Here is a 141,733-nt window from a genome sequence, read left to right as displayed (position 1 = left end):
GAAGTTGGGTTTTGATGAAGACTTGACTTGTACACTTCATGGTTATGAAGTTGGGTTTTGATGAAGACTTGACTTGAGATAAGTTGATGCTGAAGGATACCCGAATTAAGGGAGAGCGGACCTAACACCGAACTCACACGTGAGGGAGAGATTGTTAGGATGCACGTGTAAGTGAGTTGTGTTAAAGGAATCCATGTTGACTCATAACTCATTGGCTTAAGCTTTTGAGTTAAGGTGGGTTTAACTGGATATGTTGACGACTTCGAACTTGGGCTCCCCCTTAGTGATCTCTCCGAGCAAAAATATCAAAATTTTGCTGCGCACTTCCATCAAATAATATCAAAGCCAATAGTTGGTGTCCCATGCGATTACTGAGCAAGCCCAAAGGTAGACTTCATGGTAATGAAGTTGGGATCTAATGAAGATTCAACTTGAGATAAGTTGATGCAAAAGGATACTTGAACTAAAGGAGAGCAAACCTAACACCGAGCTCACACGTGATGGGGAGACTATTAGGATATATGTGTGAGTGAGTTGTGTTAAAAAAATATCGGATAATCGAAGTGGTATAGAGCAAGTTAATATATCTATATTAGCCCATAACTCATTAGCTTAAGATTTTGAGTTAAGATGGGTTTAATCGGATATATTAACGAGCTCGGACTTAGGCTTCCTCTTAGTGATCTCTCGGAACAAAAGTATCGGACTTCTGCTACGCACTTCCATCAAATGGTATCAGAGCTTATGGTTGGTGTCCCATGCGGTTACTGAGCGGGCCCAAAGATAGACTTCATGGTTATGAAGTCAAGTTTTGATGAAGATTCAACTTGAGATAAGTTGATGCGGAAGGATACCCGAACTAAGGGGGATCGGACCTAACACCGAGCTCACAGGTGAGGGGGAGATTGTTAGGATGCACGTGTGATTGAATTATGTTAAGAAAATCCCACATCGAAGAATCGAAGTAGCGTAGAGCAAGTTAATATATCCATGTTTGACCCAAAATTTATTGGCTTAAGCTTTTGAGTTAAAGTGGGTTTGACTGAATATGTTGACGAGCTCGGAATTGGGCTTCCTCTCGGTGATCTCTCCGGGTGAAAATATTGGACTTCAGCTGCTTGCTCCCATCAAGAATGACTTTTGTCTCCTCTTGGGTGTACGTGTGGGAGGTGAAAAGGTCTTTTAGTAGGGAGAGACAAAAGGCTAGGGTTCTCTTTGTGTTTTTCATTCTTAGCTACTGTGGCCGCTTGTGGGAGAGAGAGAGAGGAATGATGGGTTCTCTCTTGACAAGGCCACACTCATGGAGAAGCAATAATGGAGTGGGTCTCTTCAGCAAAAATTGAAAGCCACACACTGCACAGTGAAGGGCTCTCGTGTAGCCGCACAATAAAGTCCTCAAACACTCGAGTTTCCTTTGAGGTGGTCGCGAACAGAAGGGGGAACACATGGACCGTGGGGTGAGATTTTATATCCATTTGAGGTATTTATTTGTAAATATTTGGGGTTTGGATTTAACTAGGTGTGGAAAACACTCGAGCATGTGAGTGATTTATAAACTTGAATACTCCAATTATCATAGATTATTTGCAACTGGCTCTCACCGTGGATGTAGGTTCCGACATTCGGATCGAACTAAGTACATCATCGTTGTCCTTTATTATTCCTTATTTATTTGTCTCTGATTCTCTCTCGTGTTGATATATTTGCAAGATCCTTATTAGCTTCCGCAAATTAAATTACAAAAATTTGCATGAGAAATCCTGAGCATACCCGAGAGAAATGGCCAAGACGAAGGTTACGGCTGGGACGAGATTGGCCATGGCCGAGGCGTAGGTTGCCGATGTCATCGATAAGCTTGCTAGGTACAAATTTTGCCCCATTGATCCCCTGCAATTCATCCAATCACAGTCAACAAAAAACAAAAAAAAAACCAAAAACTTCTCCATGCATAAGCACCTGAGTCTTCCAGATTTATCTACTAAAAGTCTCTTTTATGAGAAATATCAAGTGAAGGTTGTATCTTATCGGCTGCAGTACATGGAAACATGGCTCTTTGGCTGTTTTTGTTAGTGCTAAATTATAGCACCACAAGTCACAAAGCATTCCCCAAATGTTATGGACTAAACAAGAGAACATGGACATCAATGTAAACACAAACTCGCACTTACGCAAGTAGCCCACAGAAGAAGGCTCGCCCAAGCACTGTCCACGTTATCTTTGGCCTGCTCTTCCTGTTATATGTGAAAGAAGGAAATCAGAATAAATATACACATTCGGATCCACTGATATCACGAGGGAAAAGTAAACTTAGTTTGATAAGAGAAGTGTGTGTGACCTTTCTAAGAAGAAAGCCAGAGGGGCTAGGAAAGCCGTCGCGAATATAAACCGGTAGGCGACGACAATCGTCAGGTTCATCCCGTCACTCGCGGCGAGCTTGTACAGTATGTTGACGCCGGCGAACGCGACCTGGACGGCCCCCATCATCATTGGGGCCTTCACTTCGTGCACGGCCTCGAAGAAACTATGCATCGACATCGCTCGAAGCTCTCTCTCTCTTCTCTCGAGATTTCAGTTCCTTGAACCAGTCGTGAAATTATCTTAGTTAAACGTGAAAATTGAAGAAGATGGGGGATTTCCTAAACCTTCTTATTGAAAATGAGTGATGAATGTTTCAGAAGAGAGGAGTGGAAGTGGGGGTATATATAACGCAAAAGAGAACAAGGTCCCCAGGTGTTTTTGCTTGGCCATGTACTCACGTCACCCTGCATTAAAATCACCCTCGCACGTGCGATCCCTGACCCGGCACGTGCCAGGAAAGGAGAGAGAGACTCCATTTGGGTGTTGGCTTCTTCAATGCACGGCCGCCAAACAAATGCATGGAAGTGGAGCCGCTGTTTTCGGGCAAAAGCATTTTGCATGGCCTCCCTACCAAGAGACAAAAATCTTCTTCCTAAAAAGTTTCGATTCGGAACTATTATATGTAAAAGGTCCAATATTAAAATAATTTCAGAGATTTTCCCTACATTTATATGTGTCAATAAACAATTTGAAATGCCTCGACTTTTTTAGAACAGATCCGAGTCAAATAACAATGATTCGAAGCACTTCTTTTTTACTTTTACACTATTGCGGAAATCCAATGACTCAATCGTATAGATATGCAAAATATAGGATTTCCAATCTTAGCGGGAAAGGGAGGGAAACGGATGCTTGGATCCGGATGGAACCGGATCCCCTAACATTGCTTGGCAATGTTAGAGGTGATATGATCGTTCCGAGCCGTTCAAATAAAAAATGGATGACCCGAATTGATCCACATCATTTTTTTTTAAATTTTAAAATTTTTCATCAAAAAATTTCTTCCTTTTAAAAAGTGATGTGGATGAATATGCGCAGTCCATAGGTGATGTGGATGAATCTGGGCTGACCATCCGGGCCGTCCATTATGGACAGCCCAGATTCATTCACATCACCTTTTAAAAAGGGAGAAATGGCCACTCATTATACCTAAGTTGATGCGATCATTATTTTACTTATATTATGTGTGCTTAGCTACCCCTTCAGGGAAAATCAAATTAATTTGGAGTCCCGAGTTTATGTCCGCTCTATATGATATTTACCTGCTTGTGTAGAGTAATCGGGCCAAAAGATTCAATCACTCTATACAATGCGTATTTAAGTATTAAGAGACATGACGAAACTCTTCTGCTGTAGCAATTGTGGAGCACTCGAGTGCATATGAGGAATTGATGGGGCCATTCAACTTCTACTTTGGTGCCCAAATTAACTATCAAATTCTTTGAAAAAATAGCTTGTCCGAACTAGATTTAGATACGGTCGTGATGCCATATGGCATGCAGTGCCGGGTAATTTTTTGTGGGGTTGGGTAATTTGTCCCTATCGGGCCCCATCTAATTGATTGCCTGATTCAAGAACTCATGTGTAAATGGAATTCAAATTTTCAAGTTTTACCTCCTTCATTTGTCGACCGGATAGTCTTCACGAAAAGTGCTGATGATTCGCGAGGACCATAGGGCCAAGTTCGAGGTTGAACTGAGACATGATTTCAACATTATTGAGCTAGTCAGGACGATAAACAAACAGAGAAATTTCAAGATATGGATATGACAATTTTGAAGATGGAACAAAAAAAGCGAACTTTTTTTTTTCAGAAAATTGCATGGTAAATGATTATGTGACCGTCTTTAATTCATTTTGAGATTAACAACATATTCTGGACCACAAAAAATAAATAATTAGAAATTACTGTGGAGTTGACTCTTTTAAGAAATTATAACCCACAAAATATTGCCAGTCTCATAATCACTTAGAAACATTGTGCTATTAAAATCCCTTTAATAGATGTGGCATATGACATTTTACTATCGGTGTGCCTGTCGGTGCTGCCATCTCTCTCTCTCCCATTAACACCTCGATGAGGTAAAAAAGGAATAGAGAGAAAAAGATGGTAGAGCCGGCAAGTACATTGATCGTAAAAATGCCATGTGCAATATTATCAAAGAAAAAGGAAAAATTTTCAAATAAAAACTTGAAGTGCTCTCGTTTTCTAAAATAAGGGCATGAAGTGTACTTTTTTTTTCAAATAAGAGCCTGACCAATGATATTTTAGTTATTTCCTTTTATGGATATTTTTTCCTTTGTTTTTCTTTTCTTCCCTTTCTTGTGGAAACAGCCACCGGCAAGGGCTGGGCAGCCTCGCAGCGAGGCCAAAGTGGCGGCTCAAGAAAGGAAGAAGAAGCCAAAGCTGCGGTGCCAACTGGGAACGAAGCTGCCCCCAACGTTCGGCGGAACACTTGCTTGACCAAATTTCCATGCTTTGTTGATTTTGGCTGCACTTGTAGAAATCTATTTCGGATAGCGTAGCGTAGGCAATAAAGAAGAAGAAGAAAGAAGAGCGAAAGAGCGAGAAACGGTGATTCTTTTGGTGGCAACAACCACCGCCCCTCTGTCCATCGATCCCACCGATGCCGTCGTGGCCATGCCCGGTCGGACCCCTGGTCCCTCCCTTCAGATCATCCGCGCCTCAATTGAGTCATCAAAATCAGTTTTTTTTTTTTTTTAGCATCTCTTCTTCAACTTGCATTGTCTTGAACAGTGTTTGATTTGAGTGGTTTTTTTTTTTGTGGGGGCGATGTTCTGATTTTCTGTGATTTGTGGTTTCAAGGGCATAAGAATTTTCGCCAATCGACAAGTGAGGCTGCTGCAACAGGACAAGGGCATCGTGGAATAAGAAGATCATATCGACCTGCGTTTGGAAGAAGCCACCAGCGAGGCGGTGGACGAACTCATCTTCTTCAGCAAGCACACTGCCGTCTCCAATCGTCCGGCTCTCGCTGTCCACCCGATTGGAAATTTTGTTCTGCTTTTCGTTTTTGAGTATCATAGTTGGCCGCCTGGGCGAAGCGAGCCTCGCGCTGCCCAGCCCTCGCCGGTGGCCAGGCACCGGCGAAAAAACGAAGGAAAAAAAAAGAATTAAGAAAGAAAAAAGGGAAAAAGGAAAAAAAAAGAAAAGGAAAAAAATCAAAAAATGTAAATGGCTAAAATATCCTTGGTCAGACCCTTCTTTGAAATAAAGAGGATATTTCAGGTTAATATTTAAAACAAGATTCACTTCATGTATTTATTTGAGAAAATTAGAATATTTCAAGTCTTTATTTGAAATTTTTTCAAGAAAAAGTGTTAACGATGGAGGTATGCTGGGCTTCGCTTCAACGTTGCTTCTTTTCCGGCACGTGCAACAGCGAGGGTGCGTGGTGGATGGATAGACCTTTCTTGACCAGCTTGAATGCTTTTGATTTTCCACTGCCCCTTTTGACTATTTTTCTCCACTATTGGAACCTGCAGCCAATTTGGCTATCGAAATCGACTAATCTGGCTTTGTTTCCAACTCAATTCAGAAGGTGATCCCACAAACCGGCTCGTACTGTCTTCGAAATAGGGGTGATCAAATTAGACGGGACTGATTCGAATCGGCTCGGGACCAGACCAAACCAGGCGGGTTGGTCCGGTTCTTGAGGAGGGCGGTCCGGTCCCGGGTCCCAATAAATGGGACCAGTGACGGGCTGGTCCGGTCCTCGATTCTAGGTGGATGGGACCAATCCGAACTGTCCGGACGAACCACCCCATAATATATAATTATTTATATATATAGATATATACAATTAAAAAAATGAAGCTTTCATTTGTTTTTAATATTCATTTCTCGAGTCATTTCCATTGTTAGGTTGTACATTCTTGAAACTTGGACATCTCATCAATGTTATGAATGCGATATATCCTATTTATTATTGTCTTTTCCAATGCATTGTGTGGTGAGTGTACGCTAGTATGTTCTTTCTAGAAAGAAATGATTCAATCGGTTCATTTAATATAGTGGTAGCAATTTCTTATTTTTCATGTGTTTCGGTTGTTCATGTCAATGAGTAATCCTGTATTTTGTTTCTATACACTACTTGGATGTGGAATCCATTTAGTAAACAACATCACTATTAGTATGCCTTTGCCAGCTAAGTTTTTTCAATTCTATCTTTTATATATCTCTATTGTGTCGGCGGTTAGACCAATGTCATTGTTAAACCTACCATTATGTGAAAACACGCCTTCATTATGAAGGTGAGCAAACTAGACCAACGTGTTTTTTTATTCAACCGAGGGTATAAATTGTAAATTAACATACAATCAAAGTATATTGTATTTCAAAGGTTAGATTTTAGTGGTCCCACTAGGCCGAGATCGAACCGGATTGCCACCGGTCCCAGTCTAGTCCGATCCTGGTCCTATCCTTGGTCTCGAAAATTTGGGGACGGGATAGGGACCGGACTGACCGGCCCGAACCATGCACACCCTACTTCGAAAGACTAGATTGAAATGGACACGTGGCGATGCCGCATGCACATATTTATACTCATGAATGCATGCGAGGCAACCACACTATGTACCTCGAATGTATCACCGAAATGGATGGAAAATTCTTTAAAAAACTATTAAACCTTTTGCACTTTTGCCGATTCAGTCCTATTGGTCGGAAATCGCTGATGTGGATGCCGATTATCCTGCGTGGTACACCGGCGCTAACGTGAGTATTTTTTAATAATATATTTAATTATTTTTCTATTTTTCTATTTTTCTCCTTTTTCAGTTTTCCTCAGCAACCTCCACCTCCGCCGGCCCCCGACGACGATGTAGAAAAAGGATAAAAAAGGAAAAATAGAAAAAAAAAATTAAAACAAATAAAAAATTTAAAATATTCAAAAAATATATATTAAAATATTATTATCCACTTCAGTAAAGGCAATTCCACATAGGACGATCAATGTCCACGTCGGTGATTTTCAACCGTAGAGAACTGAATTGGTAAGAGATGAAAAGGTTTATGATGAAATTAGCAAAAGTACACAAGGTTTAGGATTTTTTTTAACAATTTTCAGCCGAATTGGAATTCAATCAGGAATAGTTCAGGATCTATAATACAAAGCATCAAGTGAAAATACATCCATAAGTTGAATACTTCCGGCCTTAGTAAAAGTAAAGGGTTTTCTTCTTAAATAAGCATAAAATTAAAACAATCTTAAGAATTTTCCGGCATCCTCAATATGTCACCAGACATGAGAACCCCGCCTATTCACTATCCTTCATACAAAATTTAACACTAAATTCGAAAAAAAAATTATGCTATGCATGAACAAACTCAAAAGCTCAATTGGTGATCCTCTACCTCGACAAGTGATCAAACATACAATTTTTATGTATACATACAGGACAAATCTATGAGTATTGTTGGATATTTTAATAGTTTTGAAATATTCTTTTACAATGGTTTTGACAAAATTATGATGGCAATCATTATTTTTAACGGTCATATAATGGTTTTTCTAACGATTAGTTTATTAACGGTCTTGTAACAGTTAATTTTGTAATCATTTACTAATGGTCTTGTAATGGTTTTCCCAACAATTCTTTCTTAACGGCTATTTCTTAACAGCTCTTGTGTTTCAATATAAGAGTTGCAAACCATAATTCAAAAGCGATCTCTCCACATTACAAGCCCTCTTTCTTTCCTTTTCTTTGCTAACGTTTTTTTTTTCTGTTCCTTCTAACATTTAGTGCGAAATATAGAAGAATGTCTATTGTATCTTGGGAGGATAGCCGCTAGAAGCCTTACGCATCGAGTTTCGTACTCCGAGGAGCGGAATTATCCTTGAGGACAGTGCCCGCACGCTCCAGACAATTGATCTTATTTTTCTCGTCTTTTCCAACACGTTTCCTATGATTGTTATTTTTATATTATCTAACATTTTTCCACCGATCTTAAGGATAATTGCCTTATGGATTCTCAACTTGAAATTGCATTGCTACCATCACTTTTGGAATTGAATGAGGAATCGAAAATGGTGAAGGACAAGTATAGCATATTCATGGGCGATCAAGCATCAATTCTTGACCATGAAAGAGCATTTGGTCGTTTTGGTAAGGTTATTGAGGGTCAAGTAAAATCGTTCCTTAAGGCTTCGATACCTATGTATGTTTTTCCGAGGTCTACTTCGATTTCAATAATGGTGTTTTTGATTACGTGTGGAGTTTGAGGTTATAAAGGATATGCTTTATGGTCACCCTCTCGCATTGTGTTGTCGGTGCTTTGAATTGCCATTGTTCAACTCGTGCCATTGGGTTGTCTTGCTATCAAGCATTGTTACGAGAGAGTGTGCAACATTTATGTCTATTGTGAAAAATCACATGACCCTGGTTTGAATGAAAAAGGGATGTTGCTTCTGCTTTCATAAGACTGTTGAAGGAGCTCTAATGTGTAGTTGATCCATTTGTGGATTGCCAACATAAAAGATAATGCCATAAGAGTTATTATCTGTTTCTTGGCTGTATAGTACATGATTTCAACGATGCAGATTGATTTCCTGCTTTTCATGAGACACGCGGAAATTAGAAAGGTCACTCTCATCAACTATGGTAAGCTCATCTATACATGTTTCCTCTCTTTTATAGCGAGCTTGAAGTAAACCATTTTGTAATCACCGTGAAGTGTTGTCTGTTTTGAAGAGAAAGATAGCAAGAAAATTAGTATATTAGGATATTCATTATATATATAATTTGTTGATATAGAATTGCTTGTTTGGGGAAGTTCAAGTATTGTTCTTGAGAAAATTGTGTGGACATGGTGTTACATTGGTGGATTGTTTATTAAAAAAAAATGCTTGTTTGGGTTGTCCTAGGTTTTGCATTGTAAAGTCATTTTAAAACTCTTTTACATTACCGATAGATTGATACACATCATGTGGTTGATTAATGACTACCATATTTTTCCATTAAAGTACATGAGAAACATTTGATCAGGAAAGATGAAGCGATAAGCACGTGAAATTTCAATTAGGATTCTACTTTCTTGACGTGGTAGAATTTTTATTGATCTTTCCTTCATTATAAAATGAGTTATTTTAATTTCCCATTTTATTTGTAAATGACTATTTGGTGATTTCGTATTAAGTAGAAGGATACCATCTCACTACCTAGATCTCAGCTTTAGACAAGACAAAATCCACTGTTGGATATGAGTTCACATTTGTGGAGGTGTTGCAACTTGGAAATTAGAAAAAAATATTGTGGGGGAAATGACGATCTTGCTAAACCAAAAGTTATTTTGGTCAAAGCAGTTGATTTTGATGACACAATTATTGCGGTCATTTCCCATGCTAATATTGTGGCAATGTGAATGGGTGATAGACTCAGGTGCTATCAAGCATATATGTAAATACACAATGCTTTATCCTCTTACGCTTCAGTAGAGGAAGGAAAATAACATATTTATCTTGGTGATTCGAGAACTACTCAAGCTCTTGGGAAAGGGAAAATGTTCCTCAAACTCATATTTGTAAATGATGCCGAGTAATTAAGAAATTTATTGGCATATGTTCATTTGTGAATGAAACTAACACCTTACGTGTCTGTATTGTGATTGCCAAGGCAATAACTATTGCAAAGCGGCAATAACTACTGCAAACCAGCAATAAGAGTGAAACTTTCAACGATAAAAAGAGACGTCCGGTTAAGACGTGATGCGGTAAAGTAGCTACTTAAAGATGGAATTATGTCCATCGATTATGTAAAGTCAAATGGGACTAGCCAATTGAAGAAAATCAATGGTGATAGTAACCCAACCTATATGATTGGTGATTCCATGAATTAAGTTCATATGGATAATAACATGTCACTTGTTGATTTAGTGGTGCATTATTAAAAATTGTCCATCTTAAGGTGAGAATAGTGTAAGGCTGCAAGGAAAAAGAGATTGAGATAAGCTCTTAATATATTCCATAGTTATTATTAGTGGTATATTAAGCTACAGAATACACTTGATGGAATCACCTATATAAGTATGGAGTGAGGCTGCTCCTATGAGAATTTTTGTCATAAATCTCTAGAGCGCTTATGAATAAACCAAGCACACGCATTGCCTATTACCACAAAATCACGTTAAACAAAAAACCTTGTGGGAGTATAATGTGATTAGTAAAAATAATAATTCACAAAAAGGAATTGTTGGTTCATAGAAGTTTCCAACTTCATCAATGATTTCGTGAATTAAATTTCATTCCTTCTAGGACTGGTTCATAGCCTAATCAGCATCAATTCTGATGCATTGCGCTGTAATAACCCAACATTATTCTAGTTTTGATTTTTCAAAACTTTTTGAAATATGTGGGGGATTTTTGGATATTTCAATCGTTTTGAAATATTCTTTTACAATGGTTTTGATAAAATTGTGATGGCAATCATTATTTCCAACGGTCATATAACGGTTTTTCTTACGGTTAATTTACTAACGGTTTCTAACGGTTAGTTTTCTAATCATTTACTAACGGTCCAAGAACGATTTTCTTAACGGCTCTTTTGTTTGAATATAAGAGTTGAAAACCATAATTCAGAAGCGATCTCTCCGCATTACAAGCCTTCTTTCTTTCCTTTTCTTTACTGGGTTATACACATAACGTTGCTCCTATTTCTTCTAATATTCAATGTGGAATATAGAAGAAGGTCTATTATATCTTGGGAAGATAACCGTTAGAAGCCTTACGCACCGAGTTTTGTACTCCAAGGGGAGGAATTATCCTTAAGGATAATGCTCGCACGCCTCAGACAATTGATCTTACTTTTCTCGTCTTTTCCAACACATTCCTACGATTGTTATTTTTATATTATCTAACATTTTTCCAACAAGTATCTTAGCGCAACATATATAATCAAGATATTGTCAAAAATTGAGAAATCATAATAAGAGTATGATCGCTCATAATTTGATAACCACACAACAGAAAATAACATAAACCCAAACTATATCCAAACAAAAAAACCCAAACTTTTTGTTTTGTCTACGGAAAAATTCAAACTTATACATGTGTGACATATATAGCCTCTATTTCAGTTATATCCAAGGGTATATTTGTCAAACCGGTACTAGATTGGGATTTTTTATGACACAAAAAAAGATTGGTAGTACTTGTGTCACAATGGGTAAGTCGAGGGTTTTTTGTAAAACAAAAAAATAATTTAAATTTTTTGTGTCACAAGAGGCATAATTTGAGAATATTCCACAGTCTTTGAAAGGAGTAGTGTTAGTGGCAACTTACTACCATAATCCATTGGTGATTCTACAGGTTTAGCACCCAATTTCTCGATTTCCTTCAACAAGTCTAATGCGCACTTTCTCCGGGAGAGAAATAATCCTTTGTTTGATCTAACAATTTCAATTATAAGGAAGTAACGTAACCTCCCCAAGTTTTTGATATCAAAATTTTCGTTCAAGCATTTTTTTTTTTAGAATTTCAATCTCTTGTGGATTATCACCAATGATAATGATATCATCAACATAAACCAAAAAAACCATAGTTCCTTTAGAGTTCTTCTTAACAAAGGGAAGATAATCTAACTCACTGGTTTTGAAGCCAATATTCACAAGAGCTGTACCGAGCTTACCATACCAAGCTCACGGAGATTGCTTGAGACTATAAATTTATTTAATTTGCACACAAATCCCCGTCCTTCCAAGGAATGTCTTGGGGGAAGGTCCATGTGCACTTTTTCTTCAAAGTCGTCTTGTAAAAAGGCGTTCTTAACATCTATTTGAAAAAGTGACCATCCATAAGTAATCGCAACCGACATGATAACTCTGATCGTGTTCATCTTCACGACAAGAACAAATGTTTCTCTGTAATCCACTCCATACGTTTGAGTATAACCTTTTGCTACAAGTCTTGCTTTATGCCTCTCGATAGATCCATCACTTTTGTACTTGATCTTGTAGGTCCACCGACAACCAACGAGTCATTTGTCGGATTGCTAGAACAATATCCCAAGTGAGATATTTGTCTAGAGCATGTAGTTCCTCATCCATAGCTTTCTTCCATACAATTGACCTTTGTGCCTCAAGAAAGCTTGTTGGTTCTTTGTCCTTATCAATAGCAGTAAAAAAAGCACTTAATTCCGGTGAAATATTTTTATAACAGATTGATGCCTGTATGGGATAAAGAGTGGATGAATGATATGTTGAAAAGTCGCGAAGCTGAGTTGATGGCTGGGAAATTCTAGTTGGTCGACGAACTGGAACTACTTCGGGGACAATGGATGTAGATTCCATAGAGATTGGAGGAATAGTGGGTGGAGGATCATGCTTGCTCTCTTCATCCCCTTTATTTATCCGATCCTCATTAATCACAAGATCATCCGTTATAGGAATCACTTGAACTGGAGCAAGATCATATGTTGTTGGAACCACTTGCACTGGAGCAAATTCAACGTCCAAGCCACTATAATCATAGCCGGCAATATCAATCTCCCCCTAAATTTGATCCCTAGGAAAAAACATGCAAGTCTCATCAAAAGTAACATCCTTAGATATAAAAAATTTTCTAATGGTGGGATCAAAACATTTGTATCCTTTCTTCACGGAGGAATATCCCAAGAAAACACATTTTCTAGCACGAGGATCGAATTTATTTCCAAATGGTGAATGAACGAAACATGTGCTTCCAAACACACGGAGATGAGAAAGGTTAACAAATCTGCCAAGAATGATTTCCATTGGGGATTTGTATTTTAACGCATTACTCGATAGACGATTGATGAGATAAAAGCTAGTTAGGACATCATCCCACCAATAATGCGTAGGCAAATTCCCATGAAACAGAAGAGAACAAGTTACCTCAAGAAGGTGACGATTTTTTCATTCTGCAATGCCATTCCGTTGAAGAGTTTTAACACATGAAAATTGATGAATAATCCCCAAATTCTTAATTCAAAAAGGTGATTTGTATACTCAGTCCCATTATCGATCCGCAGTATTTTGATATTAGCACCATACAGCGGACTAATCAATTTCTTGAATTCTTGGAAAACACGAAGCACATCACTCTTAGAAGCGAGTAACTATAACAAAGTACAACAAGATTTATCATCGATAAACGTAAAATACTTAAATCCATCCCAAGAGTCAACAGGAGTGGCCCCCCAAACATCCGAATTAATTAATTCAAACAATTCTACGGATCGACTGGTTCTAAAGGAGAAAGATAATCTGTGTTGTTTAGCATAATGACAAATCTCACAGGAACTAGCATCAATAGTAAAGGTATAATCAATAATGCTTAGCGCACTATCTAATGGATGTCTCATACGCCAATGCCAAAGATGAGCCTCTGTGTCCTTATTTTTCCTAGCAATAAAACCTGCATTTGGTAAATCAAGTATGTATAACCCTTGCCGGAATCGACCTTCACCAATATTCTTCCCTATCAAACTGTCTTGAAAGATTACCTCATCATAATACTTCAGATCTTTGGTAATTTTACTGACATGCAGCAAATTAGATGATAAAGCTAGAATGAATAACGCATTAGAGTTGGTGGAAAGAAATTCCAATGTTCCAGTTCCTTAAACGAAAACCCGCTCTCCATTAGCAATAGTAATAGACGGGTAATTAGATGTGCCACGTAGATTTTTAATCCAATGAGACGTGCAGCACATATGATCCGTCGCTCCAGAGTCAACAATAAAATAATTTTTTGAAGATGTAGCTAGGGCAAAAGCATTACCAGAGTCATGAACAATGTTCCCGAGTTTCCCGACTCAGAACTCAATGGAGCGACATTGTTGCTCATCGCGAGTTGTTGGCGTTGTAAGGCAATTTGGCCAAGAGAAGCTTGAATATCATGGCCGGAATTAGGAGTGCCACTTTTAGTTGCAAGCACCTTGTCTTTATTTTGCTTCGGATGAGGATGTAACTCCCAAAAATGATCCCGAGTGTGATCATCCTTGTTGCAATGAAACTTGCAATTTCGACTCATACCCTTTCCTTTCATGCTATTAAATTTATTGCTGCCGATACTTGGAGTACTTTGGTGATTGGGATTGAAATTAACAATATTATCCAAACTCTCCATTGTCTCTCCCCCTAACTTCAAGCTTGGATTCATCACACGACTTCGAGTTTCTTCATGTTGGATGATGGCACAAACATTAGTGAAAGATGGAAGAGTGGGGCTCACAAGGATTTGTTTTTTGGCACCCTCATATTCAGGTTGAATACTGGCGAATAATTGAAAATCTCGGTCTTGCTCCTCCCTTTCTGAGTATATGTTCACAAAATTAGCAGCGGGGCGATACCGACAAAGTTCATCACATTTCTTTTTTAAAGTCCCCATATGCCCGATAAATGGTTAATTAGAAGCTTGCTCAGTATGAGCAATTTCCTGTTGCAACTCAAAAATTCAAGAAGCATTATCTTCATGACCATACATGTCTTTAAGAGACTTCCACAGAGATTCTACCATTTCGGAGTAAGCAAAAATTTCGTAAGTCCGAGGATCCCCGGAGTTGAAGATCCACGACATCACTAAGTTATCGAGAGATTGCCATTCAGCATATTTAGGATCAGTGGTTGATGGGACTATGATTGAACCATTGACATGGCCTAACTTGGATCGTCCTCCAAGGGCAATCGTAATCGCTCGAGACCAAGAAAGATAGTTTCTTCCATTAAAAAGAAAGGATGTCAATCTATTGCTCATCTCATTTGAGCTAGATCGACCAACATCGGAGGGGTTTGAAGAACTAGCCATTATAACAAGAATAAACGAGATGATCGAGAGCTTATCCGAATTAGAAGTAGAATGAAGTGGAAAATAGTGAATTTGATATCACAGGCACCACGCTTGAATCTGGCTTTGATACCATGTTTTCTTTGTAATCACACAAGAACAAGAAGAATAAGATTTAATGCGGCTCGATTGATCAAGGAGAAAACCTTTGGAAGCTTACGTCCATGATGAGAAACCTCCAAATCGACGTATCACCTTGGGGGGGGGTGATTTTACTATCTTTAAATAAGACAGAATACATCTCCGGAGATAAACATGAATATCTATTTGAAAGGAAAATATGGTTGTTATTTTCTTCTTTACAAATTTGAGCCAAATCTCCTACTAAATTTAAATGATGCTGACTAGTTGTCATTATCTTTTCAACACTGTTATAGTATTGGGACGAGTTCTATAGAAATCAATTAATAACAATCACGATACATTACAATAATAGAAAGAATCAGAAGGAAATAATAGTTTCAGTCAAGGTGAGATGAGAAAAATCAATAGCATGCATGTCTCAGATTAATCCTTTCAAACAAAACTTCATTTAAATAATAAATTTATAACCCGTGCGTTGCAAATGCTACGGGTAAATTAATCGCTAACTGAAAAATGTAACAAGAAAACATATTAAGATGTCTAGATACGATTTGATCAAACTCAAGTAATATTATAGTACTGGACTATTAAAATTCATGTGAGGCGAGAGTTTATAGTGGAGCCCGGTCTTGAAAATTCAATGAGTGAATTGATTGTTATACAAAGGGGAATAGATACCTCTTACATTTTAAGGGGAAAAGTGTCAAGAAAGTCCTAAACATATTACATTCATGTCAATTCAGTCCTAAACCCTTTTTTGTGTCAATTTAGTCTTCATCATTTTATATTGGTGCCTATTAAGTCCTAAGCATTTTGCACTTGTGCCAATTCAGTTCTCAACTTTTTGCATTTGTGTCAATTGAGTCAATCCGGGCAATTTTGGCACAAGTGCAAAAGATTTAGGACTAAATTGGCACCAATAAAAAGTTTAGGACTAAATTGGACTAATGCAAAAGATTTAGGACTAAATTTGTATCAATGCAATAAGTTTATAACTTTTTTGCCACTTTCCCACATTTTATGTCAGTCTCCCTTTTTGTCCTTTCTATCTTTTTGCCCTTTTCTCAGTTTTCTTTTGCTTTTTCTCCTTTTTAGAGTTAAAACATGATTCAAGACATCTCATTAAATATTTACATATTTGTAAACTATATTTATATCTAGTGAGTCAATTTGATGTTTATGATTTATTAGTATCAACATTTCCAGTTGACCTCATTAAATAAAATACGTCGACAATTGTTTCGCCATTCTAAAACTTTTAGCAATGATAACATGCACAAAAGATTTCTACAACAGACATGAACTTGCTATCCATGTTACAAGGTGGCATAAATTTTTAATTATCTAACTTATAAAACCAGCAAAACATCCAGATATAGCAAAAGACATTTTCTACTCTTTTTTTTTATATTCTAAGCCCCTCGAGGGTTGCTCGCTGACCATCCTAGTCCAAGCAAGGGCCGGCCAATCCTCGCTAATCACAAGCGAGGGTTGGGACTCTTGCCCGTGACCTCGTCTTGTGGTTGGCAAGGGTCCACCGGACCTCGTAGAAACAAAAAAGATAAGAAACAAAGAAACAAAGAGAAGCAAAAAAAAAAAAAAAAACACACACACACACACAACAACAACAAAAAAAAGATAAAAAAAAATTCAGAAAACTCCAAGAAAACTTAAAGTAAATAGATAAGAAATTATTCACGTCGGCACCAACCGTACTATGTTGCATTGCCGACATCCACATCAATGAGATCCGATCAAAATTGGGCTGAAGGACTTAATTGGCAAATTCTAACAAGGTTTATGACTAAATTGGTCAAATTAAAAGGTTGAGAACTGAATTAACACAAATGCAATAGGTTTGAGACTTTTTTGGTAATTTCCTCACTCTAAATATGATGCTCGTTCCATATAAACAAGAAGTAACTAGCATTACTTTTTATTTTAACTGGATAGTTAGACAATGCATATAAATTTCTAAGTAGGAAAAGCCTCTATTGTTAGACGGTCCTAGCCAATACCATGTTCATCATCTGATTTGTACGTTATATCTCATTGACATAGAATCGATCATGCCCATTGTCTCATAACATATGTTGTTATGAGGTTGTTGACGCCTAAATTTTGATTAATCTATTTTTTGCATAAAAATTATAAAAAATCATCTCACATATTTATTTTTAGCGTACATTGCATTGGCATATAATCGGGCAAGCAGAACACTTAATTTAGCATGCGTCTAGACTAGGCACGGGATGGAAAAATACACCGAGAAGATTTGAAACTTCAAGGACTGTATTGCAAATACTTAAAATTTCGGGGACCGTATTGCAAATACTTGGAACTTCAGGGACCGTATTGCAAATACCAAAAGAAGATGAAGAAGGGAAGATGATGAAGGGAAGATAATGAAAAGAAGTTTGAGAAGGGGGGAAGTAGAAGAGAATTGAGAGAGTTTTTTAGGAAGAGTGGAAGAGAATTGAGAGAGTTTTGAGAGAGTTTTTGAGAGGAATTTTTAGAGAGGAAAAAGAGAGTTCTTGAGAAAAATTAGAAGAGAAAATTCGAGAGTGAAGAAAAGAGTTTTAGTCGAGCATCATCTTCGACGAGTCCCGACACATATTTCGCCTCTCGCCACCCAACAACGCCATTGCTTGCCATTTTCGACGACAGCCGCGTTCTTCCAAATTCCGAGATCTTGAAGGGAACTATAACGTGTATGTGAGTAAGATTTTGTGTAATAGAAGGTAATCCTTTCCATCTCGATCTACAAAAATGTAATCGTTTGGTTTGAACATTTGTTTGTTTATTTTAGACATGCCACGTGTTCCAAATTTTAGCATTATTACATGTTAATTTATTTTTATAAATACTCGTGATCGGCTGCGTTTTCTTTCTTTCTAAATCACCCATGGTGTATATCGTACAAAGTTCAATGTTTTACATCCCCATAAAAAAGAAGAAAAAACCAAAAAAATTGCATCTTTGAATTTCAAGTAAAATCCATCAAAATTGCCAAATCAAATATTTTTCATGAAAATGGTACCGAAAGGGCGTTAGAGAAATCTGACGTAACCAAATCCCCGAATTCAAAATCTCCGGTTCGCGGAAATAAGATAGTTTTCTCCCGCTATTTTATTTAGGTTTATAATCAACCTACCGAAAATGATTAGTGGCGACTCCAAATTCAAATCACATTGCATGTTAATTATTTGAACCTTAAGTTGCGATTTGGTATGGACTTGGGAGAGTCCGAGTTAGGTTAGTTAATTAATTAACCTGATAATCCATTAGCTCGAAACTTAACTTGTTTATTTTCCTAGGTCGCGACAGCTTGGCGACTCCACTAGGGACCCAAAGAGGACTTAGGCCAGATAATTTCATGAAAAAGAAATCACTTGATTTGGCAAACTTTGGTTGAATTCTCATTCTTAGGTGTTAAATGTTTTTGCAGATTGGGAGTTATAAGGGGAGGAGTGATTGGCTAACCCTTTGTTTTGCAGGCTTGGTGAATTGGAATTGTGATTTAACTTTTGAATCATTGAAGCGGTGTTTGCTTTTAATTGTTGTGCATGATTTATCGTCTTTGCACTACACTGCACACAACCCGTGACCGAACCCGGGTCACACTAATAGTTTTAAGATGGTATTTAGATGGTCCTTTAACCTTGGCGGTAAGGCTTCGCTAAAGGTTATCCCATCCGGATCCCGAAATTTTTTTCAAAAAAATGGCTCAAGGGTCATTCTTATGCACGTGAGGCTACGATGCATGAGAATTGCCCTTGTCGACCGAACCAAGCCGAAGTGATTAGACCCGACTAGTCATGACTATTGTACGCGAGGTTGCGACTAGTCATGATGATTGCGCGCGAGGCTGCGACATGTCATTTCGTTCATCATTTCACTTTGCAAAAGCCTTTTGGATAGATAGAATAAGATTTAAACTCACAATTCATGCGCATGTCTTTGTGATTGGCATTTTCTTCGTATGAGAGGTAATTTCTTGTCTCTTGTACCCTGTTATCTCATTTTTATTTTGGGCCGGTCCATGGTTTAGGTTGATTGTTTAGAAGTATCGTTGTTTTATTTCCAATTTCGCACTTTGCTTCCGTAGCTTTTACAATTTCATCGCTTGTCCTCAATTCTGATTTGGCTTATTCCTGTTGTGCGATTTTTACTAAATTCTACGATCGAGCTTTGAGTAAGTGCCAAACACGAAAGTCGTAGACCTATGTTTCAACTAATATCTTACAAAATTTCAGAATTAAATTCATAATTTAAGATGGTCCTTCGTTCTTTCAACAACATGCGGTTATAACAGTTTTCTGAACGTGATTTTTTTGGAAAGACACATTAAACTGATTTGATCCGCGCATTTCTAGTCCGATTGGCCAACATAAAAGTTGTTCATCATCTTCTCAACTACAAGCTCGTAAAATTTGGACATGTTTTGATCAACGTACGAATTAATACGAATTTTTTCGTAAAAGCGGACAAACTGAAAATTACATGTTTCAATCATTTGGTCATAATCACTTTGTTCATTTGAGTCTAGAGGGATGCCATGGGCCGGCTCGCTATTCTTGCTCCCTGTACTAATTTTGGGTTTGTTACTGTATACAGGTAATTTATCACGGATCCTCCACATATTACCCGATCGGTAGCAAAGAGAATGGCCGACATCAACGCCACCGTCGGTGCTGCCCTGGACGAGAAACTTGGCTCCTTGACCGAGCGCTTTGAAGGGATGATGTCCCGGAAGATGGAGGAAATGATGGCTGCCTTCGCCGCCAAACTTCAATCGTCCACCTCCAGCCCGCCGTTAACCATTCCTGTTCTAATTCCTCCTACGGACAACTTCGGTAAAGCCCCGGAAGCTACCCCCTATCCGACAATGTCGCTAGAAGATGTGATCATCACCGGCGTGAACTCGAGCACGCCGCCCGTAGTCCCGATCCCTCAAGCTAGCCCTATGGCTCCCGGATTGAATGGTGATACGGTCAAGCTATTGGCCCAAATGGAACAAAGGATCCGAGAGGTTGAGGGGACTCACAACATACCCCAGATTGACCCGTCTGTCTTTTCAAAGGTCACTATGCCAGAAAAGTTCAAGATGCCCGACTTTGAGAAGTATGATGGAACTTCCAACCCAATTCAGCACGACCAACGGCTGTACTCAAAATAATGAATATAAACGGACTCACCATGCAAAGTGTCACGAATCACCTTCAAAGGTTTAGAGATAAGTTGAGGAAGCACGATGCGGCTTGGAATCAAGGCGACCGGACCAAAGTTGGTCGGAAGATCAATACCGGAAAAACCTACCGAGCAAAAGGTACCTGGCCACTTCCCAATCAAGAATACAGACCATACCAACCTTCCGCTGGTGGTTCTAGCGATAGACCAGTTGATCATCCCTACAAGTTCCCGAGCAACGGCGGAAGCTCAAGCTCAAGGGGTCGGACTGCTTTCACCAAAGTGGGAAATCCGTCGCTAGTGTTAGCAAGTAACACTACCCAATTCGAGTATCAATCAGAAGATTACTTTGATGATGAGCTCACCACCTTGATCAGCCCGGTTCGGAGTCAAGGACCTCCCGAGTTGTGATCCGAAGCAAGTGATTATGGATCCTTGAACAACGATCGTTGGTGTATGATCCAAGACAAAATCAGTTGATCGTTGAAGTGGCCAAGAAGAGAGGTGGAACCAATCTCGCATGAATACTCCTTTAATTCCATGTATAGTTCCCCTACGTGGGATATTTTTTACTTTCTAACTGTCTAGAACATGTCTAGAGTTAAAGGGCGAATTTTCTCCTATCTTATCAAATGCGTAAGTTCCTTGTTAAGCTAGGCCTGTAGCAAATCAATTTGTGGACGACGCCCCTGAACGCCCGTAAAGAGAGATTCCGAATAGCCTTACTTGGGAGAATACGAGTAAAAGACCAAGCGGACTCAAAGATGGGTAACTCCGTATCGTCCCAATTGGCCCTCGATCATTTCAAACTCTAAATTATGCTTATTTTATTCTCGACGGGGGATTGCCAACTGTTTTGAGAACAATATAGCAAAAAGCGAACCAACCGTGGACGCCAACATCACCACAGCCTAGTGGTTGGGGGAATGACAAGAGTCCGAGGCATCCCAGGTTCGATCCCGGGATTTGGCATCAATGTACAAAGATTAATAAAAACCTTTTTGCTTCAAGTTCAATGCCGATTGAAGCTCGGCCTAGATGGTTACAAAACCGGAGAGATAACATCCCGGACATACAATCCGATCCGGATGAATCGATCTTTTCAAATTCAAAGTTTGCAAGGAATACGTACAAGGGTAAAGCGTGATCGTTTCAACTCGTTTAGAACATGAGAACGTACATTGACGCTTTCCCTTTTGATTTTTACAGGGGTCATCGCCTTTTCGGATAGGAAAGTATCCATTCTCCCGAAAAATTAATGAAATGAGAAATTCCTGGAGCTTTTGACAATCTCATGTCTTGAACCGGATAATGAAGTTTTGCAACTCATTTGCATGAGCAGGGGCAACTCCCGATCCACGCCCCTAAGAAGTTTCTTATGTGCTTGCGAATTCTGTCCACCAAGATAAAAAGTTGCTGCATTTTATATGCTCAAAAACACTCATACATTGCATAGTTTGCGCATGACTGTTCCTCATGTTTAATTTACCAACTCTGAATAAGGAACATGAACTACATAAGATACATCAAATGTATGGAATGGGGCAGGGTAGGATGATGAAAGGCAATCCTTTCCCAAACACGTCCCATTTTTTCGGGAGAGTTGAACGGTGGCTAAGTTCCGCATTTCACAAGGTAAAAGGTTTTCTCGCAAAAGGTACGATAGCCGAAATGACAGAGGCATTCAGTTCTCTATCCCAAACACTATAGGTGATCCATTGATTACCCCTTTTGAGCGGTGGTTTCATTTCTTTACCCCTGTCAAGAACCACCCTACATCGGGGTCCAGACGAGTTAATTCTAACAAAGAACACGAGGTAAATGGTTAGAAATTTTCTTGCTCGGACTAACATTAATCTCTGGGGTGTTTCTTTGCATTTATACTCGAATTTTAATTCAAGTGCCTTAAGATGATGAAGATCATTCACTTCTCTATCCTATACACTTCATTCTTTGCATAGCCCACTTGAGCCTCGCAAATTCATTTCTTAAACCCCCGTTGGTGATCATTTGCTCATTCCAAAGGCGAAGATAGCATTTTCCCAAGGATTAGAATTGGAGATGGTCGAGTCAACGGAGAATTCCCGAATGATCATTATGCTTGTTGTAATTCCCGGTTCAAAGTCATGGGATTGTAAAAAAAAGGAGAGGCAAACTCGGCTTAAAGGAGAAGGGCCCGCTCTAAAAAAAATAAAAATAAAAAAATAAAAAAAAAGCAAAATAAAGAGATGTCGAAGGGCTCTCAAAGAAAAAGGAAAAGAAATCTTTTCTCGAAAAAAAGAAGAAAAAAGAAAAATGAGAGTCGGGAGTAAGAAAAGCAAAGGCCGATCTCATATGAAAATTTCAAGCATAGGAAAAGCAAAGTGCCTACCAAAAGTAAGGCCAATGCACATTCATTTGTAAAGTACTTCTGAATTTTGAATGTACATTTTTGCATGTTAAGTTGTAAATTCCATGTACATGTTTGCATTGTGTCTCTTGCAAATCCTTGACGACACTTGTTGTGAAGAAGATTCCCCAAGAAATCGGTTTGTAAAGTGCAATTTTCAAGAGAAAACTACCATCCCTCATTCAATGATGGTATTCTTTCCAAGACATTTCCAGAAGACCAAGATCGGTGACTAGTCGGCGATGATCACCAACGTCAAGCCCCTTCTCATTTAATTTCTGAGCCAAAACGAGCCTTCTCGTTCCTCGCTCCCCAATCCTAGCCTACGTTATAACCCTCCAAAGTCTCTTCCGATTAGGGCACTTGAGTTAACGTAGAGTTAAATGATTTTAAGCATCACTCGAAGAAGTTCGAGCAAGATTATTTCTCTCTCATTTTTGCAGGATTCTTGACTTGTAAATCCGGAGCAAATGATGAAGAAATTCATTTCAAAGACCTTGACTCAACTGGAGTCCCCTTTGTAAACCTTTGACCTAGCTCTAATTACGGTCCTAATCAAGACCTCCGGGATCGACTCGGTCGTATCAATTGCGAGATTACTTGGATCCTTATCGAATGCGATGATGGAAAGATTGAGTGATTTCTCTTGAATCCTGCAGACAGGATAAATAGCTTTTCTCGAGAGTGAGAGAAAGCCCTTTCGGATCAAGTCCCCCATTCAGCTCACATTCGAGGTATTCGTAATGTGAGAACCTCCTGGACAAAATTTGTAATGCAAACTTGACAGAATGGTTATGCATGAACCATAGTATGAGTGATTGCATTATACTCATTGTTGAATATGTTTGTGTGTGTTACCTCCGACATTCTATTATAGGTAATACATTCCCGATGTTCGAGTTCCCTCCCAAGGTCTCGAAATTCATCCAAGGATTATTGAATGAGCAAGTTTTTTGGCAAATGCCTACCGTGCACGATACAAAGCAATCGCCCGTTCCTTGATTAATCGTTTGGAGAACCCGGGTAAGTTTTCCGAACCCCTTTTCAAATTAACAACTCTTCGATGATAGTTGTTATGATTCAATTCGAGCAATATGCCCCTTTTGTACTTATCGATTCCATTCAATGGTGCTCCTATCAAATATTGTTCAATTCGTGCAATATGCCTCTTCCATCAAGTCGTGTAGACATATGCACCGGCGATCTTGACATCTTATCAAATCATAACGACGTAGCTCTTATGGTTTCAATCTCAGGACGTGAAGACATATGCACTGGCGATCTTGACATCTTATCAAATCATAACGACGTAGCTCTTATGGTTTCAATCTCGGGACGTGAAGACATATGCACTGGCGATCTTGACATCTCTTCAAATCATAACGACGTAGCTCTTATGATTTCAATATCAGATCACGAAGACGTATGCACCGGTGATCTTGACCTTTAGTCGGCTCATAATGACATAGCTCTTATGATTTTCGGCTCCTTTATCAAATCATGAAGACATAAGCACCCATATTTTTGATCCAAACCAAATCATAACGACGTAGCTCTTATGATTTTGGTTCCCCTTTATCGAATCGTGAAGACATATGCACTTGGCGATTTCGACATTTAATCAACTCACAACGACGTAGCTCTTGTGAACTTGATCCCACTTCTTTCGACTCACAACGACGTAGCTCTTGTGATCTCAAACGACACACATATCTTGCGCTGTCTTGCATTAGGGAGAAGTCTCCGATAACAGATAGGCCAAATACCTTAAAATCCTTGCATCTGCAAAAAGAAGCTTGGAAATTAAGAGAACCATTAGCTTACGAGAAATTTGGTAAAACAGGTATTCTTGTATGCGATCCATGTGCAGGTTTCTCTAACATGAAAAAGGGAAATTATGACACGTGTTATTTACGGTCTTGCATATCATGCATCACTTCATTACATAAAAAATGGGATTAAAACTCCCGCCAAAAAGTTCATCCATAATTTGCCTTGTCAAAATTTAGGATTCAATTTTGTCTTTGAGCGGAACCTCTACGAGCCTCCACTCAAAGAGGGGCAGCTGTTGACGCCTAAATTTTGATTAATCTATTTTTTGCATAAAAATTATAAAAAATCATCTCACATATTTATTTTTAGCGTACATTGCATTGGCATATAATCGGGCAAGCAGAACACTTAATTTAGCATGCGTCTAGACTAGGCACGGGATGGAAAAATACACCGAGAAGATTTGAAACTTCAAGGACTCGTATTGCAAATACTTAAAATTTCGAGGACCGTATTGCAAATACTTGGAACTTCAGGGACCGTATTGCAAATACCAAAAGAAGATGAAGAAGGGAAGATGATGAAGGGAAGATAATGAAAAGAAGTTTGAGAAGGGGGGAAGTAGAAGAGAATTGAGAGAGTTTTTTAGGAAGAGTGGAAGAGAATTGAGAGAGTTTTGAGAGAGTTTTTGAGAGGAATTTTTAGAGAGGAAAAAGAGAGTTCTTGAGAAAAATTAGAAGAGAAAATTCGAGAGTGAAGAAAAGAGTTTTAGTCGAGCATCATCTTCGACGAGTCCCGACACATATTTCGCCTCTCGCCACCCAACAACGCCATTGCTTGCCATTTTCGACGACAGCCCGCGTTCTTCCCGACTCCGAGATCTTGAAGGGAACTATAACGTGTATGTGAGTAAGATTTTGTGTAATAGAAGGTAATCCTTTCCATCTCGATCTACAAAAATGTAATCGTTTGGTTTGAACATTTGTTTGTTTATTTTAGACATGCCACGTGTTCCAAATTTTAGCATTATTACATGTTAATTTATTTTTATAAATACTGCGTGATCGGCTGCGTTTTCTTTCTTTCTAAATCACCCATGGTGTATATCGTACAAAGTTCAATGTTTTACATCCCCATAAAAAAGAAGAAAAAACCAAAAAAATTGCATCTTTGAATTTCAAGTAAAATCCATCAAAATTGCCAAATCAAATATTTTTCATGAAAATGGTACCGAAAGGGCGTTAGAGAAATCGACGTAACCAAATCCCAAATTCAAAATCTACTGTTCGCGGAAATAAGATAGTTTTCTCCCGCTATTTTATTTAGGTTTATAATCAACCTACCGAAAATGATTAGTGGCGACTCCAAATTCAAATCACATTGCATGTTAATTATTTGAACCTTAAGTTGCGATTTGGTATGGACTTGGGAGAGTCCGAGTTAGGTTAGTTAATTAATTAACCCGATAATCCATTAGCTCGAAACTTAACTTGTTTATTTTCCTAGGTCGCGACAGAGGTATATCCATAAATTAAGCTAATGAGTTTATGCTAAATAGAAAGAATTATTACCTAAATTAATGTCCATCAAATACCCCACAAATTTAATGACTTAGTAAGAAAACTAGATATTGGATTGGTAGCCGAAGCCAGACCCCTAACTTTTTCCCTAGCGGGGTTGACATGATCCATGGTTGTAAAGAAACAAGTACTTTAATCTGAGATATAAAAGTAGTTACACATAGAATTCGAGTGTACAATTCTCTTTAATTGAGAATCATAATAGCAATATATCATTGGTAGATATCTATCTTAGTTAACTGTTTTAATGGGACAACATTCTAATTAGATCGAAAGACAAGATCGTTTGAAGGGGAAAAAAAGGGATACCATTGGGAGAGGCCCAATCTCCGAGTTGGGTATATCATTCAATGAATGATTTTTTTGGGGATCAAATTCAAATGAATAAATTGACTACTTATACAAAAGGGAATAACTAAAGACTAGGGTATTATTTAAGTTCTTGACTAAGGTATTATATCATTGATTGATATCTATTTTAGTTAATTGTATTAATGCGGGGACAACATTTTAATTAGATGGAAAGACAAGATTGTTTAAAGGAAAAACAAAAGGATATCATTGGGAGAGGCACAATCTCTGAGTTGGGTACATCATTCAATGAAATGAACTGATTGATTATACAAAAGGGAATAGCTAATTACTTGAGTATTATTTAAGTTCTTGACTATGGTACAGAAATTGCCGTGCAATATTCGCTATTTACCAAAATGCCCCCAATCTTGGACAAGTCGAAGTTGCCACTTTTGCGTTTCTATGCCTGCCTGTATTAGGGACAATGTACATCGTACGCTAATCCAAGGTCAGTTGCTCGTTATGCTTTGTTCTTCTCCTCCTCCTGTTTTCTCTTCAAGACTTACTTTGATCACTTGGCTCTCCTTTTGCGCCGCCTCTGAGGCATCGTCGCCCTCCTTAACGCAGTTCTTGTTCGGAGAGGCAACGACGATCTCGATGGATTCAGATTCACCTGAGCCGATCGATGGCACTAACTGATTCATTCTCTTATTCTCCTTTCTTTTGCCCCACAGCACCACATAGAGACCGAGTACTATGAGCCCCGACCCTAGAATGCTGCCATAGAAAGAAAGTGAAATCTCAGATATCTCGTGTTAAGCGATTCGAAAGGTTCGAATACTTTAAAAACACTTGTGCATCTATTAATATACGTACCTTCCTAGGTGCAATTTTTCGTCCAAAACCATAGACCCCGCCAAGGCCACGGTCACCAGCATCAAAGGATTAAAAACCGACACGAACACCGGTCCTCTCATCCGCACACACCAAGCGATTAGAGTATAGCACAACCCGGAAGCGAAGATCCCCTACAGCACCACAAGCAAAAAACCGCACCGCGCGAGGTGGTGGCAAATTAGCTAACAACATATACCGCGGTAGCTCGACAATTAATATTAAGCCGTAATAAGTGCACGCAACATTAGAGTTTAGTGTTTTTCCGTGGTGTACCGAGTATGATACGGTGAGGAGCCTAATGTTCCATCCAAGTTGCCATTGGCTCCAATCCCTCTCTCGACACAATGCGTAAACCAATGCTTGGATTGATCCCATGAAGGTCATCAACGCCGTGCTCGTGTATTGGCATGGGAATCCCTCGCTCATCTTGGCCTATCAAACAAATCATTGTATATTATGATTTCTAATTACCGAGAAACAACACTTATCGACATGCACGTAACGATATTTCTTTCATTTTAAACACATCGTTTTATTTATTTCAAGCAAAAAAGCTGAACATTTTGATAAGTTATCTTATATAGTTTACTATGCATGAGGTCACATCGGCCTCTTGCATCTTTCTCTACTACTAGGGGGTATTCGGAGATTCTCGATTCCACCGATATATAGACATAGAGGGACTTTTCGCTCGTAAGGTGGGAATTGTGAATTTCATGGTAATATTGGGTGATATATGTCGGGATTCAAATATAAAAAGTTAAAAACCACATATCAATTAGATGATATTGGGGAAAGGCGATCGACTCTAGGAAGATCTCGCACCGTGAAGTGATGCAAATCAAAGGGGACAATGTGAAGACGGTATTGAAAAGAAAAGGGAAAGACCCACCTGAATGATCAACCACAAAGCGTAGCAGAAGCAGCTGGCCACGACCAAAAGCGAGCCCAGGAGGAGATTGCTCGAACCCTCCCGGCCCTGCTGGGTCGCCGCCACGTGGTGCAAAAGGTTCACGTGCGTTGACCAGAGGTTGACTTCCACGCCCTTGTAGAACGTGAGCAGCATCGCCCCACCGATCCCCATTAATGTTCCCGCCACCTTTGCCTTCCCTGCAACCGTCCTCAGCCTCACCTTCTCCAACCTAATTTCGATCGACCACCAAACGTGAACATGAAAGAAAACCATACGCAACCTCAGAAGAACATCTTGCCAAGACTGATTCTACTAAAATTTTAACCCAACTACATGTCGAGGAATTCGCGTGAGAAATCCCTGTACATACCCGAGAGAAACGGCCAAGATGAAGGTTACGGCGGGGACAAGGTTGGCCATGGCCGAGGCGTAGGTTGCCGATGTCATCGATAAGCTTGCTAGGTACAAATTTTGCCCCAGTGATCCCCTGCAATGCGTTCAAGCACAGTCAGCAAAAAAAGACCAGAAACTTCCCCATGCAGAAACACCTGAGTCTTCCACATTTATCTAGTAAAAGTCTGTTTCATGAGAACAATCTAGTAAAGGTTGTATCTTGTCAGCTGCACTACATGAAAACATGAAAAATTTTCAAATAAGGGCTTGCATGCGCTCGTTGTTTTAAAGAATGGCCCGATCAAGGGCATTTTCGTCATCTTATTTTTTTGAGTTTTTTTTTCCTTTTTTCCTTTCCTTAATTTTCATTCTTCCCATTTCCTTTTCTTTTTTTTTTTTGCAATTTGTTGCATCCGGTGAGGGCTCGCCGGCCACTGGCGGGATCACCTCGCCCAGATCTGGTGACCAAGAACCTGAACATCGATGCATCCACGAACTCACGCTTACCCAAATAGCCCACAGAAGAAGGCTTGCCCAAGCACCGTCCACGTTATCTTTGGCCTGCTCTTCCTGTTATATGTGAAAGAAGGAAATCAGAATAAACATTCATATTCAGAGCCACCGATATCACAAGGGAAAAAGTAAACTTCGTTTGATGGGAGAAGTGTGTGTGACCTTTCTAAGAAGAAAGCCAGAGGGGCTAGGAAAGCCGTTGCGAATATGAACCGGTAGGCGATGACGATCGTCAGGTTCATCCCATCACTCGCGGCGAGCTTGTACAGTATGTTGACACCGCCGAACGTGACCTGGACGACCACCATCATCAACGGGGCCTTCACTTCGTGCACAGCCCCGAACAAACGATGCATCGCCATCGCTCGAAGCTCTCTTCTCTAGAAATTTCGGCTTCTTGAACGAGTGTGAATATCTTGAAAAGATGGGATTTGCTAATCCTTTTCACTGAAAATGAGCGGTGATGAATGCTGCAGAAGAGAGGAGTATATATAACGCAGCAGAGAACGAGGCCGCCTGATGTTTTGCTTGGCTATGTACTCACGTCACCCTGCACTAAAATCATCCTGCGCGAGGGCGTCCTGGAGCCGGCACGTGCCGGGAAGGAGAGAGAGTGTCCATGTGAGTGTTGGCTTCTTCAATGCACGGCCGCCAAACAAATGCATGGAAGTGGAGCTGCTTTTCGTAGGCAAAAGCATTTTGCATGGCTTCCCCAATGATCACAATGTCCACTTCTTATACCTAAGTTGACGCCAAGGATTATTTTACTTAGGTTGGGTGTGCTTAGCTACCAATTTATGCAAAAATCAATTTAATTTGAAGTCCGAATTTATGTCTGCTCCATACGATATGTACATGTTCGTGGAGATTAATCGGACCAAAAGATTCGGATATTCTATACTATCAAAGCATAATGATGCGTACTAAGTTTTTGGGATATGATGGAAATCATCTGCTGTAGTGGTTGTGGAGCACTCGAGGGCTTATGAGAAATTGATGGGGCCATTCAACTTCTATTTTCGTGCCCAAATTAACTAGGAAATTCTTTGAAAAAGAATGCACGTCCGAACTAGATTTAGATATGGCCGTGATGCCATATGGCATGCTTGCCGAGTAAATTTTTTTTTTTTTTTTTTTTGGGGTTGGGCAATTTGTCCTAATTGGACCCAACCTGATTGGTTGCCTTATCAAAGAAACTAAGTTTTTAGAAGAGTTGCAGTACTTTCACAAATTTTCACATATTTCGATTAGACCAGCGATTGTGCAAATGTAATTCATTTTTTATACGATCCACTCTATCAACATTAATTGGATATAATATATATAGTATGTGTGTGTATGTCTGTATATATCGATGGAGGCGGGTTGTGTGACAAAATGGATTACACAGACCATGCAGCATATGAATATCCTTCTTCATTTGTCAAACGGATAGCATTCGCGAGGGAAAATTATCAAAAAATCTTAAATTTATTGTAATTATGCCAATTTAATCCTAAATTTTTTTATTTCTAATTAAGTCCTAGATATTTTGTAATTGTTTCAATTCAGTCCACTTTGCCGACTGACGCTACCGTGGACAATTTTTATTAATATTTTAATATTTTTTATTTTTCAGTATTTTTTATTTTCTTTTTTTGCCTCTTGCTATTGTGGCCAGCGAGGGTCACTAGAGCTCGTCGGCAAGTGCCATGCGCCCCCTGCCCGCCCTGAGGGAGGCCATCACGGCCCCCTCATGAGGGTTAGGGTCCACAAGGCACAGCCGTGGGCTTATTGTAGCCATGGCCTTGTCCGGTCCTCGCCGGCCATAGTAACCGTAGGTAGAAAAAAATAAAAATAAATTTTTTAAAAAAATATTACGAAAATATTATTAAAAAATGTCAACGCCAGCATCGGCCGACAAAGTGGGCTGAATTGGCACAATTGCAAAAATTTTAAAACTCGACTGATAAAAAAATTATTTAGGACTAAATTGGCGAAATTACAATATGTTTAGGATTTTTTTGGTAATTTTCCCTATTCACTATGACCATCCGTGGGTTTTACTTTCTTAAATGCTGGTCCTCGGGCGAAGTTCGAGCTTGGACTGTGATCTAATTCACGACGATAGACAAGCAAAGGAATTTCGAAGAACGGATGTGATCATTTCCAAAATGGTTTAAAAAAAAAAAAGATCATCTCTTTCAAATTTGAATGGCAGCGTCAGCAGGCACACCGGCCGTAAAATGTCATGTGCGACATTATCAAAAATAAAGTGTTAAAACGTCGGAGGTGTGTCGGGGGTTCGCTTCGTTTCCGGCACGTGCAACGGCGACAGTGCGTGGTGGGGTGGATAGACCTTTCTTCACCAGCTTGAATGCCTTTATATATATATATATATATATTTTTCCACTGCCCTTTTTGACTCTATATTTTTCCAACCCCCACTAGTGGAAGCTGCAGCCAAATTGGCTTTCTTAATCTGCGGATAATCTGGCTTGGTTTCCAACTCAATTCAGAACGTGATTTCACGGAATCGTCTCGTACAGTCGATCGGACTGAAACGGACACGTGGCGACACCGCATGCGCATGTTTATACTTCCGTGATACATAGAATCAAGTAGAAATAGGCATAAAAGTAAAAGTAACGGCGTTTTCTTCTTAAAGAAGCAAAGAATTAAGGAAAATGATTCGATTCCCGGGGGACGGTACAATCTTTGGGGATGCACACATCACCATTGCGTGTTTGGCATAAAGTACTCATTGATTGGCAATCTCAGCCGTTGATGCACACATCACCATCGCATGTTTTGCATAAAGTACTCATTGATTGGGAGATCGTGTGGTTAGAAATAGGTGATAGTGTTGTTAGACTGTCAAGCTAGTAGCTTTCTAAAATTAAAAGGATTCTTTAGAATTTTCCAGCATCCTCAAGATGACCGAACATGAGAATCCCTCCTACTCGTTGTCTCAATACAAAATTTTCACTAAATTATAAACCCAATATAATCATTTTTTATAACTCAGTAGTCATTCAAAAGCATATGTGTTTGATCCAACTTTATTGGATAAAAATTATGGTAGTTTTAGATTATTATGGAGTAATAGCTGGTAAATATGCTATCTTAGAAATCCCTAGCAGAGGCAGAACACCACTTATCTCATATTCAGCGGATAATACATTAAAAGATCAATCTCATTTGAGGCTCATGTTTGACAAATAGATAAGGTTAAAATGATATTTGAAAAATTATAATATTAAGCGATCAATGTCATATTAGACTTATATTTGATAATTGACAATCTTTAACGCATCAATAAAAATGCATCATCGCAAAAAATTACACACGATCAACACACTAAAGTTGCCTGTAAAAAGACTGTATGTTTAGAGAATTCTATTACATCTCTAAGCATATTTCTGCAATGTATAGATATGGATTTTCATGTGTACTTGTAACATTTCATGAAAATGTATATTCATAATCATAACATAGTAGAGGGTAATCAAAAAAGTTATGTAACAAGATATCTTCTGTTTGTTTTCACAAATAAATGATGTTAAAAGATCATTATAAATTAATATACAAGAAAATAGCCCATATTTGATCAATAAATGATATTAAAGAATTATTAGAAAAATTATGTGTCATTTTTACAAGCATACTGATGACCATGAAGCGATCAAGACATTGCCGATCGAGGTTTGAAGAGACACAACCTTTCAAAGGTTATGAAGTTATTTCCAAATCGACACAAATTTTTGAAGGTTAAGAAATTATGTTCGAATAGACACAACCTTTCGAAGGTTAAAAGTTATGTCTAAACAAACATAATTCGGACGCACCTCTTCAAAGGTTGTAAGAGCCATTTGTGAATAGTCTCACTATTTCAATAGAACACAATGATTATTATTGTTAGTGCCAAATCTAGTCCACGTGCGCACTCATATTTTTTCGATGTGGGACAAGAAATCTCTTAATTTATTTTACAAACAAAATACCAACACGCCCCACGCTCTTTCTTATCCATTTTAACTCCCAAAGTTAATTTGCAGTGGAACGTTTGTACCCGTTGCAAGTATGCCTTCTATTCATTCATTTATATCCATGCAAACTTCTAGGGTCATCAAGATGTAAGATGGTTCTTAGGATATATATGACAATGATTTTGATTCTCTAATTCTATTTTTCGAAATAAAAAGGATAAAGAATCTGTTCAAGTAACGTAAATGATTTTGATGCTAAAGTTTTCTGATTCTGTTCCTAGGAATAAATTTAGAGCAAAAATAAGAATAAAAAAAAAGGCGATTCTTCGTTCCAGAATCACTTTTGAAAAACAAGACCAATAAAGTGAGAAGATTCTTACTTTGTTTTCTGATTCTGTTCCCAAGCCCAACACTCATGCACTTCTTACGATGTGAAGACTTTCAACACGAATCGCGTCGATGGGGGATTTATCCTATTGGTTGTTTTCCTTTTTTCTCTTTTACCATTTGAAGTTTAACATTTTAATGTTTAGATATTCAAGCGACATCCTGATATTTCTTTTTTATCAACTGAAAAGCCCAATGGAATAACCATTAATTTTCTTTAAGCTACTCCTAAGAGCACTAGGCTTGTTTGATGAAACAAACGGACACAAGAACATAACAACCTTTTAACTCAGAGAACATAACACTATTGACATTTGACTTATTACTTTGCAAAACAGACGTATAATAGAAGAAATGGAAAAGAAGAGTTTGAATACTATTAGCTTCTTCGCATGAGGAATTTTTTTTTTTTTTTTTTTGTTCGGGGTCACATTTTTAAAATGACATTTTCATTCAATTTTTAGGACTTTTTCTATACTTTTCCCTACAAGTATGATATCGTATCTCCTAATCCACTATTTATATTTTACTGATAAGTTATTTGATTTTTATGAGATAATCCAAATCGAGTGGATTTTAGATAAATCAAATCTAGTGACTTATCCGAAAATTAGAAATTTCATCCTCGCCAGATTTTAAGTTTGATTTGCCCTGTAGCTAAGCACGCATTTTTTAAAATTTCAGGATCCATTAAGACTTTCATGCTCGTTCAAGGAGAAGAGGGAGAAGAGTTTCATACCCTTTGGCTCGAAACATGAGGCTAAATTTCATATACTGCATCTTTAAAATCGTAACATTCCCGCGGCAGACAAGCTATTAATACATATTCAGCCAAAGCGAGATCCCCTAAAGTTTGTGCTTTTCTAATGCATTCACCCCGCTCAACCTTGGGAAGAACCGGAAAAGGTCCTCAATCCTAGAGCTGTTCGATCTTCATGTTCAATCTTCTTTCATACTTGTCAACGAAATGAAGGCTACGGCGATGATGGTGTTTGTCCAGATTGCATGTGCTGCAGTAAACATCGTAAGCAAGCTCGCAGCTAGCGACGAAAAGAACATGTCGCTCATCATTTCACACCGTTTAATTTTTGTGGCGGTCATCTTATGTGGCATGTTCAGCGCTGACGTGGACAGGCCATGGCCGATGATGGCTGGCGTCGGCTGAGCAAGGGTTGGCCTTTCTGGACCTCGCTTGAGCTATAAAACTTTTAAGTACCGCCTATTTTCACAATCTCACCCCGGTATGAATACCCTAGAAATGGTTAGGTAAAAGTCACCAAAACGTCCACCTGTTTCTGTTCAACTAACCTTTGTAGGTGAAGGGAAGGCAAGACACGGAGGGACCATGATGGCCGTCGCGAAAATTAAACAGTATGCAATGACGGGCATCAGGTTCGTTCCGTCACTAGCTGCGAGCTTGCTTAGAATGTTAACTGCAGCACATGCGACCTGGACGGACAACATCATCACCGCAACCATCATTTCGTTAACAAGTATGAAAGAAGATTCAACTTGAAGATTGAACAACTCTAGGATTCATAACCTTTTCCTGCTCTTCTCAAGGTTCAGCGGGGCTAATGTATTATTCATTCCGATATGTCCTGTCGCTTGCTGCAAGCTTGCTCGGCATATGGACTCCGGCACATGCTAACTGGAGCAGGGCCCTCAGTTTCGCGCACAGCCTCGGACAAACAATACATCGCCGTCGCTCTCTCTCTCTTTCTCTTGAGATTTCGGTTCCTTGAACGAGTACGAAAGCATCTTAATGAAACATTGAGATTGAAGACGATGGGATCTCAATGAGGCGTACTTATAATGCAACAGAGGACAGGGTAGGCCAGCAGCTCTGCTTGGCCCTCACCGTTTCATGCAATTTGTGTTGCGTTATTATGCAAACGGGCTACATTTCTTTGAGAGAGAAAGAAGGTAAGTAATGGTTTCAAGGCTGGTAAGTGCATGGTTCAATCATGCTAATCACGATTCTTAATTAATGGGACGAAAACGTCCGGCGATAAGGTAAATTGTCCGTTCTCTTTTGCTTTTCGATGTTTGTTAATAATCTCTTTACGAGATGTTGCCGCCTTTCGTTTTATCGTGTGGAGTTATTCGTTATGCTTGCTAAGATGAACAATTAAGTGGTACTTGGATTTCTGCAGACTCCAAGTTGCTAAAAGGGTCAAACATTCCTTCTTATGTTCTTCTTTTCGAATTTTTTCGCCTCCAGCGAAAAGAAAAATTGATTGTTCGTGAGGGGAAGAGAATTTACGGATATCACTCTTTCCTACACCGAGAAATAATCTGTAAACAATTGACAAACTATAGTTTCATCATAACATGCTTTCAAAGTTCTAAAGTATATTCTGCAGCACCTGCTAATCAATAATTTAATGGGAGCTGCTATCCGGGTAGTCCGACAAGATTGTCATTATTTCTGACCCACGATTGTTCGATTAATGAGTGTTTTATGCAAAACAAGCGATAATGGTGTGTGGATCTACGATCAGAAATAACAAATAATACTATAAGATTGTTATGAAAATATTTTCCTAATTTAATCCGGCCTAGCTTGCTTCTCTTTTGGGCTTGGGTTATTCATTGCTCAATTCAGTTTAGTGCCAATCTAGGGTAATTGTACATTGTGATTGATGAGACATGAGGAACTTAACGAGTCGTGATGACAATATTTGTGGGAAAAACAGAAATGCTAAATATTTTTCCCCATTGGATTCGTAGTTGATAATGTGACGCTACTTATGCCGGGTAAACTATTCAAAAATTGGGGGTCAATTCGGTGTTAAATTTTTCAATTATGCCAAATTAGTCCTACACATTTCGACAGCTTGCCAATTCAATCTTAAACTTTTTAATTATGTTATTTTATCCTAAACATTTTAATAAATTACCAATTTAGTCTTAAACCTTTTAACGACTTACTAATGCAGTCTTTTCGATTGATTTTTGTCAAAAATTGTTGACATGGGTATCCAGGCTAGCGTTAGTCATCATTCGTGGTGCGGTCGACGCCGATGTGGATAATGTTTATATTTTAAAAATAAAAAGTTCTTATTGATTCTTTTATTTCTTATCTTTCTTTTCTTTTTCATTTTTTCTTTTGTTTCTTCATAGGACCAGTGAGGGAGATGGCGAGGGCAGCAAAGCCCATGCCAACCGCAAGCAAGGGTCGTGGCACTCACCGAATCTAGCGAGAGCTCGAAGCCCTCGCCAAATATAGTGAAGCGAGGGCTTCACGACCCTCACTTAGGAACTTGCTTGAGGCCCGCGAGCGCTTCGTGGACTTCGTCTAGTGGCCAACCTATGAAGATCAAAAGGAAAAAAAATAAAATAAAATAACAAATAAATCTATAAAAATTATTCGTGTCAACGCTAGTCGGGCAATGCAAAGCGGCTGGTGCTGATCGGATCGCCATGTCGGTGATTTCCGGTCAAAATTAGCGAGAATGACTACATTGGTAATTCATTAAAAGGTTTAGAACTAAATCGATAAATTGTCAAAATGTTTCGGATTAAATTGGCACAATTGAAAAGCTTAGGACTAAAATTGGTCGCCGTACAATAGGTTATAACTTTTTGGACAATTTTTTCGCGTGTAATCAATTTGTGATAACTCTTCCATCACAGCTAATAATAGATATAATATAATTTTTTTTTGTCAGAAAATTTAATATAATGTTTTTTTAGGATCGAAAAGTCATCAACATATAGGGACATATGTTAATAAGTATAAGAAGCTGCATTGTCGTCATAGACATTGTTCATGTACATCAGTATTGCCAACTGCATATATACAAAATTTAGAGGTATAATTTTTTAGCAGACCGCACGGGAGCGCCGCGTGCACATCAATTTAGTATTTACATTTCTTAGTTGGAGTGGGCATGAAAGCATCTCCTGACCATTCTTACCTTTACCATATAATATTAAAAAAAAAAACATCTCCTGACCGAGATGACGGTGAACAAAGGGATAATAGCTCAAATGGTTCATGAACTCTAGTCAAATGTATAAGAGTTTTCTTGATGTGAGCTATCCTTAATTATTTATCATTTTATGAGTTGGTCTAATAAGATAAGATATAAGAATTCTTAATCCGTTTAATAAAGCCTGGCTAATGTGTGCCGGATTAAGCCTGGCCCGTAATGAGAGGGCTCATAGTCAGAAACTTTATAAATAAGTTCAAGCCTCTCCTTGAGCCCTCTAACACAAAAATTATAACGCACCTTTTCGTTCTTTGGTGATTTTCTCATTCAGCCAGCGTAATAAAGAGGGAATAGAGAAGAAGCTTTTGGGTTTCAAGAATCATCGTTGTTCCATATCAAGGTGGATTCTAAACCAGGTGTACACCAATCCTTTTCCTCTATGATGTAGCATGTTTCTGAGTCTAGTTATGGCGATCATTGGGCACGCCTCGTTTGTGTCCTACACGATGTGCAATTTCATTCCTGAATTCTTAATTTATTTAATGTGGTCCTTGCATTTTTGCCCAACATATAATGTGATCCCTGAATTTTTCATTTGTTTAATGTGATCTCTAAACTATTGGTATATATTCAATGTAGACCCTAGAGAATATGAAAATTTTTAAAAAAAAATTCATGGACCACATTGAACATTAGAACAAATTTCAAGTACCACGTTAATAAAATTAAAAATTCATGAATGATATTGCACAATGAGCCAACGTTCAAGAACCGAAATCTCAAAAGAAGACACGAGAGAGATTTCGAGCGATGGCGATGTGTCGTTTGGTGGAGGCCGTGCACGAAGTTAAGCCACCCCGGTTGATGATTGGGTCCGTCCAGGCCGTGTTCGCCGGCATCAACATACTGTACAAGTTGGCCACGAGCGACGGGATGAACCTGACGCTCGTCGTCGCCTACCACTTCATCTTCACAACCGCCCTCCTGGCCCCTCTGGCTCTCTTCTTAGAAAGGTCACACACAGCACACTTTCTCTTATTAAACCAAATTCTAATGTGCACAGCTACTACTGATTTTGTGCTTCGGTTTATAATAGGAAGAGGAGGCCAAATAACGTGGACAGTGCTTGGGCAAGCCTTCTTCTGTGGGCTATTTGGGTAAAAGTTCTATAATTTAGCACTAACAAAAACAGCCAAAGAGCCATGTTTCCATGTACTGCAGCTGACAAGGTACAGCCTTTACTAGACTATTTCTCATAAAAGAGACTTTTACTAGATATATGTGGAAGAACTGAGGTGTTTATGCATGGGGAAGTTTCTTGGTCTTTTTCTGTTGACTGTGGTTGAATGAATTGCAGGGGATCAATGGGGCAAAATATGACATATTTGTTCGTCTCGGGGATATTTCCTCTCAATGACGATTCATCCTCTCGGAATCGCTATCGCCGGGTAGAGATTCACCGGAGCGGCTGCTCGACGGCAGCATTGACTGATCCACCACACCCTCCATCTCTTTTCTTTGGCCCCACAGCACCCCATAAAGACCCAGCACTATGAGCCCTGACCCAAGGATGCTGCCATCAAAACAAAAGGGGGAATTTTTCAGTATTAACATAGTAATTGAAGGCCTTCCTTGTGCAACAATCAGATATCCGTGTGTGTATGTACCTTCCCAGGTGCAACTTTTCGTCCAAAAGGAAGGACCCTGCCAAGGCCACGGTCACCAGCATCAAAGGATTAAAAACCGACACAAACACCGGTCCTCTCATCCGTACGCACCATGCGACCAAAACATTGCACAACCCGGAAGCAACGATCCCCTACCAACACCCACAAGCAAAAACCGTGTCCGCCCGAGACGTTGTGGGTCACTGTTAGAGTAATTAAAATATTAAACCATGCCTTCATTTAACAGCTTAAGTTCACAGTCAGCTAACACGACTCATGCAAGGGCTATTCGACAATCCACATTAAGCTCTTAAGGATCACACGAAGCATCAAAGAGTTGTTTGTTGGTGGGCGTACCGAGTATAATACGGTAAGGAGCCCGATGTTCCATCCGAGCTTCCATTGGCTCCAATCCCTCTCTCTGCACAATGCGTAAGCCACTGCTTGGATTGATCCCATGAAGCACATCAACATGGTACTCGTGTAATGGTATGGGAACCCCTCGCTCATCTTGGCCTTGTTCGACAAATCGCAATTAGCCACATGCACGTCATAATATTTTTCCTCATTTTTCAACTATGTCAACTATTAATTATTTCGAAGAAAGAACTGAACGAGGTCCCTTTGGGTGAGAGATATCGGGTTTTAAATAGAGAAAGCACGCATCCTAACCGAGCACACTTAACCACTCAATTAACTTTGATATCTAATCACTAGGGAATTGCTTCAGTGACCGCTCTTTCTATTTTGGAAGAGGGAGGTGGAGGGTTCAAATCCCCACCTTCGGGTAGAGTGGGGTGGAGACGCATGAGGAGAGAGCAAGTTTTCACAATATGTACACTGTACATAGTGCACATAGCGTGACTTGTATAGTATAATATGACAGGATAGAACCATATAAAAAAAAAAGAAAAAAACTTTGATACTTTGGATCCGATACACAATAATGAAGACGAACCTTGAAAAGAAGAGGTGAATCACGCTAGAGAGATCTCAGGCAGTGAAGACGTACGTCAAAAGAAAAAAGGCAAAGACTCCCACCTGAACGATAAACCACAAAGCGCAACAGAAGCAGCTGGCCACGGCCAAAAGCGAGCCAAGGAGGCGATTGCTCGAACCCTCCGGGCGCTGCTGGGTCGCCGCCGCATGGTGCAATAGGTTCACGTGCGTTGACCAGAGGTTGACTTCCACGCCCTTGTAGAAGGTGAGCAGCATCGCCCCGCCAATCCCCATTAATGTTCCCGCGGCTTTTGCCTTCCCTGCAACCGTCCTCAGCCTCGCCTTCTCCAACCTAAACTTAGATCGAACACGAAAGAAAAACCACATGTCGAGGAACGGTAAGTGTCCTCACAATGATTTCGTAATCGACCATGTTAAGTGCGCACGTATGTAAGTCATCCATGGAATGAGCCTGGCCAAAATGTTTCCTTAGGTGAACATTTTGTTTCTGTCAATTTTCACTTCGATGAACAATTGTTGAATTATTGCATGGGAAATCCTGTATATACCCAAAAGAAATAGCCAAGACAAAGGTTACGGCCGGGACGAGGTTGGCCATGGCCGAGACGTAGGTTGCCGATGTCAATGACAAGCTTGCTAGGTACAAATTCTGAAACATTGAGGCCCTGCAACTCATTTCAATCCTAGTCAACAACAAAAGACCAGAAATTTTGCCCAAGTAAAAGTTCTACTCGTGTATATGGAAACATGGGTTCTAGGATTACCCAAATAGGCCACAAAAGAAGGCTTGCACAAGTACCGTCCACGTTATCTTTGGCTTCTTCTTCCTGTTATACGTCGAAACACAAAATCAGATACACATACAAATTAGAATCAATTGGTATCACAACGACCAGAAAATTTGGCTTAACAGAACGAGTGTGGGCATGTGTGTAACCTTTCTAAGAAGAAAGCTATAGGGCCCATGACGCCCGTTGCAATAGTTAAGCTGTAGGCGACGGCGAGCATCAGGTTCATCCCGTCGCTTGCTGCGAGCTTGCTAAGTACGTTGGCTCCGGCCAATGCGATCTGGACGGCCACCATCATCAGCGGGGCCTTCATCCCATGCACGGCCTCGGACAAACGATACCTAGCCATCGCTCGAAACCCTCGCCCCGTTCGGACGAGTATGGATGGTGTCCTAATGAAACATGAAGATTGGGAAAAAAAAAAAAAAGATGAGATTTCAATGTGGGGTGGTGCTTATAATGCAACAGAGGAGAGGACGAGGAGGCCAGCTATTTTGTCTGGCTATTCGCTCTTCGCGTGCTTATGGGTGCTTAGCTTGTCAACGTCCATAACCGAATTCTCTCTCTCTCTCTCTCTCTCTTAACTTTCAGATTATAATCCACTCAATTTGAATTCTCTCATAAAAAAGAAAGTAATGACCCAGATAAAACTGATAAAAAAAAAAAACACAGACAAAAAGCTATGTTACACAGACACTCTTCGGAGGCCTCTCTATCGTCTCATGTCGGACACTCTCCAACACTCCAACACTTTCCGACACTCCCCGACATATGACCAACACGTAGTCGACACTCTAGATTATTGAGGTTGATGTCTTGTATTCTGTTATTGAAGAGATTATGAGGCGCTTCTGAAAGGCCCCCTACGACGAGGGGTCCCGCTCCCGGTGAGCGGCGGGGTCCAGGGGGCCGCCGCCCGTAGCGTCAAGTCGGGGGCAAGCGAGCTCCAAAGGCGTTTTATGTTCGATTATAGAAGGATTTCTATGGGAAAATTAAATATTTTAGGCTATGTGGGCAATTTTGTAATTTGTGCCATGTAGGGTTTCGCTATATATGTTTAGGGCTAAACAGGTCTCTATAATAGAGAGGGTGTGAGAAAGAGCGGTTGTACACTTTTCTACGTTATTAGTGAAACAGATCTCATCTCCCCATGAACGTAGGTAGGCGGAACATCTCCGCTGCCGAACCACGTAAATTCTTGTGTTGTGCGAATTTCCATTACTTTCTTGCATCGTTGATAGGATCGAATTTAGATATTCGATAATTGGTATCGAGCCGAGGTTCGGCAAGCTATCAAGATGGCAGGAAAGGGTTCGAGTGTCAAGTACGACATCGAGAGGTTTAATGGAAATAACAACTTCACTCTACGGCGACGAAGAATGATGGATCTTCGATTTCAAGGGGCATTGTCGAAATCTGTGGGGAAAGGGAAGAAACCGAAAACGAGTGATGAAGATTGGGCGGAGATGGAGGAAAGGGCGGTAAGCGCCATTCGATTGAACCTATCCGATGAGGTTCAGCAGTATGTGGTGGATCTCAATTCGGCTCCGCAGGTGTGGGCGAAACTTGAGAGCATCTACATGACCAAGTCCTTAACGAACAAACATTTTCTTAAAAAACAGTTATACTCTCTACAGATGGAGGAAGGCTCGGATCTGTTAGAACACATTAACACGTTCAATCAGATTCCGAGTAAACTTGCAAGTCCGGAGGTTTCAATGGAAGATGAAGACAAAGCCCTATTACTGCTATCATCGCTATCGGCATCTTATGATCATCTGGTGACGACACTCTTGTATGGAAAAGAGACGCTTGAGACGGATGAGGTCACTGCTGCCCTATTATCTAATGATACGAGAAAGAGGGTTAACGGTGCTACGGCACGGGTGAGGTCTCTTCGGAAAAGTCAAGGAGCAGAGACGGGGGAGAACAATCCGGTGGGGATCCGGGAATAAGGGTCGATCGAAATCAAGAGGGGGTAAAACGAAATTCACTTGTTATTATTGCAAAAAGGAAGGCCATCCGAAAAGAAACTGTTATAAGAGAAAGGAAGACTTGAAGAAGCACGAGAAAACTTCGGATCAAGCAAGTGTGGCTGATAGCTCGGACGGCGATGATGGAGATGTTCTCTCTATATCATCAAGTAAGAATCGGTTCGTTGATTCATGGATTTTAGATTCCGGATGCTCTTATCACATGTGCCCGAATAGGGATTGGTTTGATTCATACCAATCATATAGTGGCGGATCTGTTCTAATGGGGAATGATGCGGTTTGCAAAACCATTGGAATAGGGACTATTAAAATCAAAATGTTTGATGGTATAGTCAGAACTTTGGTGGATGTAAGGCATGTTCCAGATCTAAAGAAAAATTTGATATCTTTGGGTGCGCTTGATGTGAATGGCTACAAGTACGCAGCAGAAAGTGGAGTTCTCAAAGTTATCAAGGGAGCTATGGTTGTCATGAAAGGAGAGTTGAAAAGTTTATACAGTCCTACATAGTATCAGTGGAGCATCATCGTACAATAGTCCGATACAAATGACACTCATCCGTGGCATATGCGGTTAGGGCATATGGGTGAAAGGGGCATGATGGAGCTTCATAAAAGGAAGCTGTTAAAAGGTGTCAAAAGCTGCAAATTGAACTTCCGCAAATACTCCGTTTTCGGGAAACAGAGTAGGGTTAGTTTCCGAAGCGCAAAGCATACGAGCAAGGATGTACTTAATTATGTACATAGCGATGTATGGGGTCCCGCACCGATCAAATCAAGAGGTGGAGCCGAATATTTTGTGACCTTCATTGACGATTACTCAAGGAAAGTCTGGGTCTACTTCATGAAACGGAAAAACGAAGTCTTCTCCAAATTCAAAGAGTGGAAGGTCAAGTAGAAAGGCGATGAGGAAAGAAGTTAAAGTGCTTGAGAACGGACAACGAGGGGAATACGAGTACACACCATTCCTAGAACTATGTAGAGTGAAGGGATCACACGTCACTTCACAACATCGATACACCACAAGAAAACGGTGTAGGCCGAGAGGATGAACAGGACACTTTTGGAAAGGGCTCGGAGTATGAGGTTGAATGCGGTGAGTAAAATTTTCCGAGGCGGTTAATCCAAGATGCTATCTCGTTAACGGGTCTCCATCTACATCCATTGAATGCGAGTTCCCGAGGAGGTGTGGACGGGTAATCCGATTGACTATTCTCGTTTAAGAGTATTTGGTTGTCCAACCTATGTTCATGTACAAAGTGGACATCGTTCCAAGTTAGATTCAAAGTCTAAGCAGTGCGTCTTTCTTGGCTATGAGAAAGGTGTGAAAGGATTCAAGCTATGGGATCCAAATGCACGGAAGACCGTGGTTAGCGGGACGTTGTCTTTAATGAATCCGACATGATGAAGGCAAGTAACGGGTTCACATGCGGATGGCGAGGTGAAGAAGGATCTTGCGGGTGGAGTCGGGTGAACCAAAAATAGCGGAAGGAAGGGAATCATCTAGTAACTCACCAGAATCACGGGAGACGGTAGAAGATACCTACACCATCGTAGAAGGTAGAGGAAAACGTACTCACAAAGCACCTGCGAGATATGGGTTTGAGGATATGGTTGCTTATGCCCTTACAAGAGGTACAAGTGATCCATCTTCTTATCGGGAAGCGATATCCGATGCTGATAGTGATAAATGGATGTCGGCTATGATGGAAGAAATGGAATCCTTACGGAAAAACAGGACTTGGAAGATTATGGAGAAACCTAAAGGGCGAAAGATCATTGGGTGTAAATGGATCTTTTGCAAGAAAGAGGCAGTGTCTGAGAATGAGCGGGTAAGGTACAAGGCTAGACTTGTAGCTAAAGGGTATGCACAGAAGGAAGGGGTGGATTATAATGAAATATTCTCTTCAGTAGTAAAGCACACTTCCATTCGGGTTCTACTTGCCTTGGTAGCCATGTTTGATTTTGAGCTGGAGCAACTTGATGTGAAGACGGCGTTTCTTCACGGAGACTTAGAGGAACAGATTTTCATGGAGCAACCTGAAGGGTTCAAAGTGCCAGGAAAGGAAGATCACGTTTGTCCGCTAAAGAAGTCACTTTATGGCCTTAAGCAATCTCCGAGACAATGGTACAAGCGTTTTGACTCTTTTATGGTGAAAATTGGCTATTCGAGAAGTGAGTATGATTGCTGTGTTTATTTTAAAGTGTCGGATGATAATTCGATTATTCTTTTGATGCTTTATGTTGATGACATGCTCATTGTTGCTAAGGATATGCATGATATTGTCTCTTTAAAGTCCTTATTAAATAATGAGTTTGAGATGAAGGATCTTGGTGCTGCTAAGAGGATCCTTGGTATGGAAATTCATAGAGATAGAAGTGCGGGTAAACTCTGGGTATCTCAAAGAGGTATGTTGAAAAGGTGCTTGAGCGTTTCAACATGAATAAGGCTAAACCGAAGTGAGGACACCATTAGCTAGCCACTTAGTTATCACGAAAGCAATGCCCCACAAAACATGAGGAGATTGAGGAGATGTCTCGAGTTCCCTATGCTAGCGCAGTTGGGAGTCTCATGTATGCTATGGTGTGTAGCAAGCCAGATTTATCTCATGCGATCGGTATTGTTAGCAGATACATGAGTAATCCAGGGAAGGAGCATTGGAATGCGATCAAGTGGATCTTTAGATATCGGCGGGGAATTTGGGTATTATGTTCGGTAGCGACAGAGGTTCAAAGGAGCTAGCGGGATATGTTGATTCGGACTTTCTTGGTGATCTAGACAGGAGGAGGTCTACTACAGGATATGTCTTTACATTAGCTGGTGGACTTATCTCATGGAGGGCGATGCTCCAATCCACAATTGCATTGTCTACTACAGAGGCAGAGTACATGGCGATTCCAGAAGGCTGCTAAGGAAGGGCTCTAGTTGACTGGGTTGGTTCGTGAGTTGGGTTTAGAGCAAACAGGTGCGGTGTTACATTGTGACAGTCAAAGTGCCATACATCTCGCCAAGAATCAAGTGTTTCATGCAAGAACAAAGCATATAGATGTGAGGTTTCACAAAATCGGGGAGCTTGTGTCGGATGGCAGCATTCACTTGAGGAAGATTCACACGAATAACAATCTTGCAGATTGTTTTACCAAGCCGATCACTATTGAGAAGTTTGGGTCCTGTTTGGGCTCAATTAATATAACTCGCTGTTGAAGGTGAGGGACGCACTCAATGAGTGCGGGAGTGTACCTCTTATGGAGGTACGAGGATGAAGACATCTATATATTTCATATTCTTTCACAGGTGGCTTTACGTAATCCAAGCCAAGGTGGAGATTGTTGAGGTTGATGTCTTGTATTACTTTATTGAAGAGATTATGAGGCGGTTCCGAAAGGCCCCCTACGACCGGACAGCAACGGGGTCCCGCTCCCCGGTGAGCGGGCGGGGGTCCGGGGGGCCGCGGGGGTCGCGAGGGGCGCCGCCCACGTGAGGCGTTTTATGTTCGGTTATAGAAGGATTTCTATGGGAAAATTAAATATTTTAGGCTATGTGGGCAATTTTGTAATTTGTGTCATGTAGGGTTTCGCTATATATGTTTAGGGCGAAACAGGTCTCTATAATAGAGAGGGTGTGAGAAAGAGCAGCTGTACACTTTTCTACGTTATTAGTGAAACAGATCTCATCTCCCCGTGGACGTAGGTAGGCGGAACATCTCCGCTGCCGAACCACGTAAATTCTTGTGTTGTGCGAATTTCCATTACTTTCTTGCATCGTTGATAGGATCGAATTTAGATATTCGACAATATGCTAGCAACATGAGAGTCCAGCATCCCAACACACTATTTCGACATGTACGGGATTAATTTTAAGCATTCTCAATAAATTAGGGATCAACATGCAAATCTATAAATATATATATATGTTTACTTAAGTCATATATCCAACCACTCCAAAATTAATATACCAAACCAATCCAAAAAAACCTAATGAATCCCTAATAGACGAAGAAGAAACTCACCGCCAATATTTTTATATATCTATGATAATTTATCATGCATATATAAAAAACATATATTTAATAAATAACGTGTCCCAACGTGTCGAAATTCTCTATTTTTTTGAAAAATTATGTGTCTACGTGTGCCGTGTCGTGTCTCGTGTCGCATGTCATGCCAGTGCAACATAGCCAGAAAGTATGCATCTCTATAAATGTCTGTGCAAAGCAAGAGATATGTAATTGGTATGCATCACAAGAAGGGCATGAAAGTCCAATTTTGGCCGAGGCCAAATATGCTCAACCCCCCACCGCCGCGGCAAGCACATGTGCACGACAATGCTACAACTAGAGAGCTGGCAGGCTCTAAGTGAGTCCATAACGGAACCTTGTTGGAAATCAACTTACATCCTAAATATGCTAGAAAGCTATGAGAAACTAAGGGCCTGTTTGATAATGATTCTTATTTTCTGATTTTATTTCCCTAAACAGAAAAATGTGATAAATTTGTTTGGTAACATGAATGATTTTGATTCTCAAATTCTCTGATTTTGTTCTCAAGAATAGATTTGAAGCAGAGACAAGAATAAAAAAAATGACTCTTTATTCCAGAATTATTTTTTAGAAACAAGACTAACATAGTAAGAGGCTCAGGAAGGCTCTCATTTTATTTCCTCGACCCAAAACAACGAAGCATTAAGGAAGAACGCTCGACCAGCTAGTTCCACCACCCCCATATGTCGCCATATGATGCCGCCATATGCCCCGACAATCACCGTCCGCTGCAATCCGCCTCCGCTGCCGAAGAAAAAGCACAAGAAAATAGAAAATAAAATTAAAATAAAGAATACTTTTAAAAAAATAATTATTGTTTTTACAAAAGATAAAAAAATTTCAAAAAAAATTAACATTTTGAAACAAATTAAAAATTTCACTAGATTTGTATTGCATGAAAGTATTTTAGCAATATCATTTTTCTTAACAAATTATAAGAAATAAATATTTCATAATTTGGTTAAATATAGAAGAGTTTAAATCATAGGGGTAGGGTCGTGTCGGGTATGGTTTGGATCGGGTATGAGTCGTTAGATTTGTACTGCATAAAAATGGATCAAAACGGGTTAAGTGGGCCAATATGGGTCGAACCATATTCAACCCGACCCGAACCCGACCCACCCATTTGACACATCTACATTATTCAATTCGATGACTTTGTGTTTTCAAATCTTGTAATTTTATTTTTCAAATACTTTGCAACATTTATATTTATCATAACAAGTAATTTAAGTGCAAATTTCGTGGAGCAGTACCATTGAGCTTATGTTCAATCCGTCTCTACATGATCAACACCATCATGGAGCAGTCTAGGGATTATTCAAACTTCTTTCATAAGCTAATTTAACTATAAATTCATTGAAAAATTTTAAGTGCAAACTACCTATTAAGCATATGTTCTTTCTAAAGGATCTTGCATATGTCTTCATGCTCCACGAAATAAATATATTAATAATGGATGTTATATAGGTTGACGTTATAGTGACAAGACATAATTATTTGACTTGAATTAAAAAATTAGGAAGAGAATTCTTCCAAAGAACAGAAATTTTGTGCGATTACCAAACGCGTGCTGATTCTCTAAAATTCACCTAGAGAATATGATCAGAAAAAATTAATTCTGAACAGAATCATCGCCAAACTCACTCTAAAGAAACTGAGCACCATATTCACACATTATTGCTATCCACATTGCCCGAAATGTATCGGGCAAAACGGAAACACCTTTCGTTCCCAAGGAGATCCAAAAAGCCACCACTTAGTTCTCTCTCTCACATGGCTTGCTTCAGAGGACATGTCATGTGGAGCTTCTTTACCAAACATGTCTCGTGTTCTCTTGAGAGGACGGGACTCAAATGAACACGTGGCCCCGTTTGTATGTGCAGATTTTTATACTCTCAAGAAATATGCAAGGCAACTAAACTATACGCCTTGAATACATCATCACATTGGAATTCAAATTCAGACAATCCAAGATCTCTCAGACAATTTTTTATATACGCCATAAGGAAAAAAGATCCAGTGAATTTGCATTCATAAGTTTAATACATCCAGCGTGAGTAAAAGTAGCAAGTCTTCTCCTTAAACAAGCATAACATGAAAAAAAAAAACATTTAGAATATTTCAGCATTCTCTATCGTCGCGACCTTCCCAAACGTGAACCACCAATAGGAAAGTATCGCGACCTACCCTTCGGGTGAACCACCTAGGTGTTGTTTATGGATTACTAAGCCTAAACATAGCTCAAGCTTTTCTAAGCTCTTACGAACTTGCAACTTTTGTTCAAGTTCTTAATATGCAAATCAGTTTTATTTTGGAGTAGCCACTAATTTATTTTTGTGGGTCGATTAGAAACTCAACAAAAACGTGAGAGAATCCTGTATTTCTACGAACCAGATATTATGGATAAGGGAACTTAACTATGCTAGCAATATTTGGGTAACAAGAAATAAGGATGCACAATGATTTGTTGGACTGGCCAAGATTCTCCACAATACCACAAGCAAAATCACGCCGTGCAAGAGGTGACCACATGTATCGGGGTAATTCGACAAATCATATTAAGCGCTAAAATGCAAACAACATCAGAGAGTGACTTGTCGACAAATTTAGGGTGCATTTGTTTCGCGAAAAATTTAAGATTTGAAAAATATTTTCCGAAAAATGATTGGTTATATCTCTAAAGAAAATTGGTTAAAAAAATTATTTCAAAGTCGATAACAATTTATACCTAACTATTTTCACGGGTAATGAAAATATTTTGTATTCATTTATTTTTATTAGCAATTCGAGCGATTATTTTATAAAAAATGTTTTTCAAATTTTAAATTTTTCGTTAAATAAACGGAACCTCAATTAACAACATTTTGATTTTCTGTTGTACAAGTTGAGGTGGCCCACACTAAATCATAGTTTGGATAGACTTTGATTTCTCCGAGAAACAAAAATGGTTCCTGGGCCCCAAAAAGGATCAAGAAATCTGACTCTTTAATTGCCGGATTCATCCCATTGATGAAGATACCTCTTTCAAATTCAATTTTTTTTTGTCAATCCAATTTCTAACTCTCGTCTCTTTGATTTTTATTTTGACTTTTTGCATAGCGCAAACTCCGCTTATATAATACTAGCATCTCCACCTCTAATCCCTTTTACCAGAAGTTGCATTAGTCAATTTCAAAGGAAGCTTGTGAAAGGTTAAAAGGATATCACGTGAAACAATGGCTTGCAGAGGAAGGAAACAACTTTGTGTGAGCGTGTATTCAATAATGAGTTGAGTCACCTCTGAATTGTCTAAACCCGGCTTGCTGACGACTCGCGCTCGATTTAGTTCATATTGTTCCGATTGCACTTTGAAGTAGAACGATGTGTTATTCGGTCGAGTTGGTTATGGTATATGAGGACGTGATTCGGACGAATGCGATCACAATCGCGAGAAGATTTTGTCGGAAAATTTGCCAATCGAGACCGCGTGTTGTTCTCTTTTTATTAACACGGGTAACGGTTTGTAGCATGGTTCAAAGGTCTCCTCCTCCTACAATTTAGGATAAAAATAATTCGCCATGCTAATCCGGATTTTTAATTTATTAATCGGATGAACACTTCGGGCCATATACGGTAAATTGTTCTATTGTAACACTTTGCTTGGGAGGGATGACCCCCCAAAAAAAGAAATTATTGTAGCTAAGATGTACAATTAAGTAGTACTGGGATTTCTGCTAACTCCAAATTGCTTAAATGATCAAAGTATTTATTCTTGTGCACTACATTTTACTTTATTTTTTTGAGTTTTTTCACCCTTCATGGTTGATAGACGCCAAAAAGAGATATCGATTGATCGTGAGCGAGAGAATTATGGAAATTATTATTGTTCTTCTCCATACCGAGAAATAATCTGTATACAAATGACAAACTATATTTACATCATAACATGCTTTTGAAGTTCTAAAGTATAATCTACATTACTCGCTAATCCATAATTTGATCTCATCAAACATGGCCTGACTTGCTCCTCTTTCGGGCTTAATTCATTCACTACTCAATTCATGTCAGTGCTAATTTATTGTGCTTGATGACACGTGAGGGACTTAGTGAGTCATGTTGACAATAGTTGTAAGACCAAAAGAAAAATATCTAAAATTTCACATTTTGTCAATTGAATCTATCCGACTAATTTTGATAAAAAATCGATGATGTAGATATAAATTTACATTTGACACTTAAATTATTAAAAATGCTTAAAATTGACCTCGCACGTGTTAAAATAGTGTGTCGGAATACTTGACTTGCGTGTCGCTACCGTGTCCGGAGCGCCGGCCATGTGTCTGTCGCGTGTTAGAGAGTGTCGGAGTGTCAGAATGTTCGACATGACACGGAGGCCTCCGAAGAGTGTCGATGCTTCATAAGCCCTCGACAACGGTCGGTGGGGGTCACCGACCACCGGCCCGGCTCGGCGACCCCCCCATCGCCATTTAGCTTTCTTTTGTTGCTGTCTTTAATCCTTCAGCAAGCCAAATAGATGCCATGTAAGATTTTCAGCAAACTTATTGGAGTTGGCACTCAAATAGTTATTTTTCAAAAAAAATTGGCAATTGAGTGATCCAAAAAAAAATTGGCAACTAAGTGAGCGTCGTACACAAATTTTGGCATTTTTGGTGTCGTTGTTCATAAATATAAGTTCATGTATCTCATTATTGTCAACTACATACACACAGAATCGCATCAGTGCACACGTCAATTCTACAAGTGGGAGTAGCCATGAAAGGATCTCCTTGATCGAGGTGATGAAGAACAAAAGTTGGTCCATGAACTTTAGTTCAATATGTATGATGTCCTTTAATTTTTAATTTATTTAGTATGGTCCATGAACTTTGACCCAATGTACAATATATTCCATAAACTTTAAACTTGTTCAATGCACTCCCTAATCTATTGGTAAACTATATGGAATTATGTAAAAAGTTCAAAAACCATATTAAATATTGGAACATATTTCAAAGGCCACATTAAATAAATTAAAATTAAGAAACGACATTGCACGTTAGGCAAATGTTTAGGGACCTCATTTAATAATGTCCAGAGACGATATTATATATTGGAACAAAGTTTTGAGATCATTTATTATCTGGTGCAATCAAACATTGCTCCTCTAAAACGCACTTGATTAAACTAAAAAATAATAATTTCCCGATCCAAAAAAAAAAAATACATAATAATTTAGGCCATTTTTCTTGATTTGACATTTCCATTAGACTCCTTTTGGAAAATGATAGATAGGCTATTTCTCTTACGAAAGTAAATACAAGACTAAACTTGAACATTCCCCAAAATGAAATGATCAAATTGTAAATTTGCATCTAAAGACCTGCAAAAGTGAGGATCGCATATCCACGACAGGTGCTGACTAACTTGAATGAAGGTTTGACGGAAGAATTCTTGCGGGGGATATGAATAGAAAAAATAGAATTATGGCGAAATAAATATAAAAAAAGTAGACCAAAATTAAACTCTCCTAAAAAAAAAGGATCAAAAGTATGATTTATGAAATTAAAAGAACAAACATAAAATCATATTCGCTCCTCAAGTCTGTCTGTGCCTTTGGCATTGGCGCGATCTAAAGAGCAATATATCTAATAACTCTAATTATTTCTGTAAAAATTATATGCATCGAAATGATATTTTAGTAAAAAACCTTGAAAGGAAATATACAATTTAAGAAATGCGTAATTGATCCTTTTTGTCCGTAATCTTTCTAGTAAAAGCAAGTCATGGAGCATACTTCTTAGTGGTGTTTTCTTTTTTCTCTCTTTCTTTTCTTTTCTTTTTTTTTCCGGTTTGAGAAGTAATTTTGCAAGGTGACAAAAGATTACTTCTTCTCTCCCTCTCCGCCTACCCCACCTTTTCTATTTCTCTACCTCTTTGTCTCTCACCTTCAAGATTTCTACTTGATTTCGAGCATATTCGAGCGCCGAATATTTAGAGATCATCTATTGGAGTTCAAGCTTTTTTTAGACTTAGATTATGTTTCCTTTTCTCTCCCACTCCATTTTGGGAGTTTGTGATTGTCTTTCCTTATCTCTTTCATTCTATTTTGGGAGTTTGTGAGTGTGAATAATTTTTGCAGCTAATCTTGGATGAATGTGGAGACCAACTCGATCATTCGTCCAATCAATAGCCATCGATGAGGATGTTCATGACATGGCTCCATACACTCTTCGAAATTAGGCTACTCTCCTCTCTCAATTTACATTCAGGTCTAGATTTAGAGATTTTACTCTCCCGAACTAGATCTAGATATAGATATGGGAGTTCCTTACACTTGATATGTGTTCTTTCAACGTATTGATATTGGTGTTACTGCTCGGCCATGGTGATGGGAACGTAAACACGCACCACAAGCTGTTGCGATTGATATAGGAGTTTTTGGTGTGTGCTCGTCATTGAATCTGGTAATTGACTACCAAAATTTTATGGTGACAACTCTATTTTTAAATGATAAGAGTGTTCTCGTAGCTGCATAATGTATTTTGTTATTTACTTTCTGGTATTTATCATTCTATGTACCTCTCAAGTATTATTTAGATTAATGAATGGAATCTTGCTTTCGACTAAAAAAAAAGGCGGCGCTATTTTCACTCATATTTTGGCTAAGGCACTCCTCTTTTCAATCAATAAATCGAAATACCCTTCCCCCTCTTCAAGTTATTGTTTCTTTTTTTAATCAATTTAACCAACATAGCAGCTTTTATTTCTATTTTCCTTTTTAAATATCAAATTCACAATATAAATGTCAAATTACACCCAATAAAATATCATTCTATAATACATCATGTTATCACTTTTCTTAGAGAAGTTCGTCATTCTTAATTTATGATTTCATGCTTCTAATTAGAAAAGGTATATAAAATTTTAGAAATTTCTAATTATAACGGCTCATGAACACACAATTAACTGTCTATTTCTTTTTGAAATGGTTTGAGAGAAACTTTATTTCACCGTTGAAATTTAAAGTCCAATATAATTATCAAGCAGATTTTGATCTTGTGGGTAATTTTCAAAAAGACTTGTAGGTCTCTAAAGTTACAAATCGCTTATTTATGCCATTTTTTAGCTTTTCACATTTTAATATGAATTGCAAGATGGGGTTGAAAATTTGTTTGCACATTCTGCACTTTCAAACTCGCGTAAGTTGATCCACTTGCTATGAGATTGAATTTACAATCGATATTAATTCCTTTCTTTATATCAAGAGTTGCATAACTCAAAATTTCATATTTTTTCCTTTATGTGATTATACTTTGTTAATACATATCTAAATGCAAATATGTTTGACATTTTATTATGCTTTTAGAAAGTTAATCTTTTCTATTTTGTGATCAATTTTACTTTTCTCTTTGTATCAAGATCGATTAAAAATAAAGGTAGATTTGTGGATTAGCATGATAAAAAAAAGAAACATTTGATTGAAGAAAGATGAGGGTATTTTAGTAAGTTAACTAGCAAAAAAGAGTGACTTAGCCAAAATGAGAGTGGAAATAGCGCTGTCCAAAAAAAAAAAGAAGCCATTGCCAATAATCATGCGGCCTTGCTGGTAAAGGGGTTGAGACGGGGATGCTAGTATCATATGTGTGGGGTTTGATTCCCCCTCCCTGAAAAGAGGCAGAGCAAAAGTCAGAAAGAGAAGATTTAGAGATAGGATGGATAAAAAAAACCAAGGACGCCATTCCAAATGGAAAAAATGTACTTAATTAACTGAATTAAATTGATGAACTTTGACGATGCGATTAAACTCGAAGACCAAAATTGATCGTCCAACGCTTTTTCGAGATACCTAACATGATTTTTACAATGTGCCTACTTTATTAAATTCAGTATGGGATAGATTATGTATTCTCATGCCGTGTTAGAAATTAATAAATGTGCAAATAATAGCAACGTTAAATGTAAGTGCCAAAATGTCTACTTTTAATTATAATTAAAGTGAACCCAAGTTCGTTGATTTTATGCGAGATAATTTTGTGATTTTGTGCAGCACATTGTCAAGCCTTGCCAAAGATATAAAAACAAATAAATATATACTTCTTAGATAATTGAATATTAATAAAAAAAAATGGAGTAGGTAAAGGGCAAAATTGAAGTAGTCGAGAGCTGAAGCCAATCTGTTATTTGTGATCGAGTTGCAGACAGCAACGAGGAAGGAGAGAAAAATTTGGAGGGCTTTTAACGAGAGCGGAGGATTTAATGATGTATTGGAAGACTTTTCCCACTCAAAATTTCATTGGTAGTGGCTAACTACCTAAAAAAAAGCCTCTTAACTTTAGCACTTGTCCCAAATATATCGAAATTTTTTTTGTCATATAAAAAACCTCTAACTTTTATTTTTGTCAAAATTCCACCGTCCTAATAACCAAAAAACCCCTCAATTTTTTTTTTCCCAATTCTATCAACCTAATACAAAAAAAAAAAATCCCTAACTTTAGCATATGTGTTTGCTCCAAACTTTTACTTTTATCCCAAATCCACCACGTTAGCCTTTCGTTCATAAATATCGTTAGTTCACCCTACGTGGCATTCCCACGTCGTTAATAAAATTGTACTTCAGCAAAGTGAAATGAAAAAATCTCGCAACTTCTCTTCTATTACTACTTCTCCTACATTGCCAGGAGATACAGAGTCGATCAAGATAACACGTTTTAGATTTTCCTAAGCAATCAATAGCCCAATGGAGATCTAATTATTTGAACAAAATGACCTTAAATCTCACCATCCCCGAAATCTATTGTTTTCAAATTTCGAAGATTTATTGGTAAGTCCAAGGAGAAAATTCGAGCCATGTGAGATTAACTAATGGTGATTATGGATGGAAGGCTGATGGTGGTAAAATTAATGCAAAAGTAAAAGTTATGGGTTCTTTATGAGACAAAATTTTTTTTTATATAATAAGAGCAAATGCTAAAGTTGCTTTGGGGGGGGTTTGCATATCATGCTAGTAGAATTAGGACTAAAATAAAAGTTAATGATTTTTTACGAGACAAAAAAAATGTTTTGAATATAATTGAGACAAACGCTAAAGTTGGGGATTTTTTATAAGACAAAAAAAATTTTGGCTATAATTGGGATAGAGACTAAGTTGGGGGCTTTTTTTGGTGTTAGGCCCTTCTTTTTATATGATGCCGGTCAAATTTAGACTCGAGATGCAAACTAATCGAGCTATATTTGGTTCGGCTTTGGCAACGGGCTTTAAGAAAATGCAAATGCCTTTACTTTAAGGAATATACAAATGATATTCGGTAAAAAAATCCTTTGAAAAACAACTTTGGATTAAGTAGTGTTAGGCAAAAAAAAAATGCAAAGGGCTTTAACTGCATTATTTTTTTTTTTAGTGGAAAAAAATGAAACCCTAAGGGCTTAAGCTGCCAGCGAGCTAGATCCGATGCGGTGACTCCTAGTGAGGGTCAGGTGACCCCGACACGACCTAAGGTATTGTGACCATGCAATTGCCACCTGGGTTGGGTGACCTCATTGGCCCTCGTCGATCGCCTTTGCTTAAAAAGATAAATAGTTGACAAGGGCTTTGCTTTTCAAGAGGGTAAAATTGGTTTTTTAGTAAGGTTTTGAGAGCAAAATAGTAAAAACTCCATTAATGGGGCTTTCAACATAGCTGAAAGCTTAACGTTAGTCTCTACCAGCATTGAGCTTTTAGCCTTCCCAATGTCAACTTTCACCATAAAGCCCCTTAATAGTTGCCAAATACCTTAAAAATTTCCTAAGGGGCTTTCAAAATATTGAGCCAAACACACATAAAAATGGATAGTCTCGGAGCAATTTGATTTTATGACCCAACCATTCCAAGTTTTAAGGAAAATATAATGAATTATCTCTAGATATTTTGATGGACGTATAAGTTAGATAATTAACCATTTGTACCACCTGGTAATATAAATAGCGAGTTATAACTCTCATCAACAAACTAAAGCACGCCTTCTTATATCTTCTGAATAAATTTATTTCAATATAATAGATTCAATTTGTCATTATTCATTGATTTTCTTATCAAGATTAATTGAGCCATTAAGTTACTTGCTTAAAAAATTGAAATAATGATAAATTGGTCCATAAATTTTCAATTTGTTCAATGCGGTCCACAAATTTTAGCTTAATGTGCAATGTGATATATGAACTTTCAATTTGTTCAATATCATTCTTAGACTTTTGGTGCATGTTTAATTTAGTCCAAAAATGTTTAATATTGTTCTTCCATTGATTCGAGTTCAGAGACAATATTGAAATTTTGATATAATTTTATGGATTAAATTGAACATGTATCAAAAGTTCATGGATCATATTAAATAATTTAAAAGTTTAGGGACGACTCTGCACATTAGGCTAACGTTCATAAACCACATTGTACATCAAGTCATAGTTCAAATATCATTTGTGTCACTGTCCCAAAAAAATTTGTGCGCCTATTTAAAGTACTCACTCCATCCTAGTTCTCTCTCCAATTTGACATGATATGAACTAGAGGTGATCAATGGCAGGCCAAGATCGTGCTTAATCCATTGTCCAAACGTAACCACATATGTGCGCGTGTGTTCAAGTCAACTTTCCATTTTATTTGATCGAACTTATACAATTCTACCGTTAAAAAAAATCGATAAAATGACTTATGCAGACTTCCGAATATAACGACTAAAGTGTAATTGAGTTGATATAACTTAATTGTTAAACTCGACTCGACTTGATGTATAAGATCCCAAATCGGTCAAGCTCGATTTCTCGAGCCCCACCTCGACCTAGTCGATAATTGCAGTCTAAGCTCGCAGTTAGTCGAACCTAGACCTGAATTAAAATGTAAATTATAATCAAAAGACATGATCATTTCACCCGACCAAATTCGATTCCTTGTCACGAACACGAGCCAAATGAAGTATTTTCAGACTCGGCTCGAGCCGATTTGAAAATGCTCGAGCCGCTCAAACTCGGCTCAAGTTGCTCGCGGTCAAAACTTTGAACGGCGTGCACGAAGGATTCAACATAGGAGGCGAATCCCCACTATAAATCTCCACTTCTCACTCCACTCGCGTCTCCATCCCACCGACGAAAGGAAAAGCAAAGAAGAAGATGGCGACGAAGATGGAGGAGATACTGCTCGCGGCGCTGATCTTGACCGCGGCCTTCTCGCGGATGCACGTCGCCGAGTCCTCCGCCGCGGATTGCTACGACGCTTGCTCCACCGCGTGCGTCGGACCCGATCGTGAGTAGCTTTCGATTTCGGTTTTTTCTCCTCCGTCGGTCGGATTTTAGAAGGATCCGCGAAGAATTTAGCGGTAATCGCTGCCTTTTTTTTTCGCGACTGTGCAGCGAGGCGCATGTCGCGGTGCGACCAGAAGTGCACGATCAAGTGCGGACCAGGTCTGTCTTTCTCTCTCTCTCTCTCGTCGAATCTAGGTTTAGTTTGATTTTAATCCCTGTATTAAGAGCCAAAAACCCATCTTACGCATGTTTTGCCGTTTCCAATTTCGCCCCGAACGAGTGAATTTGTCGTCATTTTAGTCCCGAACTGTGGATTTGGTGTCATTTTAGCCCCGAGTACGTCAATTTCCGGCGGTCCTTTAAAACGATTTCGATAATTCGAGTTTCCGGCATGGCGATGAAAGAACCATTTTGCGTGCCATCGAAAAATTTTGCACTTGATGCCCCTAAAAAATTCAAAGGGTCCGATTATTTATCTACGAATAAATGTGGGTCGGGATCGCCGGAATGTCCTTCGATTCCTCGAGCTCTGCCCAAAGAATTCGAGGTGTCTAACCATTGACGGGATATTCCACGAACTGGTCGAGCCTCGAGCTTTTACTTCGCCTGTTTTTGTTAGAGAAGAAACCTCCATTGACGTCGTAGGTTGTTAAGTCGATCGACGATGGAGCTAAGCAATCTTACGGCAAGGGTTGGTCTAGGTGGAGCGGATGAGATTTGGGCATATATATGTAGTTGGTTATAGCCTTTGTAGAATATGGGAAGCATAGAAGTTTACCTTAAATCCCGATTTATTTGTGGGGATGATTATACAAATGAATAAATGATCCATGAACTTTGGGCCAATGTACAATATGATTTTTAAACTTTAAATTTATTCAATTTGATTCCTGGGCTTTTGGTATGTGTTTAATTTGGTCTTGGACCGTATGAAAATATTTAATATTATCTTTACATTATCCCTTTCTTGAACCAAACATGAATCTACGACATTCAATATTTTTACATAGTTCATGGATTAAATTGAACATGTAGCAAAAATTCGGAATCACAATGATCAAATTAAAAGTTTATGGACAATATTGCACAAAGAGTTAAAGTTCATGCACCATATTGATCAAATTTAAAGTTCAATAGCTACATTGCACATAAACCGAAGTTCATTAATCATTTGTATCATTTACCCTTATTTGCATTAGGCCCGAAGATGATCATAGGATTAGCAATTTAGCACTTAATCCTTCTCTTGATGGGCCGGGCAAAATAGATGATTGCGCTTGCCTACTTGGCTAATTTTAAATTTTGTCATATGAGATGTCCACTCTTTATCATTTATTCATTTTTTTTAAATTTTTTTCATGACTTGCAGATATCTCGGCGGCGGTGGAGGGAAATGTCGACTGAAATCATTTTGCTTGATCGCCGACGAACAACTGATCGGCGACCTTCGTGGATTCGAGCCGTAATTTGAAACTTCCTATCAAGTTGAAATGGATTGTATGCTGGCAATCAATGAATTATGTACTGTGACTATATATGTGAACGGGATATTGCACTCCTGTACGACAAAGTTTGATTTCTAGAGTTCCCTTTTCCGTAATTAAGGATTTTTGTACGGTTTGTATGGATATGAACGCGAAATAAGGACGTCATTACTTGTTGTAGCGCGAAGTGAAATTAATATGTCAAATTGATTCAATGTGCTTGTATAATAGGTATGACATTCTTATACTTTGTCTTGATTTGACATTTTCATTAGCCATCTTTTGAATAATAGCATAGAGGTTAATTTTCTTTTCTTTTTACAAAAACAACTAGACGGACTAAAATTCAACAGTGTCAAAAGGGTCAAAGTGTAAGTTTGCATTTATAGGCTTGCACAAACAAGGATCGCAAAAACTAGAATTATGAAAAAATAAAACAGGAAAAATTATTTAAAAAGTCTTAAACCTATTGTAATTGTGCTAATTCAGTCTAATTTTTGGGCAACAATTTAAATTTTTGAATTGACTAATCAATGTCGGCGATTGTAGAAGCGGGGACGCCGACCGACGACCTAATATTTTTATATTTTTTCGAATTATTTTTTTTTTTCATTTTTTTTCATCCCCTCACCTCTTCTTCCTCTAGCTACTTCCAACAACCGGCTAGAGGATGGCTGGCAAGAGCCTTGGTCGGGCAAGGCTCAACCTAGCTATGGTTGCACGACGTCGAGCCTTGCAGTGGCAAGGCAAGGTCGCCGGAGCTCTAGGTACAAATTGACCTATGGGAATCCAACCCTTTGAAGTTGAAAACCCGCATTTCGCTACTTTGCCAAAAACAACCTTATTTGGCAAGTCGCCTCTCAAGAAATCAAGGGTTTGTATGTTGATGTCCATCTGGAGTTCTATTTTCGTCATAGCTTATGGCCGGTCGTGGCTCTCACCTAGATCCGGGCCGGCCAGGCTCGATTGTACTTGTCGGGTGACGATGAGGTCAAGCCTCGCCATGGCTAGGAGAGGCTTGCTCTAACCTCACCCAGATCTAGGCTAGCAAGGCAAACCTTGCCCGACCACTACGAGGTTCTCGCCGGTTGTCATTTGGCTGGTCCCGGAGCAAGTTGGAGGAAGAATAGGGGAGGGAAAGAAAAAATAAGAAAAAATAAGAAAAAAAAGGAAAAATAAAAAATAAACCCAAATAATATTAAAATTTTTAAAATAATTCGAAAAAATAGGTATCACTTTTTAATACTTAGTCTTGATTCGACATTTTCATTAGCCATCTTTTGAATAATATCATAGAGGCTAATTTTCTTTTCTTTTTACAAAAAACAACTAGACGGACTAAAATTCATCATCGCCGAAAATGCAAGGATCAAAGTGTAAATTTGCATTTATAGGCTTGCACAGGCAAGCATCACAAAAACTAGGATTATGACAAAATAAAACATGTGGTCCATGAACGGAAATATACAATTAATAATGCACAATCGATCCTTTTGTCCATAATCCTTCTAGTATTTGTGTGGAAATACATTTTTTTTAGTAATTTTTTTCTGTTACTTTGAAAGAATATTTCTTGATACCAAGGACGCTATTCACTTTAACAAAATATACTGTGCAGTTGGTGAAGAATTAACGTATATCAAATGTGATAGCAACCTATTTTTCAGAATAAAGTCCTAAAGTGTATAAACTATCCTTATATCGGCATACATTGAGTACGGTACCAATGTGCGGTTCATACACCACATAAGACCTATAGGAATGAATACCTTATCCTATCCCGATTTACTCATGTCAAATCGATCAATTTCAATGGCACAATTTAAACTCGAAGATGAATCATCTTCGAATGTTTTATCCAGATAGGCGACATGATTTTTACGATGTACCCGCTTAAATTAAATTCGATATGGGATAGATTATGTACTTCTTATGCTATGTTGAAACATTAGTAAATGTGTGAATAATAACAACGCTAATTATAAGTGCCGAATATCTCGGTTTTAACCATAATTAAAATGTTCGACCAAATTCACCGATTTTATGTGCGATTAAGTTGTGCCTTTTTTATGTTGTATGTAGCATCATGTCAAGACTTGTCAAAAATATATACAAAAAAATAAATTTTTAGATTTTAGATAATTTAATTTATAGAAAAATTGCAGCTGCGAGTAGGAGGACAAGGGTACTCGCTCCTTTTCGAGGTCTTCAAAACGACGCCGTTCCAAGTTTCACGTGCTAGATTTGAAAAGCGATTTTGCCCGAAGGCGGTCTCTGTTCGCGCCTCAAGACACCACCGTCTCCTTCATTTCCACAGCCTCTCTCTCTCTCTCTTGCTAGTTCGACAATGGCGTCCGACGCAGTTCAATCCACCCTCCTGTCCAAGCTCGAAGCCTTGCTTACCTCCTATTCTTCGGAGAACATCCATTCCCTCTTCTCCGATCACCTCCGTCCGTTCTCGGACCTCGTCGCAGCCACCGCCGCCGCCGCCGCGACGAGACCCAAGAAGTCCTCGAAACCCGCCGCCGGCCACCACCAACAGAGCTCGATCCGCTCTCTCGCGAAGCAATACCTCTCGTTCCTCAACCGCTCTCTCTCACTCCTCCCGAAGCTCCTCTCGGCCCCCCGCCCCGACCAGTCGCGCCTCTTCGAGACCTACCGGCTGTGTCTCGACTGCTTGGATTCGCTCTCCTCTCAATTGGCGTGCAAGCCCTACTCAGTCCACATCCAGAGGTCGAGATATGTGCACTGTTTCGAGTCTTGCGGGATGTACGCAGATGCAGTGAACGAGGGATTTAGGTTGTTGGAGAGTCTGTGTGGGATTGATTTTGGGGGCGGCGGGAGGGCAAAAGCGAAAGGCGGAATGTTGCCGCTGGTGGCGAAGCAGGCGAGTGAGGATAGGGAATTTGCCGTCTTGGTGGTGGAGATGGTGGTGACGATTGTGAAGTGTGTGGCAATGGGGCAAAGTAAGGACGCTGGTGATTACTCGAAGGTGCTCGGGTTGGTGAATGAGGTTCAGCCGTGGTTGGGGTTCGTGCACTGTTCGGTTCTTTGTATTTTTAGCAGCATTCCACCCCCAACCCCCAGTTTATTAGTTGACAGAGTGCAGCAATTCAGACTCTTATATCTGGTCTTTTGAAATCGTTTAGCATTATGATGGGCTTAATTTTTATTTATGCCTTTTATTGCTTTAAGCTGAACAGTTATAGGTGCCTGCTACATTATTACTCTCATGGGTTTCTGATATTGAATTGCCAGGGTCTTGGATGCAAAAGCATATGACAAATTGGAGAGAGCGCTTCTGACTTACCTGGGGAAATGTACTGTCTTTATGGTTGGTGAGTTAAGCAGTTTTGATGGGGAGTTTGTGCGTTCTTTCTGTACAGCAACTTTGATTGAGTATGGGAAGTCATCAGTGAAAGATGAAATGTTCAAGGTTCAGTAAATTTAAATTTTGTCTCCTTTGGCTGTGAAGGATGCGTAATTGTTTCTAATCGTTAGTTTGTTTTTGCAGTTTGCTCGCAGGATATGTTCCATATTAATATCACCATCAGATAAAAGAACGTCACTCATATTTGATGTGCTAACTTGTATATTAGAATCCAGTGGCCCTGATGGAAAGGTAAGTCTTTGAGAATAGCATTTGAGTTTCCTTGAAAAAGCATATAGATTCAAGTAAGGAAAAGTGTCAAAAGGGGACACTACTTGCAATTCCATATCTGCTTATGTCTCTAATGTTGGCAGATAGGAAGCTTTTGTCTAGGTTGATGGATAGAGACATATGTTTGTGTCATTTTTTTTCCTTTGTGCGCGCGCATCAAGTAGATTAACTTTTCTAAGTATCGTTCTGACTAAACCTCATTTGATGGTAAGGCAACCAAACAATAAGAGGTGAGAGAATGAAGTAAGTTACTTCTGATTCTTCATTTGTAGATAACCCAATTGTGCATACATGTGCTGGATTGGATGCCTTGAAAGCCAATGGATAGTTTTCTTGGGCTTTAGGTTTAGCTATTATTTGCAGTTTTTAACAAGTGATCCCTAAGCAAAACAATAAAAAAAAAGGACGTCACAAACTGGGCAAAGAAGGAAATGCATCAGAAATAACAGCTGAAAGGAAATAAGAAAGCAAAATGCATGTACTAACAAAGGCTAACCAAACTGAAAAGTAGTAAGTGCATAGCTTTATTTTAAACGAAGATTTTCAACGTTGAATGAGTCAATTTTGAACCTTCCAAAGGCCTATTGTGCCTTTAAGCCCTTAGTTCCACTAAATAATGCCAGCACTTTTAAACCTGATATCAGAAGCTGCAGATTGTATATCAAGGGTGCACTTAAATTCCCTGCCCCCCTCTAGCGCGTTTGCTTGTTCCATATTCGTGTGCTTTTTCTCGATGTAAATATCGATTTATGAAGTGAGAGCCGATTATGTCTTTTCATTATTCTTAAGATAGGTTGATCATGTCCCCTTATACATGACAAAAGTGCATAAATGTTGAAGTGCTGCATTATACTGACTTGAACATTAAGTGTAGCCTATCATCTCATAGAGCTTTGCAACTTTGTAATATCTTTTAGTGAGCTCTACTTACAGATTGGTTTGTTAACCAAGATATTCTTTCGGCAGATTGAGAAAGGTGACACTGGAGCAGAGATCATGGCACTTTTTTCTTATTGTGCCAATAGATGCCGAGATGTGACTGCCAGTTTCTGTTGTAAATTTTCTGTATATATAAATGACATAGCTACTAAAAAGGTACCTCCTTGACATAGCTTTTTTCATCCAGCAGTTGCACTTGCTTCATTGGATTCACTATTGCTTTTGGAAGTTTCCTGCCGTGCTAATGGTGATTCATTTTAAATGGCAGGTTTCAATGCCAGTTAGTTTGATTTTGAAGCTTTATGCTCTTGGTTTGTATATACTTGATAGCAAGGGTAAACCCAAAGATGGTGGCTCGAGAACTTCTGAAGTTGAGGAAGATGGCTCTACAATGTCAACAATCTTAGACAATGGGGGCAGACTCAGCTCTTTACCTTCTTTATTCAGTTCATTGAGAAGTTATTTCCACATCAAGTCCAAGAGAAATTATTCATCATCCAATGATCGATCCGAGGATTCTTTAAGCCATAAATGTTCAAGGATGCATCTTGACTATGGCACTTCTATATCCTTCAAGGAGAGAGGCGACGAGACTAATTTTATGTCTTACTTTTGTGCATTGAAATTTTTATGTCAATTGCTTGCTGAATTGATAAATTCAGAAAGGAAACACATAATTGCTGGAAGTGATGTCGATTCTGCTTCGCTCCAGTTCTGTGGCATGCAGGATGCTTGCAATCATTTCTTGGATGCTTTTGTTTTCTTTAAAAGGTATGTAAATCTTGCTTTTATCATCTGAAACATGGGAGTGAAGTTCCTCGGTGATTATTTTTGCCTAGCTTTTTGGTTTATTCAAGGCTAATAGTTTCAGAAAATGACAGATTGCTAAGTTAATAAAGCATTAGTTGCCCCATATATGAGTTCTGGACTATGGATATAGCATTTACAGCACATGTTGAACTTTTCTCTGAATGACTTACAGAGTCGTGGATCCATTTTTATCTTCTCTTTTTTCTTGCTTTCATTGTGTCACGACTGATTACTTGTTGGCAAGAACTCGTCCATTAAAGCCAGTTGTTTGATGCACTTTTCGCTTTTCTGCTTTAGTGGAATTGTTGTGGCAGGTCAGATCATTGTATAAGATGACTTATGATCTTTGTCTTTCTACTGTTAGTATTGTCTTTCAAGTCTAGTACATCAAACTTTCATAAAAGGGGCTTTGACAGTTGAGGGTTTTGCATGCAGTAGCAAGTATGGGAAGGAGAGGGATAGATATGAAGAATACAGTAAAGCAGTACCAGCAATATTGGTGGCTGCTTTCACTCTCTCTTGTGTGACAAAGCTCAACTTGCAGGTTATGCCTTTCCCATGTGATGCTGCCATTCCATTTCCTTTGTGACTGATGCTGCTTCTTGGTCCATCATATTGGCATTATACATGTGGCGATGGGATTGACATGTTTTCTTTTTCTTATCAGGAGAATATGCACTTGATTGATTATGTTATTGCAAGTGAATGGGTTCAACCTCAGTGGCTGAAATTTTTGTTTGCCTCACTTTATAACCTCAGCATCATCCTTTACAGGAATAAGCAAGTAGAAGAGGTCAGTAGAAAGATGTCAATGAAAAATTGATAGCTGAAAATGATAATTTACTTGCTTTGCCCATAATGTGTTGAAATGTGATTGAGCGATGAGCATGTAATATTTATATGATGATGAGATTGGTTTGACTTATCATTATGATTTATCCCGTGACTTCATAATTCTCATTCTCTTTTAAAAAAAGGGATACATGCTGCTCGTCTGGTAGTTTTTGTTTTCTTTTTAATCTTGAATTGAGGAACCTTCGTTTTAGGAACTGTCTTAAAGGCAATAAATGCCCTTAAAGTTGCTTATTAGTGAAATATATTATGTGAGAGGAGCCAAGGTGTCTGTATTTAACAACAAAGACATCAATTTTTGAGGTAGACATATTAACAAAGCATCCTATTGTTCAATCAACGCTCAAAGTTTGTTGAGGATGATGGTTAATTGGTTGCACAGAAGCTAATTGTGAATGAAACTGGCTAAGGGCAATGATGTTATGGTGAGTAATAAGTTTACAACTTGATTAGTTATGCCAATTTTCTTTTGTTTAATGATCACTTATGTAAACTTTGTATGGCTTTTCATAAGCAGCAAAAAGACATGGGAAGAAACTCCAGTTTATTTGTCCGTTAACATCTCTGTCTTGGTGCTAGTGCGTGCTAAATTTATTTTGAATTGCGGTGTTATTGTGATATAGTAGTATAGTATATTTGTTAATCTGAATGATCGACATGCTGATTTGTCTATTGACTCTCTTTGGGGTCCTCGTGTGACTTACATTTGTTACAAGTTGGGAACATGTAGCAAATATACTCCTACTTGAGGATGAGTGCTGAGAGCTCAGTGTAGGTGTTTACAGTGGCATGTTTTGTAAATAGTCAGTCTGTGCATATTATAAGTAGAAAAGTGTCCCAACCATTCAGTTTAAACTTCTCATTTGTTCTTCTACTTTCAAAGGAACAATGTGACAAAGGATGGTGATCATGATTAGACATTGAATTGCATTTGAAAGGCCAATGTGTTCACAGCTTTTTTTCCTGTTGCATGCACGTGGAATGACGCTAATTATCCTTTCAGATATAGATCAATTTTAAGATAAATTTTCTGTTGGCCATTACAAATGCGCAGAAAAGTTTAAAAGTGCACAGTGTTGCTGCGTTGCTTGTCCTGACATTGATGGTTTGACGCATGGATAGCTGTGCCATACTCACAATAGATCTGCTAATTTTTTGTGCCTCAGCACAATCTTATGAGCCTAAGTTTGATCTGATTTAGTTGACTGATAGAGACCAATTCACCTTGAAATAAAATGAGAATGAGCTTGGGCCCTTGAGGTATTACTTAATAGAAAAGAGGTTTTCTTTTGTTCTGGGAGGAACTTTATTTATGGAATTTTTCTCTGTCTCACAGGCTTCTAAGGCATTGAAACTGTCATGTAGTGCTTCATGGGCATACATTATGCATAATTGCCAGTTGCTTGGACAGAATCCTAGTGAGCTTGATGGTTTGACTAGAGATGCCATTAACGATATTAATGAGGCATGTACAAGAACTGCTTTCTATTTGGATGTTCTCCACCAATGCGGCGGCGATAAGGTTAATATAGAATGCATAGGTGCCCTCAAAAATTGGTCAATGGCTATGGACTTGGTTCGTGGATTGCCAGGTCCCCTGCCTTTGGTGAAGCAGTGGGTTAAGGTGAAGTGCTGAGAACTTTCTGCTATTTCCTATGTTGTTTGTATTCTGATTTCTGGTTGTGTTTCAGATTCAATGTAAACAACATAGAAATGCAGATGCTGAGGATAGTGTGCCAATTTTATACGAATTGCTCTCATCCTGCATAGAAATTCCAAAAGCAACTCTTGCCATAATATCAGAGCAGGTTTGACCTTATATTGATACTTTTTGGGAAGAAAATCCTAGTTTCTCTACCCCCGTGCATGAGTATGTGTATGTTTCGCGTGTGTTTTGAACCTAGCCTCGTGCTTTATAATGGATTGAGGATGGTCATGGTCAGGTGGCTGGGAGGCGTTAGTGTGTGTGCACGCACGCACGCACACACACACATTTTTTGGACTACTAATAGTACTCGTCGTTCCTTCTATTGTGGTTAGGAACTCCTTGTGTATGGGGAAATGAATTCCTCAAATCCGGACCTATGCAGCAGAATTCAAATGAAAGTCATAGACGTGCTTTTGCAAGAAATTTACTTTGCAAAAGCTAGCTGTTTCCAGAAGGCAAGACTTTTAATAAAAAAAGGGAGGATTCTAAAATGCCGTGGAAGGGAAGGGTTAAAAAGCTGCATTCAGTGTTTGTCTGAAGCAATATCCACAATAGTGAGTATTCTCACTTTACTTCCTGGTTCATACCAGAAGATGCATTCAGGTTGAATGGATTTGTGTCTTTTTCTTTCTAAGATGGATTGACGATTTGACACGTGAATTGGCATAGGATTGTGTCTCTAAATCATCGCCATGCTCTGCTGTCTCGGAACGTTATTTATTAGGCTCTGCATATGCTCTGCGTGCTCTCTGTACTCTGGAAGCTGAACCGAAATCAAAGGTGCAAATGCATGGAAGGCTAGTCCCTCATTTTGAGCACTTAATTTCTAGCTGTGCACACCCCAATCATACTCTCTTTAACAATCCTTTTGGTTATTTTCTGTCGATTTGTTTACAAAGCAGGGAATACTTGAGGATATTAATGCAGCACTGAACCTCTGGTTAAGTATCAAGATATTGGATAGTTGCTCTTTGGAAGAAGATGACAGCCTGTTAGCGGAGATATCACTGCCATTATTGTATAATGTTGTCGATATTTTGTCATTGAAGGTAGTTTTAAGTTTTACATGCTCTGAGAGGGGAACTACTGTGAGTGATTTTCATTATTCTTTCTTTATTTTAATGTGGCATTTCTGGTATGCATTTCCAGGGTTGCTTTTCATTCAGCCATAAACTATTTAGGCTGATGATTGGATATTTTAATTCAAAGAATTTAGAGCCACCAAAGTACTTGACCCTCTTATGGGAGTCCAGAAGGATGAGTCATGCCCTTTGCTTCTCTCCTATAAGCGAGGCATTCATAACAGTCCTTTCAGAACACCACGGTGAAATCTTCCAGTCTATGGATCATTGGATGTGTTGTCTTAAGGAATCACAGCCTTTGTTAGTAGGGTTTCAGAATATTCTCTCATTGTTACTACCGCTCTATTGCAAGGAATCTATCCATGAAATTACCCTGGAACCATATATTGGAGGTGATCAAGTTGAGGAGGCAGCCATTGGACTTATTTCAAGTGTAAGGTCCTCACAAGAAGTCGAATGAAACTTTATATCCATGGGTTCATCATTTAAAAAAAAATTATTTGGATTTCCCTTGTAGGTCCCTCCGTCAACTCGTGCTGTGTACTTAGCTGGATTTCTTTATTATGATCTATCTCAAAGAATGATCTTGAGTGGTCGCTTACATGAGGTAATGGTTAAGTAGGTTCGATCACAAGGAGTGTGTGTGCATGTATATATATGTATATATGTTAAGGAATATGCTATAAAACATTGTTGACATGTTTCCTAACAGTTTAAGCTTTTAGGAAAAAAGGTTTGCCTATCATGGCATGCAAGCACAGGCCAAGGGTTCAAATTGTGGCAGACCCTCTCATTTTTTTCTCGCCCTTTATCCATGTTATCTTTCCTGTTTTCTGATCCCTGGATATTTTGTTGACTTGATTATGTCCAAGTCCTGTCTGGCGCTAGTAAGGGACCTACTTACATGTGAGTGCTTTGAGGGGGGTGTGTTTAAGAAATATGCTATAAATACATTGTTGGCATGTTTTAAAACATCTTAAGCTATTAGGAAAAAAAAGGGTTTGTGTAGCAAGGCATTTCTAGTTGAATTTGGTTCTTAATACCAATGGTTTGTTTGTTGTGAGTTTTATAGTTGCTAAGTCTCTTCAAAGCAATCTCTATGTTCATTTTTTGCTATAACACCGAAGTGTTGACTGTGACAAGTAATTTTCATTAGTTTTTCATCATTTGTCCAGTATTACCAGTATTGGATAATTCTTTTAATCTAGAAACTGTGGTTTATCTGTAGGCCCTTTTATTTGCTAAAGAGTCGCATGAATTACGCACTAGACTTTTCCAAGAAAAATTCACTTACTCTGTCGAGCAGACTCAAAAGCATGGTGAATCTGGAGAGTTCGCTCAGAAGTACAATTATTCTATAAGGAATCTCCATGTCTCAAAAACTGAGGCTGCTGAAGTATGGTCGTTTGATTCAAACTCATTCAATGTGGAAAGCTGTTATCTCAGTCCCTGGAATATAATGCAAGGTTACCTAGAGAGCACCTTACAGGTTACATTCCTCCCAGAGCATGTAGCGATAACTGATATGCATTACATCTAGTTCATCCCCATGCTTTGTTCCAACTTTTTAGAGTGATTTGATGATCTTATCATGTAGGTGGGCACCATCCTTGAACTCATTGGAAATGGAACTGAAGCGGAAACCTTTTTGCTCTGGGGGAAAAATATCTCTTGCTCACAAGACTTGCCACAGTTTAATGTTGCGTTTTCCTCTGTCTTAGGTATGCTATTAGAGATTATCATAGTGGCCTACTTTCCCTTAAGTAAATGATATATTTTTCTCTGCTTTTGCTTGAAGGAAGATGGTGGGATCCAATTTAACATTTAGTTATGTGTTTATTCAGGAAAGATTTATTGTCAAAAACAATGCTGGGATATGGCCTGTAAAGAACTTGAAACTGCGAGACAATTTTTGATGGACTGTGGAACAACCTTTTCTTGCTCTAAATGTAGATTGTTGCTTGAAGCTAATGTGGAGTTACAACTTGGAGATTTGGTTAGAGCTCAGTCTGATGACAGCATCTCTGTTTCGGCAGACAAACTATCTCATGCAGAAGAACTCTATCAGTCGGCACTAGACAGACTATCTCTTCTTGGATTGAGAATTCCTGCAAGTTCTCTTAAGCAAGGAAATAGCAATAGCCTAATGGTCCAAAGATCTATTGACAAGATTGATGATAGTAGGACAACTAATGCGTCTCTCAACTCTTCACCTAATCAGCAGAATGGAAGATGTGTTTCCATGAAGGGAAGACTTGCTGGTAAGGTGGAAAATAAGAAGGGTAGAAAGGCAAAGACTCTGCCTAAATCAACAGTAAAGGAACAGCCTGTAACTTATGATGGCAATAAGAGGTTAACTCGTTCGAGATACAGATGTTTAAGTCAGGGCCTACCAAGTGATGTACAAGTACACCCGACAACTTTTTCAGAAGGCAGCGATTTATCTGGTTGCAATGACAATTCAGATAAGACACAGTGGTTTTTGCATAGTGAAAGCTTAACCCAGGATTCTGGCACTGAGGCTTTGTGCATTTGCAGCAAATGGAAGTGTTGGAATTGCATACATGTTGAGAATATAAAATCTGGGTCCATGAACAGTTTTTTACATATGAGATTGGAGTTTTTCTCCAGGCGGCTTTCATCACGGCTTTTCACTGGAATTGGTAAGTGTTATTTGAACTTATAGTCTCTTGATTTGACAATATGCACATTGGAGACATACGTATACCTTTGCTTCATTTTAATGACAAGAAAATGAGGCTTAATTAATGTGGTATTGTCAAGTATATCACATATCTTTTTTATCTCTTTTGTCATGTTTTTGGATGTGGATGGGCTTTGACATAATGGGGCATTTTAAAATAGCCATCAAAGTAGCATGGGGTTTCTTTCAAGAAACGACGTCGATTAGGAAGTTTCCATCAAGTGTGATGCAATTACTTAGAAGGTTTTAGCATGCGATTTTTATTAGTATTGTTGAGTTATTCTGTATTACATGTCTATGGGTTTTGCTTAGGCCTTTTATACATTTTCCCTTGTTCCACCTAAAGCTTAAGCTTTTGATTGAAATTTCTACCATTGTCGGCACTAAGTGTCGTCTCTTCATGCTTCAGTCAATACTTCATTTCACATGTGATTCTTGTCTCAGGTGTTCCCCTGTCATTAGTTCCACCTAACATTCTTCATCCTTTTTGCAAATGCGAGGGTTTGTTTTGGGTGTTCCAAATTGCTTGTCTATGGTGTTTGTGTGAGCCTCTTATAATGTTACGGTATTTCACCCCGAAAGCTTAAGCTTTGGGCTTGAATTTTAACAGAGGCTGTGGTTGTGAGGACAGCCTTCAGTTTTTCTCTCCATTCTCCTTTTGACAATCTGTCCACAATGTATTCTTGCTGAGCAAATTCTTTTAATAGAATTTCTATCTTTAATTTCTAAAAGCCGCAATAATTTGAAAAAGGAGGCATATTTAAACTTGTGGGTTGTCTGATGGTTAAAACTTTGAATCTTTCTTGCATTGTGGCTGTTCCTAAAATGAATGACTTCCTTTTGTTTCGATTCCTGCATTAGTGGAGGGCTGAAAGAGGTTTTTCCTGCAGCCTGCCAGGTTGACTTACAAATATGATATGTTAATATGGCGGTGATGATTTCTTTCTGTTGCATGACTCTGCTTAGTTAGAACAAACTAGATAAAGTTATCTCATGCTCCCTGCGCACTCCTATCATTCATATGAATAATCCGATAGCTAGTCTATGGTTCAGGGATCCATAATGTACTGGTTTATTGCATTTGGCTTGATTATTTCTCTAAATTATGCGATAGAAAATCTTATATTACTGTTGAACATCTGCTTTAAGTACATTTATCGTTTTTTCTTTTTTAAATAAATGTTACTGAGTTGCATTTCAGGAAAATGCCGAGGGACACATGGTCAAATTCATAAAACACACGAGATATTGTTGCAGAGCATATCTAATGTAGTTAGTGGGCACTTATCAAGTCAATGCAGTGTTCCGGTTCCTCTGCTGCTGGATTTAGTTGGGAAGGAGACTGAAGGAGATGGTCTTCGAATTGAACGCGCTGCTGTACTTTACAACATTAGTTGGTTTTCTTTGAAGAGTTACCATACACAGAGTACAAGGTAAGCTTCTGTAGATTGTGTTTATGTCCCATGTCTCCGAATCTTTCATTTGTCTTGTGTTCTTGTTTTGGAGTCATTTACTCAAGCTTCTCACTATGATTACTTGGTGGGTTTTGCTGCTTTTTCTAAGAAATTCTTATGATTCTCGGTCTCAGGTTATTTACTCTCTTGTGTACCTTGTCCATATTTACATCCACTTCTTTCCTTGGCCCTAGACAGTTCACATTTGATGGTCATATGGCCCTGTATTCGTAATCTGAACCCATGATTCCAAATATGCCAGCTGAAACAGCATTTTATCGAATTCTTGAATGGATGTATTTTACCAATTGAAGTTTGTTGTTGATAAGAAAACATTATTGAACTTCAGATTTCCTACTCTTTATATATGTATATATATATATATTACCGACACATGCAGGCATGGCATCCTTGTCTCCTTATAATGTGAATTTGCTGACCTACTTGGATAGAATGCTTTTGTGGAAAAGATGGCCAACAGTTGTCTTTTCTTTATTGGTTTATTGTTTGACCAGGGTAATCTGCTGTGAATTATCTCACATTCAACTTCCTCAAATAGCGTCTTGGTTGAAGCTTGCCTTTGTACTCTGCCATGAGGTTCCAACACTGATGCAAAAGGTGAATATCTGCTTTTGGTGGTATTTTTATAATCTGCTTTGCCGTCACAGCTGTTGAACTAGGATACTGCTCCTGCTCAACCAATGCTTCTTGCCCTCATCCTCTCCATCTCCCTCACCCTTTTTGTTTTTCTTTCCTTTTAACATTACGAGCTTTCAATAGTGCAAAGGTGCACTTATAGAGTAAGTATTTTATGCAGCACTGCACTATTTGCTTCTAACTTTTTGCCACTCATCCACTGAATTATCCCAACTTCTTGTGTTTTGAAACATGCATAAAAATTAATGAAACTTGATCGGATAGATGACAACGTGTATGCATGCTATGCGGTATGAGCATTAGATGATACTTTCCACCTCGATATACTTTTCATAGGGCCTTTCTATTTAATTTTTTGTCATTTTGAACTGTAGCATGCATTTTGGCATATTTAGGAGAGATTTTGCTTTATAGACAAGCATATATGAATCTTTTTTGGTAGTGCATGTCAAAATGTCTCATGACATATATACAATTCTACAGAAATTACTTGGAAATGGATATATTTGTTTGATGATGTAAATTTTTCAGAAAAGAGCACAACTGTTTTATAACATTTAATTTTCAGGAACTTGTTGAGATTCCAAGGGTGAATGTCCTACTGCTTATTTCAACTTTCAAGTAGTGCCCATCTTCACTTATTGAAACAACTAGTCTTGCACCCAGCCCCTCAGCCAATCATTCGCATTGGCTTACTGCTATTAATGATAAGAGAGATTCTAAACCTGCAAACAAGCTCTTGTTGCATTCCTTCCAAATGCACTTGAGACAAAGTGGTACGGCACTTCAAGACTTCTTAGAAATTGAGCCTCCTCCATAAACACTCCAACAGCAAAAAAAAAAACTCGATAATATGACTTGACTTAACCCATGCCACCTTAGATGAGCTTAGGATATGAATCAGAAGCTTAATAGCAAAGTCATCATGGAGAAAGAGATGTCGATAGATTCCCACGAATGCTAACATATGCAACACCAATCCGTGTGAATGAGATTCCGTTTCCCGAGATTCTCAGTAGTAAGTGTTGGGTTTATTGCTTATTATTCTATAGGGTTAGCAAGTTGGGGTTATTTACGTAATTATACAAGGCTTAACCCTAAGCCTATAAGTACTTCTTTTGATCTCAGTAATAATTAATCTCTCTTTTAACAACAACAGTAAGAATATTATTGCTGTCGTCCAACAAAAGAAAGAGATTCTATGAGGTATATGGGGCAGTCAGATTGCTTTAGAGGGGAATGAATGATCAGCTGGAAAAATTCCCCAAGTTAGAATAACATGATTTAAAACTCAGTTCCTTTTATTAGCTGGCACCCCACCATCTTGTCATCCCCAAAACCATGAATGTTGAGCGAATAAACAAGAGGCGAAAGGAGTTAATTGAGGATGTTGCTTATTGTTGTACTCGTTTATTTGGCTTTGGACATCTTGTTCTGACTTCAAATAGTCTTTTGACATTTTTCTTTGCTTTTGCCTTTTTCTTTTTCTTTCTTCACTTGTACATTTCAGATGTACTTTAAATTTCATCTCTGTGTAATCCTTTATTACCTATCTAAAAGAAAATGTGTATTGACATATGTTAGTTTCATCAACAAAAAACACACATTTAGACTCTTCCAACTTTATAACTGTTTGTGTTCTATATTTCGACATTCATATGATTAAGTCGGATTGATCATTAGCTTGTTAACTTAAAACAGGTTTCTAAGTTGCTTGCTCTTACGTACATACTCTCTGCCACAAGTGAGACACATTCATCTTCTGATGGGCTTTCGGAAAACCATTGGGCTTCATTTTTTCATCAAGCTTCTCTAGGTGCTCCTGTTAACCACCTGTTCACCTATAACACATTTCAGAAATGTAAAGCTCGTACCATGTTGGATGCCGAGGTATCTCAAGTTCACTTATTATTTGAAAGTAGGAGAGGATAGGAAGTACAAAACTCTTTCGTTCTTCTCTAAGGTTGATCTAATAGCTAACATGAACATCTTTTAGGGCCAGGGACTGATTGCTACTCGCACAACTTCTATCATGGAAGAAATCAGGAAGAAAGATCCATGCAAATATCTCAGGTTTCTTTTCCAAAGTAGCATAGCCAATTATGTCACTAGCTGATACACATATACTGATGTGAAAAAGTAGTAGATCAGTTCATTAAGAAGATTGATTTTGCCAAATTTAAGAAGATTTAGATTTGATCTCCCTCATGACCAAAAAAAAAAAAAAAAGAGATTTGATCTCCCTCAATTTCTTGGTCAAATTCACTGAACATGCTTTTGTTTTCTTGCTGCAGGCTTGCCCCAGACTCTGTTCAAAATCTTGAAGATCTTGTTAGAAGATTCTTTGGGTGTCTTCCTTGTGCCACAGTGCTCTGTATAAGTGTTGTTGATGGTTCTGATGCTAAGTTGTTGCAAGAGCTATTGCTTTATCCTTCTCATATCCGTGCATGGATGATTTTATCTCGCTTGAACCACAGTTCGCAACCTGTTGTTGTACTTATGCCCTTGGATCCAATATTGGAAGGTACTTCCAGTTTGCTGCATGAATATTAGTTGTCAGAATCCTGCAGCACTTATGATACAGTCTAGCAAGGGCGTTAATTTGACTTAACCTTTTCAAAATTTCTCAGATGATTTCGATGAAGTTTCAAATTCAGAAGATGAATCTTCTTCTAGCAACAAGTCGCGGGATAAACATTGGCATTGTCCCTGGGGTTCCAGTGTGGTCGACAATGTAGTTCCAACATTTAAGGAGATATTGGAGGAAAATTACTTGTCATGTTCTCTCCATGCTTTGGAAGATACAAAAGAAAATAGGCTGTTATGGTGGACTAAGAGAAAGAATCTTGATCTCCGCCTGGGTAAATTGCTGGGGTGAGTTCTTCCAAGCAAGCTTGGCCAGTAGACATGCTCTATGATACTGCTCATTTTTATGTTTGTTATTTTTGCAGTGTCCCTGTTGCGGCATTCTGTCCATAAGCTTGAACTTAGACTAATGCTATTTGCTTATGTTTTGTCTACACAAACTAGGAAATTAGAAGAATCATGGTTGGGACCTTGGAGATGCCTGCTTCTTGGAGGATCGTTGAATTGCACACGTATGGAGACTGTGCTAAAGAAACTGGTTCATGACCTGAAACATAAGTGCAAAATCAACATTGATGCAGGTTTGCTTGAGGTTATACTTGGTGGGTTAAAATTGGGCAGTAAAACGGAAGCTTTAATACCACTCTTACAGTCAAACAGAAATTGCTATGTTGGTAGCATAAATCAATATGTCGAAGAAAGGGGCAGCATTCCATCGTTTGCATGTGAAGGAGCTGGTGAATTGACTGAGCTGGCCTTTCAATTGATTCATGAAGCAATAAAGGACCTTGAAGAGGAAGTTCATATGTATACAGAGCCAATTATTTTAGTGCTAGATAGCGAGGTGCAGGTTTGTCTACCACTCCCTTAAGTTTTCATCTAATATTAGATTTATCCTCTTAACTTTTCCTGGCTAAAGGGTGACATACTTGATTGAATTTTTTCCGTGTCTGATTTTAAAATTCTTTTGGTGGCAAAGTTGTTGGGCTAAGGACCATATTTAAAATGTATATTCCTCCAAGTAATTCCTTTTTTTTTTTTTACATTTTCTTTTTGTGCTATCAAAAGGCAAAACCTTAGGAGTTTCTAGTGTCATGAGGTTCTCAATTCTCAACCATAAGCGCACGTAATGCTATCAACATAAAATTGAGGTTTGGCCTTATGTTTGTATTTCTCCATTCCTTTGGGCAAGTTTGACTTAGTTGTGCCATATCCCATCAAGATGCTGTCTATTATCTGCACCGTCATGTTCCACTTGAAAATGTCTTTGGAAATTTTGCCATAGTTCATATGAAGAATTTAGATCTTTCATAAGATTTGACAGGAAATAGAGTGCAATGACATAAAGGGATTCATAGAGCTGACCCCTCCTAGTGGGGTAAATGCTTATTTTGTTGTTTTAATTTTCTTGATTGGAGTTGTTTTACAAGTTTTGGGCAATTTTCATTCAATTCCTTGTACAATTGTGCAGATGCTCCCATGGGAGAACTTACCGGCTTTAAGAAACCAGGAGGTTTATCGTATGCCTTCAGTTGGCAGCTTTTTCCTCGCACTGGATAGGAGCTCTCAGCTTGAGGAGCAAGTTGGACCTCCTGTTGCTTCTTTTCCGTTTATAGATCCATTGGATGCATACTACCTGTTGAATCCCAGTGGCGATCTCAACAGCACGCAAGTTGAATTTGAGAACTGGTTTAGAGATCAAAAGCTGAAGGTACATTCTGTAGTCAATACAGAATAAACGGAGAACGCAAGAAAATGCACCAGAGAGAACCTCCAACTTGAAGTAGATTAAAGATTGCATCGTTTTGTTGATGCTAGAGAATATGACGGTCACAGCATAAAATTGTTAGTGATCTATTTATTTAGACAAAACTTAACGTGATTTACCACACAGGGTAATGCCGGTTTTGCACCTGTGCCGAAAGAATTGGCCCTTGCCTTGACAAGCCATGACCTCTTCATTTATTTTGGCCATGGGAGTGGTAAATTTCCTTACTTTACTCTGAATTTCGACCCACTCCCAGAACTGATATAATGCTACTCCATGTTCAACATGCCACTGAAATGTTATATTGGGATTTTCTGACACAGGATCGCAATATATTCCACGTCACGAGATTCAGAAGCTGGACACTTGTGCTGCTACTCTTCTAATGGGGTGTAGCAGCGGTTCTCTACTTCTTAATGGGGCGTATGTTCCCGAAGGTACGTCATTGTCCTACCTCTTAGCCGGTTCTCCTGTCATTGTTGCCAATCTATGGGAAGTGACTGACAAGGATATTGACCGGTTCGGCAAGGCCATGCTGGATGCATGGTTGAAGGAAAGGTCAAATTCCACTGGTTGCGCTCCCTGTAGTTCCTTAGCAAATGAATTCAAGGCAATCAATTTAAAGAACAATGGAGGCAATCCCAGAAAGAAACCATCCAAAAAGATATCGCCGGAACTTTCCAATACTAGGATATGCTCAGATACTTGTCACCATAGACCGATGATTGGATCGTTCATGGGTCAGGCTCGTGAAGCTTGCACTCTGCCGTTCTTGATCGGGGCATCACCAGTATGTTATGGTGTTCCCACAGGAATAAAGAGAAAAATGGATGTATAATGTTGTAGATATTCTTACCATGTCCTCGAGCTTTCATTTTTCTGAGGAAAATTCTAGGCCTAGATCACCCTTCGCAGCAATGCAATACAAGTATTCCGTATGCAGTAAGAACAAATGTTAGTCCCCCCATGAAGATATTATGATAGTTTCCAAGTCCAAGATAGTATTTCCGTACTTAATCTCACATTGACGTATCGAATCTCTCCTCGCTTCTAACGGCAGCTTCAGTTTAAGCTATTTCGACATGTTGTTTTCTGAGGGTAGAGTTTTTTCCTTCTGCTGGTCTGTAGAGAGCAGCTCAATTGAGTGGTTTTCCCAGACCGTATGTGTTGTAAATGCGATGAGTGTAATTGTGGGGTTTTTTTTTTTTTTATGCCGAATGGGTTGTAAATACGATGAAGTGTATGCTTTCTTACACCCCTCCATGATAGCATGTGGAGATCTCCGTTTTGCTTCTTGCTTGCCTGTTGAGCTCCCAAGGCGAAGGTGCAACTTGCTAAGATAAAGACATGATTTATTATTTAATTATTTTATCTCTCTCATATTAAAGCGTGAAAATATTTCATTGGAGAGACAAATAGGGGTTTGAAAATATTTGAATTTAGGACTTTCTGCTTTGATACTATGTGGAATTTTGCAAGATTACTATGGACTGTTCTAAAAGTTTTAAGTTAAACAAATGTGTGATTTATTATTTAATTATTTTGTCATGAGGAATATTTTCCTAAAAAAGATTGCTTGTATAGTAAATAAAAATGAATGAACATAAAATGCTTTCATTGTTCATGAAAATAGATAGACATAAATTATTGATGATTATATTTTTGTTTTATTGATTAGTTATTTCAAGCGACATAAGTAATCATTTTTAGACAAATATCTTTTGAATCATTCATTTTTCCGCGAAACAAACGGTGATTAGCCATGCTATTATGTTTTAATCTACCTTTGGGCGGTCAGTGTAATCAAAATGATTTGTGATGGTGAATTTGACGCATCGTGGCTCATCGTCAAGTGTTTGTATGGCCATGTTTCTCGAGTCACCTTCAAGCAAATGAACGAATTCAAATTTGTTGCACCAAGAATGTCTTTTGTATCTCCGGTGTAAGTGCTTATTCCCAGGCCAATGTGAGGCTGCGATAGCCATTGTTTTTGGGTCCATGGAGCTCTTACTTCCTGGTCAAGCCGTTGTGAACAAGGACCATCTCCATATTCAGAAGCCCTCGAGCAACCATTCCTTAGAGCAGTCGCGCGCCGTTGGACCACCCCAACGATAGATCTTGGTCATTGGCTCGAAAGTTTTCCAAATGTTTGCATGTCGCAATGCTTTCATACAGGAGCTGCCTTGAGCTTTCGGCTTTGTTTAGGCCAGCGTTTGGCCAAGAGGTCCCGAAGAAATTTCGTCAAACACTCAAGCTTTTTTTCCAAGGAGCTTTGGAGGCCTAAGGCTCATTATAGATGTCGAAACAAATGCACCCAATATGCAACTTCATTATGACAGGATGGATTGCAACCGTACGAATGCAGCCACTTTTTCGTTGTCTCTCTTAAACTATATAGGGTTTTAAGACACGCATATTTAGTGGCTCTTATTAATATATATTGGTAATCAAAATACTAGTAACAAATGTAATTAAAAAAAAAGATAAGTATATTCAAAATCCTAAAACTTGTCACAAAAGTAGAGTTGAATTTTAAAACTTTTTAAAATAGCGATAAAATCTTAAAACTTTTCATGAAAGTGTAACTAGGGCCTTAAAACTTTCAAAAAGTGTATTCAATGGAAATGCTTGATTGGATCAATTTAGCAAATTTTAGAATTTGATTGCATTTTTTGAAAGTTTATAACTTAACTATACTTTCGTGACAAAAACTAGTGTGTGATCAAATGGCCTTTAATCCATCCAAGCCAGAACCACAGTTCAAATCCTCACGGCTCCAAGCCCCGATTGCATTTTAGGCGGGAAAAATCCCACCCAAACTCAAATTTCTTTTTCTCTGCAAAAGGGGAAAAAAAGGGAAAAGAAATTCATTTCCGTTCTCCCAATTTGATCGGCCATACGCCTTCTCGCTCTGTCCGTGTGAAATTGAAGGGGAAACGATGAAGAGCAGAGGTCGCGGCCGCGCGAAGCCGTCCTTCGTTCCTCCTCCTCCGCGCGACTCCGACGCCAGCTTCGCCAGCAGCCGCCCCTCCTCCGTCGGCGTCGGCCGCTTCTCAGCCGCCGCCGACCTCGTGAACGACCGCTCCTACCAGCAGTCCGCCGTCCGCGCCGTCAACTGCTACCTCTCCTCTCACGCCTTCCCTGTCCTCATCAAGACCGCCCTGCCCTCCGCTAAGGACATCACCGCCATCTCCAACTTCATCATCTCTCAACTCGACTATCCGAACCCTAAGATGGAGGACGACCTCCCTGTCCTGCTCCGATCTCTCGACTGCCCTTTCAAAGTCAATAAGTCGGCTCTCCGCACGCCGGCCACTCCCCACGCATGGCCGACGTTCGTCGCCGTCTTGCACTGGCTCGTTCAGATCGCGTCCTACAATGAGCACTTAGCTTCAAAGTCTCGCACGTTTGGGGATAACAACACCATGGACGAGTACGCACTCCAGAGCTACTTGCATTTCATAGGTGGAGATGATGACTCTGTTGATGCTTTGGATAGAGAGTTTGTGGAGAAGTTGGAGGAGGAGAGAAATAACCTCGCTGAGAATGTGAAGAGTTTGGAGAAGAATGCCGCGGAAGTCGAGGCAAGAGTGGAGAAGCTGCGGACGGGGCCGTCGGAGAGGGAATTGCGTGAGCAGGAGAAGAGCGTCCTTGAGGAAGATGTGAAGAAGTTCGATACGATGATAGCGAAGATCACGGGGAGGATCTCGGATTTGCAGGAGGAATTGGAAAAGAAGGAGAAGGAGTTGAAGGCCAAGGAGGAGGAGAAGGGGAGGATTTGCGAGGAGAATGAGGAATTGAAGAAGACGATCCAGCTGCAGATGTTTAATTGGAGGGATGCGGAGAGAATGAAGAAGGAGTTGCAGGCGGTGGAGGGGGAGATTGCTGATGCTGAGATTGAGAGGAACAAGTACGAGGAGAAGTGTTGGGATCTCGACAGGACCCTCGCGCTCAAAGTCAAGGAGCTCGAGGAACTTGCCAAGGAATGTAACAAGGCTGTTCGGAAGTAAGTTCTAATTCTTGCAGTTGCTGCAGTCTTGTTAATTGTTCTTCTTTATTGGTGTTGGAAGTTTTCTATGTCATGTGCCTTTGGTATTTGGATGCCATTTTGAAATCATCTAGTAGTCATAGGTTCAAGCTGGGTATATTTGCTGTTTTCAGTTATCTACAATACACTGGTTGATATCTCATGGAGTTCTTCAGCATCAACAGACAAACATTCTCATGTGTTTGCGGGTTTGTATGTCTTCAGTGCTAATGCTTGTGCCTGATACAGTACGAGATGAGTTTAATTGTATTGATTTCATTAAGAAGTGATCGTGTTGTTTTTCCTTTTGTGCTAAGTTGTTCTGAAGTTAATAAACATAAACAAGGTGTTGAGTTAGTCTATGCACGTGTTTGAGGTTGTATAGTTCATAGATAGAAAGATGCTTGTCAAGAGTGTTTATTGATAGCTCAAAGATAGAAAGACTATTCAAACTCAATCAAACGGCTGTGAAACACGATGTCGGTGATTCAAATCCCTCCTCGCCATGACCAGCCCAAAAGTGGAAGGACCTTTTCCTTTGGGTGTAGGAAAATAATGATTGGCATAGCGGAACCGAGGCCCTCTTCACTCACTTTCTCTGTCACTTCCTAGCTAGATAGGTTGTCTTAGACCCCATGGGTGTTTAGATTCTAGCCTACTTTCTTGCTACAGATGGCTTGATAAGATCCGACTATAAAAACCCATTGGGTAATTTCTTTCTTTTTGAATGATGTTCTGTAGCTCTTCTCCTTCAACTACTCTTTTGTTTTCTGTTTCTAGGTTAAAGCTTGGTTCAGATTACCAATATGTGTTGAATGCAAAAGGGTCTACACCCGCTGAGGTGATGGGCATTGACTACAAGTCGACACTAAAGCCAGCACTTGACTTGCATGCCGATGACATAAACAGAAGCTCGGTGGAGAAACTTGAAGAGTTAATCATCCTTCAGCAACAGTCTAAAGAAACTACTGCTAGAATCGAGGAGAAGAAAAATCGTGTTATGCAACTTCATTCACGTGTTGATGACGTGAGTTCTTTGATTAAGTACCAACCCTTGATGTGTTTGGACTGTGCCTACCTCTTGGAACTGAAAGCTATTTTTTGCCTTCTTGATGGAAACTATGATACCAGTGAAATTTCTGATTTCTTGGTGAAATTGGAAAGAGAAGCTGGGGATAACATCCAACTTACTTACTGTGGGCTGTATTGGCAGAATTGGCAAGAGGTTGGTAATGTAGACTTTTGGCCGGGGGAATTGAGTAGCAATAGCTTGTTCTGGGTAGTCAACGGCAGTTGAGTAAATTATTGTTGATTTTAGTATTGAAGAGTTATGATAACTTTTAGAACAAAACAGTCAAAGAACTCATCATTACAGACATGGAATAGGATGCAGTTAATGTTTGCGATTGTTTGTCTGTTAATGCTCAACATAATTTGAAGAGCTATAGAAGCATATGGTGTGGATGTCCTCTGAGAACAAAACTAGCTAAAAGTTCTTCGCTAGTGTCAGGAAAAATACTGAAGGTTAACGCATGCTGTATATATAGAAGTGCTTAGTCCGGTAACATCTGAAGGACAACAGCGGTATGTCACATCGTGAGAGTTAGCATAACACAGGAATTTGTGGCCCACTTGTCTACTGTTTCCTTGTATTGGAAAAAGCTCTAATGCAAGAATTTGTGCAGCTTGAAGGTCAAATGAATCTACTGAAGCAAGAAATGCAAGACTTCATTCATAGATGTGCACTGGAGGTGCAAAGGATGGTGGGGGATGTCGAAGCAGAAGCTCATAACTTGGACATTGTGGAAAGAGAAGCTGCAGAGGTCTTGAAGGTACGGTATGGTCTAATCATTTGATTATGCACCGAAATATGTGGCTAGAAATCTTTTGTGCCGTAAGCAAACAAAAGTCAAGTCATGCCATAAAATCAGTAAGATTCCTCCTTTTGGGTTGTGATCGATTGATCTTCGGGTGGAATACTCTTTTCTTGCAGAGTAAGCATGTCTAGTTTGACGCGGCATCATTTGTTTACACAACTTGTTTTCGCAGACATCTAAAATGAAGCAGCAGGAAGCCATTAGAGAAAGCGAGGAAGAAATCCAGAAGTGCGCTTTTGAGCTCTTTTCAGTGGTTGATATGGTGTCAAAGCACAAAGAGTATGTGGAATGCAAAATCTCGGAGATGAAGACCCGTCTCTCGGAGACTGCAGATGCTATCTCAGCAGACTACAGAGCCTCCTTGCCTGCACAAATGAGCTCGATGATTTGAAGCGCGCAAATCATCGAAAACAAGAGGTTACGCAATACCATCGTAAATCCTCGCTTCCTTGGTCTCTTTTGTTTTCTGCTCAAGGTGCTTGCTTCTCAGTCTGCAATTTGGGTACACGTTTGTCTTATAGTCTTGTTCTGATGTCCTCCTGCACTCACTTGTAAATAGAAACTGTCAATCCAGTCAAACTTCGCAGGCTTGATTTATTGTGATTTTTTTTTAGGTATTACGGTGAAATGCCGGAGCTAACGATTCTTCTAAGGTTCAAGAGAGTTGATGCTATCACGAGGCGGGAGAGAGAGAGAGAGAGAGAGAGAGAGAGTAATTAGGATCAGGTTATGATTAAGTTGAACCTTGTTCTTTTTGGGAGGTGTAGTTATTACTTAATATTGGTATTTGTGAGATAAGCGAGAATTAAAAACGCAAAAAATATAATTGAAAAAAATCAGTATTTTGCCCCTGCATCGACGAGCCTGACTGTTGTTAGTACAAAATTTTCATGACACGAAAGAAGGAAGCGCTTTTCTTGAAGCGACATGACATCAGTAAAAACACTGGAAGAACAATGGCCTAACAACGAACAAGAGAAAAACGAAGGAAAAGGCGTGTTCCATCGCGGATAGCCGAGGATATCTAATCTCAATTGATTGCTCATCCTGTAGAAGTGGCGTGCACCTTTCTATGCTTCCTAGAGGCAGAAAACCCATCGTCGGAGGCGGCGACACGGGTGTCGTGTCGCTGTCAACACCTGTCTCCTTCCTCTCTTTCTTAACGGAGAATATACAACACGAACTTGCTATTTACAATTCCCAGATGAACAACGCGTGCTCAACTTGAGTAGAAGAGAGACACCAGAAAATCAGTTGCAGCCCAAGACTACTGTTCGCAAGGACAGTCGATCTTTGAGAAGCTCCAATTTTAATAGATGGCCCCTCACAGCCAAAGAGATGTTATCTGGCAAAAAACGAAGTACCACATTATAAGCTTGGCGATGCCTTGGGAGTGTGCCACCGACCGTTGAGTGGTTCAATGAATTGCAGCAGCATTGCCAGTGCATAGCAAACAATTTAAGATGAGTTTGCTTCGAGGAGGAAAATGAAAATTTTGAAAAATATTTCACTAAACTTGAATAAACTTTTATCATTCACGAAATTGTTTAGACATGAATTGTTCTCAATGATGAAAAAATTACATTATTTCAAGGGATAGAGTTGATCATTTTTAGGAAAATGTGTTTCAAATTATCCATTTTTCGCGAAACAATTGGAGCGTAAATAGGAAAAACTATGATGACAACTCGAGCAATTTGACTAGATTACACAAACACTAGAGAAAAGCAAAATATTGCTCTATTTTGTCTTTCCTATCCGAATATCTGGCGCAATGGGCTAAACATTTTAGCTGGAAGGACTTAATTTGCGGTAGAGGTGTGGTGGGTCCGGTCGAGTCGAATATGGTCCAACCCATATTGACCAATTTTCATGAAATACAAATTCAACGACCCATACCCAACCCATACTACTAAAACACTTTCATATTTAATCTAATTTATCAAAAATTAGGAATTATTGAAAATATATATTACTAAAACATTGTGGACAACTTTATAAGGCGGCGCTATTTCCACTTTCATTTTGACTAAGGCATTCCTCTTTTTAATCAATAGACCAAAATACCATTCTCCCTCTTCAAGTTATTGTTTCTTTTTTTATCAACCTAACCAACATAACTGCCTTTATTTCTATTTTCCCTTTTAAATATCAAATTCACAATATAAATATCAAATTGCACCCAATAAAATATCATTCTATAATGCATCATGTTATCACCTTTCCTAGAGAAGTTCGTTATTCTTAATTTATGATCACATGCTTTTAGTTAGAAAAGCTATATAAAATGTTAAAAATTTCTAGTTATAACGACTTATGAACACACAATTTACTATCTATTTTTCATGAAATAGTTTGAGGAAAACTTTATTTCAAAGTTGAAATTTAAAATCCAATATAATTATCAAACATATTTTGATCTTGTGGGTAATTTTCAAATAAAGTTTTAAGTTTCTAAAGTTACAGATCACTTCTTTGTGCTATTTTTTAGCTTTTTATATTTTAATATGAATTGGAAGCTGAGGTTGAATTTTTTTTTTACATATTCTGCACTTTTAAACTCACGTAAGATTTTTTTAGGAGAAATTTAAGCATATCTTAAATTTTTTATCCACTTGTTATGAGATTGAATTTACAATCGATATTAATTCCTTTCCTTATATCAAGTTTTGAACAGCAGGAAATTTCATTTTTTTCCCTTTATGTGTTTATCATTTGTTAATACATATTTAAATACAAATATATTCAACATTTTATTATGCTTTTAACAAATTAATCTTTTCCATTTTGTGATCAATTTCCCTTTTCTGTTTTTATGATCGACTAAAAATAAAGGTAGATTTGTGGATTAGCCTCATAAAAAAAGAAACATTTAATTAAAGAAAGAGGATGATATTTTAGTAAGTTAACTAGCAAAAAGGAGTGTCTTAGCCAAAATAGAAGTGTAAATAGCACCACCCCTTCATAATTAAAAATTTAATATTTAAGATAGCTAGCCAACCCATTTACAACCCATTTAAAACCCATTTAAATTTGTTAAGCAATCCATTCATAACTCACATTCTTAAATATGGTTTACAATATGGATTTTTGACCCATTTTGCCACCTCTAGTCAATAGGCAACATGAAAAATACCTCATGACAATCATGTCCGTTTCGATGCTTTAAAACAGGGAAAAGTTGGAAATATTAAGGCTTATGGAGAAAACCGTAAGCCGAGAAAGGTTTTGTAAGGGAACTGGAAAACTGACCATAGACCTTATAATACATGGACTATTTGCGCCGATTTAAAAGCTTAGTGTACACTATTAAAAGTTATAATTTTTGGAGTAAACAGAAGCAATGTGGTAAGTTGATGGAAGTATCTTCCCATTAGCAAAAAAGAAGAATAGTCCCGTTAGTAATGCAACAACAAAATAACAAATGAAAAGTGTAAAATTACCTTCGGAGCAATGGATCAATAGGTATGGCCTAACAAAACCTTACGACCATATGTTGTTGAAACGAGGTGAAGCAAAGCCAGAAGAAGTAGATGGCTTCCTCACGAAGGGATGGTCTAGCAACTGCGCTGCAGAAGGCCGATCATTGGGGTTTACTTGCAAGCATCTAAGAATTAAGTCTCGAGCCTCTCTAGATAAAGAATCAGGAACTGGAGGAGGTTCGCCCCTGCCAATTCTGAACAATGCTTGTATCTGCCACATTAAGAAAGAAAACATGTCAGAGGCTTGTGTTAATCATAAATCCAGAGAGAACTACATATGACAGCTGGATAAACCAATAAGATCTGTAGACAAATTCAAGCGTCATGCTGTAGGCAATCGTCTGCCATGTAAACGGTACACAGGGACCAACTGCGTAAATGTTTTCCAACTACTCCTAATTAAACATATATATCATTTCCTTTGTTCGAAATTTTTAAGAGTCCTAATCTTAACAAAAAAGTAAAAAGAAAGGGAGCATTATTTTTATGTTTTACGATGGCTTTGAGGAGGATGGCATTATTTTTTTCCTTTATAATAAATAAAATCCAAAGACAAGCACAAAAACAGTGCAACCTTCAAAATTACTCGAGAGCACCCCAAAATTCAGCAGCAGCCATTCCACCAAAAAAAGGGTGGTCTCTAAGCTGTTGTTCCTAAAAATGGATAACATCATAAGGTGATTTACTGGCTAGAGCCAGTAATTAGCATCCCTTAGGAAAACTTACTGCGTGTATGGAGAAGTTGCCAAATCAGAGGACAACCACAAAATGAAATCACGGAGCAGGGAACACGAAGCAATCAAGATCAGTGCTGCTCTCAGGAATGGAGCAGAGATGGCTCTCTTAGTTGCTCAAGTACCATGTGAGATAGTGAAGGAGAAGATGGAGAGATTGTTGAGACTGAATGATACGGTAGACATGGCCAAATGGAACCGTGGGCCCGGAACCGGCCCGTTGACCGGGCCCACGGTTCCGGACCATTTAAAAAAAAAAAAAAAGGGGGGGAGGCCCGGGGGAAAGAGCCGTTGGGCTCGGGAACCGGTGGTTCCGAACCGGAACAGGAACCAAAACCGGAACCGGCCTGGAACCGCCGGTTCCACCTTTTCGTGGAACCGGAACTCGCGGTTCGGCCGAACCGGCCATGTCTATGATAGGTTCATGTGTACCATAAACTTAGAATAGTAATTAAAAGTATTCAACAACAATGTGAAATTACTTGAAAGAGAAAGTCAAGATTTAACTCATCACCCGAGTTTTCATACCATGTTAGATAACCATTTGCTCCAGAATCCCAAGCAATTATTGGCCATAAATACTATGCATACCCTCTGACACGACCATACTCTAGATAAATATCAATGGATTCCCTGCCCTCTCTTTTCTAAGAATGCTCTTACTCATCTTAAAATGACGGCCTAATGGACTCGTCACAACATGCATGCAGCTAAGCTAGTTCACACAAAAAGTACAAATAACAAAAAAGTTGCAACCATTCAGTTGTTCTGGCTAAACATGGATCTCAAGTAAATAAAACATAAAAGGAAGGTTACTCAGCAACATACTCCTTCTAAGTGAGAATATGGAGGCCGCTGGGTTAACATCTCTAAAACAGTGCACCCTAGACTCCATATATCAGCTGCCAACCCATAGCTTCTGTTCTTTAGATTGACGACCTGCAGTTACAACCAACAAGGATGAAAAAAATGAAAAATTATTCGCTAAATGCAGCTAATGAAAGTATGTTGAAATAATGGCAGTGGAGGGTGCAAACCTCAGGTGCCATCCAAAAAGCAGTTCCTTTGGAGGATTTAGCATCATTCATTTTGGTGGCCTGTATGAATAAACACGGAAAGTGGATACGTCATTTCAGAAAAGTAAAGGACAACACCTATCACTTTGTGCATGTCTATACGTGTGTTTGTCAGGCGTGCACGCATATGAATTTGTAAATGCATCTTTGCCACACTGTGCATGCATATGAATTTGATCATGTGCCTTTGTTGCTCGTGCGCATGCAAGAGAGAGAGAGAGAGAGAGGAGAAAGAGAGAGAGAGAGAGAGAGAGACCTTTGCCAATCCAAAGTCTGCAAGTTTCACAGCTCCACTCGCATCAACCAGTATGTTAGCACATTTGATATCCCTACAGAATGAAGCAACTGGAAGCATGAGAAACCAGTATAGCTGTGCATAGGATTAATAAAAGGTTAAAATTTTCATAATCATCCTCACAGTTAGCAATATTGCAAAAATTTACATTTCCACCTTCAAGCATTCACATGGTAAAATAATATTGTCTATGCTAGATAATGCTGTACAAGCTCATAGTGATACTATGTTGTTTGCTGATTATCATGGCAAATCTACCTCTCAGAACACTGCATTTTGGTTCAAAGATTTGACAACTCCCTTAAATCCAGAAAAGTATTTCGATAAGTAAAAGAAGTATTACCAAAAGGCACCAAGAGGGTGCGCCATGACAACCATCAGGAATGAAAAGTGTGAATCACTAATTTCAATTAGTCAAAACAACATGCAAAGTCAAGCATCTCTCTTATAGTACCTGTGGACCACATTCTGGTCATGAAGATACTTCAAACCATATAGAATTTGCCTAGTGTATGCAGAGACTTGGGAATCTCTCAAGTTATATTTGTGATAAAGGGTTGCAAGTGAACCTTTGGTCATGAGCTCAAGAAATATGTAAAGTTTCTTATCGTCCTGGAATAGAAAAATCCAACCCAAAAATTAGCAATTATTAGGTGGAGGAAGACAAATATATACAAAAGGCACATTGAAAACACATATGAAATACTTTAACACCTCCTATCATGTGCGAACTGAACTGAGAACGGCACATAGAATTGATGATAAGAGAGCCACGCACGGAAAGAAATTAAGGGATGGCTCTGAAACAATGTTAGAACCCAAAGATTAAACTATGAGGTGGAAGGAGGCTACATGTATCTAAGGCCCATCAAAACCTTATAAACGAATGATATGAGATATTTTAACAAGACGAGACAAAATACCAAATAGCAAATAAAATAAAACATACTACATCAGTGATGTTACGTTTTTTTCATTCTAATTGTGCTGGATGCTAGGCCTCTTATAACACCAAATTAATCATTGGATCATGACAACACACTACCCACAGCAATCAGGTGTACCAAGGCAAGAGGCCCCTAGAGAAGGCCCTGAGGTTGGTTACGCTTCCTCAAGTGCACTTGGTGATGAGGACCTCCTCAACAACCGATCAGTGTTCAGTGACAATATGTTTGATGGGCGTTAATTTAGTAAATGTTTACATCAGATGACAATTTTAAAGCAATTTTCTGAACTTAAAAGGGAAAAATAAGGCAAGAACGCATGGGACGGAGCTCTTCTTTGGCTGTTTCCTTCGTACAACACAAATATCCTAGTTATAAGCGTTCGTCATGGTTTTAAGTTCCAGCAATGCCAACAACAACAGTTGCACAGTGCACCTGCCGGAAGAAAGAGAGCTCATATTGCATTAATCCCTCATTCCCACGAAACAACATGGGGGATATTAGGCGTACCAAATCAAATTTTGTTTGACAGCAACAATCTTTTGCAGGTTTCATCTCCAAAAAGAAGTTATGTCGTGGTACTTTCTTAGAATCTGATGCTTCTAGCCAAATTACGTCTAGGGAAAAAAAATAACTGGATAGTACTCAAACATTTAAGCCACCGAGATAGGAACTACTTCCCTCACAATGATCAATTCCATTTATAGTTCTCTCTATTGTAGAGGTTAAGAGCTATATGATGTTGCATAAGAATGAGGGCAACTAAATGACACGCTGGACAAGAATAGATGGAAAAAATCAGTTTGTGTAGGAACTCCATTGTTGTTACTACAGCCACGACCAGTTATAGACTAGGGAGGAAAGGTTGGGAATTAGTCATGTGGGCCATCAGATGGTCAATTAAAGGATACATGAAGATTAAATAACTTCGCTTTCTTATCCTTTTCCCCCCTTTATGTTTTATTAGTCAGGGCCGCCGTTTCTCTAAGCTTCAAATTCTCTAAAGCTGAGAGTTTGACCTGAATCTTCAGTTTGCAAGATAGCTAATTTGTAAATCATCCACCTCCAGAAAACAAAGGGTTAATTGATCGCGAGACAGACTCTCTTTAGAAGGCAGAAATTTTCTTTTACTTTCTTTTTTTTTTTTTTTTTGGGGGTGTTTGATGGTTTGGGGGAAGAGAGAGGAAAGCGATTTCATAAACTGATGCTACTGTACATATTTTCTTTACTCATATGATTACTATTGCGGGTAATAGTCAACTCATCATGAACTTTTCTTGTGGTGGGAGGGAGACCTAAAATGTCTCTCTCTGTCATGAGTGGCTGTAACTGCTAAAAAGCCGCAACTGCTGTGATTTATTGACAGGATAATTACAGCCAATATATGCAGTGATTATGATGCTACCACAATATTGTGGCTACAATCACAGCCATGTTCCCCTAAATATTTTGCTCAGCAATCATGTAATTAGTGCCAAAGTGAAAGATACTGCAGAAAGCAACTTAGTAAGAAGGAACCACACCTTGTCTGTGCCAAGATATCGCACTATGTTCTCGTGTTCAAACTGACTTAAAAGAGAAATTTCCTGAAAATAAAGCAGAGTATCACCAAAAAAGACGAAAAAGAATATCTATTGAACGCACACCAGATTTATGGTGGTATATGCGGCAGTCTTATAGATAGTTTTGCATGTACATCAGCATGGCATTATAACAATGAGGTAAGTCAAATAGTCATACTTAAGGGCCTTAACAAGATCCAGAAAGAAACAAGCAGTTACCTGCTCAAGCTGCAATAAGCTTTGCTTGCCTTGCTTTCCTTGATCTAACAAGGAAACCTCCTTTATAGCAAAAAAGAATCCATCACTGTGGAAACAGAGAAGCATGAGAGAGAGAAACAGAACATAAATGACAGTTCTTTTGAGAATGATGCCTTGACCATACATACTTAAGATAATTCTTGCGCTCCAGATGATATATAGAAGAAAAGAAGACAAAAAGGAGCTATTCCCATCCATATCACTAAAATAGTTCCTCAGCTTTCGACATTTGAATTTAGAATCACCTAACAGTTTCTAAAGCACCTTTCCCATACACGCTGATTTGTCACACTATCCATTCTTCAAAATAGAAAAAGAATTGCACACTATTCAAGGTAGTAAAGTTGCAGAAAAACAATGGAGAACAATTAAATATACACAATTTTTGGAATATTAGATCTTTACTTCATCAATCTGTTCAATAATAAAAAATGGTCTTCAATAAGTACCAGAACAATCATGCTGGAACTCCAATTTCACATATGAAGATCAAGCGCCATTTCTCGTGTCTGTTTAAATGCGCCTTAGGTCAACCAAATGATAACATGTTCTATTGCATATGGATGATTAGCCCGAGTGTTCCTAATTCTAACCACAGAATTCATCACTCAAAAGTGCTGTCAAAACTTCAAACAACATCATAATGGGGGAACAGCGATTGCAGTTTGCCCCAGAAAATGCGTACAGAAAGAATAACGCACTGATTATCAAAGAGAAAAGCAAAGGAATCTTACTCATTGAAGCCCTCATAGACAGTTCCAAATGACCCACTTCCCAATAGCTCGCCCTTTTGCCATGAGGTGATCGTTCGTCTGAAACTCCCATTGGGAGAAACATTGTGCACTGGTTCCAAAATTTTCGCAGAAAGAATGTTCCCCGCACCATCCTTATCCTCAGACTCCTCATCTTCGACAGAAGTTGACAAACAAGAGTCCGAATCACCTTTTCTTTGCGAGGTCCTTTCTTTAATAACCTTCTCATCATCTCCATCCGACCAATCCTTTTCATTGGAAGGACGAACAGGAGAATGCTTGTCTCCTCCGGTACCTTCTTGAGGACAGAACGAGTTCAACAACTCCCAAGTGGAACTCGTGTCATCGACAACAGGCCGCAGCAAAACTGGGGGCGGAGTAAGGACCGGAGGCCTCAATCCCCTAATTCCTCCCCCAGTATTATCCGTGTCACAAGTTTTCCAAACCGCTTCACAATTATCCAAAGCAGAGGGGATACCATGCTTGAAACGAGTCCGGCGACTAGTGGCCCTATCTCTAGCTTCCAAGCCACCCAAACCGCAACTACTATTTCCATTCAACAGGGATATCCCACTATCAAGCTCGATACTATCAATTCTAGCAGCTAACCCGCCAACATCGCGAGGCGGCGACTCGCTGGCGTCGCCATTAGAAGCTAGAAAGGCGGTTTGGAGGCGCGAGCGAGGAGTGAGATCGCGAGCCTTGCTGGACCTCCAAGCGTCCACAGGGATAGCGAAGTCCTCGGGCCCGGAGAGCCCTAGGTTACGGCATATGATGTCGAACTCGCCTTCCTCGCCCTCGACGCGGAAGCTCGAGTAAAGCGAGAGGTCGTCGAGAGTCAAAGTAGACAAGGAGGAGGTGGAAGTGGACGACGCGTCGTAGTCGATGTTTTTTATCGCGTTCCGGCGATCGAGCCTCGGCCGCGAACGCCTCTGCTTCGCCTCCATCGGAACGAACGACGGAGCGCTCTGCTCGCTTCGCCCTCTCTCTCTCTCTCTCTCTCTCTCTCTCTCTCTCTCTCCGTGCTCAGCGCGTCGTGCAGGTTTGGCTAGAGAGAGAGAGACAGAAAAGAGAGAGAATCTGAGCGATTCTGCTGGTCTTTGTAGAGGAATCAGGAGTTGCAGAGAAGACGACGATGAGTCGCGGACATGGAAGCTCTGAGCGAGAGGGAGGTAGAGAGAGAGAGAGAGAGAGAGAGAGAGAAAAAGAGACAAAATCCCACGCGCTGCCACGTGGCGACGTCTCTGAACCGGTCATAAAACGTCGCGCGCTACCCAGTCAAAAACTTTTCTCTTTGACACAAAAAAAAGTGAAAAGACTATTCTCTCCTTTGTTTTTTTTTATTTCTTTTTTAATAAATTTTGTCTTTTTCGTTTTCTTTTTCCCGCGATGTGGCCGAGACTCGAAAAGGAAAGAGGCTTCTGAGTACGGAGAGAATATTCTCTGCTTCCGTAATCCGGTGTCTCGATTGCGGGGCCGGAAATTATTAACTTTTATTTTATTTTTTTGTTAATACCAAGAAAAATTTAAATCTTTTTTTAATTAGACGAAAAAAAAAACATCTTAACCCGGCACATCGATAATAAATTTTTCCCAAATTAAATTTTTTATCGCTAAAAATCGCAAATTGATATGTGCGTAACACATTTATCATTTGTTAGCCTCCGTCTATTTTACCAAAAATTATTGAAATGAATAACACGTGACAAAAATTGAGTTGACTTGACAAGGCCACATGAAGTCTCTTCGAGCACAAAAGGTCGTGTCAATTGTGGTCGGGTTTTTTAATGCACGATCTAGTTTTGCTTACCCCTAATTTTATTCGAGAATCTTATTTGACAGAAACAACCATAGAGCATTGTAAATTTATAGGATGACAACACATGAATAGGGATTTTTGAAGTTATAGTTTCCTTTTCAAATTTGTGCTCTCGATTAACTTTTCCACTAAAAAGGGTCGCACACGTAATTTTCAAAGGGATGAAATGTAATTTTTTTTAATCTATTTCGCACTAAATGCCAACTTTTTGCAATCATTTTCAAATGCCTCAGCCAACTTTTATATTGTGTTTTTTTTTGTCAAAAACTTTTTATATTGGTACTTTAAAATCGAATGGAATAATAATATCTAGTTTCTTTATTTGGTTATGATAAAAAAAAATTAGTTGAAATTGAATGGAATGGGGTTTATTTCTTTTTGGTTGTCGAGAATGGACTAAAGTGAAAAATTTATAAGTTTAGTCTAATTAAAACTATACTTTTATAACATGCAATAATTATTCTTCAATTTTCAAGTATTTAAAAAGTATTTGTAATTGATAAATTAGCATTCATACATATTGTAAATGTATGGCAAATTTCAAATAAGGATGTGAAATGCTCTTATTTTCTTAAATAAGGACCCGAAATACCCTTTTTGTTTCAAAGAAGATCGTGATCAAGGGCATTTTCTTCATTTCATTTTCCTTTTTCTCTTTTTTTCTCCTTTGTTTCGATCGGCGAGGCGACCTATTGAGGCACCCTCCCGACCACGAGGGACGCCTCGTTGGCCGAAACAAAGGAAAAAAAAAAGAAATGGGAGAAAAGAAAAAATAGAAAAAGGAAAAAGAATTTAAAAAAATGACCAAATTACCCTTGGTGAGGCCCTTACTTGAAATAAGGTCCAATTCAAATCATTATTTTAAAATAAATGAAAGCACTTCATGTTTTTATTTAAAATTTTTCGTAAATTTGTAAGAGAAAAACACTTGTTTTTCCTAACTTTTATATTTCCTAGATTACCCTTCCATTCTTTCTCTCCTGCCCATCCTGCCGCCCACGCGGTGAAGGACCACTTGCTTTCTTGCTCTCTTCTCACTATTAAATTTCCTAAATTGCTCTTGCTTTTTATACCCACCTAATTTATACGTAACCAAACATTCTTTTCCCATGCATGATTAGCTAATTATGCGCATGCTAGTAGAGCATATCTTAACCCCGGTAGTAAATAATGTTAATTACTAAATAAATTTATAGTAATTTTTATTGGACATTGATTAGTACGTGTCAGCATAATCACTAAATAGTCAACAATTATGAGAAGATTATTAAAGAAAGGACTTCGCAAATGGTTTATGAACTTTGACTTAATGTGCAATATGGTTCATGAACTTTTTATTTGTTCAATACGATCCCTTTAACCCAATACGCAATGTCGTCCCTAAATTTTTTATTTGCCCAACATAGTCTGCTAAACTTTTGATTCATCTTCAATTTATTCCCCGAACTATATGAGAATGTTTAATATTATACTCGAAACTCGAATTGATGGAAGGAAAATATTCCATATCTTCATATTGGCAATAAGAAAAAAGGATTCCAACCACATGTAAGGATTTAAAGCAACCAACAACCGCATTTGAAGACAATATGCCCTACATTCAGAAAATTACAACTAAAAAAAACTCCATACACAAAAAAAAAAAACACTTTATAGATTTCAAACCTCTTAAAAAAAAAAAAAAAAAAAAACAAAAAAAACATCTAAAATTAAAAAAATCCATTTGATTTTTATCCGGTTATATCCCCCTATATCCGACATTATATATAAACCAAATATGATAAAACATATCAACCAGTTTTATCGCGACCAAACGCAGCCATATAGTTTAAGGACTGTATTGAGCATATACCACAACTCTAGGGACCATGTTAGGTAAATTAAAAGTTTAGGGACCACATTAAGCAAATTAAAAGTAAAATTTTAGGGACCACATTGCATATTAGGCTAAAATTAATGGATCATTTGTATTATTATCCCTTTTGAGAAGTATCATTTATTATTAGCTTCTTCATGAAACGATTGATTAGGGTAATATCCATTTGAAATATCCATCTAATATCAATTACTATCATTCACAAAATAATTTCATAAATTACAGTATTGTGTATTTAATGTTAAAATTTTAAATTTAACCTGAATTATATTCATCATTGGTTATCAAAAATATATTTTTAATCGCACATAATCTAATCCGTGATAGTTTATACTACTGGATAATTCAAATTTAGCAATTTAGTCATTACTAGAGTAAATTAAAGTGATTATCTTTTAAAAGGATTATTTAACAACTATTGGTATCAATAAATGAAAGATGGAATGCTGGTGGCCTGTAAATATGTACATTTCATTGAACTTCAATATCTATAATTATGATTCTAGTTATGTTTAGCAATTAGCGGGCGGACGGTGAAAATCCGAGTAAAAGATACCGAAAATTTTAAATTTTCCTTCCTCTCATCTCTCAAACGAAAAATCATTTCATTTTTTTTCCATATTCCACCAAATCTTTCAACTTGTTTTTCCTTTTTCAAAATCCTGAAAAAAAAGAAGAAAGAAAGATATTAAAGCATAAAATAGGCCTAACCAAAAAGTAAAAACCCTTCAAAATAGTCAATGGTTGAAGATTGTGTGAACACCTAAAATCGACCTGAGCTTCGAAGAGTCTCCTCTCTCTCTCAAAAAGGGAAAAAGGACACCATAAGGGCAGCTAATACATCGCCGGCCTAAAAGCCCAGAGATAGGAAAAAAACGAAAAATAAATAAATCACACAAAATTTTTTTTTGACAATTTTACTATTCAGAGGTATTTAGTCGGCATGATCTTTCAATTAATAAATATTAATCGAGATTATATCATTTTTGGTCATTTTGAGGGATTTTTTTTTTTTTTGAAAGGCAAAATTCACCGTCCCATGCAGCCTTTCGGACGTCAACACTAAAGCGACGCCGAGTCAATACACGATTTCACGCGCCACCGATGGGGACAACTCTGTCGTCCATCGTTATTTTACATTCTTCCCAAGCATCCGATACAATATAGAAATTTCACTGTGTGGGTCTCTATAGTTTTGGCTAGAGCTTCTATTTAGAACGAAAACATTGTCTGCCACCTCAAAAGTTCTGATTAATTTCAATCTATAACCTCTGTGGATAAGACAAATAGTTAGTCAAAATCTATCTCAATGCATCATTTTGTTCTTGTGTACTTTATACGATCTCATTTGATTGATTCCCCATAGGAGAAAGTATGATTAGCTGATCTAAGTGATCATGTTCAAATAAGGAGGTTTATTATTCCGGAAGGTATCTTCTATCTCAATGCACATTTTGTTCTTGTGTACTTTCTACGGATGCAATAGCTGATCTATAATAGCAGCTTTATTATTCGAAAGTGATTATCTTAGCCAGTGAGTTAGTCTCGGAAGAGATTGTTAATTTTCTGATTACAGGATAAACCTTTCATCTAAAGGTGCTTCCCTAGTTTGGTGCTGTGTCTCGACTTTGGAGCAACAAATCCTCCTTGGATATTGAGTTAAACAAATCTGACTCAATGTATATAATAGACACTGAGGTCCCTAGTAAATACATTATCTGCTTTATTTTCCGTTGCATTTATTATGATTTGATTTATCTTTAGTTCCGAAATCGCTATAAGAACCCGATTAAATATCAAAATTGAAGATCTATACCTTTGGTGAAATATCTTTCGTCCTGGACATTTCCAGCGAAACAGATTGAATAATGTTGCAACGTTGCCATTCATGGTCATGCATGATTCCACCTAGACGGGACGTCTCTCCCTCGGAAAGTCACTTCGTTGAAACTAAGACATTCAAACGGACAATACCAAGTTTTGCTGTCAATGCGTTGACCATGGGTGTATTTCCATTATTGATAAACGTGACGTTTTTTTTTTTCAAATCATTGGCTCCTCGATGATAATTATGTTTTCGGTGTAATTTATGTATTTGAATTAGTCAACGCAAAAAAGGAGAAAGTCAAACGTAGATGAAAAGAAAATTTGAGGAAAAATACCATAATGTGCGCATTTAAATTCAATGTGTAATAGTGATATTTATGTATTATATTACACTGTGATTAATATTTGCATTTTTTGGAGCCAGGTGCAGAACATGTTGCATCAAAGATAGTAAGTTTGATCGCTTATTGCATGATCTTCGAGTTAGGTATGAACGAGAAGTAAAAGCTCTTAGAAGAGTGATTAAATAAAAGAATATAATTTACGGGAAAAATCGAGTAGGTAATCAACGTTGTAACGAGAATTTAAATAAGTGGCTTCATCCACTATTGATTTGATTTGAGTTATAACTATCTTTATCTTATCGTTACACGGAAAACCATTTTTGATGCCGGAGGTGTATGTTATGTATATATTTGCTTTCATTTTGGATTATGAGTTACAAAGTTACGACAAGACTTTGCATCGTGGGAGATGTAAATTGTTAACCGATTGTGCTGTAACGATTGACATGACAATTGATGCTCTAACAACTAGAAATAAGGTATTTTTGGGTCCATTACCGAGATCACAACCGTTTTTTATTGCCTTTGCTTGATCTCGAGCAATTTGTGATGTAAGTTCGATAGAGATGGATGGAGACTCCCGGACTTATAATGTTTGTAATTTAGATTTTTCATCGGGCCCACTATCCGTGTGAAAGGTACGATGCACATTTCATCATCGAGTGATCGGCACGTGAAAGAATTCGGTTAAAAGCTGATTTCAAACACGTTGTGCCCGCTCAAGCCGTCCAAAAGCGATCGGCACGGGAATCGCCATCATCGAATGGGATTCATTCCTTTTTCGCACCGATTCATGAGAACATATCGATTTTATCCGGACGGAGTCACTCTATCATTGAAGAACCAAAAAAGACAAAGAAATACGAAGCCCTAAGAAAGTAAGTCGTGCGTCACAAGGCAAAGTCAAGTTTAGGGTTGGAGATAAGAGATTTCAAAGAGAGAAACCAAATCGCCAGAGAATAAAAACGAGAAGATCCTTCTCTTCCCTTATATAAATTTCAAAAAGCGAGCACGGGAAGGGGACTACACCGGCAGATTTTAGAGGCCAACATTCCTTATTTCATCACCATCTCTCTCTCTCTCTCCCTCGCTGATACTCTTCCCTCTCTTATTCGCCCAGCAATCGAAGTCCCGTCTCTCTCTCTCGCTCTCGCTCTCGCTCTCCCTCTCTCCCTCTCTCTCTTCTGGATTCGAAGCTTGGCGTTACTGGGTCTTCTTGGGTTTTGTCATTGGCGATTGGGTCTGTGTACAGAGAGCTCTCCACCACTGAGAAGAGCCGGGCGCGTTCCTGGGCCGCGCCGAATTGTGGTGGGTTGGTGGGGGTGGGGGATTGCGTTTCGGCTTTTCCGCCAGTCTCGTTTCCCAATTCGTTCATCGGTGTGCGTAGTGTAACGCTCGGGTTAGGGGCTTCAATCCCTTTTCTTGGCTTTCGATGACTTCGTGTGGATACGCGTTCTTCCTCTGTTGCTTCGTTCCTCTGTTCTCCCTCGTCGCGGAGTGCAAACCCTAGTTTTCTTCGGGACGGTTCTTCTCCCTCTCGTTTAGGGGTTATTCTTAGGGTTTGTTTCTCTGGCTTTTTCCGGCTTAGTTGGTCACAGAATCGTCTGTTTCCGGGGGTAATTGGGTTCTTCGGTCGATTAATCTATTCGAGGCGTTGCTGCAGACTGGTTGGCAAATTACCCTTGTCGAATAAGGGGTCGTTGATAGTAACCTTTTTTGGCACCATTGTTTTGCTGCTTCTCGGCATTCGTTCGTTGATAGCGTTTTTATCTTTTGGAGTTTAGGGCTTTTCGACTGCAGAGTAATTGTGAATAGTGTACAGAGAGAGCAAGAAAAGCCGGGGTACTCTGCAGTGAACAGTTTTTATGAGCCTGAGATCACAAGTCATGGTGACAATTATCGGGTACTGACTGTTTTTAGAGGGTTTTCCAGTGAAGGGTCGTGGAGTTTATTTTCAACTGAAGGTGGAATTGGGGGTTTTGGCTGGATTGGGAGAGAAATCTGACAGTTTTGTAGGACACTGAGGTGATTGTAGAAGGAAAGGATTTCAAACTCGGTTGTTGGTTTTGTAAATGATCATGTTATTTAATGAGGATGGATAGGAGTGAGCCTTCTTTAGTTCCAGAATGGTTGAAGAGTGGTGGAAGCCTCTCTGGAGGTGGCAGTAGACAGCAACAATCTTCATCTTCTTTGCGCTCAGGTACTTTTCATTAAACGGCACGTGTCTTTGTTTGTGACATCTGTTGTTGCCGGAAATATCATAATTAGTTGATAAAGTTCATTGGGAGATGAGGTAGTTGTAGTTTAGACCTATGAAGCATGGTACTTGAGATGGCATGCAGAAGTTTTTAATGATGTGATGTACGGTAGGACGGGAAATCTACCTGCGGACAATAAGGAGGGAAGTTGATGGGGTTTCGAGCTTTGACGCATGATACATGAGATGGCATGTAGGAGTTTTTAATGATGCAGATATAATATTATTGGAGTTATCCGTTTCCCTATTGTACTCTCATGTTGCTATGCTGCAACAGAATTAAAGATAATCTATCTATCCGTTACTTTGTAATGTTTCAAGTATCTTCAAGCTTTCATTTGCTGAAAGTTTCCTACGGCTGTTTGCTTTCCTTTTTGTGGCAAAAGTAACGTATTCTCCGTAGTTGCATGCGAGAAATAAACTTGCGCAGGAACCATCTTATATCTTAATGGTTAGGTGCTATTTGCAATTACCCTTGTTTTGCATAGCTTTTTATGTTAAGACACTTTGCTTAGGTTTTACATCCAGTTGAGGTAGAGTGTGAATGGATATAACAGTAGTGCTAATTGTGAGCTGGGTTTTGTTTGGATAAGTATGGCCTCTCCAAGTTACTTTATAGTCTCTGCAGAAGCTATTATTTGGCTTTTTACGTTAATTGGATAACTTACATGATTATTTTATTTTTCCTTTGATAGATGATCGTCCTGCAAATAAGAACGTGAGAAATAGGTCTTCTTTAGGCAGCGGAATTCAGGTGTCTGATCGAACTACTTCTTCTTTTTTTCGTCGGAGCTCCAGTAGTAAGGGATCAACCCACTCACGATCGTACAGCAGTAGTAAAACTCAGCGGGATGAAGCTTGGGAAGATTTTTATCAATTTCATCACAATGACAAGCCATTTAGTGGTTTACAGAAGAACCGAGACTATTCTGATCCTCTAGGTAGTTTGCTGCCGGGTAAGTTCGACAAGGATGTGCTACGGCGTTCACAGTCTATGAATGGCAGGAGACAGGAAGAGACCTGGCGTAGTCAAGTGGTTGGTGATATTAGTAATGCGAGAAATGGCGGCCATAACATCACTAGTGGTTTGCTTACAAAAGGCAGAGATGGAAGTAGCACCACTGAAGCTGCATTGGGACAGGACTTTCCGTGTCTTGGAACTGAAGAGAGGCAAAGAGTTTCTGAAGTAGCAAGAATTCCTTCTCCGGGCACTGCTACTACCTTTCAGAGGCCTTCAAGTGCCAATTCAGACAAAACTAGTGCAGATGGGTGGACGGCTTTGGCAGAGGTGCCTGGAGTGGTTGGAAACAATAATGCATCTGGTTTGCTGTCTCAGCAAACTGTATCTGGAAGCTCAGCTATTTTGGGTCAAACTATGAATGGCCTTAGAATGGCAGAGGCTGTTGCCCAAAGTCCCTCACGTGCTCGCACACCTCCTCAGGTAAATATGGTCCCCTGTTGGATTTTATTATGATCGTGTATAGCTATTATGCCATAATTGGACATATGGCTGGATTTCTAGGCTGATAACTTTAGAATTTGCAGTTATCTGTTGATAGTCAGAGGCTTGAAGAGTTAGCTATCAAACAATCTAGACAACTGATCCCCATGACGCCATCCATGCCCAAATCTCAGGTAATGTTCGGATTTCATGGTTGTATTCAGGGTTATGGAGGTTCTAATCCATTAGATGTGTAGGTAGAATCGATTAGACTGCTTCATGTCCAAATCAAAACTCCCCATTGAAATGGAGTTTGGAGACAACAATAAAAGTGATAAGCCTCCTTATATGCCTGTAAAATCATGATGTAATTTTCCTTAATGATTTCACCGATGCTCAATTGTCCAAAGCAAGACTCTAAAGCCCATAATACACTTGGCTTTCACCTCAATATCTGTAACAAAGGAACCTTTTATCCATTAAACTGTGCCTCTTTTATTGTGCACATCTTATAAGATCTCATTATTGTGCATCACTACTGTCCTTGCTTTCATACTCCTATTTACTCTAAATGCTACATTACATTGTTGATTTGGGCCGACTTGCTATGCTCCACCTTCAGAAGTCAAACAAAGTTGGATGTCTCATCCTTGGTTTTGGTAGTTTTCATTTTGGATCATGAAAATGGAAGAATTGTTTGGTCCCATCATCTGAATGGACAAATTCCCGTTAGGTCTCCATATTTTCGATCTGGTCGAACAAATAGATCCTTGATAGTAACCTTTTGGAGCTGGAACTTCTGATGTTGGGGCATTTCTTAGCTTTGAATATGGTATAGTTTGACATTTATTAACTAGTCGAACAAATGATCCTTGATAGTAACCTTTTGGAGCTGGAACTTCTGATGGTGGGGCATTTCTTAGATTTGAATATGGTATAGTTTGACATTTATTAACTGCTTAATGGAATCATTAGGAAATTTGTAAGATTGATAATGTCTTGAGCATGTACCTTTGGTTAGTCGTTTGCCAGTGCTGAAAAGTAATTCCGATGAAAACACTTGCCTCCCCTTCAATATAGTAAATCTTCCAAAAAATATTTCCATGAGCCAGTATCCAACTTTTAAATAAATCTCTACCTTATTTTGTTCTTGCAACTTGGGGTACCCCATTCCATGACCTAAACTTACCATGACCTAAGCCAATAATCTCTGCTCTTTATTACTCAGGTTAAAATAGTACTCTTGTTTGGTCTGAGGTTGAGTACATTGTGAATGTGTTTCATTGTGGGAATAGCCTGTTAGGACTAGTAGGCGAGCCTGTTTAGACCAAGTAGTTTAATTTTAATATGGGGTTGAAAGATAGATTTATGTTTGTGTAAAACTTTGTTGTTTATTTTGGCTGTTTAGTATGTGAATGGTGCGGCATGTACTCTGGAAGTTCCACCAGATAATTTTTTGGCAGAATGTGGCTTCTATAGAGTTTTTGTATGAGTTCCACTGCATTGTTGCTGACATTGTTGGGAACCTGTATGTTTAATGACAAGTAATGTATATTCCCCCTGTATGGCGGGGCATTGTAAGAATAGTGCTCATCTTTTGTTATTTGCATCTTCACTTGATATGTTCTGGTGGGGCTAAATGTCTGGAGCATTCTCCCCATTTGTATGCCTTGTCCTTCAAGGTGGTGCGTCATTTTCCTTCTATTCTACGCATTGTGGAAAACTAATTATATGCCACGTTTTTCCTTGCATTGTCTTAAGCAAGCTTTTTTTGAGGTAGTGTAATAAGTCATGGAGAATTGACCATCCTTATATTGAAATTGTTCTGACTTTGCTATGTATGCTTGAGTTTGCAAATGTAGATGTAGTGCATTCCCAATTTGATGGAGAGAAACGAAATTTTCTTTTTTGAAATTCTAAATCGCAAGAGTTAACGATACCCTTTTAATACGTAGAGTTTCTTAGTCGGCCTTTCATACCTTTGATGAGGTCAGAGGGAGGGGTGAGACAGTCCCATGTGCTATGCATGTCATGGAGACATTCAGCAATCGGTCTATTGTGGGAGGAAGGGAGGGAGCTAAAACTTTTTGAAGCAGTTTGATAGAACAAATTTCAGAATGGCGAGTTCTAAATCTGAATAGATATGGGTGGCACAAGGGAGGGAGCTAAAACTTTTTGAAAAGCAAGTTCTAAAACTTTTTGAAGTAGTTTATGTAACAAATTTCAGAATTGTTAAATTTAAATAAATATCGGTGGCACAAGGGAGGGAGGGGGATATTAATTTCAGAATAGCGAGTTGGAAATCTGAATAGATAGTGGTGACACATGATTTGTTCTATTATAAATTAGGATGTCTTTTGCGAAGATATTAAGAGAAACGGAGATAATATAATTTTGTGAATACAGATGCTTGATGGTCAATTTTAATTCGATTGTGTACTTAATGTTTTCTCATGTTTCTTCCAGTTGCTTAGTTCGATGGAGAAATCAAAAACCAGAGCCGCGCAGCAGACTACTAAGTTCTCCCCTTCGCTCTATGGCAATCAGCCTATGCGTGGTGGGTCTGCAAGAGTTGATGTTGGGAAGACTTCCAATCTAGGAAAGTTGCAAGTTCTGAAACCATCAGGGGAGCTGAATGGTGTCTCCTTAACTGTGAAGGAGAACCTGGTTTCCCCAAATGGAATCAAAGTTCCACTTAGCCCCCTAAATCTGGCTCCATCAACTGTTGGTTCTCACTCTAAGAATTCTGTCGGCAACCCAAACTTGGGAGGTTCTGAGCGTAAGCCAGCCGCATCACTGACGACTTTAGAGAAGAGACCATCTTTGCAGACTCAAAGCCGTAATGACTTCTTCAATCTCATAAAGAAGAAATCTTCTGCGAGCTTCAATTCTAGCACTGATACTACTAGTACTGTATCAGTTTCTGATCAGGAAAAATCAGAGCCTTTGAGCACTGAGGCTGGTGCTGATACTATCTCTGTGGAAGCTAAGCATCAATGTGCTTCAGTTATCTCTGTTTCGGACTTTCCAACTGAGAACGGCAGAGAGATAGTTGAAAATGGTGATGCATGTGAATGTGCTTTAGGTTTTATCAGAAATGGAGAGGAGCGTTTAGACTATCCAAATGAGGAAGAGGCTGCATTTTTGCGTTCTCTTGGGTGGGAGGAGGGTGCTGCAGATGGAGATGATGAAGGCCTTACTGAGGAGGAAATAAGTGCATTTTATGAAGAGGTGAGGATCTCTTTTTTCATAAAACTAGCGCAATAAATGTGTTATAATTCACTATATGCTGTATCTCATTTCATAGATATCTGACTTATGACATTTGTTGTTAATGTAGTATTTGAAATCGAGGCCATCTTCCCAACACCTTGGGGACGAGCAAAAATTTCTTCATCTTAACATGAACGGCAATGGGTCATTTGGATTGAGCTCTGCTGGGTCTCGCGTGCAATCTTGATATGCCGAGTGTAGCAGTGAAGTCAGAGGTTGTGATTAATTGTTTAAAGCTGATTATAATCTTTAATTATTTCAAAGGATGAAAATCCAATCTAATATTTTGAAGGAGGTGGGGATGTGGCTATTTTGCTCGGGAGGGAGTTGGAATAAGTTGAAGAAGTGTGATCTTTGAATTAGCTTGTTATGTGCTCTGCCTGCCTTTTCAGAGGTTGCTGTAGGAATAGCTGAGGGACATATAGTGAAGAGGGAAAAGAAAAGGAAAATGGTTCTTTTTTTAATATATTTGCTTTTGGATTTGGTTTTTTTTGGTGAGAGTAGGCAATTGACAAATAGTTGATGGTTTTTGGTCATCTGATTAAAGGAAATAGAAAGATGAGATAGTTTTTTTGGCGTCTTGTTCTTTGGGCTGTCTTCATTTTCTCCTGCTGCGATTTCTTAGCTTTCTTTTGATATGATTGAAAAGTTATTCATTGATACCGTTAAGCATGGGAATTAGATGGAGACTTCTGTTTCTCTGGTTCCGATGAAGCTGCTGGAAAAACTACCTCCTTGGCTATGCTGTCCCCTGTTGTAGGGCTTTATCCCTTGACCAAGAGCACTCATGACCATATGGTGTATGTAGAGGATAGAGGTTGGGTGATTGTAACTAATATATCCTCCGATGGTGCTTTGTGAGCCATTTTCTTCATCAATATGGGATGTAATGTATATATTGTCTCCAGAAAATAATGGGGCAGAAATTTCTTGGTTAGGAGTAAACTCGTAACTGGTATGGTTCTTTGAGTTTTTTTTTTTTTGGCATCATGATTCTTTTGTTTCATGATACACAGTTTTACGTCATATTAATGGCATCAGGTAGGTTGTCAAATATTTGTAGAAATGACAAAAGATCGGTTGTCAGATATATGATGAAACCTTATGGGATTTTGTGGAATTTATTGAGAGAAAACATAGATCTAACACAACGGTGGCTGCTTTCTCCAGGTCATAGAAATATTTGAGTTTGCATTGTTGCTTTGGGTTTATTTTTATTTTTTTTTGGTCAAAGCTTTGGGTTGATTTGATTTGTGCTGATTGATCTGCTAGATACCATATCTTGTTCCTTGAATAAGAGATTTTTATAGAGCGATTTTGAGGAAAATTCTATCCATTTCTCTATCTTTGGAAGATTATCTTGTCTGACTTTGATCTCTCTAGTTTCACCAACCTATATCAGTTTACCACAGAATTTTTTGTACTCGTTGGTTTTTCGTCGTTATGGACACACCTAATGGTCCATAGATGCTGTTTGGTGCAAACTTGCTGCCGAGCAGTAAGGTTTTGGAGTTGGTCGAGAGTTCTCTCTGTTCTGTAGCTTGCACTAGTCAATCTCTTGGCACCATTTGTTTTACTCATTGTGCATCATACCCATGACTTGATTCCGTCGACGATACCGATAGCGATAACTTGGGACAAGGGGCATTTGTTACGGATTTGAGCTTTAAGGGTATATCAATATGAAGGACAAATGTTTGTTGGCCCCTTGTGAAAGGGACATGCTTAGGATTCTGCAAGGGAGGACTAGAGAGTGTCAGGTTCTCACGTGATGTCTCGAGTTCGACTCTTACTATGCAAATCGTCCTGTTCACGAGTTTATATCTTCGAAATCATTCTGATTAGACATTTTTTTTAGCAGTGGCTGATTTCGACGGCATCAAACTACCCTGGTTAGAGCGGTCACCTTTGAATTCCAGATGATTGCAGCCCATACATTCGATAAATCACGACGTTACTGGCCTTCGCGAAACTACTTGTGCTCAAATGTCTCCCTAAAGTCATTCGTAGTCCTGGTAGTGTGAATCCTACCTTTCCGTTGTTACATCATGCAGTGATTTTGTTTTTCACCATTTGCTGATTTTTATACCAAGATCATAGAATGTTGCGAGACCGTAGATATATATATTCAAAAAGATCAAGCCGATGAACATTATCTAATGGGATGGGTTCCAAACAAGTATGCGGAAATTTAAGCGGAGCTTATGCCGGGTCAAACTCTAGAGATATTCTAACAATTTGAGGCCATTTCTCCAAGAATAGATTGGTCATCGATTTCTGCATCACCACATCCGATCGATTAAACTTCTCCACACAATTAAATTGTTAAATTAATCATTAGCAGATCTCACATAAAATTGAAAGGTAAGAGTTTTGTGGTGACCATACTTTTCAATTCTCGTAGACGTGAAAAGGGGGAGGACAAAAAGGGAAGAAAATTGCATAAATTCTTGTTGTCGTCATCGTGAGAAAACAACGCCAAAAGACTCGGGCCACATCGCCTTTTCTTAATAGGATTTGTGTCAGCCATGCATGTTGACTCGGAGAAAAATCTGGTAATTTCAGAGATTAATAGTCAATATTTTAAACAATAAAAAAATTATAATTTGAATAGGATGGAACCAGACCAAAAAAAAAAAAAAAATTGTTATTTGTCATCGTCCTTATTTGAATCGATTTGGTGGTCATTTTTTTTTAATAATTTAGCTTTTCATTTGAGAAATATTTGAGAAAATAAATTGTTTTGGTTATCAAACCGTTAAAAGGTTCTTGCTTGTCAATGATTATGCAGAAGTTTCGATTTTGATAGAGTTGGGAGTATTGAAGGAGCATACTTATCTGTAACTTTTATAGGGCGAAATGTCAATTGCTATCCTCGCTTTTGCCTTATTATCTATTTATACCCTCTACTTCTCAAACTCTTGACGGCGTAGAATAACAAATAATAAATAAAAAAAATCCCATAAGTAACGGAAATAAAAGAAATCATAAGTGGAAAAGACTCATTTGCCCCTTCATCCAGATGCCACGAAAGCACGGTGGTCCAATTGCCGCAAGCCCTTGTCGACGACAAGCTAGGCGAAGGGCCTCGTGGTGGCAGAAGACGATGATGGAGGGCAGGAGCGCCCGTGGTCGTTGAGTTAGGATTAGGGTTAATTTAGGGATTTTTCGTAGGTGAGGGATTTAAAATTGAGACCGGAGTGTTTTGGGAAGTATAATGGCCGTTCTTCGTAAATAAGGCTACAACAGTTGGTGTCAAAACTCAAAATTCAAGGTGGAAAAAATTGTTCAAAAAACCCCAAACTTATTGTATAAACATCATTATAGTCCTAAACTTTTTTAATTTGGTCAATATGGTTCTAAATCTTTTGATGATTTTTCAATGTAGTTCATCCGTCTAATTTAGGTTGAAATGGCTAACGTGGCATTTCAGTCAATGCTGATAGTCTTGCACGACACGGCTTAGCGATCTAACGTGTCGATAGAGCTCAAAATGACTTTATTTTGAGATTTTTTTTCATTTTTTTTTTATTTTCATTTTTTCCTTCATCTTCCCAAATTTCCAACCAGCAAGGCCGCTAGAGCCTCGGAGATGGCTGGTGGCCCTCGGCTAGACTAGGCAAGGGCTCCAACCCCCTCATGCATGTTGCTCATCTGTATCGATCGGTATCACTATGAACATGCAAAGCGAGTGAAACGCTGCCATATCATTGGCCATTGAAAATTTTCTAAGGGACAATAATGCACAATGAGTTACCATTATCATCCAATAGTTGAAATTTACTAATCAGTAAACCTTTTTTTCTTATCAATCGGTCGTGTTCAACAATTGACAGCAAACGAGGTACGATGCAAATTTTCTTACTGGACTATCAATTAATTTGACCACAAATGCCATCCATCTTTTCGAGTTCGAAAAAACGTGTCATTCTTCGATTGAGACTTTTTGGCAATTGTATCAAGAAGCAGCAAATCACCAGTCAAAGTTTCAATCTCACAAGAAAACCTTCGAAAAGACATGAGTAAAAAGCTCTTGGTACTCATGTTCGTGTACACACCACAAAAAAAAAAAAAAGTCAGTTTCGATCGTATGACCCTTTGACAAATTTCACGTGGGTTCCAGCTAGAAATCGGATCAGAAAATAATTATAAAAAATAGAATTATGTTATATATTTTTTGGTCCAAATAGAATTATATTATCACATGGAAGTTTTCTAGGGTTTACTAAGTTTAGTTGCGTATGTGCAATAACAATTGAGAAAGGTCAATTGTTGTATATTGCAACGTGAGATGCAAACTATTAATTTAAATTGGAATCTCATACTTTTTTAAACATTTCATTCTATATGGTCATTTCGTTAAATATTTAACAAAATTGCTGACGTGGCAAGGTACTATCTTGTTATTTTCTTTTCTTTTCTTTCTTTTTTGGTTAAATTTTGTCGTTGAACTTTATTTGCCCATTCATTTTTTTCCTTAAACTCTAATATTTTGATTATTTCTCTCTCGTAGCAATTGCTTGAGCATGGTGAAAGTCATTAGGAACTATTCGAGATAGATATCGATGAACCTTATCAAGGATTGGTAATTTTGTCACACGACCTTTTGACAAGCCATACTCACTACACGCTTTAATGTATTTATATAAGTTTAATGGCAATGAATAATAAATTACTAAGGTACTAATTGACTCTTTTATTCCGTTTATGACGCTCTTGGAATGCTTTAGTTTAACATTTAAGATGTTTCTTGTTAATACGACATGCTTAGATACATTTAGAAATACTTACAACATGTAAATGCAAGTAAGCATTACTATAGATACAAGAATTCATACCTCAATTTTTTTTAGGTAGTGCAATCCATTTAATTAGCGTGTTACATTTGATTTTAATTATTTAACCTAATTGATAAGCATTTTGTATTAGGATTAAATCTAAATTTGACATGACATAATTAGGAGAGAGAAAATAAAAAAAAGTTCAGAGAATATATTGAACAAATAAACAAAGTGTAAGGATAAAATTGAAAAAAAAAAAACAATGATGAGTTACAAATTAATCAGAACACTCCGTCCACGTCAGCAGATTTTGTCAATGATTTTAACGAAAGGACATTATTGGACCCCTTTTTAAATGTTGAGGGATGACATTTAAAGGAAGAAAAAAAGTTCAGGAATGACATTGAATAAACGACGAAAGTTTAAGGAGTAGTGGAAAAAAAATAACCCATTCGTTTACGAGATGAACAAACTATATCCTAGAGTTATAATGTACTGTTGAAATCTTGACATCTTTGCTTGTAAATTGTGTTTTTCTAGTGACCGATAGATGGAGTAAAAGTTCATAGAGGTGGTTGTTGTTGTGGTTGTTCAAGTCTAATTGCAATAGTTAATTAACTTTTGAGCATAGGGAGAATCATCATTCAGACTTTAATCCATTCGTGTGGAATTGTCAAACATGCGAAAGTATTATGAAGAAATTAAGGTACCACATATGAAGCTTTTAAGTCTCTCGCCCTATTGACTAGTTTTTAGGGCATTAGACAATTAGGTAGACGACTCCCCTTGCCCCACTATATTGAAGGGTGAAAAAGCCCCTTTTTATTTATTTATCTATTTTATTTTCCTTATAAAAGAGTGGGTCCTCAAAATTTGTGGTGTAAATTTGCATCTTAAACTTACCTCATTAATAATTGATAAAATGAAGTAATCTAGCATAAGCTACATCATTAAGATCGCATCGAATTTACTGAAATGCCCTCACATTTTTTTGAAAAATTTCCAACACATTTTAGCTAAATCCCTAAACCCATCATCTCTCTCCCTATCTACAATTCATTGAACTGCCATAACGCCGCCGTAGTCACTTATCGTCATGACGTACCAAGATGACGACCACCGCATTCTTGCAACTCTCTCTCTCTCTCTAGGCCAAAAATTAGGGTCGTAGGCTCCAATCTATCTCGTCGATGTTAAATAGGAGGCCCAATTCTTTGTTTGAGATTTAGCAATGGGAAAGAGACAGAGAGAAGCGGTTTTAGGTTCTTTTTAGATTTCAATGGAACTTGAAACCTACTCGACGGGACCAATTCCCTATTTTTTGGAATCTAAAACCTACCATGCATATTCTGAAACCCATAGAATCTGGAACCTACCATGTCAGAGGTTCTAGAGTGTACCCGTATTTATAATTGAATAATTGTAAAGAATTATCTCCTCTAATGACACTATTTGCTGCTGACTATAACTTATATTTAAACACACAAAGTATATGAAACATTAACAAAGTAAAACTCTCAATCATGAATAATGCCGAAAATAGAAATTCAAACTAATAGTTTCGGATTGCTCATTCATCATTAGACCCATGGAATACTGCAAGATCGCGAGAAGATATAGAACAAGAAAAACACACGGACTTGTTCCAAGTTCCAATTTTCACATTTGGAAACCTACCCGTCGAAATCGGTTCCTCAATTTTTAGAATTTGGAACCTACCATGCATACCATGGAACCTCTCATATTTCCATCGATTCAATTCTCGAGTTAATGATTCTATCTTGAAACCATGCTCACTCGTAGAAGCTACAATGGAAAGGTGACGACGCTAGTGGTGGTTGAAGGTGGGGACCTAGCTGTGACGCGAGAAATCGAACTTGTGCTGTGTACCTCACACGTGCGAGCGGCCACGGTTCGGACACACAAAGTTAGAACTTTAACCCCTCTATGTAAATCGCATAGGGAAGAGGCCTTCATAACCATGTAATTTCAAAAAGTAAGGGAAAGGAGTATTCGAAAAGTTAGAGAATCGAATCATGATCCCAATAATGAATACTTTAAGGGGCTTTACCTTTTTCCTCGGGCAAATGATCATGGCGAGTCAATACAAAGAGAGAAAGAGAAGAAGGGATTGACCTTCGCATGGGGATCGGAGTCACGAACGACATGTGATCACGCGTTGATCAAGCCAACATTGCGAGAAGGCAAAGCGCTCATGCATTGCATGAAACCGGGATCAATGACAGCAAACATATGAATTGTTTAATTTATTATTTAATGTTGTATTTACTTAGATTATCACCATATACTATCATGATCCCTTTAACAATTCAAAAAAAATCATAACATCTCTCTCTCCCTCCTACATATGCGATATTAGGTAAAATTCAATTAAGTATAATCTCAAATTTTCAAAATCAAGCCCAAGTTTATGTTGTGAGCGTGTGATAGAAGCCGTATACCTTCATCAGAGGAGATCACCAAGTCCGAGTCTGCCAACATATCCAGTTGAACCAACTTTCACTTGAAAAGCTTAAGACGATAAGTTGTGAGCCAATTATGGTAGATAAATTGTTTCACACCACATCAATTTTTCGATGTGAGATTTTTCTAGTACAACCCGCATGTGCATCTCAACGATTCAAATGTGTATACATATATTATACATATTTGTGTGTGTTATAATCGTATTGACATACCTTTTGATGGGGCATCATCTTTATATGCTGTTGAAAACATTACCATACACTATATATCATATTAATGTCGTCATTGAGCGAATTAGCCGAAAACAGTAAACAAGTTGCAAATGTAAGAGAGTTGGCCCAAGAGAGAGAGAGAGAGAGATGGCCAAGGCTTAACCAGGAGATGGCCCCTATCAAGCTACTTGGTGGCCGGCGTGGTTGGCGTTAGGGTTTGGCAGTGGGGGTCAAACTTTGGACCAACATTTGCATAGTCCTAACCCTAGCAATCCAAGTAAATATGCTAGGACCCTTGTTTTCTTTTTTTCCTTTTTACTTTTTTAGGTACCCAACAAAAGAAATTGGTAACCAAAAAGAGATAAAAGTAACATTTCAAAGTTCTGAGGTCGTGATCTCTATCGATTCATTCACATGTAGGTTGTCAAGCTCGCATGAACAAAGATATGAGATCAGAAGAGGCAAACGAGTCCCCCTTACATCACTTATAGATCACTCCCGGATCCGCGATTATCGTAATCTCTATCTATTCACTCGCACAACACACGAGCCTCCATAAGTCACAACCTCCACGGTCACCTTAATCATAGAGAGAGAGAGAGAGAGAGAGAGAGAGAGAGAGAGAGAGAGAGAGAGTCATAGCCGGGTGATGGAGACCGAGGTGACGATGGCATCGGGTGGCGTCCTGATTGCGGTAGTAGGGGCACGGAGTTGTTGGGGTGTGGCCAGAGGAGAGGGTCAAAACCAAGAAAGACGAGAAAGGAAAAGAAAAACAAGAGAGAAGAGAACACCTCGTTCGCGGTCATTGAATATTCAAATATGGTGATGCGCCGTCCTCTTTCGAAGAAAGTAAATTCAAGATGTAGATGAACTCCTTAAAAAACAAAAATACTCGGAGGACTAAAACCATATAACATTCACAAATTTTAGCTTTGAGTAGAGAAGGAGCAACCATTGACTTGTGCCACATTTAGTTTTCCATGCTAACGTGGATGATCATTGAATAAGATAAAATAAAATAAAAAAGACATAAAATAAGGTTTGAAAGAAGGAAGGAATGAAGAGAGAGAGAGAGAGAGAGAGGGTCCAAGGTCTTTGTAGTTGACAATTTCTAAGATCCAATCCCTAGGGGTCCTCTATTTCTCATGGGATTTCGTACGGGGCTCATATTCCCAGCCCCATGATGTCGTCACAAACAATTCCCCTCGTTTATTTTTATTGTAATTATTGTTTATTGGCCTAATCTCATTTTTGCAGAATTACTTTCTTGGGAACCTTCAAAACCAACCTGGTTTTGTTTTCTTATGCGTTGAAAGAATTTGAAGTTGCCCCCACCATTTTTTTTTGTTTTGCCTTGAACATGGATAACCATACTAGGATTGATTTACAGAATTCGCATATGACATAATACTCCTAAGACGAGTATTGTATATGTTTCAATTGCTTTACAATGCAAGACGGTTTTCGTATGGATTTACCTTTTTCTCTGTTTCAATTATCAAATCGAAACCGCTCCATTGAGAACAATATGTTTGTTCATTGCAAGAAAGGCTGCTAATACTTTGAAACCCTAGGTCATAAGAAAGTGACATCCATCAATCTTCGGTGATAATTCGTCACACAACATGATACTTAACAAAAAAGGGATTCGATATTGGAATTTAATGAACACGTTAAATAATGGTCAGTATGTTATTTTAGGCGATAATTATTCGAAATGTTGCGTCATGGTTTGTTAAATGTTGTGGAAGATTTAGGGCGAGGGGGTGAATTTCATTGGATCTCTAACTAAATTGCTAATTACAATTTGCATTAGAAAAGTCCTCCAACGTATCATTTTTCATAAATGCGAGCTAGCTCGATTAGTCTCGAACTTGCGTAGCCGCCTTGTCCCAAAAAGGAGTGGGTGAAATTTATGGCAAAGATTAGCATTCGCCGCGTGCGAACTCCAAAGGACTAACCCTACGCACGGTTGCATTAGATTTCGAATCGAGTCAAATCTCTCTCGTCTTGCATCGGTCAATGTCGGCATGGCGGCCCGAGCCAATCCTCAATCCACGCTTTGATATTCATAACTAAATGCCCTTTATTGTCGTAGTCATACTTAGAGAAACAAATCCAAGCATTTTTTCCTTAAATGTCTCAATAACAATAGCTTCAAACTCATATAAACTATAGATTAGATGTCATTAGCCTACAAAGCAAGGTCCCATATAGAAACCCTAGCGGCTAGTCTTCGCTAGCGTGTGGTGCACAAGCATTGGTGTGCCTAGGTCGTCGTACATAACTTGTACACTATACATTCTTTTATATAAAATATATCTATATCTATATTTATATATATTCATTATTAAATAGGGATTAAATAAATATTTTTTTCGATTTGAGGATGGGCCCACAAATTGAAAAGTTTGAGGCGCCCCAACACAAGAGTCTCCGTATATAAATACACCATCGCTAGTAGCTTATGGCTCAGTCATTTGTGTGTAATTATATTGAAATCTTTAATTAATGACCCAAATCAAAGTCAAACCCGTAGATGCCTCCTTGGTTTTTTGTCTATTACTCTAGTCTTTTTAGACGAGGGAATTGACTTCGGTGCCTCAAAAGCTGTACATTACAGAGAGAGAGAGTGATAAAATTTCAAGAACCTGCATGTCTTTATCGATTTAAGGTCATGGACATCGATCTGTCTTTGAAGCTAGACGCCGAAGAAGAAGAAGAAGAAGACGGCGAAAGATCGACCGAAGATCGCCGCGAAGCGCGGCAGATGATCATCACGATGACCAGGAACCCTCAGGAAGTCCTGAAGAAGCTAAGGATGTGATAGCAACCGCTTCAGGAGAAGAACAAGAACGACAAGAAGAAGAAGAAGAAGACGGCCACGGCCACGGCGAAGAACATGGGTCAGTCGATTTATCGTCCCGAGATACCATGAAGACAGAGGAGGTAAACTCGCTTTCGGACCGATCCTAGAGTCTCTCATTTGTCAACTGATCTTTTTGTCTTGTGTATTAACTTGTGAAGTTACATGTCTTTGTTTTGGGTGTAGCTATGTGTTTTGAGAAAGGAGATGGATCGGATGAAAGAAGAAAACCAGGCTTTGAGGAAGGTGGTGGAGCAAACGATGAAGGAGTACAATGATCTCCAGCTCAAACTTGACCATGTTCATCAATCCAACCAATCAAAGGCAAAGTGATCTCTTTGCGTATCATGTGAAATTATACCAAGGTTTAATTGCTGCGGTCGTATTAAACGTTCCCTTTCCATTTATGGTCTTATTGGTTTAGGATCCTTCAACCTTTCTCTCGCTCTACACCAAAGGAAAACCCGATCAAGAACCGAAATCCATGTCCTGCCCGAACGAGAGCTCTCCATCGCCGTCCCCAAAGAACAACACCCTAGGGGAGAGCGAACTGGGGTTGTCGCTGGGCTTGCAAATTGGCGCCGACCCGCAAGGAGTACAAGTGCATAAAGAAGATGGCATCATCAAGGACCAAAATCACACGAATTTCCCATTGACGCACGACAAGATCCAAAGGACTGATCAGTTTGCGGGCATAACAAGTCATGTCGCCTCCATGCCCAACAGGAAATCCCGAGTCACAGTTCGAGCGAGATGCGAAGCAGCCACGGTAGGTCTGATTTTTCAATCAAAATTCAGTCGATAATTGCCAAGAATACGACTCATGGGAAAAATCAAATTAGTGGTACTGATTAGGGGTGTGTCTGCGCAGTTGAGCGACGGTTGTCAATGGCGAAAGTACGGTCAGAAAATTGCGAAGGGGAATCCATGTCCTAGAGCATATTACCGGTGCACCGTGGCGCCAGGATGTCCAGTGAGGAAACAAGTATGAATGGTGCATGAATTCTTTTCGAGGTTTCAATGTACGTTTACTCTGTCATAATTCGACTAATAAGGTTTCATTTTTGCTGCGACGACATTACTTCTCATTAGGTGCAAAGATGCTTGGAGGACATGTCCATCTTGATAACAACCTATGAAGGAACACACAACCATCCACTCCCAGTGGGTGCAACAGCCATGGCCTCAACAGCCGCCAATGCAGCCTCTTTCGTATTACTTGATTCGAGCATCAACCCTATCTCCTCGGACGGATCTATGTCGTCCAATTTTGTCAACGCACAGCCGTCGTCGCTTCCTTATCACATCGCCAACCCCAGCACTCCCTCTCATTTTCCAAGCGCTCAAAGCTTAATAAACCCTAGCAACGACCCCTCGAAGGGCATCGTCCTCGATCTCACCCACGTCAACCGCTACGAGCCACCTCACAATCTGCCAATGAGGATCAATTCCACCGCGAATTACCCATTGCCTCATCCGGGTCCCTCTTGGATGAGCAGAAGGCCAAGCTACGACGCTTTCCCAGGCAACTCGAGGGGCTTGGACAAGCCGCCGGGATCGGCGGAGAACGCAAACGCTAGCTCCATCGCCTGCGATCCCCAGTTTAGGGTTGCCGTGGCGGCTGCTTTGACGTCGCTCATTAACAACAATAAAGAGAGGAGCGAGGACAATAATGAACGGTGAGAGGCCATCATCCTATGGAGCCCTCTTCATCAAATAGGGATGGTGAGGCTGGTGGCTCATCAAATGGTGGTGGTGGTGGTAACAACCTGGTTCTTGAGTCTTTCTCTCCTAATGGTAAGCCAATTCAACTCTTGCCATAAAGTTCCTAGAATCCTGCCCCCAAAAGAGAAAAAAGAAAAACAATAAGTGCTGTAATTTACTTTGACAAACAATTTGCAGTGTATACTTTCAGATCCTATGCACCTTTTTATCTTTTTCCCCAGCTCCTTTCAGCCTGGTCAAATTCTAGGGGTAATACAGTTCAACAGTGGACTTGTTTAGTCTGGTTTTTCTTCCATGTTCTTTAGTTCCAGGGCATCTCTTCTTTCATGTGTATTTATAATATTCCAACTCCAATCTCAAGGCACAACTCCCAGGATCTTAGGATCTTCACTAGGGTTTTAATACTACCACTCTCTCTCTCTCTCTCTAGGAACTGGTAGAGGATGAGCTTGTGCTTGAAGCTTGAAGAGGGAGACCCACCCTCAGATTGGCGAGTTAACCATAGATGGGGTCTTTAAGATATTAGGTCTACTACTGATGCAGAAGAATCTTTCTTTCACAGAATCAGACTGTTCACGCATAAATATGGAGCCACCCCTCATTAAATTTCTCCTACATGTTTACAGAGGTCGATGCCAATGGTTCTTGTGTAAAAAAAGATAATTGCCCACTATTAACATTTAAGAAATGGGCAATAAAGAAGCATGAAGGGAGGGCTTAACTATTTTTGTGCACGATGAAAAAAAAAAATTCATTCATTTATTTTTATGAATGATATAAGCGGTCATTTTTCTAAAAATGTTTTCAAAGCACTCATTTTCCTCAAAACGAACACACCCCTCAGTAGGGGATCAAATTCCGCAACCCCGTGTTTGCTACACTTGGTTATCGTAGTAAAAAAAAAATATAGATGAACAAGAGCTTAATATAATAGACAACAGGAAATCGTAAATGCATGTTCGAGATGATTTTATCTTTTACTTTTTTATTATACTAGTGATTTTAGAGTCATCTAGATTTTTTTTTTCGTAATTTTCTGAAAGTTTATATATATATATATCACTTTGGAAGGAGAGTAAGATATTTGAGGGAAAACAATTAAGTACTTTCTATGAGTCACCTAAAAAAAACCTGCAAATTTCACTGTTTTTATGTAATTAGGCTGGGTATTGTACATGGACATTGTTCCTACATGGTATTAGAGCATTTTGCAACCTATCATTCACTTTACAAAGAGGAAAAATCACATTTAGTTAGGTACACTCTAAAAGCATGAAATACCACATTGGTTAGCCCCATAAGGTAGGTAAGACAGGACCCACGGCTCACATTAGCGATGTAATTAGGGATCTAATCTAGGATTTGCGCCTAATCCACACATCCATGTCTATTCCTTATTTGCGTCGTTATACAAAGTAAAAAGGATATCATATTTTTTTTTTAGAGATTTTCAAATCTTTTTGTTCTCTTTTTACCTCTAAATATGCTCAACTATGAGCATATACCTAAGTTGATCATTCTAAGTCTGCTACATGTTCCGGTAGTTTGAATCTTTTCTATCCTACTGCAACCTTCCTAAGAAGCAATGTTCTAACGCGAGCACGGGCAACGTGTGTGCACATTTGCTAGTTAACAAGTAGGCAAACCCCATCGTTATCAATAATCTAGCCGATGATTGCAATTTCAACTTTTCCCAGAAATTCAAATCCTGGTGCATGTTTTGGATGTTTGTGTCTTGCAAATGTTGTCGGAGAATTCTTTGCTTCTTGTGGTGAATGGGACAAGTTTTTCGTGTTAAGAGTCGTCATTTGTGACCCTCTTAAGTCCAATTCCTCAAGCGAGTATCCAAATTTCTCGTATGAAGATGCAAGAATGGCTTATTTTTCAAGGCTCGATTATTAATTATACTGGTTTCCGCTAATATAATCTCTTCCCCCATATAATTTAACATATGAAAAATCTAGTCACAATCTCGGCCGAGTGAGCTCGTCTTATCAACTATACCAACAACAAGTCGTGGAGGCATAGCGGACCTAGAATCAGCATTAAGCCAAACTAGAAGGGGAGATTAGGGGGTTAGCGTAAGAAAAAAGACGATATGATATTCTTATATTGATTTTGCAAAGCCTAGAGATTGAATTGAGAGCGCATACCCCGATTGAGCGGTGCTACTGCTAGATCGAGTCACTGCCTTTGAAACAATTTGCACGAACGAAGCCATGTGGAAAATGTGGTGCGATCTTCCTCTCTTTTGCTCTCTTGGACGGTTTTCATGGATATACCTCGATCGTGTTTTTTTTTCCTAACCAGGAACTGGAAGGAGATTATCGCGCATTTTATATAACGTATCCTGACGGGCTTCTTATCCATTGCCCGATTACTATTGACTATCTATTTATGCCAACTGTCTTGCCGTATTATTAACGAATGGGATGAGCGAAGCCTAATGTGAAATTTCTAACAGTGAGATCACAGGTTATGCATGTTCTCTGCCAAACCCTAGATGACCTGCCAACTTTCTTAGCCAGAAGGAAACCCAGACGTGGATCATAGGAGTCCTCTCAACATCCTATAACCAAAAAGCAAAACTCAACATGAATTTCAAGAGGCTGGGCTGGACTCGTCCCAAAGATCCCAAATTCAATTAGAGTAAATAATTTCGTGTTAGTTAGTGGAAAAAGCCCACTTTTGTGCATTAGGCCCCAACTGATTAATCATCGTGGGAAGAGAGCCCATTCAGTGATTTTTGTTTTGGGTATCAAACTAGGGGAGATCAATCGAGGCCAGTTCCACCCGAGAATCGAACCAAATCGGCCTTACTCAACCGGTGCCAAGCATATTTGTGCACGGGGTAATAGGTAGGTTCTTGGGTAAAAAAATTTGAGGAACTGGCCTTGATCGATTAACATAAGGTTCACGGTCTAAAACCGCTTTTTCAGCATTGATATGTCGGAGATACGTTTTGAAACTGGAAAACCTAAGAGATCCATCTATGCCTTAATCACTATGCCGCCAATCGCTCATGTTGTATATTTTTCGAAAATAATAATTGTATTACTTGAAGCTTCTTTAAAACTGGGAAATTAAAAGAACATAGGCCCATTTTCAGGGTTGATCCTGGATCATCTGGTTTGGTTTGAGGCTAAATTCCTAAATAAGCTTGTTTTGCCTTGCGTTCTAAAGTTAGGGAGTCAACTTTGAAAGGTTCATAAATCCTCTCTAATAGAATCATCTCTCATTTCCACATTGTCTTCCATCTTAAGCATAAAAATAGTGGGCATTTTCTAAAATCTACTAAGTATCATCCTCTTTCGATTAGCGCGATAAATTAAAAGTTTTTAATCCCTACCCTTTTTCCATCGTTAAATGATTTATAAAAAAATCTGATGAAATTAAAAAGATTTATCATCTAAAATTTCTAAAATATCAAATGAATATGCACTGTTAATTTTTTTTTTTTTACTTTTACTATCTTGTCATGGTAGACATGTCTTGTCAATTATTTCGAATTTTCAATCTAATCAAGCTTAAATCCGAATATACTTAACTCTAGTAGCTCTCGAGTCTTATCAAGAAATCATTAATTGTATACACGTTCTTAAAATAAAATAAATACATAAAGTTTTCAAAGTTCAAGCTTTTGCACATGAGCTCGATTCGAGCTTCATTCGAGTTTTGACTAAAAATTTATCGAGTAATCGATGCGAGTCAAGCTCGGGCTCGAGCTCATATTACAATTGATTATTCAAGCTCGAGCTAGGTCAATTAACTTAGTTGATTATCCATCCTTGAATATTCCAATCAAATCAAACTCAATGTCGAGTAATGTCGACTCAACTCCACTCGATTACGCACTAATTGCATCTGCTGTCGGTACGCAAGCCATAAACCTAAGAAGGGTTTCCTCCCGACCTCCACTCATCGGCCTCTGCCGCGCTCTCTAGTCCTCATCGTCGTATCCCTTCTTCTTCATCATCTCCATCTGGGTCTCTTCTTCTTGGGGTCCATACGTTGCCCGCTGACAGCAGGACCCAAAATGGGGAGCACGGCGGCGGAGAAGACGGAGGAGGAGCTTCGCAAAGAGATCGACGAGCTTCATCGCCAGCAACGCGAGGTACCCTCTTTCTCTTTCTCTCTCTTTCTTTGAAAACTTTGTGTGGCAGACGAGTTCGTATCGTTGATTGACCGTTTGGGTCTTCTACGTTTGTGGGGGGTGTGGAAAGCAGATAACGGAGAGGCTTCGAGACCCGAGGGGCCTTCGCAGAGGGGGATTTCCTGGTGCTGGCCCTCGCAACGTAGCCGCCAATGGAGCTCGGCAGCGTGGTTTTGTTCGCCCTGTAAGACAAATAGCATATCTTTCTGCCTTTTCAGCTTCAGTTTTGTTTTTTGAGCTAGTGGTTTTGGATTATTACTTGGGTTGATGAGATTCTGACTCTGGGTTTTGGTCTTCAGGCCGATAGGACTGAGAACGAAGATCAGCCTCCCGCGAAGCGCCGCCTCTTGTCTGCTGTCGTCAAGGTTTGTGTTTTTCTTGTGTTTTTGGGGTTCGGTCATCTAATTATCAAGGAAAGTGAAGAGGGTATTTAGCAGTTTTTTTGCTTTAAGTGGATGTGCTTGCTGGTTAGGTGAGAGAGATGGTGTTGTGCAGTCAATCTGCTTGCTTTGCATGAATTTTAATTGGTTATATTACCTGTTTCCTGATAAGCACATGCATTTGCTTTGCTTGGAATTGAAGGTGGAAGACGGAGAGATAATAGAGGATGCTGAAGCAGCAAAGGATGAGAAGTCATGGGATTCGTTGTTGGAGGGAGTCGATAAGAAGGAGCCATCTGATTGGCAGCAGAGTGGTAGGTCATGGAGAGATTTCACTAAGCGAGCAGGAAAGATGGTAAGACATGTGCATGATTATTCCATCACTTTTCGTAGGGTGCTGCTGCGAGCTAACAATGATTTGTTCACCTTATGGTATATATAGGAATTTGAGGCTCCAGAAACGGAACCTCTTCCGAGGGTTTTGCCGAAGAATGAGGACCCTAGCTTGGTCAATCGGAATAAAAGAATGCTGGGTCAGCTTCTAGGAACTTTGGAGGTATGGCAAGTTTATTTCATGTCCTCGAGTATATTTTTTTCTCGTGGTTACTAAGAACTGATTGAGAGAAATGTTTTTTTTCTTTTTTCTCTTGTTACCAAAAGATGGAGGTTGCAGACATTTTTTAGTTTCTGCTAGAATTTGCTGTAACTTTATCATCACAATTGCAGTTTGGTGATCTGTAATGTCTGTTGCGTGTAGTGGAAAGAACTTGTGTTACAGAGTAATCTATGGGTCAAGGGTCTTGGTTGTGAAACTCGTTAATGATGGGAGACCTTCTACTTGATAATGTACTGCAAATACAACTTGTAGGATCCTTGTGTAACAAATGCGGTAGAGAAAGGTCTTGGTCGACGTGCTTAGTTACTTAGTGTTATGTGAGATCAGGAATCAAGACATCGAGATTTATTAAATTCAGTCACTCATTATTATTTTTTTTGGTCAAAAAATTCAGTCACTTAAAAAAGAAGCATTTTTTATTTCCATTAGCAATGTTCTCAATGTTCCCCTAGAGACTTTTTTGTGTTTTAGTTGGTGCACTGTTACCTTATGTTTAGTATATTAAGGTGTCTGTCTTGTCTTAAGCATAAGACATATCATTGGCCTATGGCTCACATATTGCAAGAAAAAGAAAAATCCCTCTGATTCCCTTCTGATTAGTGCATTTGAATCAACCTGACAAGGTTATTTTTTAATCCTTTTTTTTCATAAATGTTTAGTCCTCTATCTAGATCTTTAAAACCATGCTGTTAATTTTTATCCTGAGCTAGCATTTTCTGCTGAAGTGTCCTTAAGAGGATTCTTTACTAGTACACTTGTATGGATCCGTTGAGTGTGCCATGACAAGTTGGGAAGCAGAGAAGCATTGTCTGGCATCTTTGACAGGTATTTTGTATCACTCATTTTCTGCAGTTTTAAGGAGCTGAAGATGGTGGGAGGGCATTACTCTATGTTGGCCACCCTCTGGTTTATATTGCTTTAAGTTCTGATTACCGTCCATGCTTATCTTTTCTGCCGTCTTTGAAAATCCTCATGCAATTAACCCTGTGCGTCTTGTCTTTTGTATGTTCTTCTCTTTGTTTGGCGCTGTTATGTTTTATGGACATTGTATTGTAGCAAGAATCGAACAAAACATGATAGCTATAAGAAATTTTGTTTTGTCACTTGAGTCCTAAATTCTGAAAGAAATCCCATTTGTTCATTTGAGCCGCTTGGCAAACTAAATTTGCATCTTCATTCTGTAACGTGGTTTTTTTTCTATCTTTTAGTGCCATAAGAAATTCCAAAAGTGATTTATCCCTTCATTAATCTCTGTTTTGTTGAATTCTTCCAGAGATTCAGAAAGGAGGACATGCAACTGTCGGGATCGGATGCATTTATGCGGAGGTCAAATTCTTTACAAAGAGTAAGTACATGTTAGTCTTGCCGGTTTCTGGTAGCATCTGCATTTTATAGACTAACTATGATGATTTCTTGTTGATCATAGTATGCTGGTATTCTTCATGTAAACTCATCTGAGAACAGTCAATTACAAGAATGTGATTGACTTTACATTGTGCTACTATGAAGTAAATGGCCGTTATTTCCTTTTTTCTATGGCTAGACTAGCATGTCTGCATTATGTGATAATCTTTGTAATAAGTAGTGGTTGCCTCAAAAGAATCCACATTCTAATTTGGATATAAAGTAAGAATATGATTGCCAATGTGTCATTGGTGAAAGTGCTTTATCAATGCTCTTGACTTGGACCATAATAGCCTTAAGACGTGCTTACTATAAGTTGTCTATATTATATGACCCAAAAACATAAAGTTGTCCCATATTTTAGTCATCTGAGTAGGTCATGGCTCCTGTCTGGACCATGGCTGTTCATGAAACTACAGAATCTTCTTAATTTATCTTTCGTTAAGTTTCAGAGAACCAACTTGGTGCGAGCAAGTTGGCCATTTCTTGTCATCTATTCTTAGACAACGTATTTCTTTGTAGGCTGAGCAAAGAGCGCGTGAAGAAAGTGAAAAGCTGAGGCAGCAAGAGCGTGAGCAAATTGCAGAAAAGAGAAAGCAAGATTTGGTTTGTCTTTTCTTTTTATGAAGTTATATTAAATCAGAAGAAAGAGAAGAAAAGTGCTTGGTTCTTGTCTTATTAGTGAATGAAGCAGTTGACATTTACTCTCTTTTGTTTACTACCTCTATTTGCATCAGACTCTTAGAGCACGAATTGCTGCCAAGGCGGAAGAAAAGAAGTTGGAGTTGCTGTTTTTGCACTGGACTGAGCACCATGGAAAACTTAGCAATTTTATAAGGTTGGTTTCTCACTTTCCTGGAATAACATTATAATGTTCTTTCATTATGAGTGATCTCATCTAAGTCATCCTGTGCAGGTACTTCGATATCCATCACTAAGTATTGTGTTCACTGTTTCTAATTATTTCCCCTGCTGCAGGTTATTTTTCCTTTCGGTCCAAAGTGTCCCTATTCACAATTTTATTGAGACGAAGATAAGTTTCTGTTCATATGATGGCCGTGATAAAGCAACTGGATGCTCAATTTCTGCTTTGATTGGCATAGGTAGAATAACTCTTATTTGCTTCTTGTTTTTCATTTGCTTAATGGTTGGAGCTGTGTGTATGTTGTAGGACTAAAACAAAGCCGCCCATATATTATCTACCTGCAAAACCATTGGAGAAAAATGCAACCTTGATCGAGCAGCAAAAGGAGCAGGTTGGTTTCTTTCTGCTGTTAGTCTAAAAAAAGTTGAGGCACATGTGCATCCATAGAGAGACATAAGCATTTTTATCTGACTGTAACTAGTACATAGCGCAAAGGAAATAGGTTCATCATTTTGTCGGTGTTTACAAGAACAGGAGAAAAACCTAATGCATCCCTCGGGATTTCATGTCAACAAGTTGTACAAGGCGAAATTATGTCGTCATGCTCTTTTTCTCTAATCGGCCCTTTCAGTGTACATGATTGATCTGTAATTTATCCATGGACAGGATTTCCTGGAGTGGAAGAGCGCTAGGCGACAGGAGCTATCTGAATATCAGAAACAGATTGGGGAGCAGTATATTGCAAATGTTGAGAAGCAGCTGGAGAGGTGGCAAAATGCGAGGAAAGCTAGAAAAGCAACTGATGATCTGAACTTACAGGAAACGATGGATAAAGAGTTGGAAACCCACCGGCTGGAGCATGGACCCAAGACCAGAAAAATCCCCGGCGCAGGTAGCAATGAGGATGAGGACGTTGAAGACATCAACGTCGGAGAGGATGACCTGATGGACGATGTGCTGGATGTCGACGAGAACCACCGCAGAGGTGATGAAATACCCAAGGCTGAAGCAGGTAATGCCAGTCCACAACTTGATAATACTAATAACTAGCTAATGAAGCCGGCATCTTGCCATACCGTTTTTTCCCTCCAAGTTATTCCCTTTCAGTGTGCCTTTTGTTGGTTAGTTACGTACTTTTTTTGGTAGCGTGTTTGTATTGTTGCTCCATTTTGTTTTAAGTTACCCTTTATATGAATTGTGTCTGCGGATCCTATGTGAGATTTAGATCAAGTATCAGTGTGATATTGGAGTGATACACATTATTTTCCGAAGCCGTCTTTGGCATCTCAATTTGAACAGCATCATACTTTGACATCGGGGTTATATCTTTCTGTGAGCATTCTCTCTCAACGTTAAAGCTTTAAATGAAAGGAACAAACTTTTTATGGCGATGCACTGGAAGTCGAATCAGAGCATCCGATTTTGGAGTAGCGAATTTGATGTTGTTCCTCCTTCATTCTGAACTGCGTCCGCCGACCATGTTGTGTTTTCCGAGTTGTCTTGATAGTTGACAGGAAAATTCCTCAGTTTTTAGGTGCAGGCGGTGTAAGAACCTAATGTGAGTTCACGGGCAAGCCTCTTATGTTGCCATTCCTGCATTCTCATAATACTGAGCCCTTCAAATGTATCTCGTCTTCCATCTTTTATCTACTGACCGCCTGCTTCTCCCGTACCAGCGCCGACATCTTCCGGGACCTTCGCCACTTCTTTCCGCAATCCTCGTGCAGGGGTCCAATCAACGGGTTTCAAATCCTTGACCATTTGTTTATCAGTTGCGCTTGTTTTGTTGTACAGTCTTGCGGCCGGTGTAGCCATCATAGGAGTGGCTTTGCATCTCGTATTTTTGCTTGGATGGTTGATATTTCCTATGTTGGTAGGGAAGTAGCTTCGCCGCCCGCGCCGATATCTTCGACTTGAAACTATCCGTTCAGTGCCACAGCCTTTTTTGTTCGATAGCCTTAAGTGAACTAATCAAACGTAATCAAAGGACTCTGGCTACTGTTATGAATACTATCACAGGAGAATATATGAGAGAAACCCTCATTTCTCTCCTGAATGGTTCATATGTAAAATCGAACATGGAATTTCAGAAGATGTAATTCCCAAAATGCAGTTTGTGAATTTCGACTCGGGTCGTACGTGATTTCGGACTCAAAATGAATCGAGGGTCGATGAAAGAGATCCGTAAGTCGCGAATCACAAGATTTTTACTGAAATTTGCCCTCTTCTGTAATCAGATTTTTCTAAGTACAGTTAGTCCTCCGTCCCCAGATAAAAAAAAAGGGGGGGAGTGAAATTGTGTAAAAGGGCCCAAAATATGGACAGAAAAGAATCAAATCCCGGTAAAACCCGGCCAAAAATTGACGAAATCCAGAGGTACCCGTCGCCGCCGGTGATGCATCCCCCATTTTCCGGCGAGCCATCAAGCCAAGTGGGGATCCTCATCCCAAAACTCATCATCGTCCTCAAGGACTTCCTCAATGGACATGGTTTCCTCGTTGAAAGGCTCGGATATCCTGAGAGAACCCTCTCGCCCGCCACCCCCGTTGAACAGCGGCATCGTTGTCAGCATCAGATTACCCGGAAGCCCAAATCTTCCTCTCCTGTCACCATCGCCACTGTCCTTACCCATTGGAGCAACAGAACTAATCTCCGCCTGGGAGGGCAAAGGGACTGACAAGGGTTGAATCTCCGGCGCTGTGTATGGCGGAGCCTCCGGCGACAGCAAATAGCTCTCTTGTGATTCTGGAGGCGACGAATCAGTGAGGTTGACAGCGGGCTGACCAGAATGATCATTCACGCGGCTGGACGGCCAAGCAACCTTGGGAACCCGGAAAAAGATTGAACTGGAGCGACGGCGAAGTACTGGAGGAGGAGCACTGCCTTCGATTGCTCCAAACTGAGACCGGATGCTCAGAGCGCCACGGAGCCCGTGCACTGCCACGCCAGGGCCATAGAAAACCCCGAGCACCACCAGCTCCACGCCGTCCACCGCAATTGCGTTGGAATGCTGGCTCACGGTCACGCAGAGAGACCGCGAGGGGAGGAGTGTGGGGAACACGGAGTTGGAACGGATGTGGCGGAGGTCTGCGGCGGAGAGGCGGCGGGGGACCACATGGGAGCGGAGGGCGGAGATGTAGGCAGGTGCAGGGAGGGTCATGCCGAGGGCGAAGATAGCAGAGTCAACCGGGGCGAAGATGGTGAGGGAGGCAGTGGAGAGGAGGTCAAAGCGGAGGTCAGATGCGGCGATGGCATTGGCGGTGAGGTTGTAGCCGTGGGAGCGGACGGCGGCGAGCGCGGTGTCGAGCTCTTCAACGGGGATGCAGGTCGCGCCGTCAGGGAGGCTGAGGAGCGTGAAGACCAGCGTCCCAAAGAAGACGACAAGGGCGGCTTTGGGGTTGGCGACGGCCGGCGACGCCATGTTTCTTGAAGATTTTCTTGGAGAGTTCAACCGAAGATGGAGGCAGGCGATTTGATTGGAGTTGATTCGACCCGACTTGATTCTCAGTGTCAGCAAAATCGGATTCTGTAGTGTTGGCCGTTGGGTTGGTTTGTTCGGTTTAGAATATTCCGACCTGTTTTTTTTTTTTTTTGGCGGGAATTGGATAATTTTCTCTTTTAACTGTTTATTGTCAAGCTTTCCGCTACATAGCAATTAGGGAAAATTGCTCAACGAGCCCTAAATTTATTATATGAAATTCAGCCATTAACTAACCAAAATTTTGCCAATTTTGCCTTATCCCTTTGAGCGAAATTTCGATGCGGTCCTTCCGGCCAATCTTTGCGGAGGAATTACCGATGTGCCAATGGCACATACGGGATAGCCGACGATGATTGGACTACCACAAAAATTAACTGAGAGGTCACATTCGGTATAAAGGTTAAGATTAGATTAGTTAAATTAAATAGTTTAAGACTAAATTGACATTCGTGCAATAGGTTTATGACTAATTGAGTAATTTTCCCATAGAAATTGAGCATTTTTATTAGCACGTCAGATACATCATATTTCTTCACCCTCTATCTTTTAATTTACGAGCTGAGTTTTGTCCGATAGTTTTCATCGAGCATAATTAGTAAGCTTGACAAGCTGTTGTCGTGTGATGTCCCGCGTAGGTGTAGCCCACTCGCTGTTACTTGAAACTTACTAAATATAATTGACGTGAATATTTTGAATTTTCACGTGCCTACATTGCAAAACACGACACAATAAAATATCGGTTTTTCGAACACTTCAAACATCCCTCTGAAAATTCATTGAATTCGATAATCAAAATCAAGATTGGGTGATTTGACTTCAATCTTGTTACGTCGGACGAAATGAGCACGGGTTGAATTCCCAAGATGCACATCGTACTATCCATCGGGAGAAGGTATTTGAATATTTCACGTGACGATTACCCGACTTGACATTGACGCGTGATATGATGAGCTAATCGAGATCGAGTCGTTTCGACCCGAAAAAATAGAAAAGAAAAGGAAATTCAAGATCGAGTCCTTCCTAAACCAAAGCGTGGCATTGGACGAGAAAGACATCACACGAGCAATGGGCGAGCAAGATTGTCTACGCACGCATGGCAAAAAAGGATCTCTTGGGACTAAGCCCCCAAAAAAAAATAAAAAAACGTCTTGGGAAATAGCGTTTCTCTCTCTGGATTTGGTCAGATAATCGCTATTTAATTAGCCCATTTACAGATTTTAGAATCTGGCCACGACCAAAAACTTTGATTAATTACCCCAATTTTTTTTTTGGTCGGGATTAATTACCCCAATTAGCAAAGCTGATTACTGGCCTATTCGATGCATGTTAAGAAAGGGGAAAAAAAGGGCATGATTTAAACACATTAATTATAAAAATCACTAAAAGTTACTTAGAAAACAGCTTTTACCATTTTTAAATCTTTTTTCAAAGGAAGATTTAGAGAGAGACAATATGTAATGCAAGTAGGGGTGTGCAATCGGATCGGGATAAAATGAGGAACCGGATCGGACCATTTGAAAAATCGACCCGATTCTCGATTCTAACGTGAACAAGTCCGATTTTCGATTCCAAAAATTTCGAACCATTTGAACAGATCCGGTTCTCGAGTCCAACCGAAGACCCACTCGAGAACCAGATTGATTTTGGAATCGACCGGTTTTGGAATAGGTTCTTAGCTATAGTAAAAGCAACAAAATTTCTCTAAGTCCAATCTAACTTTGCTTTGCCTCATTTATTTCTTCTCTATTCTTTGAAGCAATATTTTAATGGATTAATGGAAAATGGAGTTTAAAAAATTATTTTGCTGAATGGAGAACGGAGTTTTGTAATTTATGTTTTTATGTTACGTGTTTGAACATTTTATTGTTTATAATTGTACGTGGCTACGTTTTTGAATTTTCGTTGTTTATAGTTGTACGTGACTACGTGCTTGGCGGATAGAGATTATGTTGATAACCTTTTAATTTGAGCCGTTTTGTTGCTTATATCATTTTGTTGTATAAAATGAAATTAAAAAAGAAAAAAAATTAGGTTCTCTGGCAAATCCTGAAATCGAACCGAAAAAAATAGTAGGATTTAGAACCAATTCCAAAAACACGCATTAGGTTCTAGGTCCCAAAAACTAAGAACTAGTTATAATACGATGGGTTTCAAGTTCCATGTCTGGAACCTATCAACCTTGAATCGATCATCCCTAAATGCAATTGCTTTACGAGGTTGGCATTGCAATTAACTATAAGTAGCTTATGAAATTCTCATAAATTACTTTTATATTTGAAAGAGTCTACGTTATGCGTCAAGCAGTTGAGAAACGGTTGCAGTCCCCACCGATCCCTTATTCATCATTGCATCGCGCGAAAATACAAATCGACAGTGTCGGCCTAATGTTCATAGTCCCAAATACGAGGTCATGTGCTTGAAACTGTTTTTTGGTTTTTTTTTTTTTTTGGGGGTCAAAAACCGTTTTTGGTTGGAGCACGTGTATCTCGAAATGATTAATAGCAAGGGATGCTAAGTGACAACCTCTCTAACAAATATTAAGTTAGTTTTCCCTTCATGGGCGCTCTTGATTTCACGGCGAATCGATTATAGATCTAAAATTAAGAATAGATATTGTAACTCCGATTCCAAAAGACCGGAATCAGGAACCGAATCGACCAGAATCAAATCATTACGAGAATCAAAATCATTTCACCACAAAAACATATGTTAGTTAAGTGGCTATATTGTTTGACCATCCCGTAGACCATAGTTTAATTGTGCATTGGCGCAAAGGTTTTTTTTTCCCTAAAAAGACATTGCAAAACTGGTTTAAAGCCAATTAGGCTCGGAAATCAAACTGAACCGAACCTTGGCCGGTTCTAGATTCAACGAACAGAAAGTCAAAACTAATTTGTTCGAAAACCCGCCATCAATTGGTCGATCCAGGCCGATTCGATCCGATTTACGGATTGAACCGGTCTCGGCGCTCGCCCGCTATCGCTTCCCACCCTTTCGGACCCGCAAAAGCTCGGCTTCCCGGCCCGCATAAAGGCGTGCTTAACTGATAACGTCATCGCTTCGGTGGAAGCAACGCGCGGTGGGAACACGCCTCTTGCCATTTGGTGGCTCCCAATCGCAGCCGTCCGCCCACGGACCGATCGCAACGACCACATTCAACGTCGCTCCACCGTTTTTCCGCACGCAATGAACGGAGGGCGGCGTCCCCAGAATAGCAGTAATCTCCGCGAGACACAAAAGTCAACGTTAACGGTCAACGCACACTTCTCCTTGTCTTGCCTTGTCGTATCCTTGCATCGATTTCTTCAAATTCCAGTTTCCTTTGTGTGGTGTTCTCTTTGTCGTCTTAAGTTTTTTTTTTGACAAATTAATTTTTTAGAGTGTTCCGTTCAAAAGTTTAAATTAATAGGTATATATAAGGCTCGTAGACAAAGGAGAACATCAAACCCATTACCCATACAAGTTGAATAAAAAACAACTATACCTATCAAACGATTGGATCGTATTGAGTAAAAAAAAGTTATATCTATATGACTCGTTTTGACCTATTTTCATACAATACAAATCTAATGGCTCATGCCCAACTCATACCAGACCCGACCCAACTCATATTATTAAAATACTTTCATATTTAACCAAATTTAAGAAAATTCATACCAAAAATGAGATAAGAATGTAGACTGAGTGGGCACAAGATCGAGTGAGAACAAGACGGAATGAAGAGGTAGTTATAGAAGTGAATGTAGTCTAAGTAAGTTGTAAATCCATTTAAAACACATTTAACACTTACATTGTGTTTAAATTCATTTATAACTTATATATTTTATATAACTAACCATATAACAATTCAACCCATTATATATGGATTAAGAAATGAGTTTATGACCCATTTTGACAGGTCTAGAGATTTGAAGTTCGAAGGCTCTGATATCATGTTAGAACAAGTTTGGAAATATAAACCCTCCCTCCCCACATGGAGTTGAATCAAGAATGGTAGGGGACTCTTATACCATGTGAGGACGGGCTTGAAAACATAAAACCCCTTGCGCATGCAGAGTCAAATTAGTCAACGACAAGTGGGCTTTGATCGACGTTTCGAAGGCTTTAGTGTCATGTTAGGACATGCTCTTGTACATAAAACCCCATGCGCATGCAAGTCAAATTAGAAAGAGCACGTGGGATTCCATGTTTGAGGGCTCAAATGATGTGTTAGGACGTCCAGTCGAAAAGTTTAAATTAATAGGTGGAAGGAGATCGCGTATACAGCCCGTATAAAGACCATGTTATCGTGCTCCAACACGATTTGTTACTGTGCTAAATTTGGAATTAAAAAAAAAACGCGCTTTTGCCTTTATCCGCAATCTGCCGACTTCGTGTAAAACCAACTTTGACCAGTACGAACTAACCTAAAGCCGAAGACTGTTCTAAGATCGTGGGGCCCTCCGTGTGCCTGCGAAATTACCATCACGCCCTCCAGTCGAACGGGGACATCCGCGCCCTCTACCCGTGAGCCGTGTGGCGATCTAGCCTAGCCGTCGATTCACCTAACGAAGTACGTATCGACGGTCGAGATACGTTGAGACACCCGTTCAAATGCCACACGTCGTGAGAGATCCGTAAGTTTTTAATGAGCGAGCGGTGTCGGACCGAAAATTCGATTGGCACAGTTATAACCGTAGCGCTTCGGTTCGAGCCCTTCTCTTCACGTACTTTATAATCGCAATGAACTACTGACTCGAGCTATTGGTTGAAATATGTCAGGACACCCGTCGAAATCTCATGAGCCAAAAAGGCCCTTCCGTTTTTAACAAGCGAATGGCGTTCTATTAATGATTCAAGCGATATAATTGAGTAGCTGCTCAAGCACTTCGTGATATATCTTTGTAAGTAATCGGGATGAATCGTCGACTCAGCTCTACGAGATCCTTATCAAATATCATAGTAAGAAAGACTCCGATTTTTTCATGAAAAACGAATGATTTGGAAAATATTTTCTTGAAAAGGATTGCTTATATCAATTGAAAAAAATTAGTCAATAAAAAATATTTTAATATGAATAATAATTTATTCGAATGATGTATTTCAAATAAATATTATTTAAATAATTTATTTTCAGCGAAACAAACGCTTTGAGATTCTCGAAATATTCATAGACATGAAATGATTTTTTTAACATTTCCAAGTTCGATAATGATTTTTTATTTATTGGAAAAGGAATCGTAAATAGAAAGTAAACAAGGAAAAAAAAAAACAAAAAACAGGCGACATATTGGGCGAAGAGTACAGTGCCGTTCTCGTGTTCATTATATATCGATCATTTACTCATTTCGTTGAACCAGAACTCTCTCAAGGCAACTTCCTCTCTCCTTCCTGTTCCAACTGCACGCGACTCTCTCTCTCTGTGAATCTCTGCAGCAACGATCGGCCGCTCCGTTGTCGGAATCGGAATCGGAATCGAAATTGCCGTCGGCTTCGAGGTGGTTGAGGACGAAGTCGTCGGAGAGAGTTGGTTTGTACTGAGCCCGAAGAAACCGGGGAATCGGGAACCGCCGGTTGAGTCGAGGCCGAGAGACTCGGGGAGGTCATGGCGTCGTCCAAGTTGATGACCTCCACGACGTCGTCGAGGGGGAACCCGGATCTGCCGCTCCAGTCCTCTATATCATCCTCCCTCTCCGCTCTGATCTCCGATCTCCAGGACCACCACCACCACAACAACCACGCCATCGCCGCCGCCGGCAACGCCGCCGATACCTCCGGCGCCGTCACCATGGACGACCTCCTCAAGAACATCTACTCCGACGACGGCCCCGCCACTCCCGATCCCGCGCTCTTCAACCACGGAGGCGGCGGCGGCGGCGGCGCGCCGCTGCCGGGCGCCGGAGCCGGGGACGCCGGCGGCAGCAAGACGGTGGACGAGGTGTGGAAGGAGATCGTGGTGGGGAGCGATGGGGCGAGCGGCAGGGGAGAGGAGGAGATGACTCTGGAGGATTTTCTGACGAAGAGCGGGGCTGTGAGGGAAGAGGACGTGAGGATTGGTGGTGGTGGTGGTGGCGGAGGAGGGGCAGGGGGTTACTGTGGCGACGCGGCGGATGATCTGAACGGCCATTTGATTCAGGTCGGGGGGACGGTGGGTGTGGGTGGGGGCGGGGGTGTTAGCAACAACAATGGCGGATTTGAGGGAAGAGTGGTGGTTGGAAGAGGGAAGAGAAGGGCCGTGGAGGAGCCTGTTGATAAGGCCACGCAACAGAAGCAGAAGAGGATGATCAAGAACCGAGAATCGGCCGCTAGGTCCCGAGAACGCAAGCAGGTAATTTTACTTCTTCTTCCCCTATTCTTTCATTCATTTCTTGTTTCTTCCAGTTTCCCATGACCCAGTGTTGGTGAATAACTCGTTTCTTTAGTCTGGTTAGTGTGGCTCTCGTTGTGAAACAGTGGCTCAGAGCAATCCAACGACATATTTATGATAATTGGTCCGACTCGCGTTGTTTGGTTTCTTATGTTTTAGCTGTGGACTCTGTGTGCACATGATAATGAGTTGTTTGTTGGTTGATGATGTCATTGTCTTTGCCATCTCTGTTTGTCTTCGTTCCATCTGTCACGCACATTGTAATGGTCTCCATTGCCACAAACATTGGGACTGTTAAAAAAAATTTCCCATGTCTAGGGTGAATGATTGGTTAACTCTGCGGTTGTTTTAATTATAGAAAAAGAATCCTGACATTTTTCTCTCTGCTTTTGCAGGCATATACAGCTGAATTAGAATCCTTGGTTACCCAATTGGAGGAGGAAAAAGCACGCCTTTTGAGGGAAGAGGTATGCTCTGTGTAAATCAGGTCTCCCCTTGATTCTGGCCATCCGATCAAATGGAGTAAAAATATTTATAAAAGTTCATTGGGCGGCTAACTGATGGCAGCTCTTTTCATAAACAAACTGTAAAGGGTAGTACCTAATGGGATTATGTTCCATTTATTGATTTCTTATTCCATCAGAACTTCAGTCAATAGTAGCCTTTTGAGCAGCCTCAGCAGAAACAGACAGTAAGGCGATGATTATTTTGTTTTAAATGGGGAAGGAACATGCAGATTTTGTTTCCTTAATGTATCAGAAAGAAATCTTGAAATGGACGAAAATTTATCTGGGAAATACAGAACCAGCTTATGAGGTAGTAGCAATTAATGACTAATGGCGCTTGGAGAAACTTGTGATGGCCTTAGTTTCGAGCATCTAGCTTTGGAGGAGCAATGTCTTTGGCCTGTCCCCTGTTGGGAATTGGGCAGTTCGGTTGGGGTGGACTTGTGATTATCAACCTTCTTCCGTAATAATAGAAGAAGGGACTGTTTTAGCCCTGCAGGCTCCTCTAAATCTCTGCCTCCAACATATAGGCTCTAGGTTAGCTTGTCTGCATCCACAATATACTCATCATCAGTTAGTGATGATGAAGCAGATGAACTTTTTCCTCTCAAAGACCGTGCATGTAGTTAAGCACGATTATTCTTCATTGAGAGAGTTCTAAGAAGTCTATGCACTATATGCAGGCTGAGCAGAGCAAAGAGCGGCTTAAACAGGTAAATGCCATGGCAGTCTATGCTCATTAATTTAAGTTAGAGTTTTTTAACTCTTCGGGGCCATCAGTGTCTTCTTCTGCTTGACTTTCTTTTTCAAAGTGTTGGATAGTTTTCCCTGGTTAAAGGTACCAGCTAACTTTATTTTGGTGGACCTTGTAAAATGAAAATAATTGCATCATAGTTAAGCCAATTGCTCAAATAGAGAAGTATAAAGTGATGGATAATGTGCTCAGAAGGTTTTTATACATGAAAACCAACAGTCTATGCTCTCTTATTGATGCCATGGTGTCTTTCCTGAGAAAAGAAATGGTAACCTGTTGGTCCCTGTCTTCTTGATTCATGGTAATTGATTTGAAGACCCTTTGAGCAATCTATCTTGTGTCATATGGAAGCGATACCATCTATTGATATTTGAAAACACTATTTCGTCCTCTATATTACAAACTCATTTTGAGGTGCCCTTGTAATATTAAGTTTGTTTCCTCCCTTGCATTGATGGAATTTGTATTACTTGCATAATTGGAGCATGTGTTGAGAATTGCTATCCATATAAATGTTAATCTCGTACATAGTGCTGAAGGGAATCATCAATTAGTGAAATAGTGTTTGAAATGTGCAAATTTTTGTGTTTGCATATTATCAAACATATTCCAAAAGTTTGAGAATGGCGGTAATACAGATCAGATGTGCCGTTTCTGTCGAGATATCAAGATAGACTACAAACAAAAACTTAACTAATTGCTTTAATCTTCTTGAACAAAACTGGATGCTGCCGATTCAGTCTGAAATGAAGCTGATGCTGCTAGAGGCTTTATGCGTCTGTGTGTATTAGCAGATATAAGGCTACCATGAGCTTGATATCCTGTCTGTGCAGTTCAGTGGTCAAGGCGTTACACTAATGCATTGATGAAGAATGTATAGAAACTTTATTATTTACATGGAGGGAAAATTAATATCTCCTTGCATCCACTGGATTCCAAGTTCTCACATACTCTGAATTTCTCTTTTCCAATTTTGGAAATTTTGTCCTAACAAAAGAAGGTGCAGGATATACTCGATTATCTTGCGTCGTTGTTGTCTTGTTTGTTTCCCCAATCATGAAATATATCCTGGCAGAAAGGTGTCTCTTTTACTCAACTCTTGGTAAATGGAAATGATCTTTTCCCGTTGGTCAGAATCTTTTGTGGTAACTATGGTACCCTTGGAATTGTGAATTTTGTTGGTTTGGAATGTATTCGAACATAGGCGACTTATAATATTGATGGTTGAGCTAATATATACATCTGAAGTGACTGTTCTGTTTCAAAAATGTTAAATCTATATCCTTATTGAATTTGGCCCGAAGGCCGTTTGGAGCCAGATGTTGGTGATTGGGGAATGTCTCTACTTATGGGGGGGCTTACAGGGCAGAACCTGTAGTTCAGGCGCAAGTCCAAAGTCAAATACATTCTGTTACTCTGAATCATCCCGCTCTCAATTGGTTTTCTTCTCCAGTCTGGCAGATGTTACAGAGATAAACCTCACTCTTGTTTCGTGCAGTTGGTGAAGAATCTCGTTCCTGTGGTCGAAAGTCGCCGGCCCCGACGCCCTCTCAGGAGAATCAACTCCATGAACTGGTAGACATGCTTTCCGATGCTTGACCACCACTAACGGAGAGATGATCGATTTACTCGATGCGCCACAGAAAGGGACACGGAGGTCTCTCTCTCTGAGACAAGACAATAGTGTGTGCAGATGATGGAGACAGGATGAAATTGGCCAGAGAAACATGATACTTACCGATTCACAGTTATTCAGGGACGTGGGTTGTTTCAGAAAGCTCAGGAAGTTCACACTGTAAAGAGGAGCTTTTCTGCATAGTGCAGCCAGATATGTCAATGTGATTCTAGATCGTTACTTTGATTATGAAGTAAAAACGTGGTTGTCGGTTTGACAAAGCGTATAGCTTGTATTCATTAATTGTCGCGCCACTCCCCAAGTCTTTTATCTTTCTATACGTCCGATTAAAAATTTAAAACATTCTGCCCAAATCCATGGTCGGAAGATTAAGATGACAATTATAAAATTATGTTATAACAAAGTTTTCTTTAAATGTGCTACCTGAATGGCTAAAATCTTCGACCCAAAAAAAACATTGCTAAAATCGGGCTCTCTTCGTTGTCCTGTAGGTTTTGATACTTTCTTCTATATACTAGGAATGTCAAAATAGAACTGAACTATTAACCGAACAAAACTGAAAATTTCATGCATTTGGATCCGATTCAATTTAAGAAATTAAAAAATAACCATTCGTTTCTTTGTTTCAATTCGGTTATTTCGGTTTGGTTAATCAAATCGCACTGAAAATTTCTAAAATAATTTTTTTATCTTTTTTTTATTATCTTTTTTGGAGGCCCTCATGGTATTGGCGAGGGCTTTGTGTGATCCTTGGCCCCAAAAAGAAAAAGAAAAAAAAAGAAAATAAAATAAAATAAAGAAAAAGGAAACACATAAATAAAAGGATAGAAGTCACTAAAAACCCTAAACTATGCAAATTTTGACATATTTACCCCAAATTTTTTCTTGTGACACTAAAAAACTTAAACTTATACTCATATAACACATTTACCCTAAACTTGTACCAATGTGGCACATTTACCCTAATTTTTTTCATGTGCCCCCAAAAATCGCGAACTTTTATCAATGTGACATATTTACCTCGAAATTTATGGTAACTTTATCACACGCATAAATTTTGGGGGTTTTTGTGTCACAAAAAAATAATTTAGAGTAAATATGTCACAATGGACATAGCTTGGGGTTTTTGGTGTTACAAAAAAATGAAAAATAAATGTGTTATAGTGGACATAATTTGGAATTTTTGGTCTCACAAAAAAATGTGGAATAAATGTGTCACAAAGAGCATAATTTAGAGTTTTTGATAGCTTTTTTCCTAAATAAAAAAAAAACTGAACTGAATTTCATATTCAATTTAGGGCGAGATTCGGTTCAATTCAAGCTTGAATGCTAATGGTTCAATTTGGGGGATCCTATCAACTTGTTCCGACCTAGTATAATAAGCTCATGAGTTTGGTCTTACTTCACCGTCCAGAAAAGAAAGAGGATTTTCATTTTCAAGTTGAACTCAGATGTAGCTCACCTCTTTTTGGGTGTAAAACAATATCAAATCAAAATACCCAACATGCATTAGAGGAGGTGATCCAGCCGCACCTTTCAATACGGCTACCTTATTACGACTTCACTCCAATCACTAGTCCTACCTTCAGCATACCCCATCCTTGCTTTAAGGTAACAACTTCGCGTGGCCAGCTGCCATAGTGTGACGGGGTGATGTGTATAAGGCCCGGGAACGAATTCACCGTCGTATGGCTGACCGGCGATTACTAGCGATTCCGGCTTCATGCAGGCGAGTTGCGGCCTGCAATATGAACCGAGGACTAGTTTTTGGAGTTAGTTTACCCTCGCGGGATTGGAACCCTTTGTCTCATGCATTGTAGCACGTGTGTTGGCCCAGGGCATAAGGGGCATGATGACTTGACGTTATCTTCACCTTCCTCTAGCTTATCATCCGAAGTCTATTAAGGGTTTCAAACTTATCGGCAATTTGCTAATTGAATCATTGACACCCCTAGTACAAGCAAATATATACACACACATATATAATATTTTTTATTATATATATGTGTATATATTTGCAGCGTACAGTAATTTATTGCCCCTTATTATCCTCTCTCGTCATTATTTTACCACTCAATTGTAACTCGTATTCACGAAATACATTTTGTTTTAGCTTCATATACTCAAATATTTTCTTGTATTAGTTAGCAACAAAAGATTTTTGCCCTTGTTTATATGCATTGTAGAGATAGAATATTATTTACAGTGCGTAATATATATAATGTTTGTGAATTTCTTCACTTCCTACTAGTTGGTTTCGTTTGTAATTTGATAATGTAATTTTATGCGTGCTTTTGATACGTTAAAATATTGTCACGTCCATGCTAAAATATTTTCAGATTTCATTGCAATTTTATTTTGGGGTATGTTTACTGGAAATTCTAAAACTTGTAATGAAAGTGTAATTGAGTCTTAAAATTTTTAGAAAGTGCAATCGAGTTTTTCCGTTAACACCGTCCAATTTAACTAACAAAAAATGATGATGTGACTTTTTTTGCAATTTTCTCCCTCCTACGTGGCATTAACATGGCTAAAAGCAAGAAAGATATGTCTAAAACGGTATCATTGTGTTCCAAATTTGATTTTTAATATAAATATTAATTAAATTATATTACAACAAAAAAAGAGTAGAACAAGTGAGGACCTACAGGGCCCTTGCCGCCGCCTCCCACACCATCACCAAAAGGGTTGACGATGGTGGGGTGATGGCTTGTAGACCCACCCCAGCTAGCTGTAGCCCTTAGCCCTATCTCGGGACGTGAGGGTTGTCGGCTCCTGACTGCGGGCCGATGACCCTCGCTAACCATTTCCTCACTATCGCCAGCCCTTCCTCGCGGTGGTGGTTTGGCGGAGGCGAGGGGCCGAGGGATGCAAAAGTCCTCGTCACTGGTTCTGTATTTTTTTTAGCTTATTTTTAAAATTAATGTTGATAAAATTTATATTAAAAATCATATTCGGAGGAAATAACATTGTTTTAGAGAGAGAAAATATTAAAAAAAGCCATATCAGTATTTTTCGCTAGCCAAATTATACGGAGTTAACGGAATGACGTGATTGTATCAATTTGACAAATTTTAAGACTCGATTGTACTTTTTGCAAGTTTTGGGAATTAATTATTTCGTGATAAGTTTTAGGATTTCTAGTGAACATATCTTTTTTATTTTTGTATGATGATGCGTGCAATTTGCAAGTAAATGTATAGTAGATAAATTCATTTGAAGCAAATTGAGCAATACCGACATTGATCGATACTTTCGATGATATCAAAGGAACAAACGGATATATTGGGCTTACCAACGTTTGACATTTTTCCCTTCATACGAGGGTTCCGTCGAGTTATGTTTGTGGATTTTATTTATTTTACTAACTGGAAATCCTTTAAACTTTGATAATTTAGTTTTATGTGTACTTTTTACAGTTAATGATCCATTAAAATAGCGTTGTACTTATGCCAAAGTATTTCATACTCTATTGTAGAGTGTGTTTATTTCGGAAGAAATCTCATGATAAATGAAAATACTTTTCAGCAAATAATTTTTTTCGAAAAATGTTTTCTCCTTTTTAGGCTGGGAAATTCATTTTCCTAATTTTAAGCATGCATATTTCTTAGACTATAAATGATTTTTCGTTGACCGGTCATTTTTAACAAACCAAATGAGTACAAACGTAGAAAATTAATTTGCCTAATTTTTTTTCACTCAAACAAATATACGCATGATTTATAATTCTTTTTTTTTTTTGGTCAATTGCGATTTACAATTCATGCAAAGT

The 141,733-nt window shown here is 39.1% G+C and overlaps 11 protein-coding genes across 19 annotated transcripts in view; 6 read left to right on the top strand and 5 right to left on the bottom strand.

Moving 5' to 3' along the window:
• Nucleotides 1-2,538, bottom strand: part of LOC115729534 (WAT1-related protein At1g68170-like) — a 5,385-nt gene extending 2,847 nt beyond the window's left edge. Inside the window, exons 1-3 of the mRNA XM_030660132.2 lie at nucleotides 2,336-2,538; nucleotides 2,169-2,231; nucleotides 1,771-1,887 (exon numbers count right to left, since the gene is read on the bottom strand). Coding sequence (XP_030515992.2) covers nucleotides 1,771-1,887; nucleotides 2,169-2,231; nucleotides 2,336-2,535 — 380 coding nt within the window. The 5' untranslated portion in view covers nucleotides 2,536-2,538. The remainder of the gene's footprint in view (nucleotides 1-1,770; nucleotides 1,888-2,168; nucleotides 2,232-2,335) is intronic.
• Nucleotides 2,539-26,764: 24,226 nt separating this feature from the next.
• LOC115727563 (WAT1-related protein At1g68170-like) lies at nucleotides 26,765-29,618 on the bottom strand. Its single transcript, XM_048279617.1, has 7 exons — nucleotides 29,371-29,618; nucleotides 29,203-29,265; nucleotides 28,673-28,789; nucleotides 28,282-28,531; nucleotides 27,663-27,821; nucleotides 27,369-27,520; nucleotides 26,765-27,269 (listed from the first exon to the last, which is right to left on the bottom strand). The coding sequence occupies exons 1-7, from the start codon at nucleotides 29,568-29,570 to the stop codon at nucleotides 27,002-27,004; spliced, it is 1,209 nt and encodes a 402-aa protein (XP_048135574.1). The 5' UTR covers nucleotides 29,571-29,618; the 3' UTR covers nucleotides 26,765-27,001.
• A 9,293-nt stretch (nucleotides 29,619-38,911) lies between these two features.
• On the bottom strand, nucleotides 38,912-41,232 carry LOC115732710 (WAT1-related protein At1g68170-like). The gene is made up of 7 exons (XM_030663394.2): nucleotides 41,066-41,232; nucleotides 40,893-40,955; nucleotides 40,677-40,793; nucleotides 40,210-40,459; nucleotides 39,526-39,684; nucleotides 39,169-39,320; nucleotides 38,912-39,074 (listed from the first exon to the last, which is right to left on the bottom strand). Exons 1-7 carry the CDS (start codon nucleotides 41,227-41,229, stop codon nucleotides 38,912-38,914), a joined length of 1,068 nt encoding a protein of 355 aa, XP_030519254.2. The 5' UTR covers nucleotides 41,230-41,232.
• Nucleotides 41,233-62,001: 20,769 nt separating this feature from the next.
• On the top strand, nucleotides 62,002-79,181 carry LOC115727564 (separase). 3 transcript variants are annotated; one of them, XM_030657795.2, is made up of 27 exons: nucleotides 62,002-62,711; nucleotides 62,940-63,120; nucleotides 63,199-63,306; nucleotides 64,312-64,440; nucleotides 64,553-65,055; nucleotides 65,530-65,638; nucleotides 65,762-65,887; nucleotides 67,283-67,570; nucleotides 67,638-67,754; nucleotides 67,987-68,208; nucleotides 68,324-68,434; nucleotides 68,557-68,703; nucleotides 68,804-69,169; nucleotides 69,254-69,343; nucleotides 69,965-70,225; nucleotides 70,334-70,457; nucleotides 70,581-71,399; nucleotides 72,642-72,873; nucleotides 73,410-73,512; nucleotides 75,253-75,441; nucleotides 75,548-75,624; nucleotides 75,846-76,075; nucleotides 76,182-76,425; nucleotides 76,582-76,987; nucleotides 77,609-77,848; nucleotides 78,032-78,119; nucleotides 78,229-79,181. In XM_030657795.2, the coding sequence occupies exons 1-27, from the start codon at nucleotides 62,032-62,034 to the stop codon at nucleotides 78,741-78,743; spliced, it is 6,705 nt and encodes a 2,234-aa protein (XP_030513655.2). In that variant the 5' UTR covers nucleotides 62,002-62,031; the 3' UTR covers nucleotides 78,744-79,181. The 3 variants fall into 3 exon arrangements, with proteins under 3 accessions (XP_030513655.2, XP_030513656.2, XP_030513657.2); XM_030657796.2 differs by having other exon boundaries at nucleotides 62,002-62,714; nucleotides 62,943-63,120; XM_030657797.2 differs by lacking the exons at nucleotides 77,609-77,848; nucleotides 78,032-78,119; nucleotides 78,229-79,181 and having other exon boundaries at nucleotides 76,503-76,629.
• A 1,620-nt stretch (nucleotides 79,182-80,801) lies between these two features.
• LOC115727569 (kinetochore protein NDC80 homolog) lies at nucleotides 80,802-84,409 on the top strand. Its single transcript, XM_030657804.2, has 4 exons — nucleotides 80,802-81,911; nucleotides 82,713-82,959; nucleotides 83,618-83,764; nucleotides 83,982-84,409. Exons 1-4 carry the CDS (start codon nucleotides 80,845-80,847, stop codon nucleotides 84,198-84,200), a joined length of 1,680 nt encoding a protein of 559 aa, XP_030513664.1. The 5' UTR covers nucleotides 80,802-80,844; the 3' UTR covers nucleotides 84,201-84,409.
• Nucleotides 84,410-84,635: 226 nt separating this feature from the next.
• On the bottom strand, nucleotides 84,636-94,084 carry LOC115727568 (mitogen-activated protein kinase kinase kinase 1-like). Of its 4 annotated transcripts, none has more exons than XM_048279609.1 (9): nucleotides 92,895-94,083; nucleotides 92,122-92,206; nucleotides 91,864-91,926; nucleotides 89,851-90,008; nucleotides 89,358-89,430; nucleotides 89,061-89,122; nucleotides 88,854-88,956; nucleotides 87,253-87,502; nucleotides 84,636-85,154 (listed from the first exon to the last, which is right to left on the bottom strand). In XM_048279609.1, the coding sequence occupies exons 1-8, from the start codon at nucleotides 93,857-93,859 to the stop codon at nucleotides 87,293-87,295; spliced, it is 1,719 nt and encodes a 572-aa protein (XP_048135566.1). In that variant the 5' UTR covers nucleotides 93,860-94,083; the 3' UTR covers nucleotides 84,636-85,154; nucleotides 87,253-87,292. The 4 variants fall into 4 exon arrangements, with proteins under 4 accessions (XP_048135566.1, XP_030513663.2, XP_030513660.2 ...); XM_030657803.2 differs by having other exon boundaries at nucleotides 88,854-88,964; nucleotides 89,063-89,122; nucleotides 89,364-89,430; XM_030657800.2 differs by having other exon boundaries at nucleotides 88,854-88,964; nucleotides 89,063-89,122; nucleotides 92,895-94,082.
• Nucleotides 94,085-99,923: 5,839 nt separating this feature from the next.
• LOC115727567 lies at nucleotides 99,924-106,326 on the top strand. Of its 3 annotated transcripts, none has more exons than XM_048279608.1 (6): nucleotides 99,924-100,086; nucleotides 100,563-100,978; nucleotides 101,731-102,476; nucleotides 102,581-102,670; nucleotides 104,943-105,707; nucleotides 105,817-106,326. In XM_048279608.1, the coding sequence occupies exons 2-6, from the start codon at nucleotides 100,867-100,869 to the stop codon at nucleotides 105,934-105,936; spliced, it is 1,833 nt and encodes a 610-aa protein (XP_048135565.1). In that variant the 5' UTR covers nucleotides 99,924-100,086; nucleotides 100,563-100,866; the 3' UTR covers nucleotides 105,937-106,326. The 3 variants fall into 3 exon arrangements, with proteins under 3 accessions (XP_048135565.1, XP_030513659.2, XP_048135564.1); XM_030657799.2 differs by having other exon boundaries at nucleotides 99,924-100,177; XM_048279607.1 differs by lacking the exon at nucleotides 99,924-100,086 and having other exon boundaries at nucleotides 100,446-100,978.
• Nucleotides 106,327-115,743: 9,417 nt separating this feature from the next.
• On the top strand, nucleotides 115,744-118,224 carry LOC115727566 (probable WRKY transcription factor 9). The gene is given in 7 exon segments (XM_030657798.2): nucleotides 115,744-115,994; nucleotides 115,997-116,178; nucleotides 116,282-116,419; nucleotides 116,520-116,864; nucleotides 116,967-117,080; nucleotides 117,188-117,778; nucleotides 117,781-118,224. Coding segments are annotated over 7 exon segments (1,596 nt in total). The 5' UTR covers nucleotides 115,744-115,906; the 3' UTR covers nucleotides 117,919-118,224.
• Nucleotides 118,225-121,592: 3,368 nt separating this feature from the next.
• Nucleotides 121,593-126,509, top strand: LOC115727570 (pinin). Its single transcript, XM_030657805.2, has 10 exons — nucleotides 121,593-121,934; nucleotides 122,047-122,157; nucleotides 122,273-122,338; nucleotides 122,556-122,708; nucleotides 122,796-122,909; nucleotides 124,243-124,314; nucleotides 124,896-124,979; nucleotides 125,111-125,211; nucleotides 125,545-125,629; nucleotides 125,905-126,509. Exons 1-10 carry the CDS (start codon nucleotides 121,857-121,859, stop codon nucleotides 126,286-126,288), a joined length of 1,248 nt encoding a protein of 415 aa, XP_030513665.2. The 5' UTR covers nucleotides 121,593-121,856; the 3' UTR covers nucleotides 126,289-126,509.
• A 1,151-nt stretch (nucleotides 126,510-127,660) lies between these two features.
• Nucleotides 127,661-128,832, bottom strand: LOC115727571 (fasciclin-like arabinogalactan protein 19). The gene has a single exon (XM_048279733.1). The coding sequence runs from the start codon at nucleotides 128,657-128,659 to the stop codon at nucleotides 127,661-127,663; it is 999 nt and encodes a 332-aa protein (XP_048135690.1). The 5' UTR covers nucleotides 128,660-128,832.
• LOC125315198 (bZIP transcription factor 12-like) lies at nucleotides 128,825-138,254 on the top strand. 2 transcript variants are annotated; one of them, XM_048279620.1, is made up of 5 exons: nucleotides 128,825-128,838; nucleotides 134,295-135,026; nucleotides 135,461-135,532; nucleotides 136,255-136,284; nucleotides 137,824-138,254. In XM_048279620.1, exons 2-5 carry the CDS (start codon nucleotides 134,304-134,306, stop codon nucleotides 137,902-137,904), a joined length of 906 nt encoding a protein of 301 aa, XP_048135577.1. In that variant the 5' UTR covers nucleotides 128,825-128,838; nucleotides 134,295-134,303; the 3' UTR covers nucleotides 137,905-138,254. The 2 variants fall into 2 exon arrangements, with proteins under 2 accessions (XP_048135577.1, XP_048135576.1); XM_048279619.1 differs by lacking the exon at nucleotides 128,825-128,838 and having other exon boundaries at nucleotides 134,070-135,026.
• Nucleotides 138,255-141,733: the final 3,479 nt, after the last annotated feature.

This window comes from Rhodamnia argentea, chromosome 5 (genome assembly GCF_020921035.1).
Source record: "Rhodamnia argentea isolate NSW1041297 chromosome 5, ASM2092103v1, whole genome shotgun sequence".
In the NCBI taxonomy this organism is placed as follows: Eukaryota; Viridiplantae; Streptophyta; class Magnoliopsida; order Myrtales; family Myrtaceae; genus Rhodamnia; species Rhodamnia argentea.
This window is presented reverse-complemented; position numbering and strand designations above follow the sequence as displayed.

Excerpts from the sequence above, each read along its gene's own strand:
- LOC115727570 (XM_030657805.2), top strand. The coding sequence starts at position 121,857 with ATGGGGAGCACGGCGGCGGAGAAGACGGAGGAGGAGCTTCGCAAAGAG. Across the intron at positions 122,910-124,242 it reads AGCTTCTAGGAACTTTGGAG|AGATTCAGAAAGGAGGACAT; the intron begins GTATGGCAAGTT and ends GAATTCTTCCAG. Across the intron at positions 124,315-124,895 it reads GGTCAAATTCTTTACAAAGA|GCTGAGCAAAGAGCGCGTGA; the intron begins GTAAGTACATGT and ends ATTTCTTTGTAG.
- LOC115727569 (XM_030657804.2), top strand. The coding sequence starts at position 80,845 with ATGAAGAGCAGAGGTCGCGGCCGCGCGAAGCCGTCCTTCGTTCCTCCT. Across the intron at positions 82,960-83,617 it reads TTCATTCACGTGTTGATGAC|CTTGAAGGTCAAATGAATCT; the intron begins GTGAGTTCTTTG and ends GAATTTGTGCAG. Across the intron at positions 83,765-83,981 it reads AAGCTGCAGAGGTCTTGAAG|ACATCTAAAATGAAGCAGCA; the intron begins GTACGGTATGGT and ends TTGTTTTCGCAG.
- LOC115727567 (XM_048279608.1), top strand. The coding sequence starts at position 100,867 with ATGAGGATGGATAGGAGTGAGCCTTCTTTAGTTCCAGAATGGTTGAAG. Across the intron at positions 100,979-101,730 it reads TTCATCTTCTTTGCGCTCAG|ATGATCGTCCTGCAAATAAG; the intron begins GTACTTTTCATT and ends TTCCTTTGATAG. Across the intron at positions 102,477-102,580 it reads GTGCTCGCACACCTCCTCAG|TTATCTGTTGATAGTCAGAG; the intron begins GTAAATATGGTC and ends TAGAATTTGCAG.
- LOC115732710 (XM_030663394.2), bottom strand. The coding sequence starts at position 41,229 with ATGAAGGCCCCGCTGATGATGGTGGCCGTCCAGATCGCATTGGCCGGA. Across the intron at positions 40,956-41,065 it reads ATAGCTTTCTTCTTAGAAAG|GAAGAAGAAGCCAAAGATAA; the intron begins GTTACACACATG and ends GACGTATAACAG. Across the intron at positions 39,075-39,168 it reads GAAAAGTTGCACCTGGGAAG|CATCCTTGGGTCAGGGCTCA; the intron begins GTACATACACAC and ends TTTTGATGGCAG.
- LOC115727568 (XM_030657800.2), bottom strand. The coding sequence starts at position 93,859 with ATGGAGGCGAAGCAGAGGCGTTCGCGGCCGAGGCTCGATCGCCGGAAC. Across the intron at positions 89,431-89,850 it reads GACCAGAATGTGGTCCACAG|GGATATCAAATGTGCTAACA; the intron begins GTACTATAAGAG and ends TTCATTCTGTAG. Across the intron at positions 89,123-89,357 it reads CAGACTTTGGATTGGCAAAG|GCCACCAAAATGAATGATGC; the intron begins GTCTCTCTCTCT and ends TTATTCATACAG.
- LOC115727571 (XM_048279733.1), bottom strand. The coding sequence starts at position 128,659 with ATGGCGTCGCCGGCCGTCGCCAACCCCAAAGCCGCCCTTGTCGTCTTC.
- LOC115727563 (XM_048279617.1), bottom strand. The coding sequence starts at position 29,570 with ATGGCGATGCATCGTTTGTTCGGGGCTGTGCACGAAGTGAAGGCCCCG. Across the intron at positions 29,266-29,370 it reads CTGGCTTTCTTCTTAGAAAG|GAAGAGCAGGCCAAAGATAA; the intron begins GTCACACACACT and ends CACATATAACAG. Across the intron at positions 27,822-28,281 it reads CTTTGTGGTTGATCATTCAG|GCCAAGATGAGCGAGGGATT; the intron begins GTGGGTCTTTCC and ends TTTGTTTGATAG.
- LOC125315198 (XM_048279620.1), top strand. The coding sequence starts at position 134,304 with ATGGCGTCGTCCAAGTTGATGACCTCCACGACGTCGTCGAGGGGGAAC. Across the intron at positions 135,533-136,254 it reads CACGCCTTTTGAGGGAAGAG|GCTGAGCAGAGCAAAGAGCG; the intron begins GTATGCTCTGTG and ends CACTATATGCAG. Across the intron at positions 136,285-137,823 it reads GCAAAGAGCGGCTTAAACAG|TTGGTGAAGAATCTCGTTCC; the intron begins GTAAATGCCATG and ends TGTTTCGTGCAG.
- LOC115727564 (XM_030657795.2), top strand. The coding sequence starts at position 62,032 with ATGGCGTCCGACGCAGTTCAATCCACCCTCCTGTCCAAGCTCGAAGCC. Across the intron at positions 65,888-67,282 it reads GGAATAAGCAAGTAGAAGAG|GCTTCTAAGGCATTGAAACT; the intron begins GTCAGTAGAAAG and ends TCTGTCTCACAG. Across the intron at positions 75,442-75,547 it reads GTACCATGTTGGATGCCGAG|GGCCAGGGACTGATTGCTAC; the intron begins GTATCTCAAGTT and ends AACATCTTTTAG.